This window comes from Styela clava, chromosome 11 (assembly GCF_964204865.1).
Source record: "Styela clava chromosome 11, kaStyClav1.hap1.2, whole genome shotgun sequence".
Classification (NCBI taxonomy): Eukaryota; Metazoa; Chordata; class Ascidiacea; order Stolidobranchia; family Styelidae; genus Styela; species Styela clava.
In genome coordinates this window covers 6,656,552-6,773,438 of record NC_135260.1, presented here as the reverse complement: position 1 = coordinate 6,773,438, position 116,887 = coordinate 6,656,552, and the positions used below count along the sequence as shown (strand labels likewise).

General features: G+C 33.4%; 10 protein-coding genes across 12 annotated transcripts in view; 5 read left to right on the top strand and 5 right to left on the bottom strand.

The window, feature by feature from the left end:
* LOC144429716 (low-density lipoprotein receptor-like) overlaps window positions 1-2,006 on the bottom strand; it is a 9,142-nt gene extending 7,136 nt beyond the window's left edge. Inside the window, exons 1-2 of the mRNA XM_078117900.1 lie at window positions 1,848-2,006; window positions 410-568 (exon numbers count right to left, since the gene is read on the bottom strand). Of these exons, the coding sequence (XP_077974026.1) occupies window positions 410-568; window positions 1,848-1,914 (226 nt within the window). The 5' untranslated portion in view covers window positions 1,915-2,006. The remainder of the gene's footprint in view (window positions 1-409; window positions 569-1,847) is intronic.
* Window positions 2,007-7,019: 5,013 nt separating this feature from the next.
* Window positions 7,020-9,448, top strand: LOC120348124 (vacuolar protein sorting-associated protein 26B-like). Its single transcript, XM_039418248.2, has one exon. The coding sequence runs from the start codon at window positions 7,284-7,286 to the stop codon at window positions 8,217-8,219; it is 936 nt and encodes a 311-aa protein (XP_039274182.1). The 5' UTR covers window positions 7,020-7,283; the 3' UTR covers window positions 8,220-9,448.
* A 21-nt stretch (window positions 9,449-9,469) lies between these two features.
* Window positions 9,470-12,320, top strand: LOC120348123 (kelch-like protein 26). The gene has a single exon (XM_039418247.2). It carries the CDS (start codon window positions 9,481-9,483, stop codon window positions 11,116-11,118), a length of 1,638 nt encoding a protein of 545 aa, XP_039274181.2. The 5' UTR covers window positions 9,470-9,480; the 3' UTR covers window positions 11,119-12,320.
* Window positions 12,321-12,333: 13 nt separating this feature from the next.
* On the top strand, window positions 12,334-13,518 carry LOC120348126 (succinate dehydrogenase cytochrome b560 subunit, mitochondrial-like). Its single transcript, XM_039418250.2, has one exon. It carries the CDS (start codon window positions 12,340-12,342, stop codon window positions 12,874-12,876), a length of 537 nt encoding a protein of 178 aa, XP_039274184.1. The 5' UTR covers window positions 12,334-12,339; the 3' UTR covers window positions 12,877-13,518.
* A 33-nt stretch (window positions 13,519-13,551) lies between these two features.
* Window positions 13,552-17,341, top strand: LOC120348125 (trafficking protein particle complex subunit 5-like). The gene is made up of 5 exons (XM_039418249.2): window positions 13,552-13,704; window positions 13,775-13,891; window positions 14,677-14,808; window positions 15,643-15,717; window positions 16,753-17,341. Exons 1-5 carry the CDS (start codon window positions 13,555-13,557, stop codon window positions 16,831-16,833), a joined length of 555 nt encoding a protein of 184 aa, XP_039274183.2. The 5' UTR covers window positions 13,552-13,554; the 3' UTR covers window positions 16,834-17,341.
* A 7,421-nt stretch (window positions 17,342-24,762) lies between these two features.
* Window positions 24,763-29,448, bottom strand: LOC120347604 (TLC domain-containing protein 4-A-like). The gene is made up of 7 exons (XM_039417647.2): window positions 29,156-29,448; window positions 28,869-28,958; window positions 28,246-28,304; window positions 28,078-28,166; window positions 27,644-27,717; window positions 26,963-27,115; window positions 24,763-26,206 (listed from the first exon to the last, which is right to left on the bottom strand). Exons 1-7 carry the CDS (start codon window positions 29,308-29,310, stop codon window positions 25,993-25,995), a joined length of 834 nt encoding a protein of 277 aa, XP_039273581.2. The 5' UTR covers window positions 29,311-29,448; the 3' UTR covers window positions 24,763-25,992.
* A 556-nt stretch (window positions 29,449-30,004) lies between these two features.
* LOC120347605 (putative Nudix hydrolase NudL) lies at window positions 30,005-30,885 on the bottom strand. The gene has a single exon (XM_039417649.2). It carries the CDS (start codon window positions 30,769-30,771, stop codon window positions 30,010-30,012), a length of 762 nt encoding a protein of 253 aa, XP_039273583.1. The 5' UTR covers window positions 30,772-30,885; the 3' UTR covers window positions 30,005-30,009.
* Window positions 30,886-46,793: 15,908 nt separating this feature from the next.
* LOC120348195 (parathyroid hormone 2 receptor-like) lies at window positions 46,794-82,106 on the top strand. Of its 3 annotated transcripts, none has more exons than XM_039418322.2 (14): window positions 46,794-47,000; window positions 49,262-49,381; window positions 55,379-55,512; window positions 56,886-56,980; window positions 61,385-61,580; window positions 62,221-62,374; window positions 64,760-64,820; window positions 67,475-67,541; window positions 68,342-68,439; window positions 70,998-71,139; window positions 71,745-71,786; window positions 78,092-78,220; window positions 79,070-79,231; window positions 79,978-82,106. In XM_039418322.2, exons 1-14 carry the CDS (start codon window positions 46,889-46,891, stop codon window positions 80,461-80,463), a joined length of 1,998 nt encoding a protein of 665 aa, XP_039274256.2. In that variant the 5' UTR covers window positions 46,794-46,888; the 3' UTR covers window positions 80,464-82,106. The 3 variants fall into 3 exon arrangements, with proteins under 3 accessions (XP_039274256.2, XP_039274255.2, XP_039274257.2); XM_039418321.2 differs by lacking the exon at window positions 55,379-55,512 and adding an exon at window positions 51,265-51,413; XM_039418323.2 differs by lacking the exon at window positions 55,379-55,512 and having other exon boundaries at window positions 46,979-47,000.
* Window positions 82,107-82,390: 284 nt separating this feature from the next.
* Window positions 82,391-112,667, bottom strand: LOC120346911 (uncharacterized). Its single transcript, XM_039416703.2, has 29 exons — window positions 112,451-112,667; window positions 103,299-103,466; window positions 102,997-103,164; window positions 102,191-102,319; window positions 101,705-101,783; window positions 100,854-100,964; window positions 99,822-99,879; window positions 98,892-99,064; window positions 98,226-98,347; window positions 97,404-97,550; window positions 96,668-96,802; window positions 95,248-95,434; window positions 94,853-94,966; window positions 94,304-94,555; window positions 93,853-93,974; window positions 92,476-92,622; window positions 91,675-91,809; window positions 91,430-91,564; window positions 90,658-90,785; window positions 90,502-90,583; window positions 89,560-89,659; window positions 89,023-89,167; window positions 87,728-87,884; window positions 87,123-87,235; window positions 86,683-86,776; window positions 85,913-86,103; window positions 85,089-85,211; window positions 83,131-83,264; window positions 82,391-82,668 (listed from the first exon to the last, which is right to left on the bottom strand). Exons 1-29 carry the CDS (start codon window positions 112,533-112,535, stop codon window positions 82,539-82,541), a joined length of 3,864 nt encoding a protein of 1,287 aa, XP_039272637.2. The 5' UTR covers window positions 112,536-112,667; the 3' UTR covers window positions 82,391-82,538.
* Window positions 104,955-109,697, bottom strand: LOC120346912 (ARF GTPase-activating protein GIT2-like). Its single transcript, XM_039416704.2, has one exon. The coding sequence runs from the start codon at window positions 109,597-109,599 to the stop codon at window positions 107,236-107,238; it is 2,364 nt and encodes a 787-aa protein (XP_039272638.2). The 5' UTR covers window positions 109,600-109,697; the 3' UTR covers window positions 104,955-107,235.
* Window positions 112,668-116,887: the final 4,220 nt, after the last annotated feature.

Below are 116,887 nucleotides of genomic sequence, written 5' to 3'. Positions count from 1 at the left end.
GACATCTCAAGTATGGAAATGGACGTGAGTTGTTTATCGGAAGGTTTCAGATGTTGAGTCTGTGATACTTGTAAAATGCCGGTCAATTCTTTGGTACTCCCGCACCAGGTTAGGGTTAGCCGTAATTTTATTCCGACTTTCCCTATTTTAGTTCTATCTCGAGTTCAGGGACTGTCTGTGTTAGCCAAGTGAATATACCCCATATCCATTGGTTTCAGTTCCTTTATACAACTTGATGTAAAGTAAGCGAATAAAATGAGTTACCTTCATATTGGTACACACATTTCTGGAGTGCCTTTTTTTTAACGTTACGCCCTTGGCTATTTTATTCGCCATAGACGACGTTTTGAAATGATTTCAAAGCAAATACTTGTTTTTAAAGTAGAGTAGGATATTTACTCTTTCTCACCTTCACAAAAGGTGCAAATATCCAGTTCATATTTCCCTTCTGGTTTTGCGCGTGATGGACACCACAGTACTCTGTCGGAGATAGCACAGTGCATGTATTGAATTCCTTGATGCATAAAGGGTAAAACACATCGTTCGCCTTGTAGTGTACATTGTAATTCTAAAAATTAAGACAGGATAAGATTTACATATTTATCCCGGTGGGAAAAGGAAGCCGATAATACGGCTTAACCATATGGCGAACCACGGCCTCTCGTCCGGTTACCAGTCCATGTCGGGTATGGTATAAGTTATTTTATTTTTCGGAAGCATGGGAAGCATTTTGATAATCTGTTAACTCTCTGTAACAGAAGTTGGCGCACGATGAATCACGTTGAGTTTTCGCCGCCGTCAACTCTTAAAATTTATATTCATTCATAAAATACAAAATATTGATGCGTAATTCCGAATCTCTTACAAATCATATATATACTCAAATATTTCACTCTCAAAACAAAACTCCAAGACCTTATCATTAAAATATAAATTTATATTCAATAAGAAAACATCAATAGTTATTTTTAGGTAATAGATGTCGCCGGATGAGAACGGAATAGGCCTAAGTCACAATTTTGAGTTTTGAGAAAAACGCAAAAAACAATTTTTTATTTTTGAATTCCCAGATATTCACAATTAGTAAAGTCCTGAGCTCTGGTTATTTTAATGTGGATGAGAATATTTTCAATAATCAATATTTTTTGGCACTTCAGCTTCAATTCCTTCCTGCTTTTTTACCCCCATAAGGGATTTTGGCCCATTCTGTTCTCAACAACTTCTGAAATTTTTTGTATGGGATGCAAGGTAAAACAAGGTGACTTAGGCCTAAGTTGCACTGAACAAATTTTCAGGGATGTAAGTTTCGGACATTCCATTTCTGATGTTCATGCCCATCATATTGGAACTTAGGACTATCTTTTTTCCCTATTTTGGGGTTTTGAGCCATGCTCTACAAGGTGGTGGTCTTGAAATCCTGAATTTCTCAATAATAAAAATTTAAGCTGGACTTAGGCCCATTCTGTTCTTAAATATTTTAGTCCTAAGTCCAGCTAAAATTTTTATTATTAAGAAATTCAGGATTTCAAGACCACCATCTTGTAGAGCATGGCTTAAACCCCCAAAATATTGAAAAAAGTCAATTTTCCAAAAATGTGACTTAGGCCCCGTCTGTTCTCATCCGGCGATGTGTTCCTAGAATGCTTCAACAAACTTCCAATAATATACCATAAAGCAGTGGTTTTCATTCAATAAATAACGAATAAAATCAAATTTACTGATAATTAATTGTACAGGTTTCCTCGGACTTATGGAATGTTTCATAAGTATTCCACTCCACCAAAAAAAGTGGAAACCACCGCTCTGAAAGAATGTTTGTGTCTCGTTCAGTTCAAACTTTCACTTACTTGACAAATCCTGAATTGCAGTAGCGACGCCACACAGCACCAATATTAGTTTTACTGACATTATCATTTCACGTATATAGCTTTCTCAGAAGATACCAAGAAATAGAACACCGTGGCTCGAAACGTCCTCTAATATAGTTGCCACTATAACCACGTCGAGTTCGATCAGGTATATCGTGATTTCGAATACCTTGTGAAACTACCAGGGGAAGTTTTTGGGTTCAATTCATAATATGCGCAGTAATAAATGAGTCGACCCCCTATACAGAATTTCTATCTTCGAAGATAAAAGTAGACAATCAAACTTGTACGGTTTATGTGACAAGAAATCTCACTGTGCATAGAGGACAATAGGTTGCTAAATTACATTTAAATAAGGTTAGAATGTCTGAAATTATTTATCTCTGTTTGGGATTCAAAAACACCAACATTCTAGTGAAACCAGACATGGTCTGTTATCATTGTTCGTCAACATTCAGGCGTATCGCGTGACATTCTTTACGCCTTTGTCTGAAGATTACGCCATATCTCGTGAACGCCTTCTGTATATTAGCAAAACATGGCGCAATTCATTATATTTGAATTTTAAAAAGGGGAATCGAAGTATATTTCTCATTGAGTAGAGGTTGTTTAGAAAGTCCCACATAAACACACATTGTTAATGACTTCGTTGACAAACGTTTCGAAACAACAGAACGGAACAGATAGCAAAATGCTTCGCCAAACATTATTCGCTGTCTTCTTAAGTTTATTGAGATATTATTTACTTTAATCACAATTCAAATATTAATGAACAACGAACTAAAATGTATCTGACATTTTTCCTGGTTATTCAAATGATCAACGTTTTTTGAAGCCATTGATATTGTTTTGTAAAAAGGTCGTTCAGAACATCTATATTTAGAACATTGCATAAAATATATTCGCGTCAATACTGTGATACATAAGAGTACATAGTACAGTACACGGGTGACGACATGTTGGCAAATAGCAAAGGTATCAGCGGCGAAAGTTGATGTGGAAAAAAGACTATCCCAATCACACAACAACAAAGTCAATTTTCAAATTCGACAATTCTGCGATAACAAAAAAGATTGATTGATTGATTGATTGAATGGGATCAACATTTTATTCACAGTGACCAAGCGTTTCAATACAAGACAATTTTACCAAAGAGTTGTAAAGTAACACTATCACACGGACACGATATGCTTCTAACCCAGGAAAAACTTTCGGTGGCTGCTAGTTTTTTAAAGAAATCTTTCGCCTTGCAAAATTGTCTCATCTAACAACCATATTTAAAATCATTAATCAGTTAAAATTATCTAGGAGAAAGGATGTGATATTTTTGAAGCTAGTAGCAAGATTGATTCTTTTAAAATGTAATTGTGGCAGGATAATGTACCAGAAAAATATGCAGGAAAATGTGTTTTTCCGATTTTGAATGTCTGAAATATTTCATTGAGACTTAATATTGGGAAAATTGAAACGCATGCGTTTGTCATGTCTGCAGACATGAAAACCAAGAGGGGATCAATCATACACACCGTGTTTCCCCGAAAATAAGACCTAGCCTGAATTTTTGAATGATTTCAATATAGGCCCTCTCCTTAAAATAAGACCTAGTCCTAGTCGATAGCACAAACTTTTTTTTAACTATTCGATAGCAAGACATATATATACACGTTTAAAAAGATTATAATCTATATTTAGCAGTTATTTCAAATAAAAAGTGAGTAAGTATATTTAAAAATCTCGTAACTTTATACTTTGTAATTTTGTTTTTGACAAATGAAAATAAAAGGCATCCCCAAAAATAAGTACTAGTGATAATTTTAGAGAATTTTTAAATTGAAATAAGACCCTGTCTTATTTTCGGGGAAACACAGTAAGCATCTTGATGTGCTACTACTAAACAACTTCAGAGCCTATTTTCCGGATGTTGAATATCAGAATCTTAGTTCTCTAATATGGGTCGTTCAGTCATTCACAAGTGGAAAGGTTGCTCTTGAACACACAACTGGTGAATTACAATCAGATCTTGTACGAATAGCAAAGTTCACCCTCCCAGCGACCTGAGCCCATGCCATTTTGCATGGGCAATTTTAAAATTATTTTTTTTGTCAACCATTAAGCCCTGAAGCTTCACTCTTGGCTTTTTAAAAGCGTGTGCTAGAGTTCTATTCGGCAATATATCTTTAAAACACACTCCTCCGAAAAAAAAAATTTATGCAAAAAAATTTCTAAAAAAAAAATTGGACCTTGAGAAAGTCTGTGTACACTAGAGGGTTAATAATTAATTCCAAATTAATTAATTTTTTCTTCAACGTTTTCGTCAAGTTTTTCCCAACATAACAATACCGAAACGACTATTATAGCATAAATGGTTATTACTCTGAAATTCACAATTTTATTTACAGAATTATCATGTTCAACGCTTCAATTACCGATTTTGATGACGTCACAGCTCTCATTATTACTGCACAGACCACCCTCAATGCAAAAAAAATAAATTTTTTCGACGGAAATGCGCGTAGAACGACGTAAACAATCCCATACGCGCAGTTACGCGGGTAAGCTCATATGAGATAAAATTTATATTTACGCTTGCGATGGGTAAACTACTGTTAATATGGATTTCAGCACCTTCGTATAGATTTAACTCGCGGATACACGGGTGCAAATGTATGGGTTCAAATGTACGGTCACCGAAACATATAACTGGCTAACTAATCGCATACCCGACAAGGACTGGTAACCTAACGAGAGGTCGTGGATCGCCATACGCTTAAGCCGATTTAGCGGCTTTCATCTCCCCCGGGATAAATATGTAGGCGAAATCCTATCATAATTCACGTTGGCACTAGACGTATCATCGTCACAGGACTCGGTAAAGCTGAGACATGCCCAGCACCTATACCAGTACAATTGTACTAGTTTCAGATTCGTCGACGATATTATTTTGGGGAAAATTGTGGGTGAAATATTTCGTTTTGGCTTTCGTGTTTATTTATTTGAGCATTGCTCTCTTGTTTTTTCTTCTTCCGGTCATTGCATTCTCATTTTGGTGTAGAATGTAGATGTCGAGGCTCTCCTGCACATGTTGCTGAAGACTAATATTGATTTTTTCTTTGTAGTATCTTGATATTAGACTTTTGCCATAACATTCGCTGGTGTTCTTATGTAAGCCTGTTGATTTATCGTCGCATTCCGTGAGGTGTATGACCAGGAAATATGTCTTTACATTCCACTTCTGTCACTGCCACGTTCGTATTACCAATGTGACTATCCATCCAACTCCAAGGGATGCATCATTGATAGACATCTTTTTGTCGAGATTGTATCGTCGATTTCTTATATATATATATATATATATATAAATCATTCATGTTTTACTTGTTTTTGGTTGTGTCCGAGCAAGTGATTACGATGCAAAATTTGCACCTTTTATCATAAATATCATTGGCATTGGGGCGGGGGTATAGTTGGTGTGTTTTAGATACCGGTGCCACATTAACGTGCGAAGATTTGCTTTACTTTTTCCGTTTCCTTTGCACGTTTTTGGAATGAAGAACTGTGGAATAGCATTTGCTTTCTTTTCTGCCAGTCCACGGGCGGTAGTTTTGTAGGTCACTGGCTAAGTTGTGTCGCATTTTCAGATTTGCTACTCAGGTCACGTGCTTTGTGGCAATCGCTACCGAAGAAAAAGCCGGACTTGTGTTGTGCTGTGTTTAAACCTCAGTGTTATATTATATATATTACAGTATATTTGGGAAAGCTAATTTTTCATGCCGCTGGTTAGCGTGGCCGAAGGTCAGGTGGTACAGTGGTAGATGTAACTGTGTAAGGAAAATGCAAGTACCGGTACCCGGTACCGCTATGGCTCTGAAGAGCTCTATTACGTCACTGTGACGTACCGGTAATTTTTAGATGGCGTACCGTAGTCAGGTGAGGGTTTGGATTGATATTTCAAAAAATTGTTATGCTACTCACACTAGAAGTGGATTAGGTACGAAACTACATGAGACCCGGCCTATGGTATCGGTAACGCAGTCTAGTTATTTGAACAACTAGGGTGGTGTAGCAAGTATGCAGACGATTTCATTCAAACCACTATAAAACAATTATTTTTTCACCGTAGGTGCATTGGCATTTATTCTACACGCTAAACCTCGAATTAACTTTCTACGACCAGGGGTTGAAGCTATACAAACCACCAAAGTATGACACTCGGAAGGCGTATTTGCGACCGAACAACCAGTGTGCGACCACGGATTTCAAGCCTCGAACATCCTTTCTGCTGCGTCAAGACTAGGGCATACGCAGCCATGCGTGAAAAAATTGGGCTTCTAATTGCATTTCTGACTGTCTTATATTTTAAGAACACGGTGATTTCGAACAAAACTTGTCAAATTATATACAAAGCACCGCATCACAGCAATCAAACAGACACAAACACGGTGGTCGCAAATCGGTCTTCAAAGATATTATCGACGTATTGGAAATGCGCACCCCTATTCCCCCTCCTTTAAATGTAGAAACGCGAAAATTTAAAAATGGTTAAAAGAAACACAGTTCTATCCCCTTGCCAAGTTTCATCTTTTTATCTCTTATATTTGTATGGATTTTCAAGTTTTTTTAAGGGGACAATGGGTAGTTGGCGACATGAAAAAATGGTCCGTTTTTTTTCTTTGGTCGGGTTTTCGGTTGTAACTTTTTTGTTTGTGGCCGCATTTTAGTGTAATTTGCAGAGATATGAGGGACAAATGGACGATCACGCGTGAGAAATATCGTCGCGGTTCGTTAATTTTTATGGCACTAATTAGATCGATGGAGTTGATGCCGCAAATAGGTCGTGGCCGCAAAGTGGGTAAGCCACCCTACCGATACCAGACTAATGCACAAGCAAGGTTTTTCTTTCAACTTTCATTATCTTCAAATCTTTTGGTGGCCTACCCAGTCACCAGTTTGCGATCAACTTACAGACTTACGCGCTGCAGGGCTAAGAACTCTGAACTAGCAATGCTAACCCTAGAATTTCTGGATTTTAACTCTCTGTAGAAAGATACAACGAAAATTTTTATCGTAGAATATGGCAAATTTTTGGGGAAAATCAAGCGTTTGCTAAGTTTGACAATTCCCTACCCTGTACTGGTCAAAAGATGTAAATTCATTACTACAAAATTTGCATAACTGTTTGATCGATTTTTTTTTTAATCTGAGTGCTCGACTTTTGGTGTCGTTGCACAAGGCTTGTAATTGTAATTTGTAATATCTGAGTTATTGGATTTATCATTTCAACAAATTTTATTTTTTCTAACTTAATTTCCCGTTAGGATTTATGTCTAAAGGGTTTTTTATTTATCAGTTGTACTTTTTTTGTAATTCAGTGATCAGGCATATTTTTGCTAATTGTTTTACAGATTTTCAATCACTATGAGTTTTTTCGGCTTAGGCCAAAGCGCCGATATTAAAATCAACCTTGATGCGATTGAAAAACGTGAAAAAGTACAACATGGAGATCATAAGGAACCATTATTTGTTTATTATGATGGAGAAACAGTTTCAGGAACAGTTAATTTGGGGATCAAAAGTGGAAAATTAGAACATAAAGGCATCAAAGTGGAACTGGTTGGTCAAATAGAGATTTTATACGACCGTTCGAGTCGACATGATTTCACCAATTTGGTGAAGCAACTCGCACCAGCTGGGATTCTCACTGAAAACAAATCGTATCCTTTTGAATTTCCTCATGTCGAAAAGCCCTACGAGTCCTACACTAGTCCTAATGTAAGGCTTCGTTATTTCCTACGAGTGACCATTAGCAAACGTTTAACTGACCAAACAAAAGAGCTTGAAATTGTAGTTCACATGTTGAGTGCATATCCAGAGCACAATAATAGTCTAAAAATGGAGGTCGGGATTGAAGATTGTTTACATATTGAGTTTGAGTATAATAAGCAGAAGTATCACCTCAAAGATGCAATCATTGGAAAGATTTACTACCTTCTCGTGAGAGTTAAGATAAAGCATATGGAAATCCATGTTATCAAACGTGAAACAATGGGCAGCGGACCAAACGTTTTTCATGACGAGGAAACTATAGCAAAATATGAAATCATGGATGGAGCTCCTGTCAAAGGGGAATCAATACCAATTCGTTTGTTCCTTGCTGGATATAACCTCACTCCAACAATGAGAGATATATACAAAAAGTTTTCTGTTCGCTATCTTCTTAATCTTGTCCTCATTGATGAAGAGGAACGTCGATATTTCAAGCAGCAAGAAATCACTTTATGGAGAAAGGGGGAGGGTCAACAACGAAGACCGCAGAAAGCGATCGAAGATTCAACGCAGCGTTTCACTGGTTGATTAAAAAATCTTTCGAAACTTTCGTCTCCTTCAATCTGCAATATCTTTTCGCTATTTCAAATGACTATTTTTATAATCATTATCTAGGGTTTTGTGACACTTTTGATCATTATATTTAAATACCTGGCAATGTGTCAAGTTCTTCAAAAACTTGGACATTTTAAACTATTTTGAATATTGATAGTTTTCGTGCGGTTAAATCATATTTGCCAAGCGTTTCAAAAATATTAGATGCCATTCTTGTTATTCAAAAATAATATTCCAGATATAAAAAAATCAAATAATAACCTATCACTGAATCACCTATTTAAAAAACAGTTATTCAATTCACATTGATTCCATTTAATTAATGCAGATTTCATATCATATCTTTTCTATATTTATCAGTTTGTGAAATGTGAATATTAATTTGAGTCTGTATGTTCAAATCTGTTATCAAAGTATATCCTTATTCTTTTAAACAAATATTTTGTGCTTTTCGTGCTATCAACTTGATTTTTCTTTTTGATTTCTTTTCAATCATTTGAAATCGTCTCTTCTATGAGTGTGTTTTATGAGGATTATTAGCAGACTTTTATAAAATTTATATGATAGGTTAATTGCTCTGGTCAATGGTATTTGAGATGCAAATAATTTGAAATTTGAATGTTCCAGTCTGCTTGAAGTCTTGAAATTTTATAATATTATGTATGAAAACCTGATTCTTATATTGCTGACTTTATGATACATTGTCATCTAATCATTTTCAGACTATCATAATTCAAGCCATAGTTTGAGGATGTCCCAATGTGGATTTATATAAAGTTTAAGAATTACAATGTATTTTAAATTATAATAATCTGATCAAACTCATTTGAAGCGAAATTATTTTCTAAATCCTATTCGATGTAAATCATAGTTTTATTATTATCGAAGAGTTAATTTATCAAACTTTGATATTCTGAATAATAATAACTTGAATTTCACTCAACAAAATTTTTTGATACTCTTTTCAATAGCTGCCGGTCTATTAAAATATCTGATGTATATGTTTTGCAACTAAAAAGATTTACATGGATAGATACTAGATTGCATATCTTATCAATACATTGATTGTTTCTGATTTCATTATTGAAATGTTGTATTTTTTCGTGTCATTTGTTTGATGTTAGATTAATAAGCCAGGTTCTATGCTTTATAATTTGTTCATTTTTGCTTTAATGTATCATGCATTTTTGTCTATTACCAGATTATATCTGTAATTTGTAGATAGGTAATAAACATGACTGAAATAAGTGGAAATGAAATACGTGTCATCAGACATGCTGCAGAGACCTTGAAATCTTTAAACCGCAGTCGAAAAGAAGGACTTCTTTGTGATGTCACTATTGTTGTTGGCAAAGAAACTTATCTTGCACATCGTTATCTGTTAGCTGTCTCTTCAGAATATTTCCGGAATCTTTTTTCCGAAGATAAAAAAGAGGAAGTAGTAACTATTGAAGACACTGAGCCAGATATTGTAAAACAATGTATCGAGTTTATTTATACGGGAACTGCAAACGTTACAGATAAAAATGTTTGTCCTCTATGGGAAGCTTGTAGTAAATTGCAGCTACCTGATATTGCTGAAAGATGTGCTAATTACCTTGTTGCTGCTATGACTGGGAAACGATGCCTTTTTGCTCGAGAGTTGGCAATTAAACATGGACACGAAAGATTGAAAAAGGCTGCAGAAGAGTTTGGATTGGAACATTTTGCAGATATTAGTGTGGAAAACGAATTTCTCAAATTGAATAAAACTGATGTTTTGTTTTTTCTCAAAGCTCCTAGAAATATAGATTTACCATCGACTGTCGCTTACTTTGCAATCATCAACTGGATACACCATGATTTCATGTCTAGATCGAATGAATTTCCTGTGCTTCTTCAGTACATCGATATAAGTCGACTTTCAAACCCTTTTCTTTTGCAGACAATTCGAAATGAACCATTGTTTAGCATTTTTGACGAGTCAAGATCTTTGTTGGAAAATGAATTAGTTTCAAGAATATCTAAAAGGGATTTGTGTCCTGCAGTTATTTTGTTTGATAGCTCAGTATGCACCACTAAGGCTTATAACATCAACACCCATAGAGTGTGCAAAATGCGTGGCCCCGAAAAAAACATGTACGAAAATTGTACTGCTTTATGCTTGGAAGAATTCATCTACGTTTTAAAGGGGGATGAGGCATATCGTCTTAACTGCACACACAAAATGGGAGTTTGGAGTAGAATCGCAAATCTGTCTTGTACAAGAATTTCTAAAATTGAAGCAGGAGTTTTGAAGCACCATATCTATGTTACAGGTGGCAAGATTGAATGTGATGGTGCAACTGTATCCCCTTCTGCTGAATATTACCATCCTTCTAAGAATGTGTGGCTTAGTATGCGGAACATGCCCACTGCAAGATATGGTCACGTTGTCGTTGGCTGTGGTGATTTTTTATATTGCATTGGAGGGCGTGGTAAAGAAAATATTATACTTGATACTATGGATAAGTTTGATCCATCAATGGGAGTTTGGTTTTCAGAAAACAGCCCACTCAACAGACCAAGAGCAGATGCAACGGCTGTTTCCCATTGTGGCCGAATTTATGTTCTAGGAGGCGAAATTCAACCAGGAAAAATCACTAACTCTGTTGAGTATTATGTACCCACTGTTGGCACTTGGACCATTATAGCAAGAATGGTTTTACCTCGGTCCATTTTTAGTGCGGCTATATTTGAAGATAAGTTATTTGCCATTGGAGGAATGGAAGAACAGCAAGACAAAGGTACTGTTTCCATAGAAACCATGAATTTGGACAATAATACTTGGACCTTGCATGGCATTGTTAGAGGAATTGGAAAACTCGAGGCTGCTGTAGCCAAAATGATCTGATTTCATTTGGGTTTGTGTTTAGTTATAATTTCAGTAAACTTGAAAATAGTTACCATATGTTTGTTGAACATTAATATCAGAATCAGTTAAAACTTATGTAGTATGCGAACCAAGATGGCAGACACCGGAACGTAGTATCTGCACCAGGTTAGGCCATAATTTCAGGTACAAACCTGAGTCACTTGGCTAGTCACCGAACTCATAATAGAACTAAAATAGGGAAATTAGAATAAAAATATGTCCTAACCCTAACCTGGTACACAAACTACAGGATCGCCAAACTTGGTATGGCAATTTTCTTATTTATACCGTGTTAACTCATGTTTCATACTGTTTTTTTATCTTTATCTTTTTAGCTATGGTGGTCGTGTTTATCAAGATATTATCTTCTTTATCTTCAAACTTAGTGTTATTGTGGTAGAATTCAATTCCATACTATTTATGTTAGTAACTTTTAGTGGTAATAAGATCTTGCAATCAAACTGGAAGGAGGATTCATTAGTGTTTATAAACTCTGTTATATCATAACCTAAAAAATTTTTATTTATTTCCCCAAAAAATTTCATCGCACAGGGTGAAAAATTATAATACAGAGTTTAAATCAATACCATGCTAATTTGAAACATAAAATTTATTTATGTTTTTGAGTCTAACCAACACTGGAAGTGCTTCGTGTTCGATAAATAACTGTGGGCTGCTATAGTAATGTTTGTCTTAATGGCAGAAACTGTTTATATTTAAAATCTCTATGTAATAGTATGGTAAAAATATGCTTTGCTGATGATTTAAGTTTATCAAATAGTCATAATATTCATGTATTGAATGTAATATTATTATAAATATATTAATAACTCAAAATATACTTTAGGTTATTTTACGGACCGTAAGGCGCGCTTTGAATCCCCTTTTTCTCAAAAATCGATTGTGCGCCCTATAAGTCAGTGGGCATATTATCAGATAGTGCACTATGCTTTATTTCCTACACTCAAATCCAGTACCAGTGCATGCCGCATAGTTCCGTGTGCCTTATATATGAACTAAACCCAAATCTAAGCAATTTATTGGTGCGCCTTAGGGTCCGTAAAGTACTGTACTCTGTTTTTGAGTGAGGTTTGCAACTTCTCAAATACACACTTTATTTTGTTAGATGTTGTAGAATGAAAACTTGAATTCTTTCAGTTGATTGTTTTTTTGATATATAGTTATATAGCCTAGATTAAGATGGCTTTGCTGTCTCAGATTGGACGAAATCATGGACGGATATTGGCATTGACAAGGCCGCTTGCATTTTCTGGATACGTTGCTCCAAAATCAACAGGGACTGCACAAGAGCAGATCGATGAATTTTGGAACAAGAATAAAACGTTGAATCGTCCTATGTCGCCCCATATAACAGTATATAATCTCCACCATGTTACATCAGCTATGTCTCTCACCCATCGTGCAACTGGTATTTTTCTTGCTGGTGCTGTGTCTGCCTTCGCATTCGCATCTCCTTTGCTTCCGAAAAATCTTGATGAAGTTATATTATCATTTCAAAGTTGGGGAGATACTTGGATTGGTTATTTGGCGATTATGGACTTTAAAATTTGCCTTGTTCTTCCTATAGTTTTTCACACTCTTAATGGACTGAGACATCTTGCATGGGATACTGGAAAAGGATTTGAAATGTCGGATTTGCGGAAATCTGGTTACGCAACTGTTGGACTGAGTTTGCTTATTTCTATTATGATTGTGTTGGGTTGCCGATCAACTTAAATGTTATGATATTATCTGTGCATTCATCAAGTATGATTGATCAATAAATGATTGAATTTGTTGTCGTTTTTTGTTGAACTATACTTGGTCATGGTAGAATATTTTTCTGTGGGTTCCACTTTTTGGTAAAAATGTACAGATTGAAATCTATATTTTATGTTGAAAATATGACAAAACTTTTTGATCTGTTAATGTTGAGGAACTGTAGCTTTACATTAATGTGTTTCAGCAAAGAAAATGATAAACTTCCTGAAGAAAACTGCTTGTCCGTTATTTATGTAATGATGTAAAGACCTTTACTTGATATACTTAGATATTTGATTGGTTTGAATTAAAATTGAGAAAATAAGAGTATTTTATGAACGTTATCAACACAAAGTGGTGATATGAGATAATGATACCGTGGATGCGCAATTCTGAAAATCCAGGGACCACCGGGCTGGGCTCACTGGCTGTAAACAATGAACTGGAATATAAGTTCCCATAAACAACAAAGATCGGCAATCTTTATCTTGATGATATTATTGAGAGTGTGCCTTCATCTCTAGAAATCCCTCATATTTTATCATCGCTTGACTTTTATTCTAATCTATAATTACCTGCTGTCAAATGTTTTCAACTGGTTTTGTGTTAATATTATAGCTTTTTTATGAATAATAGTAGATTAAAATACAGAACATGGATCATAGCAAAAGATCCAAAAATCAAATTATTGAAAGACCTCTGAGTAAAGGAAGACAAGAAGTTTGTTTGAGTGTATTTGCTTTACTATTCAGTGAAATGATTCAATATTCTCAAGATCGAGTGAAATCTGTCGCTGAACTACAGGTGATGGTTTTGGCTGTAATGTGGGATGTTCCCTCGTGAATTTAAAGAGCTGAAACTGCTTTATTTTTAGACGAAATTGGCAGATTTTGGACATGTTGTCGGTTCCCAAATGGTTGATCTTCTGGTTGTTAGAGATAAAGCGAGTAAAAGAGAAACGAAAGTTCTTAATATTTTACTTTTTATAAAGGTTGGTACAATTAATTTCGCTAGGTGATACTGAAAAACTGCTTCTTTTGAGACTTATTGATGATGTAACAATAACAATCAATATTAATCGTAGCGCTTTACTTACTCAAATAATGTTGAAAGTTGGCAAAATGATATAAATGCTAGTAAATAGTATTTAAAATACCTCTCGGTTTGCATGTAAATTTTGTTTCGTGTGAATTTACTGCCTTTGACATGTAGCTACTGGTATTGAACCCGTCCACAATATTTTCATTAGACTTTTCTCTTTGGCATAATATAGCGTAACCAATTTATTAAACACCTGTTGAGGCAGCTAACTGCTAGGCCACCTTTTAGATAATAAGGAAAGAGTGTGGGTGTTATTTACAGTCTCAATGGAGGCTGGCATGATATATGTCGTTGTGTTCCATCATTGCTTTGGTTTAAATTGAATAAGCATTGATATTATTGAGTGTAAATCCATGCAATTGTATGACACATGCCTATCCATACTTACAAGTATGTGGAAAAAATGTCTGTTACTGATTTATTGACACATCATGCTAAGCGCTAGGAATATGTTACATTTTTTACTCCATACCATTGGTTACTCTTTGATGATTTGCAATTTTGAATCTCCTGTGGGATAATTATTGAGTGTTCCTGACCTCTCTGTCGTCACAGTATACTTTATGTAATCATTATTCAGTTACGGCCTCCTCCACCATCCCACCAGTCTTATCAAGTTCTCTTTACACAATATGAACATGAAAAATTGGATTCTATTTATTTTCTAAATTCCAGGGAACACTATGGAAAGCACTTTTTGGTAAAGAAGCAGACAAGCTTGAACAAGCCAGTGATGATGATAAAACTTATTATATAATTGAAAAAGAACCAATCATAGCAAAGTACATATCTGTTCCTCGAGACAAGGTATATTAAATGTTCATTTCACTTGATTTTGTTTCTTTTTTTTGGTACTTCCGTAGTATGTGTAGGGTTGGGGTGTAATTTTATTCTGATTTTAGTTCTATTACGAGCTCGGGAACTGTCTGTGTTAGCCAAGTGAATATATATACCCCCTGCCCATAGGTTTCAGTCCCTTTACACAACTTGATGTAAAGTGGGCAAACAAAATCAGTTACCTCCATATTGGTACACACACTTCTGAAGCGCCCTTTTTTTGATTACATTTTCCACTTGCAATATATTTTGGTAATTTCAGGTTTGGGATATCTAGAAATTCATTTTCTCTATTTCATGCTAACATGATTCGTTCTTGAAGTTTTTTTTTTATCAAGGATGATAGTGCCATTTCAAGTTGCGAATTTTTGCAAATGATTAGAGGGACAAAACACTGAGTTGTCTCAATTAAATACTTTAAATTAAGTTGTTCAACACAGGAGCTAAAGTCAAATGTGTTTTTTACCAGTATATTACACTGTTATACTACTACGTTTTTAATAAATTTCTGGGTACTCCCGTAGTGTGTGTACCAGGTTAGGGTTTGGCCATGATTTTATTCAGATTTTATAGGTTTCAGTCCCTTGACACAACTTGATGTGAAGTAGGCGAACAAAAATAGTTACCTTTGTACTGGTACACACATTTCTGGACCGCCAAGTTTTCTCTACATGAGAGTAGTCACTTTAGCTTGTTTTTCATTTTCAATGGCCATGTTATTTTCAAATCAGAATTTATTCAACTTTTGTGTTAACAGTATATCACGTTTATAAAGTTGTTGAATTATATTTCATTCAATTTTAGAGTTCACTCAATTGTGCTGCTTTTGCTGCTGGAATTGTAGAAGCTGTATTAAATGATTCCAATTTCCCTGCAAAGGTAAAAGAACTAAATTTTGGTGAATTGCGAATTAAGGCTGTATCGCGTCTCTCGTCACAATGTATATTTTCGGCATGTGTAAAAATAAACGGACCTCCTGAAGTATGCGCACCAAGATGGCGCATAACCTGACTCAGGTTGTGTATCAGGTTAGGGTTCAGGTTATGCAACATCTTGGTGCGCATACTTCAGGAGCACCAAATAAACTACTGGCTGACTGATTTTAGATACTGGCTCAGATCTTAATCAAAGTGTATCAAGTAATTCATATTTAATTGCTTAAATGTAACTTAGGGCAGGGGTGCACAACACGGGGCACGCGTGCCAAATTTGGCACGCCAAACGCTCAAACGTGGCACGCGAAAGGTTTTGAAAAAAAAAATTATTTATGATATAAATTAAAATATCACGTTTATATCAAAATCAGCAGTTTTTCAGGACATTAAACTGTTTCAATAAATAGATATTCGTTATTATGTATTATTATTGGAATTTGTTTGTTTTACGGGAGTGCGTGGCACGCGACAAGATTAATTTGAAAAATTTGGCACATGTCCTCATTTGTGTTGTGCACCCCTGACTTAGGGTATGTCCTGCGTTGTGGTGTTAGAAACACACTTGTCATCTTACCCTTTTATCTCTAACAAATATAAAATACATGTTAAATTGAATGAGTGATGCCTTTGTTAAAGAAGCTTGCTGGAATCATCATAGTTGTAGATTTTACAGCTGGTCATTGTGAATTGCCTCTGCATCTTTCTCGTTTCAAAAATTTTCAATGAGATTTAATGGATGTTATTTCTCTTCCTCCTGTCCATACCAAAACAATTTTATTGCTGTTACTTTTTTACAGCATTGATGACTGTATTTTTCGGTCGACAAAATAATAAATCTCTCTCTCATTTAGTAAAAGGCATGAGAGCAAAATTTTAGTAATCTCGTGTCGATGCTTATCAACAATTTTTGCTCCGAACAAGGCCAGCGATATGTTTGAATGAATCCAACACTTCATTCAGATCCTTCCTTTCATTTTAGGTTACAACTCACTGGCACAAGGGAACAACATTAATGATAAAGTTTGATGAAAGTGTAATAGCAAGAGACAAGGCCACATGATAACTTTGAAACAAATTAATTGAAAGCTATATCACTGTTTCTAAATGATACCTCTTTATCCATAAGAGGTGCCATACGATTCGCTATTTCTGATTTACTGAATCTCATACCATTTTCTTTATAAAATTATATATGCGCCAAAAAAGTCTCAGAGGTAATGTACTGATACCTGATAAACTATGGTTCTTGAAAGAAGTCACAAAAGTCCATGCTTCTGCAAACAAATAACTGGCTAACTAATCAACATGGACTGGTAACCGAACGAGAGGGCGTAGTTCGCCATATGGTTAAGCCGTCTTATCGACTTTTCTTTCCCCCGGGATAAGTATGTAAATCCTATCCTAATATACTAAGTTGACTTCACCATTCGGTTACGAGTGTGCGTATGCAGCCTTCTTAAACCTATAATGACTACATACGCCACGCCATAGGTACTTGTGTAGACGCACTTCAAGATTTTTATTATCGATTAAAACTATTTATTGGAATAAACTTCGACCAGAAGAAATTAGACGTTTATTGAGAATGTTAGTATAAAAAAAGTTATTTTCTTCGCATTATGCAAAATCCCAATCCCTCTTAGTCTCCCGTTTATTTCTTCCACTGATGCATAACAATATCAAACGATGCTTTTATTGTCATCCAACCCGGAAAACTAAATATGAAAGTTATAGCGTTATGTTTGTTTTCCATTATTATCAATTAAACCGAATTATTTTATTTTTTCTTCGCTTCTAGCAAATACTTCATATTATTCTATAAATTCACTTTTGGCCGCAATCGGCGTTATGAGACGAGAAATTTTACAGTATCTATTTAGTTGGGGTTGGTAATGCTAAATATTTTTGCCAGATCGAACACCTTGAAAAATTTTAACTGGAGGAGGACAGACGTCGATGGCTACTCATTGTAATGCTCCAGTTTGGCCGCTTCTACCGCGCGACTTTATTTTCTTCCATCAGAACCCTTTTTCTTTCAGTTTGGGTGCTTTTTGCTCCGAACAAGGCTAGATAAAATCGGTCACTGGTATCGAACAATATCTCAAAGGATCTCTCTACAGACTTACTTCGCTGTCGAAGTTATCCAAGGATTATTGATAGCAAGCCAGAAAAAGTCAGTTTTTAGTAAATCGTTCAAGAATAGAGTAGCATTGTGTTGGAAAAGGCGTGAGTAAGAATTTATGTCTTACTGCAAATGCCGCAAAATTGAAAATTTTAAAGGGAGAGTCATCTTCTCGGGTCGTTTATTTTTTTAACAAGTACTTAAAGGTTGCTGATTTTATTGTACATTTGGTATCGAAGGTAGGGCTGGGAATGGTTAACGGTTACGATTTATTTTACCCGTTAACTGACATCTTAGGTCGGTGGTTCCCAAACTGGGGTCCGTGAAGCACTTTCGGGAGGGTTCGTGAACCAAATCTGTAATATGGCTAATAGCTTGATAATACAAAAATTGAGTGCTTAAACTTGCAAAAACATATTTGTCGCTTCGCAATCACCGCTGGAGACACTAATTCTTCACTTTCTGTTTCGATCGCGCTGCCCCATTGTGATGTCACAGAGCTATGGGCCCGTGATATCACAGAGAGAGTTCAATTCATGCCACCACAAGTTTACTAACTGCAGACTATAACTGACGCTGCCCTTTTGCACGTTTACCAAATATCGAAACAGACTGGGTGTCACACATATCATCAGAGTTGCGCTTTATATTCTTTTGTTGATTTTACTATACGGCGCATTGATTTTTTGTTGTGATCTTTTAATGTTTTGTTTTAGTACACACGACCGTTTATGAAATATCTTTAAAAAAGTTTGGGTATCACTGTCTTGGGTACAAATCATCTATATAATGTACAATTTTTTCAAAAATAATTACGTCATCGCAAATTTATCTCCTGTGGCATTTGATTTGAAAAAATATCACTAACGGTATTGGTAAGGACTCAATAAATGTGAACAATAATTGATAACGAGTACCAACTACCGTACTACCAAGATTGCCGATTATGAAAATTTGACAATGATAAATTCAGTTTTCAGTCGAAAAATATTGTTCACGATTTTAGTGCAGAATCGTAGACTATATTCAATTTCATCCAACAGGTGCGCAGTTGATGCTGTTTTTCTTCATGATATCCTAGAGTATAATTTGCACGTCGAACACACGATTAGAGATGTACCGATACCACTTTTGTCACCGATCCGATACCAGCTAAAAACGCTGATACCGATACGCTGATACTACAAAAAGGCCGATATACCGATACTATGTAATTATTACTTAATTAGGTACGCTGTGTAGGGCGGAAGAGTTGAAACAATGGTCTTTGAGCGTTGTTCATAGTACACATTATTTCAGATCGAAAAAGAGATCTATCACATAATAAGTGATTGATGTTTGGTATCCATATGCTTTAACTGATTAAGATACATTGTACAGTGACGCTAGTAATTTCGGTGTTCAATTAGAAAACTCATAAGCCGGGATGTCCAATTTGAATTTAATGTTAATATCGCGACCCTCGAATATCGTTATTCAACATCGTTTAAAAGAATATCGAATATCGCCTACACATTCTAGCGCCGCCGTCCAACGTTCAAATTAAAAGCATTTTACAATTATTTTATTTTGTGGTTAATCGTAATCGTCGCCGCAATAAATCAAAGCCAACATAAAAAAATATCAATCAGCACCGACAAGAAGAAGGTCTACCTAAAATTTGACAGCGAAAATAGCCAAATTAGTTGAGCTAGTTTGGCTGATAAATAGCTAAAAACAGGTGAATCCTATTTCCTCGCGAGGATGGGGACATGTATGGCTCATAGCTCACGATCTCTTCAAACAAAAAATAAATTAAAAAGTAGTATTCCAACTTAACTTTTAAAACATTCTGGACCGAAAAGAAAAATATATCGGGAATATTGGCCTTAATCTAATCCAGCGTTTCCCAAACTGTGTTCCGCGGAACACTAGTGTTCCGCGAGCATCTTCGAAGTGTTCCGTGGAAAAGGAATCAAAAAAACGTCTTAAATAGTCGCCATGGAGATCTATGGCAGGGCTTCCCAAACTAGGGGCCGCTAAACGAATTTTAAGGGCCGCAAAGAGAACACCAATTTTACAAAACATCAAAATCGCATATTTCGAACTGTTTACCATTATTAACGAGGACGAGGGCCGCGAAAATTTTTAATATATATATATATTAAGAGGGATCGCGAGCTCAAAAGTTTGCGAAGCCCTGATCCATGGAACGTGAAGTTGTCGCCCAACTGACCGTTCAATATCGCGTCACCATCGGCTTAAATCGTACTAACTGGAGAGGGATAGTGGCATTTTCGATAACTGTCGACCTAGCTTTTTGACTGTTAAGTTCATTATCAAGTTTACAACAATCATTTTGGTTTTGCTATAGGCAAACGAGTAGACCGAAAGAATAAAGGCAAAGGGTCAACTCTTCTTCCTCCATCTTTGCCTGGTTTTACCTGAAAAATTACTCATTTTCGCTAAACTCTATTAAGTAGATAAATGCAGCGAAATTGCAGCACGTACTTCTATCTCCATTTTAGACGTAACATTAGAGGCAAACACTACGTAATGGAGAGTAAACGACATAGAATGGTAAAATGAATTTATTAATTCATATACACACCATTTAAATTAAGAAACACTAAAACATTAATAATAAATGCAACATGTAAAATATTCAAGCATATTTTAAGTATTTTAACACAATTCTGTTAGTTTTCGCCGCGCATTTGACAACTTTTCTTTATCAATTTTACCCTCTTATTTTTTGGCGTTTCGTGAGGCGAGATAAAAAGTGGAAGTGTTCCGTGGCCGAAAAACTTTGGGAAACGCTGATCTAACCGATACCAAAAAATGGCCGATATTGCCGATACATCGGTACATCCCTAATCACGATACTATCTCGATTCGGGAATAATTTTGAGCGATAGCGGGATAAAATCACCTGAAATTGCTTCGTAACCATTGTGACGTAACAAGTTGACGTAACAATATAAATTATCACGTCAAACGTCACGCTGCGGTTAACGGTTAAAGTGTTTCCCTGAAATTCCCAATAGTAATTGTATATGTCGAAGTGGGTCTAAATGCAATTTATTGCATCTTGTGCGCTAAAGCAAAACAACCAAGTTTCAAATAAAATTGATGAAACAATCCCGGGTACATCCCTGTCTTTTGAACAGCAGTTTGCACAGAATGACTCGTCAAGACTGTCTTTTTCTGTGAAATGTTAGTTTCGGAATTGTTGGTGGACATGGGTTTTTTAAATAAGGAGTTCCCAGTTGTTTTTGACCATGAAAGAAATATGTTACAAGGTTGGCGAACTGACACGACCTAACCACAAGTGAGCGAATCCGCAGTTGAAAATCTGCAATAGTGCAGTCCGGTCATTCGCACCTAGAAGACAAAATATCAAACTTGTCAAACACTGTACGATTGTTGCACTTTCTTTGAGATACGATAATTTATTTTGAGTAACAATCTACTATAATCTATCTATATGTTTTGCCTTCCTCCAATTTTAGAAGACAAATTTATTCTGAGGGATTTCGCATATAATTCTCATTGGTTGTTGGCTGTTTATAATTCCTATTAATTGTGAATAATTCTGATTATAACGAAGAGTTAAAAAAAAAATTACGTAATTTACTGGCACCTCTTTCTTGTCAATACTCCAAGCTGAGGTAATAAACAAGACAATACATTTATGTCATCTGGAAGCAAAATATGCACACTAATTAATAGTTTGACACATTGAGATAACACATCATCAGAAAATACAAGTTAAAGATATGTATGACCATCACATGCTATTTAAAATTAAAAAAAAATAATAGCGGCTGTGAAGTATGAAAAGTTCAAGACAAAGAAAAGAACAAAAGTTCATAGCTCATGAACTCTCAATTTTGCCTGCATTGCTTTGTGAAGGCCAATATAATTCGAGTGGCTGAATTAGTTTACCTTTATGATAGCAACGATTTTGTATTTAATATAGCATGATTTTTTTCAATTTAATTGAAGTGGTATTATTTGCTTGAATCGTCTAGAATAGATCAGTGGTGTCAATTTCGAGAGCCGCATTGCATTTTGGAAATTGTAAAAAGGGCCGCAAACAGTTTTTGATAATACATACTTGAAAGATATTTTTAAGATAATACATACTTGAAAGATATTTTTAGTTTGTGACATATGTTGTGATGCAACTAAACAGTTGGATTAAGTTTCATCATTTTCTTTAATTTCAAATGCAATTACATATTAATATTTGCATTCCACTATTATTGCAAGTTACTGTATTTATTACAGAAAAACATAAAATTCTATGTACATTCATCAAAATCATTTTTGAACAAACTTTGGATAAGGAAAGAATAATACATACACTAAAAATGACTTAATTTAAATATATGGACCTAAAATTAACAAAAATACTACAGTATAAACTCAATGTTTTTTTAATTACATTTGTCCTGACGTTTGGTATCTTTTTTGTGTCACCAGCCTACTAAGGCCAGGCTGAAATGATTTTATAGTACCAACTCTAACTAACGAGGTCACATGATAATGGGCTAATCTGGATCTTTGCGAAAATTAATTCCAGTAATGCAAAAAAGTTATTTTTATAATTTTATGTATAGATCAGTAAAAAAACACATGACAGATATTTCCGAAAAGACATTTCGCACCACATTGCGTGGCATAGGATTGCTTGAATTATTATTGATATTGATTTTTAGTAACTAAGTCGTTGTATAATTATATTAATATACAAACACATGGAAATTTTCTGTTTGAAGTTGGTCTTCGAATTTGTCATATTGAGCTGTGTGTTTTTTCATTGTATTGATGGAAATATGACAAATTAAACAATGTGGTTCAGAATTTTGTGAAATGCAGAAATATTGCAACTCTCATTTTCTTTGAAAATGCCACCCTCTTTATGTACTTTGCATTTAATTTAATCACTCAAGTGTTTTATTCAATTATTCTTTTGCTAGCTTGATGTGTATTCTTAATTGGGTCAAAATGTGAACAAAAAAAAATTAATTTTCCAAAACTACTTTCAGTAAATTGTTTTCTGAGTGAATAATCAATTTCACTTTAAAAAGTTTGAAAAATCTATTACATTTAGATAAAAAAAAACTTCCAAAATACTATTACAATTATTGCTAAGCGTTCGAGGGCCGCACTGGGAGTTTTCTGGGGCCGTGGTCTAGATTGAAGTTGTCCAAAATATATATAACAGTATTTTATCATGAATCATGATTATACCTTTTTCTGAATTTCTTCTATAGTATTACCAAAAGTTGATGAACCAAATATAACACAGGTGTAGGGAGTTAGCCGTAATCCTCATTTTCCAAAGCTGTTTTAAGTATGTCTGGCGTGTTTTGTGCCTTTTTACAAATAGGACCGCTCATGCAATCTCACGCTTTAGAATTTTTTTGTTATTTTCCTTAAGCCCTGCAGGATGTGGGGGCCATACACAACTCTACCGGAGGGTCAAATGTCTTTGCATGCCTCCATAGGTTGTTCTTCTATTGCAAACATTTATGGAGTACTCTAATTATATTTCTTGGGATCACACGGTCACTGATATGTCGCCAGACTTCTGATATCTCCCCTTCTGCTATAGTTGTCCTGTGAATAAATAATAAGAAATTGAGATTAGACGATTAGTTGAAACTTTTGCTTTATGTCGGCTTAATTTCTTGATTGATATACTTACTATTTTTGCTATTGCCTCTTGTGCTGCAGGAGTCTCACAATGCTTAGACAGGGTTGTCAACTTTCACATCTGAAGAAAGAGAGGAGATTTTATAAATTTTCATCAAGAATAAATGAAGCAGTCTATATGATTTAGAATGGAGAAGCTAATAAATCCAATATCTCATGTTTAATGTAAAAAATGTTTTACTGAATTTGGTATATAAACCAACTAATAAAGGAATTTAGTCAGAAAATTACAAGCATTCGTGGCTCCATATACTTGAGGGATCAGACTATACAATATAGACCGGTATGAGTGAAATGTCAGGTGAACTTGTTAACCCTTTGATTCAATCCTCACTGATTAAAAAAAATCTAAATGGAGGTGCATGAACTATTTGAAACCATAGGGGGTAAGTAAATATGCAATTTCGGCAAATGGGCAACTACGTACCGTACTGAATTAATAACTTCGTAGTATTTGACAAAAGCTAGCTTTCCCACATGTACTTAACAGTGCGGTGCCCGGGTGTGATATACAACAATAGTATTTACCTTACCTTTTTCCGATTTCTTATTACCTCAACTTTCCAAAATATCATTAAAATCGACAACAACTGTCAAAGCCGGCACGAACACCATTCGTGCTATGCCTTGAAAGCAGCACACATCCGCTCGTTTTCGTCTCGTCAAGTATGTGCATTGGAGCGTGCTATCGGATACGATCTTCGGCCAAAAATGCCGTAGTTGCGCATCATGTTGTTTAATGTCATTGGTCTAACAGAGATATATAAGTCTCATTGTTGCTCACTGCAAAACCGCGAATTTGAAGTACGCCTCATCCGCAGAGGAGGTACCGTATAATAAGTTATGTATCCAAGCATTGAACCAAACTTTTATGTTGTTGGGCTCGCTGTAACAATGGTTGTATCATTGAGACTTGAGGAGTTTTATCGTCATACGAGTAGACCTTTTTTGGCGCTCCAGAACTGTGTGTACCAATATGGAGGTAACTAATTTTGTTCGCCCACCTTGCATCAAGTTATGTGAAGAGACTTAAACCTATAGGCAGGGGTTATATTCACTTGGCTAACATAGACAGTCTAGTAAGAGAATTTAAATAATGAAAATCAGAATCACATACTACGAGAGTTCTCTTCTTTTCCCTAAAATTTCGTACCCTGGATTCACTGACAGTAAGTAACATCTTTTAATAAAACACACAACTTATTATTAATATCAATAATATCAATACGAATTAGAATCATGCAGGTTAAGGTACTGCATCAAAAAATTAATTGTATAATAAAAATATCAACAGATCAAACAATTTCACATAATAAATAATCAGCAACTGCTGTCCATAAAACCATTAGATATTTTGAGCTGCCGAAAAGATTATTGCACGAAAACGTCGAATTGATACATACTACATGCAATAATTCTGGGAGATTAAATATCTGTAAATTTATGACAGAATAGTAAATTATTAAAACCAGGTCCGCAATACCAATCAAAAGCAAGGCTTCTAATATAACTTTGATAAAGTATTTTTTAAAATCAAGGAAGTGTCATCACAGTTGAAATTAGGCAAGAGGAAAATCAAACTAAAAAAAAATAATTATGTGAATTCATAGGCATTCCCAGGCTGTTCCTGTACCATAATAAGTTAACAAAGATTCACAATAAACTCCAGATCAACAATTACATTGAGATACTGAAAACAACACAAAAATATCATGGGACTTAAAAACAAACACTTTACACTCTAGTGGTCATAATATAAAGATGAGCGAACAAACTAAAAAAATTAAATACAGTGGCGTTTACGCTTACATGTGGTATCATTTAAGACAATGATTACTTTTAAAAGTTTGGGTAACTTAATAAGAATTCAAAACGAACAAAAAATTACGAACTTGACAGATTCTTTCAAAAGGCCAGAAACTTAAGAATATTTTTTGTCATCTGAAGATAGAGTACAATTCAAACCACAAGTACGCCAGAAAAAAAGTGGAACTTCCAAGCTGAAATCAGCCATCTATATAATCACTTAACTTTGATCAGAATGCACCTATTTGTAAATAAATACATGTACCGCAATTGTATAACAAATATTTAAAAACTCTTATTACAGAACATTATGACTTACATAACGAGTATATACTGGTATTGTATTGCACACGATTCAGTGTAAATGTATATGTTAGAAGAGAACCAAAATCATAAATGGCGGCAGTGGCAAATTAAGTATGCTTTGCAAAATATAAGGCGGTGATAGCCCTATGAATAAATTATTTTGAGCGACAAACTAGAAGAAGTCATGGGCAATTAACTTTCTGGATGGTATTTAGAAGTAACATTGCAGTAAGTAGTGTAATCAATTTAGATTAAAAAAAATACCAGAAACTTCATAAATCATTAGTCTTGTTTAAGTGAATCGTTGATGGTTTGTTTTTGTTCGTTGCTCTCCTCTGTGATTGTGGAAAGGCAATGACCATTTAACCCTGATTTTGACTTTCTTTTCTTCATTACTTTCCTAGCTCCTCTCATAATCTTGTAGAACCAGAGAAAATTTAAAACGTCAAGCACAATGCAGGGTATTATCCATGACAACTGTAGAGCCAATCCAAGCCTGTTTACAAAAACAAAATTAAAAAATATTATTTAGTAGTATTTAAGCTTTTCATGCCAGGGTGAAATAATAATATGACCTCGAACCAAATAAGAACCAGGCAAGTTTTAATGATGTCCAACAAAACGTCATCATTTTAGAAGGTTCTATTTTTTTTTATATAAAAAAGTGATTATGCGCAATTCACCTAAACTGCTATTATAGTTTGAAGGGGGACCAGAACCTTTCTGATTCTACATTTCTCACCCATATCCTTACAATCCATGTTAAGATGGTGGATGTGGGATTTTTTACCCGGTCCTGGGCTCTCAACTTCAGAATAACTACATGTCAATTCTACATACCGTAATTGGTAGATGATACAGTGATTGTAAAAAACATGAAATAAACTTATCCTTCTACATTTAATGTACCAAGTAAAATTATGAAATGTAGTGAGATTTCGTAATACCTGGTTTCATAGTACTCAGACCTTAACTTAATTCGTTACAAGGCCCCAGCTTGATCTAGCACATTTTAGCATGATTAAATGCAAGGATCCTTTGATAAAATTTATCAAACAAAGAGAGTTGTTTGGCAAACAATCACAGGTCCAAAGTTCACATTCCATAACAGTGCTGACATTTCAGAGCTGATAATTTATAGGTCTATGCAGATGTTTGCAGAACTATGTTAACTGGGTTCTTAGTGTTGATTTATATGTGCATTTATTACATTGTTCCAGAGTATATTTTTCTACAAATGACTGTCACATACCGATCATATGCCTCTGTTCCAACCGCTGCATATACAAGATAATAATAAACCGGCATCACTGCGATTCGAAACAGAAAGAAGGTTCCCGCAAGAAATAATCCATTGTAAAAATATATCTGTGAATCTTTTCTCCCCGTTACATCATAATACCATCTAAATGAGAATATATATTTGTTTTCAGTTAGGAATTGATTTTTATTATTATAATAAATTGATTTATTGCTTATTAATAATGGTTGAAAAATCAAAATTACTTGCATATTATAATTTATAAACCGGCTAATATCAGCTCTTTTGCAAATAAGGGTAATGCCAACTATTCTGAGTTCCACAGAGAAGTAATTTCAGACTTTTAATGGAGATAAAAATTCTAACCATCTACAGGAAATCTAAAAGCATGGAGTATATTGCGTGTTCCTATAGTCTATTAAAAAGGGTTGCATGGGCCCCAAGTTTTTGTCACCAGAATTAAATTTTATTGAAGTTCTGAGCTGGTAACCCAGAGTTTGTCGTGAATTGTAAAATTTTCAGACTCTGATAACAACTGATAACTAAACTGATAGCAACAAGTCTGAACTTTGTAAGATCAATGGCCGACTATATTCAATAAAATCCTATATACTTTCACACAAAATACTGACATAGGGGCCCAGTAGAACTTGAAACAAAATCCATTCTCACCTGATATTAACAAAAGGAGTTGATATTTCTGCCATTAATCGAAAGTTTGCATAATAAGAGAGAACACCAAGAAGCTGTAGAAAAAATAAAAGTTGAATAAATTTATAAAATTTGAATTTAGCTTTTTCGTAAACAATTTCTTGGTAACAACATATATACATGAGATGTTTATGCTTACAGGTGTGGATGATTCATACAGACAAACAAATCAGTCTCCTAAGGCCATTTCATGGTATCTTACATAAAGTCACATTACATTTGCAGATGCCACAAAAAAATCAATAGATTGCAACCAAGGTCCTATTAACATGACATTCGCTGCCTTTATACATCAAATTATTACGATAAACATCAGGCATAACAGCCATCTACATAAAATTAACCTTAGTCACAGCTAATTAAATGTACAAATATAAAGTGAAAATAATACTTACAATAACGAGAGAATAGGGATATATTGCGCTTATATGATGAAGAAAGGAACCCAAGTCTTTGTTAATATTTCTTATGCAGTAACGAAGATCTGAAATTTTTCAAAAAATTCTGTATGTTATTAGCATCAGCAGGAAACAAAAAAGTAAAAAAAAAATCGAAGGTCTTACCCATTAATAAATAGCCAATTGCAACTGCCAAACATGACCGGGCCAACCATGAATCACCCCTGTAAAAATTATTTGTAATTAAAATTTTGTTGCATGAAATATATATGCATTAGCCTTAGCTATGTAGACTAGAAAAAAATAGGCAAGAGTGTTGGACGTCTGCTCACTTTATAGTCGCCAAATTAATACAAAACTAGATTTTGAACTAGCACTAAGCATATTCAATTGAGAATCAACAGCCACATGATAATTTCCAATTCAACTTTTTAAAATATGGATCAGATTTCAATATCCATACAATGGGAAAGTGGGCTGATGCGATTATTCAAATTGTGATCTAAAGACTCCTGTTAGTTACAGCAAGGTAACATAAATATGTTCAATAGAGTAAGCAGTGGTCAGCTGGATAAATACTTCATTGACCCATAACAATGTGGAGCTCTGCCACTCCATTATAAATAAGTATCACCACTTTTCATCAAGGTAATCACAATAAAAAAAGATGGCAAGTGTAGCATCCTTAATAACACAAAGAGCTAACGACTGTGCATATCAATGTTCAACTCGATAATGCATCTTTACAAAATCCCACAAATATCGTCAATGAAAAAATCTTAACTTACTCAACCATATCTTTTTTTGCCTCTTCATCAGCTACGACAATATAAACACACAAAACACTGACTATTACTGCATGCGCTGTTGAACAAGTCCTGCAAAGCAAAATAACATATATTACGTTATTATGTAGCTTTTATTATCACATTGTAAGTATAGATTATAAATGCTTTTAGGCCACAATTTTTCAAATTAAATTGAATCAAGTAGAGTTGATACAATTCTATAATATGAAACCTGAAATGCACAACTAAAAATTAGACATGACACATGATCATGAAAGCATAAATACCTTGAATGAAATTCCCCTTTCTTTTCTGTAGATAAAGCATTGTATGCTGGCAAAAATTGCGCAACGTAAGGGCTGAGATATCCACTTATCCACTCAAAAAAAATGAAACTCGCAATGACTTGTTTTACATGATGTCCTGCGTCTGTATGGAGCATTTTAATTGACGTTTCGTTGCAAGTGCTAATGCAAAAGACAGAACACCAAAGTGCACGATGCACTGAGAAGTTGACCTATCTTTGTAATAGCCTAAAATTTCTGTAAAAATGAGAAATTAAAATCGGTGAAGAACAAATTTGGCATCAAATACACAAATTGCATATAAAACGACACAGATTATTCTTATCAATTCGAAGCTACACTCTGTGCTTCTGAAAAGATATTAAAAAATACAAGCACACTGCATCTGGGCCTGCATTGATTTTAACACATAAAGATTATTTTATTGATTTTGAATTTCGGCTAGTCAGCTGGTACAGATAAAGAGAAAATATTTATTCTGACTTTGTAACTTAAGAAAAAATCAGGAAAATGACAGTGATGAGCATGATTGTGCATATCATTGAAACAAAATACATAATCAATACGAAAAATTGAAGAATTAAGAACAATCAATAAATTAAGAATAAAAAATAGCTTGTTGCATTTCCCAATCATTAAATAAACCATCTGCTGCAATACAGCATTCCAATTGGCATAATCTACCAGCTTATAAAAAAATCTAATCTTTAAAATCCTGTAAAAACGTATCATTCTTGAAATAATTTATAACTTACTATATATTATAGACTATAAATGAAACAAAAATCTAACATATTCATCTCAAGTTACATATATTAAAATTATGAAACCCTCTACTACAATTTACTTTTGTTTTCCTTCAACATTTCTGAAACCATTCGGCGAAAGAACTTCACCATATTTCCACTGTTAGAAAAATTCTCCTGCTTATTAAATATGAAAGATGAATAAACATTAAGCATTATTCCTGTTATTCCCCATATTTTATAAATTTTTTCACTATTGAATAGCATTTTTAAACTTTCACAGTCTCTGCTTGGAAGTTCTGCTGCATATTTTTGACAATTCCAAAAAAATTTTAAAAAACTATGTTCTTGGCCTTTTACCGTAAAATAATGAGTTTGCCCTCCTGATAAAAAAAACTCGAAAGGCACAGCAAATATACTTTTAACTTCATGTTCATTTATTTCCAACTTTATATCTGTGATGTTATTCACAAAGCCCACCACTGGAGTGATAATTACTTTAGCTACGGAGCTAGGTACAGGCATAATCGCCCCTACAACTTGCACATTTTTTCTTTGCAATCCAATTTCCTCTTCTGCTTCCCGAAGAGCTGCATCAATATAATTTTCATCTTCATCATCTACTTTTCCACCGGGTAATGCAACGTCTCCTGGATGTGTTCGCAAATGATGTGATCTTTCTGTCAATATCACATGCGGTTTGCCATTGTATTGAAATAACGCTATCAATACAGCAGCTTTTTTAATGGGCAAGTCATGAATGCTACTCAATATTTCAGAATTTTGTTCAGTTAATTTTTGTATTTTTCTAGATTCCTTTTCAATATCATAAATCCAGTTTGCAAAATCCATATTCAACAAAAATATCACCTTGGCAACATACAGACATGTGCTCAAGCAGGTACCCTAAACTATTACTGTATTAATACCCTAATTCTGTAATTGGAAAACAATATAATTGCTGAATTGAAAAAAAATAGGTACCGGTATTCAATGACAAAAAGATGTACCTTAACTAACCTGGGAAGTGGGAAAACCTTAACCAAACTGCCAAATGACTGTTTCTGTGGGACTGCCGATAACGTAATACATTAAAATATTGGTTAAATATATCAGATACAGAGATAGCAAGATCGAATCTACTCAGAGAAATTGCTATTCCAGTTTCCATTTCCTACCGTCAGACCGTAGTGAACAGCTAGCACATTACCAACACCTTATTCCTGTATTCTGTGATTGCCAATTTTCGACGCGAAATTCGCGATGTTTCAACTAAAGATTTCAGATTCCAGCGCTTTCTTTAAGCTCCTGATAGTAGAACAGAGCTTCAACATTTCACTTTCTTCTCTCGTGCAAACTTTCGGGGAATTGGTGAACCATCGTCAGATTGGTGGTGCCAAATTGACTATAAATTTAGTTTATAGTCACTTTGGGTGATGCGAAGGAGTGCAAAGCACCAACTTCATTCAACTTCAAAATTACGGTATGTCTTCATCAATGAGCATATATATACAATGAGTGGAAACTTCCAAATATTTGCTCATTAATCCATTATGCCATGCATTTTTTACGTCGTCCAGCTAAATGGTTCGTTGCATATGGAGAAAGCATATCGCTCGCTGCAAAAATCCTTTGCTTCGGCCGCGCCGGGTGCGAAATTGGCCGTATTGAGGCTTTTAATTTTTCGATTCGTGTTCGGTTTTGGGTTTCGAAGCATGGTACGTTGAAAGCATACTAACTATAAGCATATGCTTATTGGGAATGCATATATATTAGGCAGGAAACGTAGCTATAGCACAGAATATGAAGTCAAGTGCGGTAATTTCTAATTATAGCATGGAATTTAGGTACATATTTATCCAGGGGAAAGCAATGGAGATAAGAAGGCCTAAATGTAAGGCGAACCACGGTTTCTCACAATCATAGTTTATAAGGTGCTCCATACGAATCCCCAGGGCTCCCCTATCTTAAATTACTCTGTCAGTCTGGGATATCTTGACATTAAAAACGAAGACAAAAATTCGAAGAATAGCAGGGAATCGGCTTTCCTCTCCACCTGGGTAAGTATGTTAACCTCATTTTCATATCAATGAATACAATGCCTCACGTCCCCCTTTACATGGGTCGCATTCCGTTTGGGAAACTTTTTTATGCGAAACTTCTTCCACAAAAAAGCAGCACCGTCGTTTACAGTCGCGCATTATGGTTTCGTCAGAACTATATTATTCTGTGTATTATCACTGCAGCGCAATTAACACCGCCAGACTTTTTTTTATCTCTACGACATGTTATCTTTTTTAGTTGGCGCTAATAATGATAAATAAGAATGCGTGATTGTTATTCAGTAACACGCATGTAACCGTCGTTTAGTTAGGGCGTTCAAAATGAAAGAAGAGTTATAAGCTAGTTTAAGGACATTCTCTTATATTTTAATACTAATACAGGGCGCATTAAAAGCAAAATAGAATTTCTTAACATAAATTTACAACGAGTTACGTAAAATTTACCGACGGCTATCGCCAACAGGCAGAAACGATGAATGTGAGAATTTTTTGTTTTGTTTCATTTTTGCGCCATCATATTTTTCAATTTCTAAATTTGCGTAAATCGCGTCAACATCGTTTTTGTAAATTTAGAAACGTTGAATCAGATAAGCAAGGCATGTGAATGAGGTATTCTATGCAAATTTCCCGAGATATTGTGGAGAAATAATATTTTGACTACGTAGATTTGCCATTATTGCTGATTTATTCACGTGTTAAGTATCAGTGTTTGAAACCAAAGCTGAGTTACGTGAATACTCAACAATTTGCGGAGTTTTTTAATTATTATTTAATACGAAAGTAACACGGAAACGATATAAAATTAAAACATAAAAATGTCAACTATCAGCTTCACAAATATCGCAACCCGGGGTCAGTAAGGATAATATTGTTCGCTCAAAATTGGGACCGTAACTGTGATACAAATCCTACACAGAAGATAAAAATCAGAATAAAATTAATTTTTGTTGTGAATGCATTCCTTAATAGTTGTCTTTAACATCTTTGCCGATATTCGTTAAAATATTCGAATAATTTTATATAAAAAAATACGATTTTGCCCACCAGTAATCACGACGCATGTAAATAATCATTGAATGACAATAAAAAATCAATTTTATTAGCATCAAATTCCAAGTAAAAGTTCCACATTTCATGCATTCGATCGGCGCTACACGCGAGCGTGTTTTTGTATATATTCACCAAAATCGGCAGAGGCGAGCTACACGTAACTGTGGAATTTCGCTGTGAACGACGCATTGTTTTTAATTTATTACCCGCCTTACGCCGTCATAAATTATATGAAGGACCGTTAAAAGTAAATAATATATAGGCAAAAATCATAATTGATAACAAAATGTACTCTAAATCAGGGCTTCTCAAACTAGGGGCCGCGGCCCTGAAAGGGGCCGCGAAACGAATTTTAGGGGCCGCAAAGAGAACACCAATTTTACACAAAGTACCATATATATTGTACTTTTTTCAGACTCCAGTGAATTCGAAATACAATTATTATACAAATAGTGTGAAACAAAGATTTCAAGATTCCGAGTGAATACATCATCATAATACCGTGTTTTCCCGAAAAAAAGACACTGTCTTCATTTTTCTTTCGAAAATAACACTAGGGCTTATTTTTGGAATAAAGAATAATGAGATTTTTTATTATAGAAAATATGAATAGGCCTACCGATTTCCGTTTACTTATAAATAGCACGTTTTTATTTAAAATAACTGCTACATATAAACTATTAACCATTTAAAAAAAGTAGAAAATATTTCTTGCTATCGACTGGGACGCAGTGGTTCTCGAACTTCATCGTATTGTGATGCCCTTCAAAATATGCTCAAATTGCGACCCGTGAAAATACGTATTGATACCTTTCAAAAGACCTTTTTCGCAATGAGTTTCATATAAACGAACAAACAAAACTTAACGACAGTCAGTGAAATCGCAATTAATGGGCCTTGGTAGAAAAGACTGTTGTGTATAAATGATTAATCTCAAAGAAGATGGGAGTGCGCAACGCTTTTTGAACCAAGGACGAATAATTTTTATCTACAGAAAACCGAATTTCCAGAATTAAACTTTTCTATTATAGCAACATCACGGGTAAGATCGATTTAATCTTTCTTTTTTCCAGTGAAAGTAGAAGATATGGGTTGTTTGAAAGGTTCACGAATCACGAAATTTTGCGACGTCCTAGCAAAATTGAAACGACGCACTTCCACGAGATTGAGTCAAAAAAAAGGTTGCGCTATCGACTAAGTCTTTTTTTAAAAGCGAGCGCTTTTATTGAAATCTTTTTTAAAATTCAGGCTTGGTCTTGTATTCGGGGAAACACGGTAGAATGATCGCGCTTGCATAACAATGCATATTCTGATCGTGAAACCCGATTTGCGGTTTGCATAACAATCACTAGGCTAGCGGTTTCCGAAGACGATTTGCTGAGTGCGCCTCGAAACATATTACACATCATATTTATTCTAAATGTTTATTGTTTCAAATGACGTGTTATGAATCAAAGTCATTTTGCCGTTCTATGTGTTTACTTTTTGTACGTAGGGTCTGTTGTTACATAATATAAGAGATAAACCCTACATGCTGCAATTTCGTATAGGCTGCAGTTTATTTATTTGCTGAACCAAGTTCATCAAACTTGAGTGATTTCTTTAGCATTTTAAGGAAAAACCAGGCAGAGATAAAAAAAAAAGAAACGTTAATTTTTTGCCTTTATTCCTCGGGCCTACATGATTAAAACCCTCAAAAGACATTTAGTACATATTAACGATGACAAAATTGTGTTTTGTTTCGAGGCAGTATATTTTTTGTGTAGGTGCGCCATGAGTTTTTTCCCTGATAATTTGGCGTCGCCTAAAATGCTGCCTTATGCTAAGTTTGATCAATAAGAGTGAACAATTCGAGATAAGGACCATGCCGTCGGTAGCCACACATCGTAATTCATCATTTAGGCCTGTATAAACAAACATACATTGATCCTTGCTATGCAGAAAAAAGGATTCGTACTAGAGATGGGACGAGTCCGGCATTACAGAGATTCGAAGAATCCTACAATGTAAAAGTAGAAAAAACACGTTTTTGACCATACTACAGCATCGCGCGCTCACAAACATACGTCGGATCTCATATTTTTTGCCTAATGGTTCCGCAGCTGTTGAATCAATATAAAAATATATTTTTCTTCCTTTTTGGCTGCCATAATACATTAAACGTGGGTCAATGTGCGCCTTGGCTGTGAACTGGATTTCCAGCCCACCACCTTGCGTCAATTCTGGGCGGCTGTTTAGAAATTCTTACATGTAAAATAGAAAAATAAAAAGCTTTTGACTACAATGCTTTCCCATAATTCCAGATATATATAACCCTAAATTTACTATGTCGCGTGTGCAAATGGTAGAGAGATGCCATGTATACCAAAAAGGATAGATAGTTTGAAGGCGACTGGCGCATCATTGTTATATGCTATCAATAGTTTTTACCTTGCGTTATATTATCTGGATATCTGTCGTCGTTTTGATTAGGAGTGTTTATAATACACACGAGTGATATTGTTAAATATCTAACCTTGAATTTCAACTAGTTAAGGTATGTAGTGAGATTTATAGGGGTAAAAGTACAAACATAAGCGTAAATCAGTAAAAACAGAATTGATTATAGACTCGGTAAAAACGACGTGGACTCGAAATCGAATCCGAGTCCAACAAATGCCTGGATTCGACTCGAATCCGAGTCCGGATCCCGGCCATTACACTGAATAATTGAGAAACGTTAATCTGAATATGCTTGGGCCGCGAAAAATTTTAATATAATAAAAGGGGCCGCGAGCTCAAAAGTTTGGGAAGTGCTACTCTAAATAACATAATAAAAAAAAAATTTTTTGTGTAAATTCACAAGACATGAAAAAGGCAAATTTTAAATTTCAATGACAAGATATCCCAGAGTAATTTATAGTTAAAATCAGTATTTTTAATAAGTAAACGAATACCTCACAAAGTCCTGGTAGCCTGGGAGTTCATGTGGAGCACAGAGCTATTTGGAGAGGCCGTGGTTCGCCATATATATTCAGGATTTCGGCTTTCCTCTCTCCCTGGATAAATATGTAAGTCCCATCCCATGTTATATCAATGAATAAATACAGCAATAACCGCACCCCACTTGGCGACTGATTCATATTCTGTTCTGTAGCTACGTTTTCTGCATAATAGATATGCATTCCCAATATGCATATGCTCCTAGTTAGTATGCTTTCAACTTACCATACTTCAAAACCCAAAACCGAACACGAATCGAAAAATTCCAAGCCTCAATACGGCCAATTTTGCACCAGGCACGGCCGAAGCAAAGCAAAGGATTTTTGCAGCGAGCGATATGTTTTCTCCATATGCACCAGTTACCGGTACTATTGGAGACCTAAGGGGCCACAGCGCAAAGGGGCCCCAAGCGGTTAGAATTTAGAAATTTAAGCTGCAAAACCAAAAGCTGTACAATGTATCTTAATCAGGTAAAGCATATGTATACCAAACATTAATTTCATATTATGTGATATATATATCTTTTTTTCGATCTGAAATAATGTGTAGGCCTACTATGAACAACGCTCAAAAACCATTGTTTTAACCAGCCTGCCTTGCACAGCACAACTAATTAAGTAATAATTACATAGTATCGGTATCGAAATATCGGCCTTATTGTAGTATCGGCGTATCGGTATCGGCGTTTTAGCTAGTATCGGCAACAAAAGTGGTATCGGTACATCTCTAGTTTGATCGTACCGGCACAATTACGAAAGCTGTCAGAATGATGTCGAACGCAAAACCTCTCAGTGGCGCACAGAAACGAAGAAAAAGGGCAGAAGAGGAAGAACGTATGGAAAAAATCAAAGTAAACGAAATATTTAAACCAAAATTGAAACAAGTAGACTTGGGAATACCGAACGTAGCTGAGGAGGAATTAGGCCTAGCACCGGTAGTACCAGTATCGGTAGAAAATCAGATACGTGTTCAACCTCCAAAAGTGATGGCGGCGGCGCTAATGAATTTTCTTCCAAAACTTACACGACAATTATAACAGGTAAGCTACTGATTTTTGAAGCAAATTGAAAAAATTAATATGACGAAGATGTTGGATGAGTTTGCTAACGCGAAAGCGCAAATTTTAGGTTACCATAGCCTTTATATAACGACATGTTATGCTTTTTGACGAAATAAAAAACGTTGTTTTAGCTTATGTCCGAGAGTTTTTAGGGTCATTTCCACGAAATGCCGCCCTTTCAACACCGTCCGTAAAAGCTGAATAAAATCCCACACAACAGAAGAATCAAAGCATTGAATAGTAAATTATATCGAAAGTTTTAAATTCAATGTTTAGTTTTCATTGAAGCAAATTCAGAAATTATATCGTCAACGGATAATGTCTCGACTAGATCACTTTCAATGGGCAGTATTGCTGGCACATACAGCCTGCTTGCTCCCATAATCGATCTCAAGTAAAACTTTATCAACTTCGGTTTTGACTTCGTTATTCGCAGCTTGTGCAAGAAACGGCAACAGTGAGGTGAAAGCTTGAGACTCATGAATAAATAAGGTGTTGATTCACATAAACGATGTTTGTCATTTTTAAATATAAAATCACTTGATTGTACTAGTGCAGTGGTTCCAGAGGCTCCCTACGGGAGGCACGAAGCAGTTCGAGGGGGCACAAGACTAATAATATATTATATAACGACTTCGTTTGCATACTTTCCACGGCAGTTTCATTACTTGAATGGGATTATTTGCGATCACAGGGTGTATTCACTTTCTCGAGCGTGAATTGTTTGATCATAATAGAATTTAAAATCTACCAATGAAAATAGTTCGCCGGTAAGCCGTCTGGTCTAACCTACAGAATGGCAGTTCCACTCGACTGCGAGAGAACCTTCGCTAGCGTGTTATAGACGCAATTACGAAAATGGAACTACAGTTCCGTTTTGGCTGAACACATGAATAGCTGCGGTCCTGGGCCTTCAAGCACAGACAGATGTACTAACAACAACAGGTCCGTTGACTTTATCAAAGTAAATTGAGATGCCAGAGAATGTGATTAATGCTGGCATTGCTCGTATGTAATGAGCAATAAATCATTACGTCCATCTGAACTCCAAAATACCGCAACAAAAATCACCCCCGGTAATTGGAAAGACGTTGGAATCGGTTTCTTTGCTGCCAAGCGAGTTAGATTTGACAGGAACGCACATTGACTAAGTTCGGGTTTCCGTCGGAGCAAAAGCCAATTTTTATTATCACAAAAACAAAATTTATAAACCGTCTTGATGTTGACATTCGTCTAGCTATAAAAAAGACTGCGCCTAATACGAGAAACCTCGTCAGATAGTCCTAAGCGCAAGATTCCTTTTGATTGTATACTGGAGAGCATTTACTTTCTTGTCTGTGGTTTGCTTTTGCATTTCATAATAGGTCGTAAACACATAATACAATCTAACACGTTTTGTTTTTGGAATGGCGAAAACGGAGACCGCGAGTGCAAAAAGGCGATGTAAGTTTCAGACATTTCATTTTTGATGTTCATGCTCATCATACTGACACTTAGGACTCTTTTTTCAAAATTTTAGGGTTTTGAGCATTGGGGTTTTGAGCCATGCTCTACATTCTACAAGGTGGTGGTCTTGAAATCCTGAATTTCTCAATAATAATAATTTAAGCTGGACTTAGGCCCATTCTGTTCTTAAGGCGCGGCGGTGTGGCTCAACGGGCTAAGCGTTAGGAATACGCTCGCCACCGCACCTCTAATTACTCTGCGTGGGTTCGCAGGTTCGAATCCCATGCAGGGATGGTTATGTGCGAGAGGATTGCTGGACTCCTCGCCGTCGTTGGGTGGTTCACGTAACCGCTGGTCGGTTACGGCTTCCTCCACCACCAAGTCCATGCTTCCGAAAAACAATACAGTAAAACTAATCCCATACCCGACTTGGAATGGTAACCGGACGAGAGGCCGTGATTCGCCATATGGATAAGCCGTCTTATCGGCTTTCCTCTCCCCCGGGATAAATATGTAAATCCTATCCTATCCTAACTTCTACAAAATATTATAGTCCTAAGTCCAGCTGAAATTTTTATTATTTAGAAATTCAGGATTTCAAAACCATCCACCTTGTAGAGCATGGCTCAAAACCCCAAAATATTGAAAAAAATATGAATTTTCCAAAAATGTGATTTGGGCCCCTTCTGTTCTCATCCGGCGATATGCAAGTCTGATAATGGTACATGTTTTTAAATCTAGTGCGTTGTATTTGGCTGTAAAATACAGTGCGAAAATGAATAAAATAATTTCACCATTACAAACATATTGTTGAAAATAACTTTCTATTCAGGATGTTGATTTTCTTGAAAATGAAGATGATCACAGCACAGTATTGGAACTCACAAGTAGCTAATAGCAGAAGAACTAAATGGGAGAAATATAGCAGATGAGCAGTGAACAACTGATAGGTTGGTGATTTTTATTGAATATGTTCGAAGTTAACATGCGACCGTTTTTCTACTGCAAAAGACATACTCATCTAATCTTTTTATTTTTGTATTTTTAGATTGTAAGTCCATTGCAATCATGAACTTTGGATCATCACTAGATCACAGTTCGAATGGAAGCTTTAATTACACAAAAGCAATGACAGTGATGGACTCTTGTTACAGGATTTTCAATCTACAAATACCATTAGGTAGCAGAAAAGCTTGACATTCATCACAGCATGCCTACTTATTCTGCCAAATGAAGAATTCCCATTCAAAAAACAAAAAAGGCGTAACTTGAATTTCTCATTACGACTGTATTTATTTGCGACCTAATTTCGCCGAATATTTACTGTTTTAGTAAATTGTTTAAATCTTGAAAACCTGTCGTGGTTTCATGCTTCCTTTGGGTGGCTATAGTACGTTTCCAGGCTTGCAAGAAGGTTGATTCTTTCGTGTCTGCTTTGATCGTCTTTATCGCCAAAATAAGAAGTCAACTATATCTTTGGTACTGGTTCAGGGACTCGTTGTCCTTTTATGTTTGTATTTTGTTTTTATCTAATGTTTGCGTTAAATATAAGAATTCGGAAATGTCGTCACTGCGTATTCGTCAATAATTCTGATGAAATTGACTTAATGACATTGCTGCATATTGGTCACGAAACAGTATTAAGCTATTCGTCCAGAAATCTTTGTAATGTTACTTCGTAATGTTACATTAAATACTTGTATTGGTGTTTCAAATTTTACGAATCGGACCACCTTAACTTGATATTCCTGCGACATTGGCGCACATTATCTCCATACAAACATTGATGTAGTATCATAGCTACTGAAAATGAATGAATAAAAACACTATACCGCAAATATAACACTCATTTTCAAGGTGATGTGTGTGTTCTCGCGTAGTCGTCAAAAAACCGCAAGTGTCATGTCCACGCCCCGTGTTACCAGGTTTTCGAATAGTAAACTGCTATTCTAATATTCGACTTGATATTCGGATAATTTGCCCTACTCAGTAACCAGATAGCAATTATTAAATTGATTGATTTTATGTTAATAAACTTGCCTTTCAGGTATTATGTAAATTAACTACACCGAAATCAGGACTTAGCTGGTATTAATGTTTGGTACAAACGTTTGTGGCCCGCAACAAATTTCGTCACGTGAGAGTGGCCCGCGAGACGAAAAAAGTTGGACGGGCCTGGGGTACATGTTCAAGACCTTACTGGCCTAAGACACAGATATGCGACATGCACCCTTAACAATTATAACAGCAGTTTAGGACTGGTGCGTTATAATGGGACAACAGACATGAAATGGACTATACAAATAAAACTCTAGTAAAATACACAAAACAAGATGTACGACACAACGAAGATATGTACAATAGTCAGTTTGTTTAAGGCATAGGTTCTCAAAATGCTCCGTACGGAGCCCCAGGGCTCCGCGAGAAAAAACCCAGGGCGAGCTATTCGATTACTTTTCGAAATACTGACTAATTTTGTAAGAAGCAATAACAGCCTTGATAAAATCTGACAACAATATAGCCTAGAAATATGGCATAGAGGCGGAAATCAAAAAATGATATTATTTATAAGCAGGAGCACAGCCAGGATTCTTGAGAGGGTGGTGGTTCAAAATTGAAATCGGAAATTTTCGCGCAACATTCGCGATTAAAAAAACGGATAACGAGATTTCTGTTGTGTAAAATATTCAATCCATGACCGACGCGAGCATTTAACGTGTCTCGTCGTTATAATGTAATTGTGCTCATCGTTACTCGCGTTGGATTCGAGATTACTATTAGGATTACTAAAATGTAAGAAAACTATTGTAAAATAATATAAAATACGTGATAAACTGCCAACTATAAATAAATTGGAGTCGTATTTTTGCGATCTTGGGATTTGTCAAACTTGATTTGTTCTTTCGCACTTGAGATTATTTTTAAGCAAGATATCACCCTTTAAAAAATCACAAAGTCTGGACAAAATACGAACAATTGGAATTTATTTTATTGCATTCGGCTTCGTCAGTAGTTTCAGAATGAAAAAAAGGTACATCGCGGATCGCGCGGGCAATTGACAGTGTTTCGATTTCGCAGTTACTACGACGAAAACCTAACATAACACCAAATTTTGATTTACAATGTCTATAAAAGCGTTTTCAATCTGAGGTGAGTCTGCTGAAACCAAACGTGTGATCTTCCATTTTAAGTTTTAATATTTTAGAATGCCGATTTTCAATCAAGAAATTTGAGTTAGGATTTACCTCTTTACTAATTATTATTTTTAGCATTTCGTCGCCGATGACTATAAAATGGTAACATATTTTTCACATTGAACTCATAATTCCCCATGAGAACAAAAAAGCAATTAACGTCGTCATTGTGTAACAATACATGTATATGCCGAGAGAAATTTTTGATTTAGGGAGAATAAACACCGGCGTAAAGATGTTTCAAGGTTCAAAAACACGCCATGCTGAGGAAAAAAATCAGCGATTGTAACAAAATGCAATCGCGCACATTATTAGCGGCCTTTTAAGTCTTCCAAAAATGTCAAAAGGGAAAAGATTCGACCCCTAATTTATTAGTATGTTTGTCAAGTGTCAAATTTACAGCTTTAGTATATATAATTTATGTTTGAAATTTAGATTTATTTATGACTTGTATTAACCCTATTAAAAAAGGTTCAGCATTTAAATTGAGTAAAGTACTTTTAACTTGCTCAGGAATATTAATCTGAAAGTAACAATTTTAACATTTATTTGGGGCTCCGTGAATATTAGTCAACATTTTCAAGGGCTCCGCAACACCAAAAGTTTAGGGCACCCCTGGTTTAGGGCACATACATGTCCCAGTGCGAGAGGATGAAGATAGTGTATGGGTGCGGTGCATGATTTTTTATTGGATATTTTTTGCTAAGAATTGTTGACGTACCAATTAGCCTTTCTCATACCTTATCTGGACTGGTTGTTAGTACAGGTATTAGTTTAATTAGACTCCATAATCGTCATAACCACAAAATTCAGAACTCTCAAATATCTACCGCGAGATGTCTCTATGGTGTTACGATATTACTACATCTACATAAGTATTTGTAAACAAAACACTCGCCGACGTTCATTCCGTTGCGAGAGTCGCTCGGAGCAGGTCGGCGTCTGCAGCTTCTCGTGTTGGTAAAATTTGTGTATTTTGGTATTTAGAGCCAGGATATGGGCTTTACGAAATTTTGTACATAGTATTACAGTTTTAATGATAGGATGGTGTTCATTCATTTTTAAGGTACATTTATATATATGCTAGTTATATATAATAGATTTTGTTAATTGCTCCGCCTATTTACTTACCGTATTACAGGTATTAGGAATTGCAATTGAGAACAAATTAAATTTTCATTTCTAATATATTTATCTGAATGAAATTTTAAAGCAGAATTTAGTACTTGGGATATAAAATTTTCGTAATCCGCATAATTCTCAAGTATTTCCGTTTGTATGGATTTAAATATTATAATTCTATTGAGAGACTTTGTTAACTTGAGCAGTTTATAGCAACGGAGTAATCCAATATATTAAGTGGAATAGATACAAAGTCCGAATGTAGATATTGAGATCTGATCAAGTAGTGTGATAATAAAATAATTGAAAACTCGCATCGACAATGTTCTTGACAACATTTGTAAGCCAGTCAATCCCAAAAGCTAGCATCAATCGTTTAAACTAATTTAATTTCAATTCATATTTTATATGATCTGATATTTCACCCAATCTTGTGCTGTTTTATTTTATTTCATAGAAACACTTTTCATCATTTACTCTGGGGTCCCTATTTGAATATTGCTCTCTTGAATTATATTGGTAGACACATGAAAAAACTATTCAGTCAATCAAAGTTTGTTCATACCGACAAAAAATTAAATTCTAAGGATGTAAAGTATTAAATGTTGTTTTCATTTCTTGGGTGATTGATCACAGATTAATATATCCACCAAGCGTATTGGTCTTTTATTATCTTATTTCAAACCTGTTGATTGAACCAGCATTTATTTTTACTTCAGCAGCATTTTGTTTTTACTTCAGCAGCATTTTGTTTTCTAGAACTTCTTGATTAGGATTATGTTCTAGCTGCTTATTCATTGTCATTTATCCGTGTTTCGATTTTAAAATTATAAATATTTAAAAAAGTTTTTACACTATTGTGTACTTTTATTTATATGGTGAACTAAATCATTTTGGATTTTTACAAAAGGATGTTGTTGATATTCAGTTTTTGTTATTTCACTCTATTATAATTCAGGCATAAAGCAATTTGATTTAAAGTTTAAATTTTTAATAATTTTTCACATTTTTTTTTTAATTATACAACAATAAAAAGCACTTAATCTCCACAAGGAAATTTGCCAATTTTTAGATCACTCTTAAGGAGTTTTAGGAAACGCAAAACAGGCCACTCGAGAAGACGGAAAGGCTGGTAATGGTACAGAATCTTTTGTTCCCACACTTGATATGCTACGTTGATCACTTGATTACCAGAACGATAAAAGAATTGAAATGAATTCTTCCGTGAAAAATAGCTTTTTTGCAGATGTCTAATTCTTCCTTGAGTTGATAGATACACAAATCTATTGTGTCTAAGTATCTCTGTCCAACTTATAACAAAAGCTGTTAGTATAAAATTGAAAATGATCTAAAAGTTTTTTTTTATTAAATTTGAACTTTTTAATCAATCTTTTAAAAAGTGGTCTGAAGTATTCTGACTTTTGCTGAACTATTGTCACGAGTATGAGATAAGTGCTTTAGAGGAGTCTTTTCACCAAAACCCTTTTTCTTGCGTACTTCGAAGGAAGTCATAACAGCTTTTTTTCAGTCAATCCATCTTAAATTTATTCATTTCACAAGAGACTGAAACTCCTTCGCTATGAAAACTTGTCCTTAAGATTAATAGCTATCATATCATAAGTGGACACAGACCGTCTGAAAACACTTGTCGGAGATTTGACTATTGATGTTGTAGATAATCAAACAAATCTGTTATTCAAATGCGGAAATTGGATTTTGTAGTGGACATAACATGTGTGGTGTTTTTGAAACGCCAGATTCAACGGTCTATTGTGATTCAAAAGTGATCATGTCCAGAGAGGATTTGAAAATATTTTTAAAGTAAGTTTTTCAAGTGAGGAAGTTTGTAGAAATAGTGGATGGAAATGGATAAAATTTAACGCTCATTTATTTGAGAGTAAAATTGATTTTTTTCTTGTTTTGTAAAGTATTTATCTTCCCCTGATAGAGCAATTTTGTTACAATTAATATTTGAACACATCTAACTTATCCGAGGTTTCAAGTGGTATCTGATATTCATTAAATATTTATGTTACAGCGATAGATTAGTAATCTATATGTACGAGGATGAAAATATAGGTAACATGATAAAGCTACATTTAATAAGTGAGTACGAGTAGGTGCTTATTAACTAGTTTATGTGTTCAAAATTTTTTTATAGATAGCTGACTTTAGCATAAAATATCGCATATATTTTTGGGACTAATTTTTAATTATTGCAACTAAATTAAAGTTTTTCGGAGGATATAATGAAAATGGAATTATTTGATTGAAAACACAACCGAAATCTGACAAAAAACTCTCCAATGTTTACCATGCTTAAATATCTGTCTGAGTGAAAGAAGTGTCTGATCCACTATATAGATGTTACGTCATCGTTGACTTATATTACTGATTGGTTATTGTTACGGAAATAAACAAGGAAATTGATATCTGAACAAGGCTCTGCATAAGTAGCCCCTGATATGTAATGAGCTACTAGGCTCCAAAAACGAATGGTAATGATCTGAATATGTTTTCTTTAGGACAATAGAAGCTATGACGACAATGATTTTCATTGTCACCTCTTTGTCATTGCAATTTATTGTTATCATGTAACACTTATTTACTCTATCATCACATTAAGATGTAACTTAATTTTATTTTCCATTCCACAAGAAGATAATTTTTATGTTGTGTATTCATAGAATTTGCTCTTAAATGAGAAATAACTATTTGTTTCTTATTCTTGTTATAAATTATTTATTTATTTTGAATCATAGCGGGTGACCCCTACAAAACAGAACCCAGATATTTGAAATATATCCTAGAGACAACATAACTTTTGTGCAAAGCATTGCTAGATTGCTGAATCTTCTGGGTGCAATCATACATTCAAGATTAATAAGTATTAAATAATTTTTTTTCATTTACTTACCGGTCGGTAATAAAGTGGTTTATAGGTTCATTTTTTGGGGTCACCCTTCACCCTGTATAACCCCAAATACATCACAAAAAGCTAAATACAATGCAAGCTGGATTCATTTGTATTTTCCATTAAATGTAAATTCGTGCAATTTGTTATGCCTGGATTGACAGACATATGGATTACTTTAATTAAGATTTAATAGCCTGTCTTGAGATTCCAAATGTATATTAGGATTAACCAATATAGGAATCATATATCAAATTGATGTCAAGGGAATTCACTTTTATTTCATTTAAACTTACGGACAGTAATCCTATTTGCTTTTAAACCCTAATAGTTGAATATAATGGAATTTTGTTGTAATTCCTTTTGTCTTGTATTCATATTCACGACATAGGTATCGATTGGATATTTTTGTAATTGTGTAGTGAGGCGAATTTGAAATGTTTATTTTCAGTAAACAAAGTTGGGAAACTTCTAATCAACTAATTGATTCTTTTGTGTAGTTTGCAAAACTGATGTCGGTTTAAAACTAAAATACTTTTTTGACTGCGAAATTGAAATGTAGAAATAATTAGGTTTTAATCAAGGTAAAAAACTAAACCTATCATCTGTAGAATAATGACATTATTAGTTTGGCAACGAAAGTAATTGAATACCTGAATAGTAGAAAAGTTTTACCAGGGATATTTTACAAGGGTAGGTTAGGAAGTTGAAATTGAGGCGGACTATCAAAATAAATGAATGACGAAATAAAGATAGAATATTAGAAACATTGTTGGGGACGCTAGAGTCATTGAATTTACTCAACCTGAGTCATTTGAATAGAAGGTGTCGGACTCAACAACTAACATCCAGTAAGACTTAACTCATTAATTGACTCAACCTGAGACTCGAATGCCGCCCAATATTGGTTAGAAGGTGTGGAATAGTCACTTTAAGGATGACTAGTAAAAGGAAATCTTGTTGGAAATACAAGTTTTGTGTGAGATACAACTAAAAAATGTTACTTAGATATGCACCATATTACATAATTTTCTCAAGTTTACTTTATGAACTTTTACAGTTTTAGAACATAATGAAACTAAAGTAATATAACGTATTACGAAACAGTGTTGACTTGTTATTCATCTGATCATTGATCATGGTGGACGGCGGAATCACCAGTGCTCGAGATTTGCTTCAGATTCTCATGAATGCAATGGAAGTTTGTGAGAGTAAATTGGAAACCGCAGCGAAACCACTAGATGTCAATGGTAAGGGACAAGTTTGTTCATTATGGATTTATTCATATTATGCGATCCCACATAACATAAAGCATAGTGGTTAAAGCGTTTTATCTTTAATATTGCGTCAAATATTAAAAGTCTCAAGTTTAAACCACACAACAATATGGCACCTCACGCGGGATGTAATAAATTGGGCATGCAATGCCGACAGGGGCGTAGCCAAAGGGGGTTTTGGTGGTCGAACCCATCCATCGACATCCCTCCTCTTTTGAAATGTAAAAAAAAAGCATTTTTCTGTACCATACATAGTAATTTTCTCTACCCATGAGTGCATTTATCACATTAACTTCAATGGCCATGATGAAGCATTTATAATTTCAATGCAACTGCCATAACTGAATTTGCGGTTTTTAAAAATTTCGCAATTCATTTGAATTTTTAATAATCTAAACTGAACTATTTAGCAGTAACCTTACGATTTCAGTGCAGAATACAATTTTGATAAAAAAAAAATAATAATATACTTTAGTCATCTTCATAATAACCGTAGTATCATTATAATTAATAATAGTAAAAAATGATAAATAAAAAAAACACAATCTTAAACTTGCTATTTTGTGAAAAGAAATTTTGTTATTTCTATTTATCATTTTAATATCATTTCCTTCAAACCTTTTTGTGGCAATATTGGCATATGAATCCAGGGTAGGAAGTAAACAAGGGTGAAGAGGCAGTAGATCAATATTCAATACACAATATCTTACCACCTTCAATAAAAATGGCCACAATGTTTTTTAAAATATTTTTACAATTTATAATAGTATACTTTTACATCAACAAAAAATCTATATCTGACATGTTTATTGAATAATTTGTAACAGATTCAAGTTCCCATTTGATTCAGACGGCTTGTGATGCTTTATGTGCTTGAACTTAAATTATTTCAAACCACATTTGTCACCTTTCCCACTGTAACTCATCGCTCAGTGAATTAGGAGTGGCATGTGGTGGCAAATAAATATTATCTTTAAATATGCGGATGAACTAAATATAACTATCAATGGTGGTTCTTATAACTGAAGAGTACAAAGTATATCTCAGTGTTTGAACTGGCATGTTTATGTTTGCGGATTTAAATGGTGCGTAGTAAATATATTGACAGCACGCTAGTCTTAACTTAACATATTATGTGTCAACAATCAAATTTCCTTGTATATTCTATAGCATTTAACATTTTTTGGGATATTTATAATAATGATAAAGTAATTTTTTTGTATTTTATCAAATTTTGAATAAATTTAAAATTTCTCCAAATTGCCAACATTCTATCACACAATTGTTACTTTCATTAGGAAGACTTCAAAATAGAAATGTTTATTAACATCGTATTTTGTATTTTCTGAAATTTCACTGTCAGTATTTTGAATCAACGAGCTTTAGTGGCAAATAATAACCCAATATCCCCATATTTTTTTAACATACTCTTTTCTGACCGTTATTTTCCTCTATTTTTTGAGAAGTCATAATTTATTATTTGTGTGTTGTTATCATTTACTACTGTTAGGATTGGATGATAAAATGACAGACAGTTATATGGACATTCTCAGCTGTATTTATCACCATCTAAAGCCATTTCATTGTGCTAATATATAACCCTAGTCATTTTACTATTATTATTTCATCATCGTAAATTTTACTACTACTGGTTTGGCAAAAGTGTTCCGAGTACCAGTGATGTCATGTCTTGTTTCTATTTTTATCGGCCATGAACGGTGTTAGTGTTTTTGTCAATTATGTAAATAAACTTCATAAATTTTCGTGTGTCTCAACGGATGTTGTTAAAATTTCACGCTAGTTTTGATGATTTATCAATACTGGTTTTAAATTTGGTCAGCCGTATCCTTCTCAGAAAAGTGTAATTTGCAATCAATTATATTTGAAAATTTATTTAGTGTTTTTAAATGTTTTTCTGTTTTTTTTTATGAATTCTGCTTTAAATTTTGGTTTGGGTTCATAGTATTATAGATTATTTTATAAGATTATTCGGATAAAATATTATGAATTATTGAAAAATTAAAATTTGATAATATTGTCATTATTTTTTTTGTGAAAAGCAACTCATTTTTTGTTTTAAATTTGATTTTGGTATAAAGTTCCCATACTAAGCAATAATTATGACAGTGATTCAGCCTATAGAATATTAAATGGATTGTGACAACATTAATAAAGTCTCATTTAAATTGAACAGTCGATATTGGTGCGAAGATTAACACTTATATTGATTTCAGGTAATGCATTAGACACATACTGCGCCGGGGAATGGGACAACTTGATTTGTTGGCCAAACAGTGCTCCCGGTCCTGTCAAAGTGAAATGTCCAGACTACATAGTTGACTTCAACCATGACGGTAAGATACCAAATCTCTTGTGTTCTCGCTACAGTTTTCCTTGACTGGTTTTAATGTTTGTGACAGACTTCCATTTTTACATCAGACTGATTGCTGTGTTTTTATTCTTTTTGCAAAGTATGAAATTATTCTATTGTATATTATATGTATAGTTGAACATTGCGTTAGATTAGTTTTTATTTTGAATAATTCCCCAATCAATTAAGCGATGAGAGAATTTAATACTTTAAATTGCAAAACAACGGTTTCAGGTGACAGTTATGTTGGTATTCCAAGTACCTATATCAAATATTAAATTATTTATCTATGTTTGGTAAATTATAAATGAATTACGAGGCATGCTACCATCCTACTTTTTCAAAATCCGACTTTTGATCACAGGGTACTTTAGGAATGTTCACCGAAACTTATGTTAATGATGTTTTGATCATAAACATTATGACGTCACGTCCAGTCCGTTTAATATTTAACATGGCCAAAGTGTGAAAACAACTAAATCACAAAGATATCACTCCAAAATATTTATCAAATAAGTAACTGTTTTGAACTTAAATTGGAAGAAAACATTATTTTGCTCCTAAATTGCTCGGTTTATACTTTTTTTAATGGAGATTTAACATATCAACAAAGATTGCTCTGATTCTGCAAAACCTATCATTATTTTTAAGCAATAAAGAAAAATCATGATATATATCCTTGTATTTCAAGTTGATTTTAAATATTAAACCCAATACATAACTTATACCCAATAGGCTATATAAATTTTGTTTTATGTAAGTTTTGTGTAAGTTACATACAAGCACTCGTGAGCAAACAAGGATTATGCAAGATTGGCTTGATGTTGAAATTAGATAATTCGCCAAAATAATTTACAGGATACGAATTAACTCTGGTATAGAATAAATGAAGAACTTGCATCATTATTAGGAACCTTTTTTATCCCTTGTGGGTTTCTGTATAAAGTTTACCCCCACCCATGAACATAAACATCCATGTTATAATGTACATTTTTATCCAATTTTGAGACAGCTATATTAAACATTTACATGAGGCTTTTTAGATTCCATGAATTTGAGGTAATTTGGGTATTTTATTTAGAGAAGACGAGAAAATTTACTTTAAATACTGTCATGAAATATACAAAACAAACCCACAGGATGGAAGTCGGAAAAGCTGCCAAAATTTTGAATGCAATTTCAAACATGAGACAAAAAAGTACTACATTGGCAATTTCAACTTGTGATACAGTATATAGGTGGAAAAAACATGATCAGATACCAATGTTGACTGTTGTACAATTACGATAGTTTCATCTTACATAAAATCGTTCGTTTTGCCGTATTATTTATTAAAATGATCAGGTCCATTTGTTTTTATTGTATATCCAGTGAGGCCTAAGGTATTTGTTTTTCCATAAACTGGAATTGCATTTTCAGGAGTCGAATTCACAGATACAGATTAATAAATAGATTTATTAGTGAAGTTATTTTTTCACATCAAAGAAACTCAAAACCTTTGACAAATATTACAAAATCACTCACATATGCATATTATGTTACAATTTTACTGTGTGTCTACATTCTGGCATCCATATTATATTTTATACACTCTTTCTCCCACATTATCTATTATTTAAAGTTTTCAACTTGACTCGCTCATGAACAAAAGTTGCTCAGTTTAGGTCAGTGGTAAAACTATTCAAAGGTTGAATACTAACTGTTTACTATACTGAAAAATTGTTCGCCTAAAAATTTCTAATATTTCTAAATTTGCAAGAGAGTTCCTCTCTATTGATTATGTTTTTTTATACTCTAATACAAGACTGTCCTGACCAAATTCTACGAATATTTTACATTGGTGTTATGTGTAATGATTTCCACTAGAATATGTAAAAAGATACTGCGACACCAATGGTAAATGGAGAAAGATGGCATCAACGAATAATACATGGCATGACTATCAAGGATGTTTCACTGATGCATTGATCAGCAAACAGGCAATAGAAGATGAAATACGAGCTGGTGCCACAGGCGTAAGATTGTGTGTAGTATGCTATGTTGTTGTTGGGAGACTATTATAGCAAAAACAATATTTATGGTTTTCAATGGTTTTGATAAGTCGTTGTGATATCTGGAAAAATTGAGTAAGTTTTAGCAATATGCAACCACAAACCTGTTGAGTTTACATTTTTTGCATTGATTTATCAGATATAAAATTTCAACAGCTGAATAATTTATGAAACAAATCTATTTGCAGAGATGTTGAAAAGTTTTTGAAAACCAATTTTTTCATATCTGCTTCTCATCTTAAAATTTATCTATAGAGAATAATAGGATTATGAAAGATAAGGATCATTTGCCAAAATCATTTTATATTTTAAAATCAATTTATTTATACTTTTCTTGAAATTTTATGAAATATTGTTTTTGCTATAATAGTCAAGTTACTGTGCTCATTTATGGTTGAAAATGTGTGTCATCCTAAGGTGTGGTTATGGTAGCGAATGATCATGCAATACTGAACAGTATTTATTAATAGCAATAGCTTGTAATGTTGTTTTCATTCGTGTGTTTTTATGGAATCATTAGGACTGGGCATTCTAGATGTTGGTATCTCTTGATAGTGATTTGGTGTGTCGGTTTTATTCAAAATATTCTAATTTGCATATCATTTTTAATTTGGTGTTGAGTAAAAGTTTCTAAAAATATTGTTTGATATGTATCAGTATGATTTCCTGAAAGAAACAATTTTTCTCATACTGAAATGTTTATTGGACCAAAACTTTCAGTTTTATCTCTCTGCTCATGGCGACCAGCCATAACATATTTTAAATTTGATTCATGCAAAGAACGAGCATCAGTTTGACAAAATCTAAAGTTATTTATTCTTTAAGAGAATTTGCTTGAAGAAAGGTCCATGATTACTCACTGAGCAGTAAAGAGCAATCACTGAATTAAGGACAATCACTGGAATGCCAAAGTCTATTTGAATTATGTAGATTTACGAAAGTGCATTATCGCTCGAAAATGCTGCTTGGTGCGAGTTATGAAGTTTTATACAAGTAACACCTTTAGTTTTTGGAAAAAATTTAGCATTGAAGGTATTTGTCTGGAAGGTACACTGACAGTGAATGAATGACAGCTCATCAATGTCTAAATGCTCAGTCCTTTTCATGTTGATGCTATAACGGCATATTGTTTATAACCCAAAACATGAATCGGTGTAACAAGAAATATCATAATCGCATCCTTGATTCATTATTAAATGATTAATATTCAGTAGAATGAATGTGCTTCGCTCTCAATAAATTGAAAATGCAAAGTTAATTTTGGAAAATAAAGTCGTTATCAACGTTGTTTTGAAGAGCTTGAAAGTATTGATCTAATAGAAGAAAAAGGATTCAAGAATTTTTCTATAATAATATTAGCTAAATTAACGACTGTAAATAAAACTAAATTTTGAGAAGTTTCTGAAACATGCATATAAATATCTACGAGTATGTGACACAGGGTAGGATCAGGGACATTTAAACAATCTAAAAATGTGTTGATTATGAACAAGTTTTAGAATGGCAATTAAATGACAAGTTTATCATGATATTTATCAGCAGATTTAAACATGTCAGCAGATTTATTGGTATGCATGTTTCAAAACTATTTTAGTGTTTTGGCAAACTGCACATTTTATTAACTGATGATATTATTTGCACAATAGAGTAAGGATTGTGAGCACTTGTAGAATGAATTTTATTGCATAGCCATATTAATGGTAACGTTTATTTTCATATTTGGCAGAATGAATGTCTGACATGACCCTGACACCTATTTTTAAGTTTGCAATGTTATTCATTATTCAGTGTTTTTTTCTGATAAAAGTTATTTTTCTTGTTATAAAACCCAAGTCAAAGAATAGGCCATTGCCAAGATACTAGGGGTTATTGAGCTTTCCCCCCAATATAGTCATTTTGTTATCATGCTTTTCACTGAATAGAATTGAAAAATATCATGATAATGTTGCTATAATGGATCCTATGGCGAAAGGGTGGCTGGCCAACCTGCTTTCGACCGCGATCGACTAAAGTCTTCCAAATAGCTCGGTAATGAGGAGTGAGTACTGAATACGCAGAAAACTGCATACACACATACAAAAAATTCTACTGCTGCCAATAAGCTCGGCTCTGTGGGCGCTTTTATTAATGAAATTGCCACACAACAGGCGCAGCATGAAATTGGTTCAAGGCGCTTTTTGGGGGTTTGTTATATTTTCACTTAACATCAGACGCGATCAACTACCTGATTGATCGCGATCGAGGTGTTGGCCACCCCTGCTAGAGCAGCATAATTAAGCCAACTATTATGAGGCATTTTTACCCAATTATCCAATATATGGTATATCTGATTCAAATATACACATGTTGACATGTAATTTTTATCTCGAATTGTATTTGCTAAATCAGAGACATCTATTTTTATTTTAACTTTTTTCGTTCATATGAGAACTATTATTTTAGCCAGTCACCTACAAAGTATTATCACCAAATTCATTGCATTTTTTTATTTGTGGTATTTTGAATGGATAAAATTACACCTCAATTTGACCACACCATCAAGTCAACTATACCACAATGTTTCAACCTATGGTGTAGATAAGCTTCATGACATCACCTTAGATCTTATCGCCTGTGTCAAATTACAAATTTCTTCAAATTTGTATTCAAATATTTTTCGTTTGTGATTTTACTTTTCAAGTCAAGATTCTTTATATGACTTGATAAGTTATTTATCAATGCTTCAGGTACTGTGTCCATTTTTCATTGCCAACTTTTTGAATGAAAATTTTTTCCTTACAGCCACATGCCTTCAGATTTATTTTTGTCTTCTCAATCTTCTCTCATACTTCTAGATTTTTATAAAATTTAGAGATACTTTGGTTAAATAATTCTTGATAAATAATACGGTGTAAATTTCATGTTCTTTAAATCTTTTTCATTTCAGGTGAATAATCATTGTATAGCAATTTATACACTGATTTTATTTGAAAATTGGTGATAAATTTTCAACTTCCAATAAGCGGAGTTAAAAAATCTTATTTAGATTTTTTAAAGCAATTTAATAAATATATCATTTCCTTCTTGCATCGTATTCATACATGAGTAGTAATTGCTAGTAATTAATATAAAGCAATCTACCCAAATCCTATCCCTAATTTGAAAAAATGGTGTTGGCACTTTCTCAATATACCGCAGCATTTGTGGAATTTCGTACCGGTACATCTTTATGCACTAATGTCGAAGAGTGAATTTCTGATTTTTATTCGATATTTGATATATCCAATTTAAAAGAACCTAAATATTATGGTTCACCTAGCAACTTCGGAATATCAAAAAAGAATTATGAAGATGAATTTTAGAATATCTGCTGAATATAACTGCTAGTTTGATGACATTTTTCCCAATCCCACTTTTTCCCAATGATCCCACACCTCTGATTATAAATTTCCATCATAATTCATTTGCTCTATCTTTTTGCATTCTCATTGACTTGGCTGCTGCCTCGGTACCAATATGATGAATCCCAATCTACTCATTGGATGCCGATGAAAACGCAACATTGAAACGGTTTGGTCTCTCTCTCTCTCTCTCTCTCATTCATCACAATTCTTTCCTAAACTAACTTTCAAAATATTCATCCAATAATGACAAATGCACATTTTCTTTTAACAATCAAATTTTGCTAATGTGGTGATATCTGGTCATATCTTATCATATTCTTGGTGACACAAACTATTATTTGGCTCTCCATCACTTTTTATTACCTTTCCAAAAAAATTTTTTACTTCACATAAAATTATTATTTTTGATTTATTTCACAAATCTATTTTAACTAATATCGATCACATTTTCACAATTCAAAATGCGACACTTTTCTGTTTCCAACTACGCACTGCAAATTGTGCGCCTTTGGCAAAACTGCTGTTTATTTGCTACACCTTATTTAGGCTATGCTATAAGACATTGTGTTGAAGGTGGCCAGTGGGCCTTCAGCAAAGAAGCAAATAAAACTTGGGTAGATTATAGTGATTGCTATAAATATCTTCCTCCTGAGGTCGACTTGCAAGAAAAATTAGACGAGGTAATAGAGGGCTGTTAACAAGTTACCACTTAATCATTATTCTATTTATATTAAAGCCTAGTTATATTGGTTTCAAATTGAGTTTGTATCATCTTTTTCGTGGACAAGTTATGAAAATACTATATTGATATTTACTTTTGATTTCTTGTCATTTAGATTATCTTAGTGTTTTTAAAATGGATATGTTCATCCTTAAATATACCGTAGTTCTATTTTGTTGCATTAGTAGTGTAGCAGTTACGAATTGCCATTGGTAGAGTCACATAACACTTTTTCGGTTTTTGTGAATGGCTGGCATGTATCTGCATGTAGTTTAGCATACTAACAATAAGTTTTTCTCATGGCTTGTATTTGATTAGTTATTTAAATCTCTAAATTATTTGTAAAGTAAATTCCATCATATTTTCTATTTTTTTTATTAAGTTTTGGCAATACATTCTCAAATGACATGTAACATATTCTGGCTCATATTGAATTTCTAGTAACAGCGTTTTGCTGAAATAATTGTGTATTCCTTCTCAATTAAAATGGATGATCTACCAGTATATCGGTATTGTGTTGTGGATTTATCAGTTTTTTTTCAATATGTATCAATAAAAACATGGCAGCCCCATTGCTCACAAATTGTAGGATTCAAATATCATTTGCATCGTTGTGGTGGGAAAATTTATTTTGATCTAGATTCTTTCTTGCATTATTGGCTCGATATAAGATAGAGAATGTTTTTGTATTTAACACCATGCATGCCATCAATACTAATATAACTAATAATTTTGTTAAATAATTAATAAGCTGGGTGTATCAGTCGTTTTTGTACTTTGATTGTATTTATAAACACTATTTCGCATCACATACTGAATTCCCATATAATTTGGAAATGTAACTGGTATTATGTATGAATATGAAATCAAATAATATAGATTTTCAATATGTTTATCCAAGTGTTATATAATTACATACAGTCAATATTAATATCATGAATTTGTATCTCATCTGGGATTCCGAGGTTGAGATTAAAATGTTCTTATCCCTATTTCTTAAATTCCTTCTTTGCCAAAGTTGAATGCAGACGAATGATTTTTTCGATTAACAATAAGCTTTTTTGATTGCCGAAAAAATTCAAAATCTGAGTACTGAGAAGATTTTGAAATTTTTTGTAGATTTATCTTTTTTCTAAATTTTTATTTATTAAAAAAAAAACAGTAAATTTTGATTAATTCTAAATGAATGAACGTAAAAGTGTAAAGAATAATAAAATTGAGATACATACTCATGTGGCAAAGGAAGAGTTTAAGGAAACTAACTAACATTCATCCCTGTATTACATCTTTAAAGTTAATTTCCTTGTTTAATTTGTTTTTTATATTTTTCAGCCTCATATGAAGAGTATGATACAACTTTATACTGTTGGCTACTCATTCTCATTAGTAGCTCTCACATTCGCTATGATCATTCTTGCCTACTTCCAGTAAGTATTTGGTTGCATATTTTTATTTTATTTTAACAGGCTTCTGCAGACCCTTTGCTATGAATAAGACTATCTGCTGTCACTGACATCTGGAAATATGTAAGGAATTGTAATGTAATTATTTGAAAGCACTGAAATCTTCCTAGTTTTGAATCACTACTCGATTTGTTACGCACTGGATGAGGTGGGCGTGGGATTTGTACTCAAGATGTAATCTGCAATGAAAACACAGTTATTCAGTCTAACGCTCTAACTGCTTGATCATTGTTGACACCCAACAGAAAGCATTATTGTTTCATTAGTTTTGAGTTCTGGCGTGTTTGTCTAAACAAAAATAGTTTGTGTGTGTGAGATGGGTAAATGCCCTTTTGTCAAGTTTATTGATATTTTGGCACGGAACTAAATATATCGTGATATGATTTGAATCAATAACTTTGTCCATATTAATTAGTTACGAGTTAAAGTTTGGAACTTGGAAATTGTATAAATTTAAATTCTTTGAATAGATTCAGGCTTTTGTATAAATGAAAAAATTAAAAATTAGGAGTTGATATTTGCTTTTCATTACAACCAAGATAAAATCTTATGATCTGTTCATTTAATTTAAGTTTAATGAATCTGAACCCAACCCCAATGTTCATTATTAATTAATGTTGTGGCGTTTTTTGTTCTGGCCCATTTCTCTTTTTTGTAATGCATATCAATAAAGATGATCGCAATGAATTTTAATAACTATTGGTCACAATATTCCTTATATTAGATACCAAATCCTATTTGAGAGACCTGCGTATTAATCCTATTATTTTATTAATGCCAAACCCTCTGACTTATTGAACTGTTTACGTTTACATATTATAGTATAACCAACGTCATATTGTGTTATAGATTTGTTTCTCCCATATTGAGATTGCATTGAGATAAATCTAATTCGGCATGTTCTTAGAAATTTTATGGAGACACTTTGCTATTTTTAGATAATGGAACTTAGTGAATATTTGAAGTGTCAGTGTTGGAATAGTTTGACGTACAATGATCCAGCATTTGACTAAGTAATGCTAAATTACAGTAACCCATAGGATTTTCGTGTTTCAATTTTATAATTTCTCCTTATAAAGTCTCTATTAATGAGTACAGGTATTTGTATAAAAATGCATCCAATTCACACCACCAAGTCTTTTACTATAGTCAAGTCAAGTAACTTTTACAATATGTTCGTTTTGATCAAGCATGATCTGCATATGTTACATGTTTGCTCGTATTAGTCCAATGAAATCGTCATTACATAGAAATATTAGTCATTCTAAATTATTTATCGATACTGCAAAAGATTTGATACTACTTCGTTTGGCCATTGTATCCATATATTTGTGCCTTACTCTTTTGTATATTACATTATTACTTGCTTAAAATTTAGTCCTTTTTGCACCTATCTTTCATATCTAGTTTCATGAAAATTTTATGAGAGTAGCTTACGTAGTTAATAAAACTGCGAAAGATCATATCTTATTTCATATAGGAAACATTATCAAAGTTTGTTTAAAAGTATGTTAGGAGAAAAGTAAACTTTTTTATTCCTACTTTGATATTATAAAATTCATCTAACAATTATCAGAACCAAGGAAATATTAAAATATTTGCTCAATCAGTCAATTTGTTCTAACTTTTCAATGGATGCGTTGCGTATATCCTGTTAATAATCACACTTTCAACCTAAATAGGAATCTAGGTTGTTATAAAAATGCTTGTCTAAGACTTGTTCAGAGTGAATATCAGAATCTCATCAAAAACTGTTACACTTATCATTGCCTAATTTTGTGACACGCCTTGTTTAACCTCTAATTGGTCCTGGTTTACATTTTCTGGGAAACAATTTGTTTATATCAATTCTGTCTATTTTTCCAAGAAATCTATGATCAAGGCAATAATATGTTTGAGTCTATTTGACTATAAGTCCGACTTCTTTTGTCTTCGATCTATTCCTACCAACTCTTTCTTTCTTTACAAATCATACCCAGTGGGTGATCGATTAAATGAATCAAACACAAAAGCAAGGCCACCAGCTAAGGGTTTTTTCCCATTTCTCTGTCTTTAATGATGGATTTGAGACAAATGCTTTGTGAAAAATGGACTTAAATGACTTATCTTGTTATACATTTCTACTGACTTTGAAAAATATTTAGTCAAATTTTCCTCTAAAGTTGTGAGTCATTTTTTAGTTCTGAAAAGTATTTTTTTGTATATTAAATTATTTTTGCTTAGAAATTTTCTTGGATGTCTTGTTTTGATAAAAACTAATGCAGCCCAGTCAATATCATTTACCCTCACATATGCATGATGAACCAAAAAAAGAACCTGTGTATTTGTTACTTACTTTTACGAAAATAAAGAAAATTTATTTACTTTTGTTTACACCTGAACTTCTGTATATAATTATATCCAAAAGTTCCAGTAATCTTGGACGCTTTGTTTATCATTTGAAAATGGAAGGCACTTTGACTTTGGTGCGTTGTCTTACAGGCTGAATCAACCAACTTTTTTTTTAAATATCAAAATAGAAAATCAATTAGTTCCCGATGCCTAATCGTAATTAAATTAAGTCAAAATAAATTTGATTTCTTAAAAAATTTCAAAGTTCATTTGAACGTTAAATTGCGATTTTACATTACGTAATTCTGTTTTGGTCAAATGAATTGAATTTTAATTCAATTTAAAGATTCTGAAATCATTTCATCATACTGAGACCATGTAATTTATCTGTCATATGCTATAAATACGCAGCACTTGACAATTTACAGCTTTTGTAAAACTCAAATTTGGACAAGTTTTTCAACAACTTCCTGAAATTGTGTTACGTTTCTTATTAACCTTTTATTTCTCAATTTCAATCACGTGGAAATTCATTGACCGGGTGTTGAATGGTTAATATAAGAATTTGGTATATTTTATGTGATATAATTGAGGTCATTTTCACACGTCACAAAAGCATAGACATTTCAGAAAATTGAGTTTTATTTGAAGGCAGCAATTTTATTTGCTTGTAGGTGCGCCATGAGTTTTTTTCCTGATAATTTGGCAATAGAGGGTTTGGGAATCGCTGACCTAACCAATAATCCCATATCTATGTCTCGGACCCATTATATATAATTAGTTACTCAATGTCATAATATATTGCACCCATGCCAGTATGTCAATTTGTACAAAAATTGGCAAATCCTCGTCATAGTAATCCATTTGTTTTGGCTGTGTTATGGTGCACTTTCTAGTTTCAAAACATCCCACTGGGGAAAGATATGATTGCTATTTTTATCTCATGACAAAAATGACATGACAAACTGAACCCTGTAGGGAATTTAAAAATAATTATTCAAATGCTCTCATCTTGTATTTGCATCATTCTCTTGTCGTCTCCAACATGAGTTTGATGTGTGTTCTGGGTATTGTAATCATTCAAGCAAAATAATAATAATGGAATATTCACGCTGGTCTAATAAGGTCATTAAGTTCAAATTAATTTTATAATGAGTTTTTCTTGGGTGGTTGTTTACTATATAAAGAAAACAAATTATAATATAATAGAGGCTTTTTTAATAGACAATAGGCCTTCAATTATGCCACTCTTTGATTTTAATGTAGGGTTGCTTCCAAATCATATATCTTTCTTGCTATTGTTGTGCTGTATCTCAATTATTGTTGATATCATTATGAAAAATAGATGACATTTACCAGATTTTTTAAATGGACCAGCGATGATGAATAAAATGTACTTGACAAATGTTTTACGTAACTTTTCAAATCGAAACACCAAGAAAGTTTATACATCACACCTCATGTACAAAAAAAATAAAAATATATCAAATAATTCAGAACTTAGATATGTGATTAGAAAGTATTATTCACTGTACTGCCCACCAGGTTGACGGCTGGCATGCTAAGCGTTGGGAAGGTACTTGCCTTATCTTACTTACCTAGCTTGCTTAGGAATGTGCTTGCCTTATCTTACTCTGCACATGTTTGCAGTTATCAATCCTATGGGGGAAGCATTTAAACAAGTATCTGGTTAACTATCATGCCCACATGGACTGATAAGCGGATGATTCACCACACGATTATTAAGCTGTCATATTGGCTTTCCTTTTCTAGAATAAATGAAAAAAATCATTATTTTATTTGATTGTTAGTGCGAGAGGATTGCTGGACTCCTCGCCGCCGTAGGGTGGTTCACATGACCGCTGGTCGGTTACAGCTTCTTCCATCAAGTCCATATTTCGAAAACAAATAACTGACTAACTAATACCATACGCGACATGGACTGGTAACCGGATGAGAAGCCGTTTGAGCTGTTTTCTCGACTTTTCCGGGACAAATATAAATATCCTAATTATATTTGATTCCATTTTTGAACAGACGTCTTCACTGCACTCGAAACTATATTCACATGCACCTGTTTGCTTCATTCATGCTTCGTGCCATTGTAATATTCGTTAAAGATCAAGTCCTGTTCATTGGTGCTGGTATATTTGATATTCAAACCCAGACTAGTGAAACATCACTTGAAGAACTATGGGACAGGGTGGATTCACCAGGAGGACACACTTATAAAGTAGGAGTTAGATCTTTTATGAAGATTCATAATTTTTTTTTATTTATATTTTTTTGTTATAAGTTTACACTATTTTCTTCAATTTTTTTTGCGTTATAAAAGTGTGTAGTCAGCCCATATTAAATTTAATGTCATGTCATAATATTGTGCATTTCAAAACTTGCCGACATGGGAGACGACAGGTCACGCAATATGATATGGAAGAGGCATGCTTTTTTACTTGCGTTTTTTTGTATTTTTTTTAACTTTGTTTTATCGTATTTGATATGCCAGTACAACATCTTAACATATGGTAAATTTTCTAGCATGGAATTCTACAGTTTTAGTTCTAATTTTGGCGCTCCAGAGGAGTGTGTACCAATATGAAGGTAACTAATTTTGTTCGCCTACTTTACATCAAGTTGTGTAAAGTGACTGAAACCTATAGGCAGAGGGTATATTCACTTGGCTAACACAGACAGTCCCCAAACTCGTAATAGAAATATAATTAGGGAAATCGGAATAAAATTATGTCCTAATCCTAATCTGGCTATGAATGTGGTTGACGTTATGGTATAAAACGTGTGCATTCAAATTTGCCAAATCAAAATTTTGTCATCTTCACGACTTTACACAATAACTTTTTATCTTCTTAATTTAGGTCGGCTGCAAAATTGTGATGACTTTATTTCATTATTTCGTTGCAACAAATTATTACTGGATCTTGGTCGAAGCTTTATATCTTCATAGTCTGATCTTCGTTGCCTTCTTCTCCGATAAAAAATATCTGTGGAGATTTACATTGACAGGATGGGGTAGGATTTTTATCTACAATTCATGTACTCTATTTAAATTACTTCTAAATAAAACAGTAAGTCCCAACATTTGAAACTTCAGAAATGGTTTCAATTTTAATAAATCATCTAGGACAGTGGTTCCCAACCTCTTATGGGCTACCTGGCTCCACTTCCGGAAGATGTTATCATGGGCATGACCCCTCCATTTATCATTCCAGTGGTAGATCTGTACTGTTATTTTGATCAATATATTCCAAATCCCATTATGTTCAAACAATTGATGCTCAACAAAGTGAAAACACCAACTGAAATAACCTTATCAAGCAATGAAACTAGGAAGAACGGGGAGTTTCCTTGTGTTCCTTGTAGTATTGTGGCCTCCTCCAACTGCCCCCCCCCCCCTCTCCCAGTTGGGAACCGCTGATCTTGGGATTTATTATGGATATTCAGTGAAAATTAAAATAAATTATCATCAGTAGTAGACAATAGAGTTTGAAAAAAATAAAAAAGGTATTATCAAGCTTTTACTGAATTAAAGCATGAATTACCTGTACTTTTTGGCCACAATTAAAACAAACAAAATGGCCCGATCACTCGGTATATAGTTTTTTAAAATATGCGCACTAGACTTCTCAGCACAAACCTTTTTACTTCATAATAGTTTCTGGGCGTGATTTGGAATAAATTCAGTAGCCAATATATTCAAAAATATATGATATCCTGTTTACAAATAGGATAGTACAAACTTATTATTAAATTAATTATTAAATAAATTTCTGAAAGTAGTCTATAATATTAATTTATTTATTTATAACATAAAAAAACGCTCCCACTCAGAATATAAACATAACTGCAACTTCCACGACAAACGTGTGGGTTTTTGAAAAACACATCAATCATTATTATAACTACATAAGCATAACCTTCTTGAACTAATTGTATTTACATCAAATATAATCAGTCAATAAGTTAATGCATGTAATGTGTGAGGTACTTTAGATAACATCTCATCCATAATTTTGTGGGTAAATTTTACCTTTAAAAGGAGGTCAATTAGGTAAGTGGAACCTGACTTTGGATTTTATCGCATTTTTTCTTTGCCAGTCAAAATGAGCTCATTTTCGCTACATGTTTGATGAGCCATTTTTTTTCTGGTTAAGGAGTCAATGCTTTTTCAATCAATTTATTTACTTTATTCTTGTCTGTTTGCAGATTTATGACAATTGTCCATTTGGATAAATATTAAATAAAATTTACTTTTTCTTTCCACCTATTTTATGTTATGCAATAAAAATTCTTTTGTGAAACTGATCATGAATTCTCATTTCCTCGCCAATAAAGACAAATAGGGACAACCAAGATCGAACATGAATATATTTTAAATATGAAATATTTAATATATTTCAAATGAAAACGAATACAGTATATATTCTCACCGCAGAATGTATTCGTTTCTCTGCTTATATATTTATGCACATAATACAGGGTGTCCATAAAGTCCCTTTACAATTTTAGTTTTGTTAGGAAGTCGGTTCTCAATATATCGTAACCAGGTTTGTTGTTTTTTAATCAGAAATTGTTCAAGTATTTTTTTACTTCATTTAATACATCTGTGAGGGCCAAAACAATATATGGTATCGATTAATTACATCTTCAATTTTAAAAAAAAAATAAAGACTTATGGACACCCTATATTATTTTTTTTTTCTGTGTCAGGAATTAATGAAGTTTATATTTAGTCTGACCATTAACTGCTTATTATGACAACTTTCTAGATGAGAGCTGTCTATATAATCCCTCAAATCAAGAATTTACTATATCAAATATAACCAATGTGGGTCGATTCAAATATTTTAGTCACTATGGAAATTCCTAATAGAAAATCAATTCTTCACATCATATTCCCTAGAAATATCAAATTTTAAAATTGTTTAAAAATAAGAAATAGTATGAAAATTGGCGCTCCAGAAGTGTGTGTACCAATATGGAGGTAACTAATTTTGTTCGCCTACTTTACATCAAGTTGTGTAAAGGAATGGAAACCTATGGGCAGAGGGGATATTCACTTGGCTAACACAGACAGTCTCCGTACTCGTAATAACACTAAAATAAGGAAAATGGAATAAAATCATGGCCTAACCCTAACCTGGCACACATACTTCATGAGTACCCAAAAATTGGTACAGTTTATCATTTTCCTTATTTATTTCATTGTTCATTTTTTTTTCTTTTCCAATATTCCTCCCAAATCACGTATCGACAGATAAACTCCTGTTATCCGATCAGGAACTAGATTAAACCACATGACTATGAAGGTTTAGATTTTCCTCTAAACATACGTCAAACCCCCGTTATTCAGTGTCAAATTTCAAGTGCCCTACTTGACCTGATACTATTTTCCAGGTGTGCCGGTACTATTTGTTGTTCCGTGGGCGATCGTCAGAGGAACACTTGAAGACATACAGTAAGTTTTTTGAAATTTTGCTCAAAGTTTTTTTTCTTCAAATCTAATAAAACAAGAGTATAGTGATTCACGATTAAAAATTGTAGTTTTCAGCCAAATATTGCTTTTGTACCAAAATTTACAAAATCAATGTGATTTAAGGATTGGATTCAATGTAATATGTTTATCGTTTTTGATAAAAATTAGTTATTTTGTCTCACCGTTATTGAAAACTCATTGTTTATTAATGATACTCTTTTTTAAAATTATGTTTATTAAGCATTGGTTTCGTAGCATACAATTCACATCACTATACTGAACTATATTGAAAAATTTAAATTTGGAGTAATTGTCTTAAATTGTTATGCAACCTTGTTTTCATTTACTAACTTTTTGCGAAATTTAAAATTAAATACATTAACTCTTTTCCTACTTTATATTGGCTTTTTAAAACTAGTTTTATGGGTTTTTTTTAAATACCACAATAGGAAATTGTATTTTGGTTTCTTTACAAAACTTAGTGAGTAAAATTATAAAGTAAGTAAAAAATATAAAGAAATGTATTTTGCAAAAAGCTATAATGACTTCTACAGGTTAGATTTTTACATTCATACTCAATTAAAGAGATAAAATACTTTATCATCGTAATTATATAGTGTATTTTAACAGCATCTTATGCTCAACATTTGGGTATACAGATTCCTCTGGTAAATCTCAAATATTGCCAGAAAAAGTAAAACAAAAACAACAAAAAAACATGATATAAACAAGAAATATTTCATTCTACTTTAGTCATGCACATCCAATTGTGAACAGACTTATGAATTTGAACAATGAAATATTGTTTTTATGAAAATAGTTCTGAGATGTTCTCTGCGATGCCTGAAAGATCATTTAAGCCCTTGCTGACAAACAACATTATTGGTCGTGATTGACATTGGTTTATTGACCGTGATTCAGTTTGTTTTTTTAACTCGATTATTGCTTTGTTTGAAATTTAGGGCTTAAAATTTTTGGAGCTTTGTTTAAAACTTGTTTTGCGCTATAGTTCTTTTTAAATTTTAACTTTTCTTATCTTTCTCTTTCATGTTTTTGACCTTATATAGGAACAAGCATCTTTTTCAGCCAATATCATTTATTCAACCAAATAATTAGAAATTCCAGAAAATTTTGACATGAGAAAATTTTTTTGGTGGTTATTTGCCAAAAACTTTCAAACTGTACTTTCATCTTAAAGTTTTTGAACATTAACCAAGAAATTAAATTTCAACTTGCTGCAATAACCGAATTCCAAGAAAAACTCATTGAAAATATATTTTTATTTGTTTAAAAAAAATTTTGTGGTTTATTTGAAATATAAATGCAATGATATGATTTTCTGTTTGGAACTCGTCACTGCAATGTTACTAAATGTTGAGGTATTTCACATTAAAATTGTGGAAAATTGAATTAACTATCGGTATTTTGAATACAGTATAATTATGGGCATTGAGATCAAATGATAAAAATTAGAGTTAAGTATCAAAAGAATTGTACAGAAACAGAATGTTATATACAGATTGCAAATAAACAATTTTTGCACATAAAATTTCCAAGGCCTATGAAAGAAAGGTTTTCAAAATTAATTTGTTTGCTTCTCTATTAGTTATCATATTTATTTATTTTTTAAAATTGGGTTTGTTCATCAGTCATCATACATGCACATTCCATTTCTCTACCATTTACTTCTGATTGAGGTTAAAACTCAAACCATTTGTTAAAAGACAAATATTTACAAAAATTCTTCTTATTGATAGATCGTAGGAGAACAAAAATTCACTGAAGAAAAAAATTTTTTTTTTTCATCTGAATACTATTTTTACCTTGGAAATAAAAGTGGAAATTCCTAAAATAAAAAAGAAACAATCAGACAAAATTTGGATTTTGGGGAAACCATATTCTCATGCTGTTATCTGTCAGCATATACTTTGTATACAGCTTCACAAATCCTGATCATGCTTAACCAATAAGCTACCATAACTCACACATAGGAGAATTATTTTAAATATTCCATCTAGTCAAAAAGCAGTGTTTTAGTACGGGCTTTCGTTGGCCCAAAACCAAAAATAGGGACGGTGGTGTAAAAAATTGCTGCTTTAAGTACATTATATCTGACAATGAATAAGTCAAAGTACCTCAAAATTAATGAAAAATCTTAAGAAAATGGCAAGTTTATTTTGCATGACCGCAAGTCTTGAAAATAGGGACACATTCTAAAAAAAATTCTCCTATTTTATTTTATTTCAAGAAACATGATACATTTGATAGTATCCCTCTCCCTCCCCCTTGCATGGGGCAAACATTTAAAAAAATAAATGCCTACATTTTGACATCAATACATACATGTTAAGTTTCCTTAGAGTTCTATCACAAAGGTTGAATTGTGTATGAGAAGCGGCTTTTTCAAAGTAAATTTCACATTTTATTAAGAAATAAATTGTAAATACAATGTGAAGCGAAATTTTTCAAAATGCTGTTTATCAAAAAACTTTTATACTTTTATTTTTTTCTCTTTTGTTTTCGCTTTGAAAAAGAGATTTTGCATTTTTGACATAAGTAAATTTGCAGACTTTTAGGTTTTTATACTCGTAAATCATTGATTGATAATTCTGATATTAAATTTTTTTCTTTTGAAGTTGTTGGGACATTTCAATCACAGAATATAAATGGATCTACAATGGACCTATTGTTGTTGCCAATGTGGTGAGTACTTTGTTCTACTTTACTGATGATATCTTAGAAATTCTATATTCTGTAAACAAGTAATTGAAAAATGAATATATAATATATAAGAGTCGTTTATGTTGATTCAAGTCAGGGATGTGCAACCTTTAATACAGTAGGGCCAAATAGAAATAACTGGGTAAAACCGCGGGCCGAACCTTTATTTAACATGATCTATCCAGGCAAAATAATTTTAGTTACTGATCTTGTGACATGTGTTCTTTGCACAAGCTAGCTGTTAAAGCATTATAAAGTCATAGATAATAAATTGGACTCAGGTATAGGCTTCGCAACGCAAAGGGTTTGGAATTACTAGCATGTACTGAATTAAATTGAAAACACCCTTCGCGGGCCGCACATCATTCAAAATTGGCACTTCTCCGCAGGCCGTACATTTTTTTTTGCTGGCGCATTTGGCCTCGAGCCGCAGGTTGCACATCCCTGATTTAGGTTAAGTTTCCAATAATGTGGGCATTTCAGTGAAAGCCCGTAACTTTACTCAGAGATGACACTTGTTCACTTCTGAGTTAGATTTTGCACATCCTTGCTTTGAGAAAAATCTCTCATAAAAAATATTATGGCAATCATGAAGTTCTTGTGAAAAGTTTTGATCAATTTTTAATACAATGCATCCAGTATATTATGAATTAAATATAAGCTTCATTTGGAAGAATGTCCCTCACTTAAATAAAAGTATTTTTTGGCAAACGTGTATAGTTACACATTATCATGCAAATTTCTAACAAATTATATTCAATCCTTATTATTCATGTTCACAGATAAATTTTCTTCTTTTCCTGAACATAATCCGAGTACTTTGGTATAAAATGAGGGAACGAGGTGCTATAAACAGATCGGACAATAGGCGACAATACAGGTAAACACATCTCTTTGGAACACGTTCAGCTGACAAATCAATGAAATGTTTATTTAATTCTGTAACTCTTAGTCACATTACAATAATCAATAATATTGAAGCTACTCAATTGAAATGAATTCCATGTTAATATTGAGTGATTTGTGAATTTGTATGACATGTAATTAAAATTTAAACGAGTTTTATTGATTATTGAACTTGGGTCGTGTATGCTTCAGTTGTTTATACCCTTATTACAAATTGATTTCATATATACTATTATTATTCTTTTATTGGCCTTATGTATTGTATATCATACCGTAATCGGAATCCATATATTAATAAATATTACACCAAATTTTTCTGTTGGATTGAGTTGTAGTTCAATAATATTATTATCAGCTATAAAGTATCATCAATAAGTCCATACATCTGAAAACAAATACCTGATTAACTAATCACATACCTGACATAAACTAGTAACTGTACGATAGGCTGCTGTTTGCCATGTGATTAAGACGCTTATAGCCTTTCCTCTCCCTCAGCATAAATATGTAAATCCTATCCTAATGTTTTTCGACATTTTTCAAATTCAGGTATTTTCAGTGTTTCGTAAATGATATATTTAAAAATTTGCACAAATATAACAAATTCTCTAAAACACTTTCAAATTAATATTTCTCATGAGTTAGTTATCCATTTAATTAATCTGATTCAAACTTCCATCATTTCTGGCCTGTCAGTCATGCTTATGGCAGAGTCTGCTTGTGTAATCCTGCGTATCAAAATTTATATTAGACTTTTAAAGTAAAAAAGTTTTGTTTTGGTAATTTCTAGTTTTAAGGCATTTTTGCCTTCTTAAACAGCTGATATTGATTTTTTATTCAAATCTGTCGACCTGCGGTTGATAAAAATTAGAAATATCAGAAATAATATGATATCATGTTGTCTGATTAACTTTATATTTGACAAAAAGGTCCTCCTGTAGTATGTGTACCAGGTTAGGGTTGGGCAATAATTTTATTTCGATTTTCCTTATTGTAATTCTATTACGAGTCGGGAACTGTCTGTGTTAGACAAGTGAATATACCTCCTGCCCATAGGTTTCAGTCCGTTTACACAACTTGATGTGAAGTGGGCGAACAAAATTAGTTACCTTTATCTCTATATTGGTACACACACTTCTGGAGCGCCGATAAAAATCATACTGGCCATGTATTTAGTGAGTGATCATTCGAAACTGACCCACTATTCGAAATTTGACGGTTCCATCAACATCTTGTTTAAAAAAGAAAAAATAGCTAATTTTAAGTGACACTAAATGCATGATTTTACATACCAACTGGTAATCAAATTAGAAGTCTAATTATTAATGTAATTATACTTTTATATAGGGTACCTGATATTATGGCTGAATATAGGAAAAATTCGATTAGCGCAATTTGAAATTTTATTTATTTAGAAATAGTCGAAATTTTGTAATTATTCGTTTTGGTCACACTGGTTTGGTTTACTTTAAGAAAAATTTTGGATTATAAAACAGTTCGAATGAAGTTCATTTGAGTAAAACAACAACTTTCGATAGATGTGATCAACATGAAGAAAATATACAAAACAGAAGCGTGGAAATTGCTCTCCCGCTACTGTTTAAAAATGATGATAAAATCAAAAATTACAGTTGTACTAAAAAAACGAAAATATGTTATCGACTTTCTTGACGTCAACAACCTAACCGTGACTAATTTTTATTGAACTTACTAGATTGTAGGTGGTAATCAAAGAAATGATGACAGACGATTTTGCATAAATTTTACCCGTAATGTGAAACAATTTTATACAATTTTTGATTTAGTTTGATACATGCAAATTTTTTTCTCTGATGATCGCCTTTGATTTTTGTTTGTTTTTTCTATTTATTCCATTTCGAATACTCTATGTACCCTATATTTTATATAAAACATGACTCGCACAACAAATAAAAATAGGATATTCACCAGAGAAAAACGAATTATCTTAAATTTAAATTTCGTTCATGCAAATTTCTGCATTGGATAGCAAGTTCAAATAGGAATGGCCGAAATAATCTATTATTTTAAATACATTTTTAAATAATATTTTTGAATATGGAAACTAATTTAAAAATGGGTGATGCTCAGCAATGAACACATAAAAATAAAAGTGTGAGTTTGAATTTGAAAATACCTGAATGTCGAGATAAAATAGTGATTTGAGATTTGATCCGTTCTCAATTTTTCTGCTTTCAGAAACTAATTTGGATATTTGTTTTCAAATGAAACTGTTCTAAAGTATTGTGAAATCAGGAATTTAAAACATTGAATTTAATTTATTGTAAAACAATTTGAATGTTTGATTTGTTTTGGACTTCCCATGCATAAATTAGATTTTGTTTTAGCTGTTACAATAATACATGTAAATTTCTTGCAGAAAATGGTTTTTGTTGTATAAATTCTCAATTACGCTGCGTTGTTTGATGTTGAGTTTTTTTATCCCCCATTTTGAGTTCTCTTTCATTATGTACATTCATGCAGAACCTAATGCTATTGTGTTACTTTCTTTAGGAAACTAGCGAAATCTACACTTGTTCTCATCCCGATGTTTGGAGTTCATGCTATTGTGTTCATAGGAATGCCTGATAACATAGAAAAAGGTTTATGGTGGGACATCAGAATGTATTTTGATTTATTCTTCAATTCATTCCAGGTAAAGTATTGCGCAATACTATGAGAGCATAAATTATAAATTTTTCGAAATGAATTATCCTATTCGCATATTTATAAAATCGGTATATAAGTTATATATTTAATGAAAAAAGTTACTGAAATGAATGGCAAATGGCTTGATTTAATATACCATAATCTTCAATTAAAAATGGTTTTTCACATATTCCACTTAATCTTGCAATGTCTGAATAGACCACAGAAATATTATTTTTACGTTAATTTGTCTAAATCATAACTAAATTCTGATTTATGGTAATATTATGGAATATACTTTACTTATTTTTCTGTAATCAGGCAATTTGAATATTATCAGTTTTATCTTATCTAATCAGTTATCAATTTTCATCATCATGTGAATCATGGTATCTACTACCTAATTGAGAATCTCATCAAAATTAAATGAAGCATAAATTATAATTTCTTGATATTTTTTGAAATTTTCAAAAAGCAAAATCCAAATGTCATTCAAAGGCTGAGGTCAGTTTATAGTATTTTCTCCCAAAACTTAAATTGATCATGACCTTCTTTAGTAAATGTTTCAACTTCATGCTATTTTAATCTGATTATCTTTGTTTCTTCGTTCAGGGATTCTTCGTAGCGATTATTTACTGCTTCTGTAATGGTGAGGTGAGTGAGTCATACATGATATGAAAATTAGATTAGTTAAAGAAAATGTGCTTTCTGTCTGGTGGGTTTTGCTATTAATGAAATTGTTCGGTAAAGTCTGGTATATCGAAAATAAAAAAAGAATGAATGAATTTATAACGGAAAATATATATTTCATAAATGATTGTTATATTATTTGTTTTTATCAGTAATATTATAGGTATAAAGATACTTTTTTTAAATTCAAAAATTAGAAAAAAAAAACCTAAGTTTGTGTAGAGATTTTGACTGAATGAAAGTAATTTTAAGGTATTTTAAAAAATACCAGACAAGTCTTTCTAAAATTATTTTCCAACTTATTATCAGATATAGACATCTGAATTTGTAGTTTGGTTTAGTAGCGCGGGAATGCTGAACGAGAAATATTTCAATTCTCCCAAACTTCTTGTCTAGCGGACCAATCTACTTGTTCAAAACCCTGATCAGAGTGAAAGGGGCTCACAAACAAAATTATAGACTTCTTGGTATACTTATATTTGTGTTCGAAAGCCCCTATTTTCCTTGCTTTGTTAGTATTTAAATATTCTACATTTGCATATACAATCTTTTTATCGACCGAATATTCAAATATTAGCGATCTTCTCTAGTGAGCCTCAACAAGTAAAGGAATTCCATTTGGCTTTGACCTCAATTTGTACTTTGACAACGTAATGTAATTAAGGCTTCTTGCGCTTGAAATCGTGCAACAATTAAAAATAAACTTGAACCTAATGGTTATTTAACTTTGTTACTGTCTGAAGTGATTGGATTTTATCTTTGTGATCTTTCTTAATAAAGTTGAATAATAATTAGATTTTACTTTACGATTTTGTTAATGAGTCTTTTACTTTCCTGGAGCAAATTTCTAATTGGCGTGACAGCCTCCCTAGAGGTTAAAGTTTTGTACCTGGTGATCTACGTCGGTGTCAAAGGTTAAAAATCTAAATTCCAAATCCCACTCTCACTACTTCACCCAGAGTGTGATAAATTGGATAAGCGGTGCCAGAACCAGGAAATCTTCTTAAAATAAAATGTCTCTTCCATAGCTGCTTGTACCCTAAAACAGTAAATTTATAAAAATTTGCATATAAGCCGACCCTACAAACCGTACGATCTTATCGTGAGAACTTAGCATGGTTCTAGTTGTAGCTGTTGGAATTAAGTTAGCATAATGTCATTTTGTTTGAATGGGATCAAAGTTATGTGTGTATAAGTCGACACATATTAAAAAATTTTCTATTGCAAAAGTGGACAAATTTTTGGTTTGATAGTAAACAAGTTTATTTGTATTTCAAACTTTTGACATCACACAAATAGCTTATTTGGATAATTTTCAAGGCTTATCAGGTTCAAGTTTCACGATTAGAAACTGTGACTCTTGTTGCCACAAAATTCATGTTTTATAATTGCACACGACTTATACTCCCTCATTTATTATTAATGGATTGATTTCCACATCAACCCCCTCAATGATGCCATGAATCAGCATCTAGAAATCGCTCAGAGACAAAAATATCACCAGCTGTTTTATTTTCATTTTTTTAATTTGTTTCGGAATACCCCAAAAAATAGAGAGAATTATACTGAAAAGTGTTAATCTTTCAGCATCATTTCATTTGACAAATTGTTTGACATTTGAAAAGTTTCTCAGAAAATTGAAACTTAAATCATCTCCTCTATATTTGCATATTGTAAAGAAATATTTAATTCGTACACACATAATTCTTATCAAAATGGTGGATCTCCGTTTATATCGCTTCGTTTTACATAAGTGCTTATTTATAGTCCTAAAAATTGGTGAAAATCTTTTTTATATCATACTCTCATAGGAAATTAACCATCTCTAGTTATCGTGAAAGGTTTTCTCAGCGGTGGCAATTTTACCAATAATATATATTCAATTGTGTGAAATAATCCTATTTTTGATATTGAACCTCAGACAATTTCAATCCAGGATTTCACTTTTAATATTTGCACTTCACATTGTAAATGAATATTGAATATGCTCTTTTCTTCAAAAACTAAAATCTGGTGAATTTTTTCCTTCCATCATTTCTTGAGTATTACCGAATTTTGTCTTATCATAAATGTTTACAAATATTAAATGTATATTCATTTGGCTAACACAGACAGTCCCCAACTCGTAATAGAACTAAAATAAGGAAAATCAGAATGAAATTATGGCCTAACTCTAACCTGGTGCACACACTACGGGAGTACCATTAAATGGGATTCATGTTAGTCTTTTTTTCAAAAATTTTCTTCAGCAAAGAATTTAGCAATATCCATTTATTATTGGTTGAATATTACAGAATCCTGTTTTATAATGAATTTTTATTTCGAGTAATTAATTGATACAATTTCAGTAAAATCATGTTTTATTCCATATAAATTATTAATTCACTTGAAAATTGCTAATTTTTACAAAAAACACTATTTTATTCAATCTAAATTTCATGAAATAGATATCTTTGAATAGTGTAAATTTTAAATATTTTTAAATTGTGTTTTCCCCCACCAAAAATGTTGTGAAAGGGTAATATTTGACTTCCCAAATTATTAATAAAAAAAATTCTAAAAGGTTTTGTTTTCAAACCGGATTTTTTCTCCATCTTTCATTAGTTCGTTAATGCATTCGACGACAGACACAGCACGAACTCTCTCGTGTTAAAATCCAGCTCAGAACCCACCGATCTCAGTGGAATGTTTGTTTAGTACAACTCATGTATAATCCATAACCCGCTCAAAATGGTTCCTTCAGATTACAGGAATGAATCTTTGTTATTTTAACATATATTTCATGTTGAGCCCCAAAATAATCTTTATTTACCCAAAGCATTAAAGTAGATTTAAATATTCGAACCTGTGCCGCAGTTTCAATTATCAAGAAGGCACGTCTAGTCCAAATTCTGCTCCTGCGTCAAAGAAATTGCGTGCAACAGCATTTCAGAATTAGACATTTTCTTTTATATCACAAACTTGGAACTATAACATACATGCTTGATTTGGTGGTATTTTTTTGTCCCATACCCGATCAAACTAAATTTGTAGATAATTTTGTAAAGAGTACCCATTGTGTTCATGGTATGCTTAACTTTGTACAAATAATTAGAAGAGCTAAACAAGTGTTTTTGTTGTTTCTTCCGGCCAGCTGTATTGTAGGATAGACAAAAATATATGAAAAACATAAATGAAAGCATGATTTGTTCTGCTGCCATTTTTTTTATTTCCACATTTCTGCTTGAGAGTTAAAGCTTTGAAATTTAATTTTAAATAATATAATAATTAATTTTGGTTTTTCGGAAATGTTGAAAATTTGATGAATTTTGAAAGAGGAAAAATTCCTGTGTCACAGTTACGCTATAAAAATTTTAGGATTTATCAGACGATGTACATTGGTTCACGTCTTCAGTTGAAGGCGATTGCGATAGGGAATTAATTATATTATTTTATATCAAAATCTACTTATATTAAAGCTCAATCGAAATTTTATTGCTAAAATATATTATTTTTTCTTCGATGATATAATGTTTGGATTTGAAAAAATCTTGAGAAATAGATGTTTTTGACTTTGAAATATCTTTTTTGAATTTTCGAATTCATTTTATTTGAGATCGATGTCCAAAAATTAGCTAAGTAATGATAATTTTATTTACAAGTTTGAAGTTTTTAGTTGAAATAAGAGATTACCGGTGTCTGATAACTGAGCAATTATTTGGCATATTGTGATAAATTATTTGTAAACAGAAAAGTCTTCTTTATCACTAATGTTCATAATGGATTATTGACTTGCATCCTTAACCTTGGAATTTTTGACATAAAGCATTCTATTTAAAGTTGTGAACAACTTTGGCAGAAGTACAACAAGTTTAAGAACATCGTAAGAAGTTGAGAATAATACTCTATTTTCCCTGGAGAGAAATTCCAGAAGCTATGTACGTGTTTGCACGCACGTCACATGAATATTTAAGTCTGATTTTTATTTGTGGTCTCTTTAATATTTAATATCTTCTGACGTCTGACACAGTTTTAGACATTTGTAACACGTTCCATTGTATTTAATGTTTTATTCATTAATGACAGAGCAATATTAATAGGATAATAAGCCATGGATAATTGGAATGTTGGCATGCAAGGGAGAATTTAGTATATTGTGTTAGAATTTCAATGCTTTTACTTGGTGCTATCTGCATCATAGGAATGTATAGAGTGTCCATAAAGTCTTGAAAGTTTTTAAAATTGCAAAGTGAATTTACCGATATCATATATTGTTTTTGCCCTCACAGATGTATTAAATGAAGTACAAATACATAAACAATTAATAATTAAAACAACAACAAACTGGGTTAAGATATATTGAGAACTGACTTCATAACAAAATTAAAATTGTAAAGGGACTTTGGACACTCTGTATATCTATGGGTAGTGTTTCTTGAAACCTAAAATATATACTGTTCAGGTGTAATAAAACACTCATTCAACATTAAATATAAAGCTTTGGACTTGATTAGCAATTTAAATCTTGTCCATATTTTATCCAACCAAATTCCTAACAAATCTTCTTATAAAATTAGTGGCAATATGCCCTGGGGAGAGTGCGTTTGTATTTTATCGAGTTTTATATAGAACACATGACTAGCCTCATTCACTGTGTCTGTGAACACATACCGGTACTTGGGCGCTCCACAAGTGTGTGTACCAATATGGAAGTAATTAATTTTGTTTTATATTTTCTGCCCATAAGCTTCAGTCCCTTTACACAACTTGATGTAAAGTAGGCGAACAAAATTAGTTACCTTCATATTAGTACACGCACATTTTTTTTGTATTTTTATTTATTCAACGGCGTTCTAATCTATTTCTGCCTCTGTTTTCTATTTCAATTCCATATTCCACATGTAATTGTTTTCCACTGCCGTCATTGAACAAGACTTTGCAGCATAAAACATTTTTCATGCATTAGAGAATTGAAATGTATTTTTGTGGTTAATTTAATCGCAGAAAACATATTCATTGACATGCTTTTTGACTTTTAAACTCATATTTTTTCTTGTAGCTTGGTTAATGATTACATTTTTTTTACTCAACATGAGCAAGATACGTTTTATATTTATGCGGATACAAAAACAGACAAATGAGCCAAAATATATGGTCACATAGGTCATAGTTCGTATGATAGGTTTCCATAATTGCAAATTTTCGGTGTTTTGTACATACAATAAATAACATGTTTTTTAAAATCAAATAATATCTATTTTACATCCAAGTCTTTAACTGTATAGACTACATGCAAATGATTCAAATATATCCCTGAGTATTATAAAATCAGCAGGACATGCATGCCAACTGCGACTATGCCATTTTCCCAACTTCTCTTTGGCTTTCCTAGTCGATTAATAAAGTATTGATTAACAATGTGAACATAGCAAGTTAGTGGTGGACTCAAGCACACCACTTAAATGTAACACAATATGATTATGCTCCACTCAACTAAAAATATATATTTTTTTTTTCCGGGCAGCTCTTAATTTTTTGACTGTCTGCTCATCCAGAGCCTTGCTTGAAGATGATTTATGATATAATTATTAAAAATCATTTCAAGGATGGATAGCCAAATTTGATGTTTTTTTAGCTTATATTTTTATATGCTTCTCATTCTAAACTAGGATCTGTGCAGGATTGAAATAAAAAGATGTTACATATTGGAATGACTGTAACCTTTCTGGTTTAGCATTGGCTTTACACCAGTGGTTCCCAAACCATGGCCCAATTACGGCCCGCGTAACAATTTAATATGGCCCGCCGAACTTGAGTGAAATAGTTTAACACTTTGTTTCTAATTTTTTGCGTTCTAGATCCCGCCAATTGTTACGTCATTATCACAGTTTAAGCATGTTAATATTCGTAACAATTCAATCATACCAGTATTTTAATTATACGTATCGATGTCGACATCAATCCCTTGTGGGCGCCATTCTCTCCCGGTTCGCAAATATTCTTCCGCTTCTAGTTTTGGACTGAGGACACTGCTTTACAGTATGGGAGAGGTGGTGGGCATGGGATTTGAACCCAAGATTTTTGATCAGCAATGCCAAGGTGGTGTAGTCAACACCTAACACTTTGACCACTGGCCAGGGTTTCTTAAACTGTGCCCTTAGCCCCCAAGCTGGGCTCCTACGGCTTGGTATTGAGTGGGCCACAAGCATAGACCTTTACTTGGTACCATTTGATCATGAAAGTTTGATAACTACTCTGCTAATTGAGCTAATTAACAATTTTTTTTTTAGGTTCAAGCAGAGTTCAAAAAAGCTTGGGAAAGGTTCAACTTGAGTGTTGAAATGCAACGAGGTAATAGAGAAAGAAGTCGATCATCAGTAACAATGTTGACCAGCTTTAATAGTTCGGTGTCTCAACAGGTACCAATGCATTATGTACCTACACTTATAACCTCTCATTGCATGAAATCGTGCATAATATTTTGTGTTAAATTTTGCTTGTTTGAAAAATGCTTTGTTCATGGTATTGCATTCATTGAGAAAAGAATGATTGTGAAATTGTGAATCTGAAAAAAATGTGGGTTGATAAAATGTACTTGGGGGTTTGGAACAATCGAATCTTAATCAAATTAGGTATTAGTATTATGAAGATTTCTGTCAAACGCTGGTCTAACCGCTAAAAAGTTAAAATTCTTAGAAACAGGGAAAATTTAGGCCACTCTAAGATTGAAAACCTTGAATGATTCTGAATTAAAATGAATTCTACAATGTTATACGTATTTGGAAAATTTGATACAGGAAACTATTAGAAAGTTAGTTATGGGTTTTTATTGAGTTAGGAAGTACCGGTATATACTTATACTATGAAGGTAGAATTCAATCTACCGGTGAGTATGAAATTACGTCATTACATTCTTTGTATATATTGCAAGTGTTTGTCTGCAATTCGCTTGCATATTTGTGTGAGCATCTTGGAAGTTTTATTGGTAAAATTATTATGAATTATTGGTAAATGTGTTAAAAGTTACAGTTATCAAGAGACATTTTCCTGAAAAAAGGAATGAAAGGTTTTTTGGTTACTTATCTATTCTAATCCAGAATAAATCAACTGGAACTCCTATTTATATAAACATGCGATGTAATATTAATTAGTAACGTGAAAATTTTCCTATTTAAAGTACTCAATCTCTCTTTTTTTGTAAAATGTCATCTAAGTTTATAGAACCTAATCATTTTCGTGTTATCACTTTATGAAATATTTCCTTTCAGGCGAGGTTGTCTATCGCAGGACAGGGCAACCGGCGAAATTCAAATGTCGTCAAAAACTGTTACCAGGGAACCAACAACAACAATGTGTCTACTTCCATGACAACGGCCTTGAACAGATCCAATTCAATAGAATATAAAACTCCACTACTGGAGGAAGTTAAAGTAATGTTGATTTATAAAGAAAAATTAGTTTCAGGAGATTATACTAAGGAACCCTTATTAGTCCATGAAATCATTTTATTCATTCTTTTATGTCAAAAATCAAAAAAATCCAATTTTACAATTCTGCACTAAGTTTGTTGAAAAGATTGAAGGACAAACATGATGTAATAAAATGTTCCCATTATGTCATGTGATAAGTGTTCCCATGAATTGGAATAAAATAAACAAAATTTTGGTGAAATATGAGGACCATAAAAAATTTAAAAGGAATAGCCATCTGGCAACTTTCTCCATCTTCAAGTGCTGGAAATTTGAAATCATTTGTTTCATTAGTTGCCGGTAGAAGGAATTTTTTTCAACAAGTATAATTTAGCTAAACATCCATAGTATCTAAAAAATAGCATTTCCAATTGGTCTAGAACAGGCATGTGCAGCCTTTAATACAGAAGGGCCAGATACGAATAACTGGGTAAGATCGCGGGCTGCACCTACATAGGCTTTCTAGTAGTCGCAGTCACAAAAATTTTGGTTATTGATCTTATGTCATGTGTTGTTCGCTTTGCACAAAATCAGCTATAGGCTTTGCAACGTAAAGGGATTGGAATTACTCACATGTACTAGATTAAATCAAATTTAAAACTCGTGTCGTGGGCCGGAGGTTGCACGCTCCCGGTCTAGAATAAGGAAAATGTTTTTGTCGATAAGCCGTGTTTATTAGACATTGAGTAATATTTTTTTTCAAACAGGACGAACACAAGACTACTAATTTAAGCAATGGATCAGCCACAGTGGTCCGAATGCAAAAGGAAGATTTTCTATTAAATTTGGGAGACGATGAACATCTCGCTCCTTATGCATCGTCGACTTGCGTTACAAACGAAATCCGATCAATCCCAAAAATTATGGAGGCTGACGAAGAAGATTACGAAGAAAAACGTTTCGAAATGGCGTTAGAAGAATGTCCGTCAAAAGAAAACTCGAGTTCAAAACCCTTGGACGAAAACGTTGTAAGTAAATACGACTCCAGTAGCAGCAGTGAGATATCAAGCGACTCAAATCGGGCTTCATCATGTGGTACGGACTCTGTAACGGACAATTCATGTAGGAGAACCCCGTCGTTTGATTCTGGAATTTCATCCATGTTAGGTGGAAATCCAAGACTCTCGACTGTATTTCCTTCAGATAGTTCAGATAAAAATAATATCTCTGTGACTTCAGAAAATGAGACCTGAAAATCGTGCCATGTTTTCATTCTTAGCACTTCCTAAGTTCCTATATTTGACGAGTTTTTTTACTCAATAATCACTGATTTTGGATATTTTTATATCTGAACAAATACCATATGCTGTATCACCTTATCAATATGTTGATTGTGAAAGCATGATAATAGTAATGTCATCTTATATGCCATACAAAATTAAATTCTTGTCAAAAGTTAACATTGTCACCAAACTGCTCTGGAGGTCTCTGATTTCAAAATATTTATTTGGAATTAATTTGGTCAGGTTTGGGTATTCAAACCCATTTTGACCCGAGTGATGTCGCTATGTTTTTTACAGAATGCTGAAAGGAATAGTATCTTTATACTTTCAGCCTATTTAAATAAATGTTAGTACCTGCTGAAGAGAGTTGAAAACATTATGATAGAACACTTACCCCAAAAGCCCTGAATGTAGTTTTACTAAAAAAGCCACGTTTGTAAATTTAAATTCGAAAATAAACTATTTAGGCTCTGAATCGCTCATATTGAGTTGCATAGTTTTAATTCTGACTTCATATTCATAAACGTATTGCTGACCACAAGTTAAGTGGTTCAAGTAACTAAATTTATTTTATTGTGCACGAGGCATGTTAGTTATTATTTCCTGTATCACTATACTTACGGTAAATGCATTGTTGTGCATTCAAATTTGGTGCTGATTCATTGTATAAATTTAGTAGTATATCATCACAGCCATTTCATTTTTAGTACATTTTGTTTATCTTAAACGTTCTTCATTTTTTACCTATTTTTTCATTTTAATTTCTGACGATAACATCCTGTTCTATATACTTATCTATGTTCCTACGTAGTCATGTAAATCAAATTTATATTGAACAAAATCTTTAAGTAAATCTGCAGTGTTTGAGTTTTCGAACAAATAGGTAATTAGTAAGCTATTTCTTAAGTTTGCAGTGTATACTTCCTTATAGTGTTGACAATAGTGTTCAAAAAATTACTTTTCTATATCATACCACATTCCTAGTTATTTGTAGTACTAACGATACTTGAAATATTAGATATAATGGGTTTAGTACTTGGGAGCTTTGTGATAGACAAGCCATTCATGGTTTGGCAAGAAAGAAGTGATTTGTTTTTCGGTGCTACTTCGCATGTGTCTTTCAAATCATTGTTGACATTATTATTAATATATTGCAAGTTTTACAGTTTGGGGCAAGCAATAATAAACAGTGTACCTTGTTAATTTCATTGTGGAAGTCACCTTGTGAAATAAAATTTTCAAATTGTTATGTTTGTATTTAAACATTATTTGATAAGCATTGTGTGCCATTCTCTCTGTGTATCAATCAGCAAAATTGTTCTCAAACCATCTCTTAGATCATCTTTTTCTACCATTTCCAACTTATCCTTGGATATATATATATATATATTACAATTATGATTTTACCTGACATAAAAGCACTGCTAAAAGACGATTATTCTATTTCTGATGAAAAGATACTTTGGATACAAATTATCTGACAATTTTGAATAGGTGTTGTCTATATTTTTAGTGTCATTAGTTTTATATTTGCAGTTTTTCTTCTATTTTTGCTCGTAGTTGCAAATCATCAAGTTCATTTAAAATATTGTGAATAAAAACGCTAACTACAATCTGGTAATATGCAGTTTTGTACGAGCCCTCTCTTCAGTGATGATGACTAAATTGAAAGACTGAAGTGCAGTAGCTGTATGGTCGTTTTGAGTACAACTTGTCAACATCATGTCATATAGTGTTTTTGCTACAATGTTTAGTCTCTCTCCAGTACGATATTTCAAATCCAATAATTTATAAGTCAGATTACATACTATCAACCTCTGTTGGCTATAGGTCCCCCCCTTAAGAGCCTCCAAACACAAAAAAAGTAACATCGATTCCACCGAAGTATTATATTTTTGCAAGTAATACGAACTGTAATTAATAAATGAAATATGAGTCAGATTGCAATGATTTGGAAAGTTAGCTTGACAGAAATTCCGTTAGTATTGAAAAAAGTAATTTATTAAATTCTGGCTCCCGAAACTTCTGAGAAGTTGTTTATTGAATTAAAGGTCAGACTTTTCATAAATCCATCTTCTTAACTTGGTTCCAATTCTGGTGTAAACACCGGGCTTTCCCTTTATTCCACAAGTGTGTCCCCATGAAACAATGCCACCAAGATACCAAGAGTCGCCACTGCAAAGTAAAATATGTGTTATGAATTCTGATTTAGCTCGTTTTAGAGAATCTATGAAAAGTACAGATAATCTACAGTTATTATAGGATTACTCACTTAACCTGTGGAAGAAAAAAGCACATGAACACTTAATAATGTAGCCCCCTTATGGGATTACTCTTTCAATTTAATGTAGATTGTTTATGATATGTGCCTATGTGAACCTCCCTGTTTTAGCAAGATGCCCAGCAGTTTTCCTTTACTTGCTCATTTATTACGGCATTTAAAAGCACATTTTAAATTGGAGTGAGTAGGCAAAATTGTACTTTGTGCTTGTGTGTCTCAAAAGCATAAGATAATGAATGAAGAGTGGAACTTAACAGATAGCAAAATATGTCATCGAAAAAAGCATTCAGATAGACTTCCAATACATTCTCTGAACTCGGTAATTTAGAAAGCTGTGTAAAAATATCTATTTGCACCTCCAAAGTGTAAACGGTCCTCCTGAATCACCCTCACATGCGTCCTTATCTGCGTCACCTCCAGCACAAAACATAGTAGAACTTATTTTGTATGTTTCCCTGCACTTGGATTGTTTTACTACTGGCAATTTGACCTGAAATAATATATTTAAATAAAATAGTATAAATAAATAAAGTATCAATAAAAAGTGGCCAGAGCTTTTCAATGAAATAAAAATTTATTATTACAAAAGCTAAAAATATCGTTTAAATCGAGGGAATATTATTTTGTATAGAGTAGCAGATGAATTTAACCAAAACCTTTTTCATCATTGTATCAAAAATATTATGTACCGTAAGTTGAAATAAATACATCTAGTAGAAGGATACGTTAAAGACGCAAGTGACTGGACAGAGCATTCGAAATCTTGCACATTTCATCAGATATAACAGGGTGGTCCAAATCCAGACCCGCATCGCTTCAGCTGTTATTTCGTCATAAAATTAACCAAAAAAATCTTTTGACTTTGTTACACCACTGATGTCCCTCAATTGATCAGTGTTAAGGTTGGTGCTCTGGTTATCTGAACCAACTAGCAAAGTTAAATAATGTGCTTGGCAGTTCAAATTGTTATCTGGCTTTCTATCTTCTTGGTCGGGAATATGTGTAACAATTTTAGCATCAATAGAAAACTACAAATCTAGCTAAATATTAATGTTATAGCCTAACAATACAATTCATGCCGGGTGTTTTTTGCAATCAGCCAGAACAGCATTAAAAAAAATGCTGCCTATATATCGGAAAATTTGATAATTAACCTCCTGTACATCAAATTTGGTAATCAATCAATCTGCAGTTATTTTGTAAACGCGAGTTTGAAATCTGACGAATTCAAACAAATTTTTAACTGGATGTGGGAGGGAAATATCACAATGCTTGCTTGATATGTCAGCATAATTCAAAACGACGTTTTAGAATCTTGTGAGCAATGAGCATTTTCCAACTTTAGGATTTTGTTTTGTGAATTTCATCGGCGTTCGAAAGTCCTTACATTTGCGGAAGCACATTTATTGAGAGTTTGAAATCTTACACTAAATGTAGATATAGACCCACTTTTGCGAGTGTCAATAAGTTATTTGTTGGTTTTCGCATGTTTTATGATGTGGCCCACGAACAATGCAAACCTAATTTTGTGGCCCCCGGAGCAGACCACCTTGGACCACCCTGAGATATAACATTCAATGTTTGTTCAATTAAATTACAAATTCTCACAAATTTCAAGCCTATTATGGTTTCAAAAATACTGAATTCAAATATGCTGCTACTGCAAAAATATTTGATAGCCAACCCATGCTTAAAATATATAAAGATTGTTACCATAAATGATTGCTGAAGTTGATGATCAAAAATATTACACTTTTTAAAACCAACTTTTGATTTCATATTTAAAAATATTTCATGATTCGAGTCCAATACTGTATTACGAATTGTAAGAATGAATGTGGAATACGATATAAATGTTTAACATTATTACGATTTATGCCAAATATTTCATAGTGGATTGTCGCATTACAATATTATGTCAATTGTCCCATGTTCATATTATACTCTTTAATATTGATACATTTTTCTACTTTTTTATGCTATTATCAATTACTGTTAGGTTTTTTTCACGGGTGTTGCTGCTCGATGACCAGTCTTGGTTTCTCGCGACTCCTTTCGCCTCTTTTTACATACTGTATTAATTAGTTTATAGTACTTCATGTATGGTGGATAAAATAAACTACTGATTACTGATTACAAGAAATTTAACAAGCGTGATACTAAATAAGAGACATATCTTTAAAAGTTTTCATTTTATGACTCTCAGAATTAAATCTCAATGGATTATGTTCAAAGGTAAACATAACGGCCAGACAAACTCCATTGAATAATATAATATCATCATAGCTTCATTTTATAAAGGAAAAAGACTCACTTCACGCAAAAACTTTGAATTTGTACCATCACTCTTTATTCCCCAACCAAACACAAGACCGTAGTTGGGTGGCCTGGCTGCTTTTGACTTGTCAGTATCGGTAGGTTTCGCAATGCATATGGGCTGAAATTCAATATTATTTGGAGTAGACTAAATAGAGTTTAAGTTACCGCCTATTAAAAATGAATCTACTACTACTATTGTTATGTGATAGACAGACAACCACGAGCAGCAAAACTCGATTGTTATTGTTTGTTGGTAAGGATGGCAAAGATCATATGATTTGACATTTAGAACGAATTTTATTCTGAAATTTTAAACATATTCAAGCTTGGCCTGGCAGTCGACAAATCTTGCTGAACGTTGATTGCTATCGCACCTCTAATAGCCGTTCCCTAACTCACAGGTTCAATTATGTGCAAAGAGAATGCTGGATTCCTTGCACTTGTAGCTCATGTTACTACTGGTCATTTACAACTTCCATCCTCGTGTTTGGAAACTGTTTGAATAATCCTGGCATGGACTAATAGCTGAAATAATGTGGTTTCTCAATTTGATTAAGCTGTTTCATTAATTTTCTCCCCAGGGGTAAATAAAAGTCTTATGGATAAGATATTCAAATAGACTAGACTTTCCCTTAAATTAGCTACATTCAACTAATTAAGATAATTGGTTATATAATTAACACTAAATAAATAAATAACACTAATCAATTAAACAAAATTCCATTATCTAAAAAGGGTAGTTGATTTTATGTAAGGCATTATTTTTTATATAAATAAGTCCAAACCTAATAAAAAAAGACATTTTTGCACTATACGAACCTTGACAGCCTGAGAGAAATAAATAGGATCTTTCAATACAATAATAGCAATATCGACATCTAATGTGACTGGATCAAATTCATCATGTTTAATGAGTTTCTTTATGTCAGAGGATTGTTCATAAGGTTCTTTGTATTGAAGGTCTGTGTCTCGTCTGCCAACATATACTGTTACTTCATCCTCAGCGATCACTGATAATTAAAAACAATATGAGGATTGAGACCCGTCAAATTCACTGATACAGTCAATTCATTTCTTCATAGTGCTTAAAATTGCGTTAGATATATGTATTATTGGGTTATATTCATTCATATAACCAAATGGATTTAACCTGAAACATTTAATGAAATTGCATATTTTCATGAGTGACTATCTTCAGGAATCCACAGAAAGTTTATAACCACTAACTTTAATGCATATGGTAAAATCGAAACCAGTATTTCCCTGTTGGAAAAAAAAATGTTCTATGCTAAATAAAATTTTATTGCTTTCGAATGAGGGACATTAATTTTCATGAGGTGTTACATAAATTCAAGATTTTTCACTTTGTCCCAGGATACCCTGCGATACACAAGATGACTCCATTAACTGAAGGAGGTTGAGAGAGCTTGAATGGGCTGCTGAACCCATCGTAGTCTGAATCTAGTGATATCATAATAAGTTAGCTGCAAGTATTCCATAATTGCACACTTTTTGTGTGAGTGAATATTCTACAGCAAAAGATTATCTGACTAAAAGACGATAATTAGAAAACATAAGAATCAACATACATTTAAAACAATGAGCTGCTGTAACAATATGCTTTGTATCGATTATGCTTCCTCCACAAAACACTCCTTGTTTTGTTTTTATTCCAATTGATTTCTGAAAACAAACCATAGCATATTATTACAGCAAAAATGGAATAAGATCATCTTATGATGATGGATTAGACGCTGGAAGGCATTTTTCATAAACACAATTCCGAAATAACAAATCTGGGCGCTCCCAGTTTGTGCACCAAGATGGCGCATACCATAATAAGGTTATACCATAATAAGACCATCCTTATTTTAGTTTTATTACGATTTCGGGACTATCTGTGTTAGCCAAGTGAATAACTCTCTGCTCATAGGTTTCAGTCACTTTACAAAACTTGATGTAAAGTAGGCGAACAAAATTATTTACCTCTATAATTGTACACACACTTCTGGAGAGCACAAAATTTTACCTTATACAGCATTGCCATGAATGGAGCCATCAAAGCTTTAGTGAGTTTCCCTCCTAATACTTTTTCAACTATTGTTCGACTTGGTATATCAATTCCTGGAGCTTTTCCACATACTGCAATGCAATATTACAATTTCGTTAATAGATATTAATAGATATTACAATCTTATTCAGAAGTTTATAAGTGATGTCAACCCAAATTTCTGAAGGAGAGATATGAAATCAAGTGCCAAAGAAGGTAGAACAAAATGACATATTATTGTGCAACCAATAAATAAATATCATATTATCAAGATCGTTTAAATGATAAATCTGAATTACTAATCTTCGATTACAAAAAAACTGTACGAGGTATTTGGTATTAACGAGGTTGGTATTTTTGAATATTCTTTCTAATTCGTTATTGCCATTTTTTTTAAAACTTGGGCAAGGCGGTGGGTATGAGACTTAAACCTAAGAAGTGTAACCTGCAAAACACGCCATGCATGATATGATAAAATCTGAGAACAAATTGACATCTATCCATCCATATTAAATCTATGTGAAATATCTAGCTCAGCCTGTTCAAAAAAGAAAAAATAGATGTCTTTTCAGGATAGTACTTACTTGCACTTGGAATAGCTGGTATTTTAACAACAAATTCAGCAGTTTTTTCTGTATCACCATAACCAACTTGACATGTATAAACACCAGAATATGAAAAGTGTGGACTGTATATCACCAACAGTCTTCCCTCTTCTTTTATTGACACCCATCCTGAGGCCTGTTGAGCAATGAATATCAATCGATATAACTAATAAATCAGAATTCTGAGATCAAAAAGAGACTATATTTGCAAATTGTTTGACTGATATAAAATTTGGAATTAAACCACATGTAAGAATGTAACATGGCTAGGAGCTGCGGCATACCGTGCTAAGCAGTAGGAATACGCTCGCCACCGCACCTCTAATTACCTTACGAATCCTGTGTTAGATAATTATGTGTGAGAGGATTGCTGGACTTTTCGCTGCTGTAGGGTGGTTCACATAACTGCTTGTCAGTTACATTTCTTCATCATCAAGTCCATGCATCTGAAACAAATACCTGGCTAACTAATCTCATACCCAAAATGGACTGGTAAACTGGTGCAAGACGTCGTTTGCCATATTATGAAGTCGTCTCATTGACTTCCTTCTCCTCCAAGATAAATATTTGAATACCAATCTTAACATTCTACCAGTATGTTACATCACAATGTGGTTAGGCACCAAATTCACAAATGCAAAAATGTAAATAGGATTTTTATATTTATCCTGGGGAAAGGAAAGACAGCTCAATCATATGACCCCTAATATAGTTACCAGTCTATGTTGGGTTCATAGAAACATTCTACCAGTAATTTGGATTTGATTGTGAAGGGAGCCGTAAAAAGCCAGTGATTAATTCTGCCACCCTACGAAAACAAGAAATCCAGCAATTCTCTTGCACAGAATAATTCTCCACAGAATTCAAACTTGCAAATCTGGACAATGTAATCAGAGATACAATGTGGTGTTCCTAGTGTTGGCAATATGTGCCAACCCTTCATAATCAAATAATGTGGTTACACTTTGTATAAGTACGGTAAATATTGGATTTTTGATCTCTCGTATACCACAACCTCTAGTTACCATTGCAGATTCAGTATTCAAATAGATAACCAGTTCATTGTTTAGAGAACGTAGATAAAGGCATAGAACAATGTGTCTTCTACTACTAATTCGTATCTATAAAAAAATGCGACTACGAGTGTCATACATGTGCTTTAAGATATGCAAAATGTGCTTTGAGATATGCATATACAGTTATAGAAAATTGCAGTTTTGAAATTCAGATCATTTAAGATTCTAAGTATTTAGAAGTATTATTTACAAACTCACAAAATCTATTTCAACTCTGTTAAGCCGCCAGATAATTTTTCTGTTCAAGTTCATCGGTGAAACACAATGCAATCGGATTGCTTTCTTCGGATCGTATGGTTCCACTGGTTTTATTCTGACATCTATCTCTTCACACGTTTTCCCTCTACAAATATAAAATTTTAAAACCTGCATGAATAGCCAAATTTATTTAGATGATCCAAAAAAACTATTCTTCCTCCTTTTATTTAAAATGTTTTTCTATATGAATGTAAAATTCAGAACAAATAATTATTTATACTTTAGTGGAGAGAGAAACGAAGAGTTTAGAAATCGGCGAAAGAAGTAATTAACAAAAAAGATTGAGAACCATTAAATTAAGGTAAAAATTGATAATGAAATTTCGACTATCTGTTCTGAAAAATTATTTTTCTACACATCATATTTACGATCTAATTTAGTGTCTTTTAGCACTGAATGCTTCTCATTCACTTTTGTGCACATGATTTAATAAGAACAGGCAGCATCTACACAAAATGGCATAATACTGACACTTACTTGAATCCAACAGGACATGCACATATAAAATCTGAACCAGGCGTTTTGCAGTCGCCACCATTTTTGCATGGATTTGGTTTACAGGGATCCACAACTAAAACTAAAATTGTTTAATTTAAAATTTATAACTACATTTTCAAAATCTTCTATTTATCCAGTTTCACCTTAAATAATACTCCGTACTACGGCTCGACAGTGTGGCCCATCGTGCTAAGCGTTGGGAATATGCTCGCCACCGCACCTCTGATTACCCTGCATGGGTTTGCAGGTTCGAATTCCATAGTTATGTGCGGGAGGATTGCTCTACTCTTTGCCGTTGCAGGGTGGTTCACGTAATCGCTGGTTGGTTACGGCTTCCTACACCATCAAGTCCATGCTTCCGAAAACAAATAACTAACTAATCCCATACACGACATGGATGGTAACCGAACAAGAGACCGTGGTTCGCTTAATGATTAAGCTGTCCCATTGGCTTTCCTCTCTCCCGGGATAAATATATAAATCCTATCCTATCCTACAAGAGATTCTAAAATGTATGGAAAAAGTGGAATTAAAAGAGCCAGAATAATACAACTTCAGCTGAGACAATTTTCCTTGCTTTCTTGAATGAGTCTGACAAATCAGAAATTACCCAAAAAATTAAGAAATAAAGTTCATATCTGATGATGTCCGAGAAATCGTTTAACAAGTTATGTACATTAGTTGGCTCCAGAAGTATGTGTACCAATATGAAGGTAACTAATTTTGTTCGCCTATTTTACATCAGGTTGCGTAAAAGGACTAAATCCTTGAAAGGATATTGACTTGTCTAACACAGGCAGTCCTCGAACTTATATTAGAACCAAAATAAGGAAAATCGGAATAAAATTATGACCTAACCCTAACCACGTACACATACTATGGGACCCATCAGTTAACTAATTTTAAGAAGCACACCAATACCTTTGCAAGATTTCCCATCTTTCTGCAATTCAGAACCTTTGGCACATTTACATTCAAATGATCCTGGTTTATTTTCACATTCCTAAAAACACAAAATACAGCACTTTTAAAAAACTGATTTTATAATGTACCCAAAGTATAATCACCAAAACTTACATCTTGACAACCGCCTTTATTTACTTTACATTCATCTTTATCAACACATTGAGTTGGATCTTGCTTTGAATTCTCAAATCCTCTCCCACACACAACAGGCCTGACAATTCCCGGTGCATTTGAACCACCTGGTAATTTTGGTGAAGATTCTCATATATTATTAAAAAAAGTATGGCTTTTATTTAAGAAACAAAAAATATTAGTTTTCCTAATACAAATTTCTAGTGCTGCTTTTATCCATTACAGTTTTATATAGTATAGAGACTACAAACACTTTTAAAACCACAAAAATCAACATCAAGTAAGATGGACTTATGATTTGTAACCTTGGATGAAATTTCTGAAAATTTGAGGTGTCTTATATTTAGTTGTGTTTATGAAAACAGAAACAGTTTTCGAATCATTTGTAGCGTTATGAATTTAAGTGTATTGTTTTTAGTATGATGTGCAGTATTTCGAGGCCTATAGTTAGAATCTTTATGGTGTGGCGTTGATAGGGCAGGGCATAATTATGATTTCACAACAGCTCAAAAATTTCCAGCTTGAGCGCAGAAATAATGGTTGTCATAATTCGTGTAAAACTATGCCAAATTGGAAAGTTTTCATTTCCCAAAACTAACTATGTCTCATGCTATTACCTGCTGCTTGTCAAGAGCCTTGTTAAGAGCAAAAGTGCTAGCTACCCCATATCAACTGCAATTTTGCTGTTTGAATATAGCGTTCAACATGTGCATCAAAATCAACTAGCCTAAAAAAGAAATTACAAACTCACTGCACTCTGGAGCATTTGAAACACCTTTCATCTTCTCAGGACAAACACATGAATACTGTATTCCACTTCTCTTGTATGGTGAGGGTAAACAGAGATGTCGGCAATTATTCGTTGCACAAAGATTTCTATATTTCTCTGTAGGTAAATAAAGATAAAGATATTAAGAGATGCATAATTTCATCAAAAATCAATTAGAAAAATATAAAATTAAAAAAATATCTAAAGTAAGTATCAGCACAACCAACCAGGCATTGGATTCTTTGGGTCATAAAGAACCATTCCCATCGGTCTTCTTAATGTTCTCGATAAAATATGCATGTCTTTTCCTGTTGTTTTGTCTGCGCTCATTAATCTTCTTGTGCCCCAGTCATTCCAATACACTGTCAGAAACAAAGTGGAGTTAAAATAACATTATGATACTAGTATCTAAAACTCGAACTCACATTTATATGACTGTACATAAAAACATAACAACAATGCAACATAAAAAATATGTTTATATCTTATTAACTGTTCATATTATTTTCAAATTAGTATATTAGCTACATTAAGATAGGATAGGATTTACATATTTATCCTGAGGAAGATAAAAGAAGATAAAATGGTTTAATCATATGGAGAACCACGGCCTCTCTTCCGGTTACCAGTTCATGTCGGATAGATGATTAGTTATTCGTTTTCAGACACATGGACAGGTTGGAGGAAGCCATAACCAACCAGTGGTTGGAGAACTACCGTATGACAGCAAGGCGTCCAGCAATCCTGTTCTACATAATTATCCCCCACGAGATTCGAACCTGTGAACCATCGCGAGGTAATCAGCGTATTTCTAACACAGCCGAGCCAACTGTGACAGTATAACAAATTACACTCAAATCCCATGCCCATGACCTCAACCAGGGTGTGATAAATTAGGATTTGCAATGCCGAAGCAGACAGATTCTGTTCCTTCAATAAATCACAGCCCCTAACAATTCAGTAGCTACTTGGAGTGCACTTAGTTCAGAGTGAAAGATGTAAAATGTCTTAAAAAAAATGATTACAACCTCTATCTTTGTAAATTCCAACTGCATAAGGTTGAGGTATGGTTGCTCTTCCAGATATAATAACTTTTCTGCCATTTCCATCCAAATCAGATGATTCGATTTTATCAAGTATTGAATCACTGAAATATAATCTCTTCTCTTCATAATCTGTAGTAGAAATAGGCAGTGATCAGTAGTTTAATGTTCCACCGTAGGTGATACTCACTACATGAGTACGTAATATAAAAAAAAGAAAAAAATGGTATTTCAGAGATAAGGGTGGCACGAAAAACCAATACACACGATTAAGTCTAACAGTAATTGATAATAGAATTAAAAAGTCAAACAATGACTATTAAAAGAAGTATAAGTCAAAGTAAGTCGAGGCGACCTGGTTATCCAGAAGATGCCCAATACAAAGAGAAACAAAAACGAGTCCAAACACCGATGTGCGAGTGACCATGGAATTGGCAGGGGGACTACAGTGCAGCAATGGAATACAAAAATTATGAAATCAGCAGCTAATTGGATAGGATTTTTATATATTTTGAATGAAAAGTGCGCTAAGATGGCTTAATCATATTTGAGAACATTGTGTTCAAAATAAAAGTACATGGGGACAAGTGAGAAGCACAGACAAGGCTTTGATCTTACTGCACTTGGCCCCAAACATCATTTTACTGAGATTATAAAGAAATATTGGAAATGTTGCAATTTTTGTGAAATGACGAAGTAGAGCCATCAATACTAATCAACATTTTTCCAATTGTTTGCATTATGCAGTAAAACTATCTCAGCTAAATACTTGAATTAGAGTCAAATTTTATAAAGTGGTCATGGTGCCATTTATTCAAATAAAAATGAAATTTGGATTGATATTTTTTGTAATTATTGGACATGTAAACAAACTATCCATTCTGTAAACCCATTATTATAATTACAATGTGATAAATGTAACAACTACAAATACAGTGAAAACAAATTGAAATTAAATAAATAATGATGTACAAAACTAGAGAACTGGAATTAGTGATTTTATATAAAATGGTATCCAATCATGATAAAAATTCATGTATTGTCAATATCATACATTATAAAAAGAAAATTTTGTGCATGTCACAAAAATCTTAGAATAATAGTGAAAAATCCTTTTTACTCGGAGAGATAATAGCTGATAGTGTCTGTAATCTGTTACAATATGACGAAACATTACTTTACAGTGGCACATGTGTTTAATGTCCTTTGGCTGTTCTTGTGAAACTCCTTAGTCATCTTGTAACCGTTCTAATGTGCTCTGTTTTTTTATGGTATCTGGTAAGTTGGTGATATCAAGTCAGGTGTTGAGAACTAGTAATGCTAGATAGAAAACGAAACATAATCCCTACATAATCAACTTACCAATGGTTATCCAGTTTACTTGTAAAACTGCATCCTTTATAATGTTCTGACAGTTTGATTGTTTGCCCATTTCACATTTTTGTATCTTTGCAGGTGGAGACGAATTCACAATATACATGTAACTAAAATGATAAATAAAAATTGATAGCTGATGCGAGTATGTTACAACATAAGCAATTCAGACAAGACTGGAAAGATATCTAGATTATTATCAATAGCCAGATGCTTTTACTATTTTATTGAGATTTGTTGTAATGTTTCAGAGACATGACAAAATAGATATTTGCCAGATAGATGTTGAATGTGATTAAACAAAATCAAATAAGCAGAGTTGAAAATACATTGCTATAGCTTATAAGATTGTACTGAAAAAAAAGATAGTTTCAAATACCAAAATCATTCATTTTCAATTAAAAGTCAGAAATTTTTATATTCAATAATAATGACTAACCCTCTTTCTGGATCCAAGGCAATAGCTTTAGGTTTATAATTTGCATCGCCTTTCACCACCTGAGAAACATGCCGAGGTCCATTCACTGGATCCAGATTAGAAACATAAACTGAGTTTGATGATGAATCAGTCCAATAGATGAGTCGTGTTATTGGATCAATTGCTATTCCTTCTACTTTCCCTAAATATCTTTCACTGTTGTCTAGGAATGTTCGTCGTTGTGAGGTGGCCAAGTTATCTGATAATTTTGCACTGGACAAAAATAATGAATGAAACATTTGTTAGTTGAAATTCTTGAAACGTATCGAGATGAATAAAGTTATCTTTATATTCAATGCTTGTACTGAAGACAGATTCTGCTATAATTCCAAAACAAAGTGTTTCATGGTTAAATTCTAAAATCCAATTAGTCTTCTGAAATAAAACTAAATGTACAATAAGATTTATAAAAATATTGTCACACCCAATATGCACATAGCCATAGCTATGCTGATAAAAACAAATCAAAGCAATAAGCACATGAAGTTCAGAAGCGAAAAATATACTCACGCCTCAATTTTTTTTGAGGTAGTATCCGACCAATATATTGTTTCTTTTGCTGCGTCAATCGCAACTGTTGCTGCCCATCCTAGTCTACTCAGCACTGTCTTTGTATCAGTTTCTCTGAACATATTAGAAGATATAAAAGATGTTAAGCGATGTTTGACAGCTGCGCTCGGAAGGGTTATTTTGAAGGCTTTTTATTTTGTGCCACCATTTTGAACACAACTGTTCGGCAATTTAGCAGTCCAAGTTTATTTGATAAATTCATACAATTTCAGATATTTTTTAAATCAATTTTGATCTTAAAAACTTTAAAATGCTATGTTTTGTTGTATTTTCGGCATCGAAAATTAAAAGTAAAAATGTTGGTGAAACAATGATTTAACAATTTTATAATTCACCTTGATTCCAATTTTAATTTCAATCGTATGATTGTACTCATATCAGCAACATATATATCGACAGCAGCCTGAGGTTTAGGTTTTACCGCAACTTGGCCACATTTTCCATCTTTGCATTGACATTTTGCTCCATCTTGACTTGGAACACATAAATATTCACATCGAGAACCATCACATTGATTTGGATCTGGAAAAAATATATACAAACAAAAGTAGGCACAGATTTTTATTAGGGCACGAAGGAAGAAGCTCAAATACTTGTAAATGATAAAAATACAAAACTAAGTCATTGTTACATAATGATGTAAGTACTAACTTCAATGTATATTTTTATTTGAAATATATAATTTGTTTTAAAATTGGCATAAAATCAATATTATAAGGCATAAGCTTCCTCTTGAAATCACTATCAGCTGTGAAAGCCATTTAAAATAAAGGTTATAATGAGTGGAGAAAGTTACAAATAAAGTCATCAATGTGTTTGAGATGGCAATATTTGCCTTTTGTAATTTGTCGTTCTTCTTTTAGTTGAAGTGGACAAGTGACTGCTGACCGCCATATTCAATAAACATATTTACCTATACAATTTTACACGTTGTTGTTAAAAAAAATTTAAACAGATAAACTTTAAAATGAAACAAAATCTGGGGCTGGTTATCTATTTTCAACTACCAGTCGAATGGGAGGTCATGGTATTACCATATGTAAAATATGATAGGCTGTCCTGTGTCCAGTTACTAGTCCATGTCGGGTGTGGACAATAATTAACAAGTTTTTTGTTTTGATGTTATGGACTTGTTGATGGAAGAAGCTGTGACCAAATGTCAGCGAAGTGTCTACCAATCAGAGGCACATTTCTTACCAATTCATGGCAGCTCCTGCCACGAACGTACCACGGCGTCTCTTACCATGGTTTTATGGCGCTATTACCGGTATATTTACAAAGTCATGTACAATATTTTAGTTTATCATGCGGAATTATATTTACTTAAACCTAGACCTTACCCCAAATACATCAAAAGTGTATTCATAAGAATAGCGTTCAACTTACCCAATATTTATCACCATCAGGGGCAGCCCTGCTATTACAGCCCACACGCCGAGGTTATGGCAGCAAAATTGGTGGTATTCGATTTGCCGCCGTAACCACGACAACTCGCTATTGGTTTGTGGCAGCTAAAAAGTCAGTCGCCGTGGGTTTGGTCATAGCGGCCATGGTTTGGAAATCCCGCCATGGTTTTGTGGCAGCTCTAGACGCCACAAAATACTTGAAACTGCACTTGACCAATCATATCACACAAAATTATTCCCAATGGAATTTGAACCTCTGAATCTGAGGTGAGATGGTAATATAGACTTAATGATTAGAATGATGTGGGAACTGTCAAACAAAATTTTCTCATTACAAGTCATCACTTACACAATAACTGAGCATCTCTGTCATATATCGAAATGCCACTCGGATTCTCTAGTTCACCAACATGAAAATGCAAATCATTCCAATTCAGAAAATTGATGCTAAGAATGCATGTGTTGATCCAATCTGTCCAGTACACTGTGTAAAAGAAAATATTTATGAAATTCATTTTATGCATGAAAGCAACTTCCGATATTTAGGTGTTAAAATTTTTGAAATCACTAATATATTTCTGGTTTGTCATTGCCTACCCAATTTGTTACACCCTGGGTGAGGTGAAGTGGTGGTAATGGGTTTGAACCCGAGATCTGTAACTTAAGATGCCAATATGTCCAAGTCTCTAGTTCAGTGTTACTCAACTTTTTGCCCCGAACACCCATGCTTCGTGGAACACCAGAAATTAGAAGGTTAATTAAGGTATATAAAGATTTTTGTCGCCAGTTTGGAGACAAATTTACAATCCAGAGGCGCCGAAGTGCGGCCAAGATCATCATGGCAACCAATTTAATCGCACTTTTGATCTCTGTCACACTGAACACTACGAAGAAGTTCTGAAAAATCAGTGTTCCGCAGAACACAGTTTGAGAAACTCTGCTTTAACCAGAGGTGTGAAAGCGTAAAATTTCTCAGAAGTGAAACTGTGCATGTGCATTTTATGAGTTTTGAAATTATATAGTGTAATATGGATGCACTTGATCAGTATTAATTTGGTTCTTGATTTAACAAATGAATTTATTACCTCTATTTTTGTACAGAGTGATTGCAAATGGATCTTTCAATCTCCCCTCAGACAATTTCATATTTCTTCTTCTTTTACCATCTGTGTTTGAACAGGATAACATAGGAATTTTCCTATCTGTCCAACACATTTGATTTCTCTGAATATCTGTTTAATTAAAAAAACGAATTCATGATATATAACATCATGAAAACTAGAATTCGGTTGGAAACCGAAGACTTATCGATCGGAGGTTAGGGGATTCCCCAAAACAGTGGTCTTACTCCATAGTGACACCGTGTGTCCCATCACTAATTAATTAATAACTCGCTAATTATACGACATAATCCATCCAAAATCAATAGGCTTCTGTTCCGAACTATGATGATTGCACATGCAAAATTTGGAGCAGATTCAACCTCGCTTTCGTGAGATATCGCGTGTATCTAACAGACAAACAGACAAATACCTATCAACATACCTACCGATCTTAAGATCGATAAGTAATGACCCCATGATAGTCTTTGATCTGTTGATTTGACATTTTGAGTAGAATAGCTTACACACATATAAATATAGAATACAGACATCCAGTCGGGTGTAATAAAAGTCTTATCAATAAAAACATGCTATTTAGTAAATTGCACAATAATTTTTGTCCAAACAAACCTACGGCAAGGTAGAAAACATGAAGTAGCAAATTGTCCACAACATTCAAATTTAGTTCATTTCAGGTGATATTTAAAAAATGGGATAAATATTCAAAAATATTAACGTTTGGATGTTATTTTATAAGACATTAATTAGCTTTGCACAAGATGGAATATAAATAACAACAATTACCCAAAGCAATTCCACTTGGCCACGCAACGTCATCATCAATGAGTGTTTCGCATTCATCTTTAACTGACATCGAACATCTTTCTATCTTTGGATTTTTACCAAAGTCAGTTATGTAGACAAGCCTGGAATTTAAGAAAAAAAATAAACTTTTTATGTGAAAATATGTTCACAGTTCCATCTAGTTTTACAAAAATAAAGTTTCCTACACTGTTAACTAATTGTTGGAAAATGTGTGTAAAACAGCATAATGGAGCTCTCATAATTTGATTTGTTAAATAGTACAAATGAAGTTTGCTACTTATTTGCCCAAGGCTAGACATTTAATGACACAATAAATTTTATTGAATAAACAATTTCTAGTTTTTCGTTTGACACCAGGTTTCTTGATAAGGTCGATTACATTCTTCAAAATTATTAGCAGCTATGATTGTCTATGCCTATATTAAAATTAAAGTAACCACAGTAACTAAATCTCTCAAAAGCAAAAGAATAAAATATTAGTGTTCTCCTCATTCTCAATCATTGAAATCAATGCTGATTCAGCAATTTAGAAAATTCATTCATACAAGTTATTATTCAAAGCACATTTGGAATTTTTAGTTACAATCTGAGTTTCAATATAAGTTCAATATAAGACTAAAGGATTTTAGTTTACTATCAACATACCCATTTTTTGGATCAACTGCCAATCCTCTGGGATTGTAATGTTTATCTCCTTTCTTTATCAGTGCTACATTTGCACCAGTGACTTTAGCAACTCCAACTGAATTACTACCAGAATCAGTCCAAAATATGTTTCCATGAATCCAATCTACAGCAACATTTTCGGGTCTCACAACCTGTTTCAAATATGAATATTAAGTCCTGCTTCTGAGTACAGCACATCCACGACATACTGGGTGTCCATAAAGTCACTTTACAATTTCAATTTTGCAATGAAGTCAGTTCATTATATCCTAACCAGGTTTTTTGTTTCAAATCAGTAATTGTTAAAGTAATTTTACCTCATTTAATACATCTGTGAGTGACAAAACAATATATGGTATCGATAAACTCCCTTCGTAATTTTAAAACTTTATGGACACCCTATATTTAAATTGCTTTGAAAAAAATTATTTCAATTTTAGATATTCTAAACAGATCTACAAAGAGATCGCAGTGGCATCTAATATGATTACTTTACAAACGAAGAATACTATTTTCCCAAAAAGCAATTTGTAAAAGCAAAAGTTATGGATTGGGGTTTTTAAGATTCTTCTGAATCTTCAATTAATCCTTCACATGACAATTATGAAAGAACAAATATCGACATAAACCATATCTAAACCATTATTTTGTAAATTTATTTGAATCAGGATGTGAAAACTATACTCCCATGTCAGGACTCAAATATATATTTTTTAAAAAAGATCAGTATTTTAACATCATCAACAGCCAAGATTCTTTGAGTCCAAAATAAAACGCCAATTTAGCCATTATAATATTCATGGTATTTTTCTGACAGGCACTAACTTCGTCAAATAACGAATATTAAATGAAACAGTGATTGGATTGACTTATTGAATCTAAAATGAACATTTTCATCACTTTCATTACCTTTGTGTGATCAATAATCTTCCTTTTATTTGTTACTTTTTTGCCATCAAAATCTCCTCTGGAATCGAAAAATATATATAAAAATATGAAATTTATCTAATAACCCAAAATAGTCGTCTGGATAATTTTTGGACATTCGTATTTGATAAAAATTATTTCGAGGAAATTAAACTCACAGATTATATCAAAGGTAAAACTAAACGTTCAATACTTTTCCAAATCTCACAAGTTGTGAATCTCAAATTGTTAAAGTTTAACTTTGGGAGGAAGAGACCAAATAGGAAGATGACTGCTCGATCATCAAGGTGTATGTATAACCTAATATAATAGGTATTTTAACATTAATTTTTGAACTAAAATGCAACCTCGCAATGACTATAAATTGAATTCATGAATCAAAGTTCAAAATATTGTTTGAAATGGATGATACTATAACAAATAAATATGGATTTATATTTTGACATAAGTACTAAAAACATCTTTGTAAAATATGTCATGTTATTTTCGTAATTTCAAAATTAAGCAAATTCAACTTATTTATGAAACTATTTTGAGGTAAATACGATACTTTCAGAACATTGACTAATACTATAAATCATATTAAGGTATATAAAGCACCAATCTCAGAACAATAGTCTCAAAAATTGAAGCTTGAGGCTATTTAAGGCAAAGTTATCAATGTTGCATCCTTGCAGCACTCCTTTAGTAAAAAGCCATACAAAGCCATAATATGCCTGTAGGCACAAATTTTTCAATAAAGGTTTTTAGTTGAAAGTTTTTTAAGAAAAATAGCGCCTCAACAAAATTTTTGAATTTAACCTCTTTGCAATTAAGTAAAGAAAAGTGTACAAAATAATAATTAAATTAACTTATTTTTTCCATTTCATGATTTTGTCTTATCTTACTGAAACCTAAAATTAGTTTAACTGTGTCTGTAGACACTTCTGTAGACACTTCAAGGCAAAATGAAGATTAAATTTTGGTTTCATATGATGATTATAGGATGAATCATTGCAGATTAAAAAAGTTTACCTCCATATTGATCTTTGTGTCATATCAATCCAATATATTTTTTTGTTCCTGACATCGACAGCCACACCAGTTGCGTATGTTTGACCATCAATAAGTGACTGATATTTAGTGCTGGAAAAATATATAGGGAAGTTCAAATATGAAAGTTAAAAGAAGGTTTTTAGTTTTGCATACCAGTGCTGGGAATGCTTGAGTCACTAACTCAACTTGAGTTGGAGTCGAATGAACCTTTTATCAAAGACTGGAGATGACTCGAACTCATGTTCAACAGAACACCAGTGGGACTTGTCTAATGATTGATTTGACTTGACTGACTTGAATTGAGACTCGGATGGCCCATGACCTGACATGGCATGCGGCTCGGAGTTCAAAGACTTTTTTCTAACACTGCTGCATGGGCCTACTATATATAGATAAAACCAATCAAACTGTTTGAATAGAATATGAATGAAGTATTATTTTATCTTTGTCTTATACATCTTCTGTCAAAATCAATTCACCATTTTAATATAATATCGTTTAAAAATATAAGTATTGTCCTGTGCCTTCCATTTCCACAAATGTAACATTGGACCCCAAACTGAGGATTTTGAGGAAAATTTTTATGCTACTATTGTTTTGGAAAGTTTTCTCAAAGCATGGTAAAAACATCTGTTTATAATCATAATAGAAGTTCAAACATGAAAAACCAGAGAGGACAACATCTATGTAACAAATTGCCAATATTCGTCCAGTTAAAACTAGACCCAAACAAGACCTAATAAATCACATTTTATCATTCATCAAATCATGAGCCAAGAACACCAATTCGAATGTGGAGATAGATATTAGTCCTGTTATTAAAGTCTTACCTATCAGAAGTAAACATGGAAATGCTGCTCTTGTCATGAGAGAAAATCAACTTCGGGGAAGGTCCCACAACTAATGGTTCTGCAAGTATAACCACAATATATTTGTCAGTAATTTTTATTTCACTATGAGAGTCTTATAAAACTATTATAAAAATAAGTCATCATGATTTTGAGCCTCGTGCATCAATTAATTCAAAAACCATAAAACTGGTTGGCCTGCACTTGGTTAGCACGATTGTAAGAACACTAGCTGATTTAAAAGGAATCCAAATGCACCATTCAGATTCATATCACTAAAAGTTCTAGATGGGTGTCGTAATAATAATTTCCCCACAAAATTGCATTTAATTTTTTACTTTATTCTTAAACATTGTTTTTGTAAAATTAAACTCTACTGTCTGTATTTTTTCCATAAAACTGGACTATTATATATACAAATTACAAGGTTTTTTTTTCCAATCAAACAAAAATTTTCACTCTTCTCACTTATAAATGACATCATCGAAAAATCCTCTTTCTTTGAGGGTTTGGAACTGACTTCATTCTTGACAACTCTTGTAAGAAATGGAGCTTTCCAATCTTCTTTGACAAATTTTACTTCACCACCAGTTTCATCTGAAATTGTGTGGATACAAATCATTAAAAAGCATTTATTTCACTAGTTGTTCAATTTGTGTTGATTTGCCTTTCCCCGATAAAATTGCAAATTTTAGAATTACCGGTATATATTTTGTACTTATACGATTGATGATGTTTTTGAAAAAGTCAACAATTATGCCTTCAGATTTTGGGTGCAGAGTTGCTAATTTTATATATCACTAGGAACACAACCATCATACTTATTCTAGACTCGACAATGAGGCGCATCGTGCTAAGCATAAGGAATACCACCGCAGGTTCGAATCATGTAGGGGAAAATTATGTGCGAGAGAATTGCTGGACTCTGGGGTATTGTAGGGAGGTTCACTTAACCCGATCGGCTTTTCGCTCCCCCAGGATAATTATGCAAATCCTATCCTATATTGAAAGAAAAAAATAAGTTGGCCAATTGCTGCCCCATGCATTGTCATTTGACAAGTCAAGCCTTTTCAACTTATATTCCCTGCGAGTATGAGGATTTAAATCTCATTTTACTAACAGGGCTATCAATTAGAAAATGGGAAGCATGGGAAATATGAATGATGACAACTATCAAGTCATTTCGTTCACTATCAAATCAGCAGATATTAATCTACACAAACAATATATAATGTGCAATATGCCAAAACAAATTGTCTTTTTCCGCTACTTACTTGTTAGCAATCCTTCGTGAATAGCAGCAGCACAAATAAAGGAATCGGAAGAATATTCATTGTCCGTTCCATACATTTGTCTTTGTACATAAACACATCCTGGTGGACAATTCAGTGTCCAAGTAGTGTCTGGGAATGAGTCAGCTCTTAAATAACAACGTTGATCACCTGTTAAGACACATTTAATCAGTTTTTATTTCGGCAAATTGTAATTAGCTCGATTATTTAGTTTAGAAACAATTCCAACCATGATTTCAGCAAAGTTTCATAAACGAATGGAAAGAATGATTTATGTTATTTACCCCAGCATGGTGAGCAGTAATTCAGATGGGCACTGCCATTTGGATAAATATAAGTAGGGCACCAAGTTCTTTCGCTTTCTACCCCATCACTTGTACATTCATCATAACTTTTGCCTCTGAATGTAAAGGGGAAGGTGCATCTCTCTCCATGAATGGTGCATTTTTCCACTAAAATAGAAAAGAAATAGATTAACAAACAAATTTATAACATTGCCATTTTATGATTGACATAATTCATTAATATAAAAGCTCTCAATCCCCAGTCAAGGGTCATCTGGGTTTTGAGTCAAGTTCGAGTCTAGGCAAGGTCTATTCTTTATGTCTAAAGCCAATTCAAGTCACTGAATATCCAGAAACCTAACTCAATCAAGCCACTGATTTACACCGAGTTGACTACATAAACCACAGTGAGATGAATGACTATGAGTCACATTGATACCAAAAATCCATTTTAAAATAACCAATTTTTCATTGAATAGAACCAGAATTTGAACATGTAGCGACAATATATTTCTCAACATGCCTAATTTTGAGTTGTTGTTATAAAAAGTTTGTAAATTATCAATTTTCTTAATACAAATTGATAGACATGGTAAATCGTATATTTTTTCTCATTTCAAAGACTCGCTCAAAAATATCTTCGAGTGCCAAATCTTTCTGGCGGTTACTCAAGTCCAAGTCATCTCGTTTTGATGGCTCCAGTCACTTCAAGTCTTTGAAAAAGGTAACTGAAGTGGAGTCAATGAATTGGGTCTTCACAACACTCATTCCCAGCAACTATAGATACTGTAGTCCGTATTGAATAAAATACTATTTTTATTTTAAATTTGAGATTTTCCATTGATTATGAATACATTTTAAAAGCATCTGGAAGTTTGAAACTAAAGGGTAATCATTTCCCAGGAGTTTAGTATGTGTATGCGATGACATATTTATAACATATTAATACCATCCAAAGATCCAATTTTTTCTTGAAAGCAATTTCCTTATCTCGTGAAACCATCATGGCTTTCAGAATTTTTTAAAATATCATAAATCAGTGGTTGTCAAATAAATAAATAAAATATCCCCATGAACAGTGAAAATTTGGTCATCTTAACCTAACATGATTCTCTTTCGCAATCAGGGTCTACTTTATTGCAAAATTAGTTTTTTGTCAAAAGGAATTTCTCATAACTAATTGTTTGCCTTGACTTTGTGACCATATGGCCCTTCTGACATATCAATTCTGCTATTAGTTATTTGTTAAAGTTACAAGGATTTTTTGTGTTTACCTGTTCATGAATCACTATTATACCCAACTTGTTTATTTCTTAGATTTTGTTTCTAGTTACTGATGTAGAAGTGCCTGATTGTTGAAATTTATCACAGAAAACCATAGCGATTTTTAAATATCCCAATGTCCTATACTCATCAACATATATAACCAGGCGCTCTAGAATTGTGTGTATCAATATGGAGGTAACTAATGAAGGGAGTGAAATCTATAGACAGGGGTATATTCACTTGGATAACATAGACAGTCCCTGAACTCGTAATAGAACTAAAATAAAGAAAATAGGAATAAAATTATGACCTAATTCTAACCTGGTACACATACTTCGGGAGAACCTATAATCCCTTGAAAACCCTGCTCTTCAAATGAAATACAAGGAATAATGCACATATGCAAGAAGATGTATTTCGATATATATTAATAACATAACAAGTGAAAATTAATAGGCACAACACATAGATCACACTGCTTAATATTATAATGTAACTAAATATACAATTATTAAGCACCACATTAAGCATGAATTGGCAATATCCCATTTTCTAACAAAACAAAAACCTGTCAACAAGCAGACGGCTTCAACCTGCAGGCTGTAAAGTAGTTCAACATAACTCCAATAAATATGGTAGATTTAGGCAGTCTTGTTACTAAGTTAAAAAGGAAGTCGATTGAACTATGAACTCTTCTTATGATAATTCCATAATCTATGTTGGACAGGTATAAACATTCTGAGTCTTGATGTGAAAAACTGTTAAAATGTTAATTTAACTTGACATGGTTCAATACTCACACCAATCACAATTTACTGGCATGTAATACACAACCATAACGCTATGTAGTTCTAGTAGCTCGTAAGAATTTCAGTGGGTGCACATAGGTAACTATGCTCAAAGAGTCTCCCATAATTTCTTAGTGATTGTGTTTAACCTGGATTTGAGCAATTTATGTTTATAAAATGACAGTTTCTCCATGAAATCAATTGTAATGGAATGTGATATTCTAATAGCGAATGACATACAAGATATACCGGTATTTTTGATAAAATTTACACACAAAAAATTTTTCAGAATCAAACTGAAGTTCCCTACAAAGAAACTAACAGTAAAACACAAATATTAAGTCAATAAAGGAGATAGTGTTGTTACTTAACTTAAAAAAAAGTAGGAGTCTCGATTACTAATGTTTAAATATAAAGTTTAGTATTCTGGAATTCTTCATTAAGATTTATTGCATGCTGATATCGCTAAATTTAGTCCATTTTCAGCAAAATGACCATCCAAAATTACCAAATAATATAACTTCAGAAACACAAAATGAATTAAGTTTGATACTCATAGAATTCACCATAAAAAATCATTTGAATACTGAGATTTATTGCTTTAAATTCAGTCCAGTGATCATCACTATCAGATCGAACTTTTAAGGATAAAAATTTAAAAAAAGTTCCTATAATTATTCAATGCATAAAACAAAGCACTAATTTCAATTCCTCTTTACTTTAATTTTTTTTTTTTGAAACTCAACAAAGAGACTCAACAAGTAATGTTCAAATAAGTTTGATATTATGGGATTTTCCATTGGAACTTTTTCAGATAATGATAACTCTTAATTACATCTAAGTGATCATTACTAACAGATCAAAATTTAAGAACACAATATGAGTTCAACGAAAAAAGAGAAGCAGGTTTAAATTTAAAATGTTTCAAATCATTGTTTTGAAATCCATATCTAATCGCTATGAATTTTGTGTTAGACATATGACATTTTTGTTGAATGAATAACAGTACCAGATAATATTTTATTTCTATATTCAATGATAAGTTTTGCCAATATCAGCCAATAAAGAATCATACAAGACTTTTTACTAGATTCAAACAATTAGGAGAGTGTTTGATTTCAATGCAATAACTAGCAAGAAGCAGTCAACAAAATGGTAAAGTTAACCTAAGAAATCATAATACATTATAAATTGTGAACGAATAAATAAGAACAGATTAAATGACATTGACAAGGATTGGTGATGATTTAAATGTGATGATAAGTGTAAAGATAATAGTCGTCGACTTGAAAAAAGACAAAAAATAAATAATATACCAACACCGACGTGATTAAACCTTGAATTAATCTTTTTCTCAACTAATTCAGCTATCGAGTAGAATAATTCTGTTTCTATATTTATTTAACAAAAATTGAAAACTAATTAGAATCACTGTTTTCTATTAGAAATTAATTCAATTTCTCAACCAATTGTTCCCAAACTTCTCAGACCTATGGCCACTTTTGATATTCGGCCTAGAAGTTACAAACTGTCCCCCCAGTTAAATAATATTTATCAACATATTTTAACAGTTTGAAGATACGTTTAATATAGTAGTCTTGAGTATATTTTGGAATATATAAAATTGTTATCTTATCGCCTTGTGAGTTGACATGGCCGTATTGCAGACCATTGAATAGAGAAACTGTCCATTCTTTATGAAGCATTGAAACAGAAATGGCATTATAACAAAACAAAACTGTTCATGCATGTTGATGATAGAAATTTAAAGATTTTTATCTACTGCAAGCATTTCATCTTTTCTATCATGATTAATAATTGTAGGATTAATGGCAAAAACACGAATTCCCATGATTACTGTTCCACAGTCATAAACCTTACGATCAAGCCTCAGCTCTTGAGGTTGAAGGCTCGGTTTCCTCCTTAGGTGCCATCATAACAAGTTGCTTTTCGGCTTTAGCAACTTCATAAGCATAAGCAATAATTTCCTCCGTCAAATGCTTGTGGCTATCGGCTTTACTTTTATGCTCCGGTGGTGTGTCTTTGCAACGATTTCTGAGCTTGTGAGCACTTTCACATATCAATGATAAGACTGATTTTATTGCTGGCAGGTGAGGTTTGTCGAATAGAGCAATAACTTCTGAAACTGCAGATAGAATATTCTCTGCACATTCTAAATAGGAATCGACTTTCTTCAATTGAGCTGTTTGGAGCAAGGTTTGTATCATTCGAGTAAGTAATTCTGTTTTTTTCATCAACGCTTGACGCTCCGGCCAAATAATTGGCTCCTCTGCATCCACTTGTGAATGAGGACTACTTGAATTACTCTGAGTAGTTTTTTCTTGCGCTTCTTCCTGAGGCTCTGAGGCTTTAGCTGTGTCCTCAGAGACTAAATCAGGCCTAGGCTGTGCTAGAGGAGCTGTTGGTTGCGGAAGATTATTATTTGCATTTAAATTGGTTTGCTGAGGTTCTGCATCTTTGCCAGTAGTTTTCGATTCAGACGTTGCTGTAGTTTCAGACTTGGCTTCGTCTTTTGCAACGGAGTTATTATCGTATTCACTCCCATTACTGCAATGTGATGGGCTATCAGCCGCAGCAACAGCATCATGCTTGGTAACTAATGGACTTGCTGATTGTTGAAGGTCCTCACCAGTGGCACCTTGATGATCAACATGAATTGTACGACGACGTAACTCTGAACTCTCAGTCGAGTGCAATGACGATGTACTCCCTGATGAGTCATTCGGATTATATACAGAACTTGGTCTAGCAGTAGGACTCTGAAGTCCGATTCGAGGCAGTGCTGTAAAATCACTTTGGTGCGCTGCTTGGGGCGTGCTCTTGGCAGATTGGGTTAGCTGTGGAACATTAGAAAGCAACGTTTGAATTTTTCTAGTTAAATCAATCTTCTGTTTTGCCAGTGCTGTGACTTTTGTAGACAACTCACGATTTTGTTCAGTGAGTCTCAAACATTCAGCATTTTTCTCCTCTAATTTTGCTTTTATTGAGAGAAACTCTTCCTTTGGTACAGTTTCTTTAGGTGGCTCAATAGATTTCTCGATTGCAAAGTAATTCAATTCTTCATCAGGTGGAATGTCATAAATCGGGTCTTCTTCTGGAGGAATAGGATCAAAAATTTTCTGTCTTCGAGTGACTTCATGTAGAATATCACAGATTAAATTATTCATTTCAGCTTCTTTGAAAATTGCTAGCTTTTGACGACCCTGGTTACGAGTCGTTGAATAATCTGGATGAACTGGAAGAAACGGAACAACCTCGGTTTGTAATGCTGGGTTTGTGCCTTTCCCAGGAAATAAAATTCCCTTCTGTATTTCTTGCCAAACTCGTTCCAATTCACGACGGTCGACTTCATCATAAACATCCATAGCTAATTCCCCGAATGTTTGGTTGTTTAGAGCTCGAAGACGCCGCTTACCCTCTGGGCTTATCACACAAGCATCCTTTATCTTAGGTAAAAGATAATGCTTTCCAGCCTTATGATCTGGAGTTTGACTGCAAACGAACTCAGTGAATCTATCAGATAGTTCATGCTGAAGTTCAACTAATCGATCGGCTAAATCATTATGATTCTCAGCTCTGGCTATGTCTTCAGGTGTTTTACCATTTGAATCTCGTATAGCAGGATCCGCTCCATAAGCAACAAGCAATTCAACCTGCAGGCTTTGCCCAACTTTCGATGCCACATGAAGCGGTGCATTTCCTCTTTCTGGACTAAAAAAATTTGCTTGAGCGCCACGAGATAAAAGTCGTAAACATGTTTCCAAGTTACCAGTTCTCACGCTTGAATGAAGCTGTTTGCTAATGTCATGATGTTCATCTTCTCTGAGTGGTAAGCGATGAACGTAAGACAAATTCAAATACTTGGATTTGATAAAATCGGATTTTGTTGGGTGAATATTGTCATTAGGATTAGGTTTTCTTTTTCCACTACGCATTTGAGCAGGATCTAACAGCGAGTGTTCCCAAATAGAATTTGCACCCGCAGACACTAGATGTTGCACCATGCTGAGCATATTTGGGTGCCAGGTGCATTTATGCAGATGCTTCACTTGGGAAATATGTCGTCCAAGAGTCATGTGCACACTTGCGCAATCATTGCACATCAAAACACCACGATTCACTGATGCCCAGTTAGCATCTGGAGCTCCACAATCCGAACATATTTCAGAAAGAGGTCGTATCCCAGATTTGACTGGATTTCTCGGCATCGTTCTGCTTTTCATCATTGTCACAGTGAATTGAATTTCACCAACATTAAGTCATCAACACCATCCAATTTATTTTTTTAATATTTGTAATTTGCTAAAGAATTAGGAATGTTAATACAATTCATAGCAATGTTATAATGCATTGTTAGGCAATAATGGAAAAGGGGTGTCTTTCACTTCAAAACATTTACTGCATTTCCAATCATGCTATTACTGAATTATAAAATTCTATACACACATACACAGCAGTATAACCTGTTCCTAAATTATTTCCACTATCCACTACCATCAGACCTTGCAATCATGCTTTTGTTTGTTGGTGATAACTACTGAACTTATAAATTACTAGTATGCAACAATCTTGGGGTCCAGTGTAGTTTCGTACCTAAACTACTTCTAGCGGGTGTTACATAACAATTTTTGCATATGTTAATCCTAACCCCCACCTGACTGGGTCATCTAAAAATTATGGCACTATGACATCACAGTGACGCAATAGAGGTCAAACTATATGAACTATCATCCAAGATGTGCAGACGATCATCTGGAATCGAGCAACTCTTGTCGCAACGATCCCAATATGAGAGAGATCGCTGCCATTAGTGAGTCGCTATCATCGACGCACATGCCATTTTTGGGCGATCGTATGAGCTCTATGTCGTGAATGTGACGTCGTAGTGACATAACTTTGGGATGGCATAGTCAGGTCTGCAGGATTGACACGTGAAAAAATTGTTATGCTATGCCCACTAGAAGTAAGTTAGGTACAAAACTACATGCTGACATGAGACCCCAGTCATGATGGGTTAGATATAACAGAATACTGGAATAAGGAATTTTAAATCGTTCTGCCTTGTGTCATACAGAGTAGGTACACATCTACAGCATTTTGGGTCTAGTATAGTTTAGTACCACAAGTACTTCCGGTGGGCGTAGCATAACGAATTTTGCTTATGCTATTCCTAACCCCCACCTGACTGTGCCATCCAAAAATTACGTCACTACGACGTCACCATCACGTCATAGGGATTGCCAAAGTATAATTACGATCGCCCGAAATGACATCTGCGCCGCTGATAACGAACTTGCTAAAGCCGGCGATCTCTCTCCTATCGTGATCGTTGTGACGAGAAAACGGGAGAAATTGATTGCTCGATTTCGGGTGATCGTCTGCGCGTTTTGGACAACCATCCGCATACTTCGGTGGGCATTATTACGCCACTGTGACGTCAAAATGACGTAATTTTTCGGTGACGTAGTCAGGTGGGGGTTAGGATTGACATATGCAAAAATTGTTGAGCCAGGTCAACTAGAAGTACATGTGGTACTAAACTATACCAGACCCGGCATTTTAAGGTACATGAAATGGATTCATCCTGAGAGAGAAAAAAGGTGATACAGTGATAAGATGGTGTAATCATATGGCGAATGACAGTCTCTCGTGCAGTTATTAGTCCATTTCGATATGGGATTAGTTATTTTTTGTCATTGTTTTCCAGTTATTTTTGTTTTTGACAGTCAGATGCATGAACTTGCATTCATACCTGCATACAGAATTCTGCTATTTCAGTATTTCTATATTTGTTGAAATAACAAACATAGTACAGTAATAAGTAATCAGCACTACAACAGTTAAGTACTAGAAAGATTCCAAAAATTCTAAGATTTAGTTAGAGTCTCACAGACAGTTTCAGTCTTCATTATTAAACTAATTAAACCCATTAATAAACTTATACTTATTACGGTACCGGTATCTGATCACTGGATTGTGATATGCGTTGTCCAAATAGTCTACAGAACTAAAAAAACAAATACAGAACTACAGAACTGTCTAACGAACACTGGAATATACTACAAACTCAAAAAGAATCATTCAATTACGACAATTGAACAATTGATTCGAAAACACGACTGCGCGACAACAGAAAGATACCCCCACTGACTGCTTCCACGCCTAGGATTGGTGATTTCCCCTCCTTATTCTATTATAAGTCTTTGTGTACAGGAGGTGCTTGGAGTGCACTTTCATGAGCGAGGTATCACGGCAATTAAATACATTTAAGGAAACATGCACACTATACTGAAGACTAAATATTTTTTATAATATACGGTATTCATATATGATAGAATATCCTAATCATAACAGTTTTTAACCAATAAAAAGCGACCAAAAAAATAGGATCAACATTGGTCTCCCACCACCATATTTAACGAACTCTTCAGCGACAACTGACGGCCGAACGTCGCTACTGAATCAGTTCCCGTATTAAGTACGTTTTTATCGCGTCAGTCGTGTAATATAATACATTGATTCTGAATCTGTCAATTTTGTTATTGAACCCTAATTAGAAGCTGAAACCAGTAATGGTATGTAAATAAATCTGTCAAAACTATACTACCTGTTTCTCACCCAATCTACGTACAGGTATGTCAACAACAGTGTCTCTATTTTTCTCGACCTTTTCAACAACGCGTCAGAAAGTAATTGCCCTCCAGCGAATGCTGTGAAGCTCAGTTTCAATACCGGCAAAAATTACATTAAAATACGAAACATACAAACGGAAATAATTTCGTTCATAAATACTGTAGAATAATCACACTTATAATTTCGACCCATCTTGATGGGATCAAAAATGTAATATAAACAAGCACTGAGATTCATCCTCACGATCGATTGAGTTTTTGTTAATTTAATTTTTAAAACAATTTTAAGATGATCTGTTATGTTATAATTTATCAACGAAACAGCCCAATTATGTGCTATCAGCTAAACTACGTTTATTTTCTAAGATTGTAGATAAAATAATGGAGAACCAAACGTAACAAAATCACACACACGAAGAGAATATAATACAACATAAAAGCTCACCTGATTTAGCATTATCTTCGGCCACAGAAATACCGATAATAACGGCGACGACGAGGAAGAAATTCATTGCAGTACTCTTGTACATCAAATATCCCTTTGGTTTTGGTTCGACGATCGTCACAGATAAAATTTCTGACGAATTTCTATTTCATCGAAGAATGGTGATTATTTAGCCTGCAGCTAACGCGCATGTTTTTCTGTAGATTTGTTGATATCGGGTGGTTTTGCAGTGTGAGGAAAACTTAGTGAAAGGCACTGACGCTGGGAAAGTCCGATAGCGCGCCACATAAAGCCTTGCAGGGATTGCAAGGAATACAACTGTTCATGTCTAAAATAAATAAACATAATTCCTAAAATAATGCTAAATTTTGAATTGTTGTTGGTGTCGTTTGGGGTGATTGTTATAGAAATTCGCTTTCAAATTTTCAATACATAAAATGCGAGAACTCGCTAGAAGCCTATTACTTTTATTTGTAATTTTTTCTGAGGATACCATGATACCAAATATTTCATCCAAAATTGTGATGTTTTACCCGAATTGGCGGGAATACTGTTTTGATCGTTGAATTTCGCGATCATATGAGTATTGCTTCTATTTCGTTGTTTTTATTAAATGTAGCAGCTCTACCTTGGATTCTATCGTACTCGTTGTTTGTGTCATAAATCTAAAAACAAGCAATTGTAATCGCGTTGTTTAAAGCTTTTTTAAATTATCATGAAATTATAATTACCGTACAAAGCTCATTAGACACAAAAAAATCAATATTTTGTTTATAAAACAATAGTACTTGTTTTTAGAGTAATCAAAAAAGACCAAAGTACTACCCGATCCATACATTAGGGCGGCATAGAATACACGCTTATAAAGCGCACGATGGATTTTTGACAAAAAAAAAGCTACAGGGGTGGTAGCACAAAAGTCACATTGGCGGTGTCCAAATAGGGCTGATGAAATGCGGTCGTTGCGTGTCAAATTGGGGGTGACGAAATAAGATCGTCGAGTCAAGTTAGGGGTGACGAAATACGGTCGGGGCGTGTCAGATTAAGGGTGACAAAATACGGACGGTGCGTGTCAGATTGGGGGTGACGAAATACGTTCGCTGCGAAGAAACCGAAGATTTAATTTCTGCATGTCAGAATAGTAGAAGCACGTTTTGAACTGGACCTAATCAAACCTACCAAACATAGCGTATATTCCGGTAATTTTAGGAAAATATATATATATGTATCATAGTCAAACGTGGTTTTGTATTTAAACTTAATTTACCACAATTATCTTTTTACTTTTTAATACAGCGATATTGGACGTCTAATACATTTAAAGCAAGTATAGGGGTGACGAAATGCGGTCGTTGTGTGTCAAAATGGGAGTGACGAAATAGGGCCGTCGAGTCAAGTTAGGGGTGGCGAAATACGGTCGGTGCATGTCAGATTGGGGGTGACGAAATACGGTCGTTGGGTGGTGTCAGGTTAGGGGTGACAAAATACGGTCGCTGCGAAGAAACCTTAAATATTTGATATCGAAGTATCGGAGAGTATAAAATAGGGGGAAAAAACATTTAACGTTCTCTCGTGGGTACTTTTGGAAATGTCGAAAAATTAAAGTTTTGGATGGGCGGTTTCTCGAAAATTTTCAATAAAGTCAGCATTACGATATATTGACAAAAAAAGGAAATAAAAAACATATAAATTCGATTTCATCATTTCAGAATTGTAGCAGCACGTTTTGAACTGGCCATATATAATACCAAACATGGCGTATATTCCGATAATTTTATGAAAAATATATATCTATCATAGTTAAGTATGGTTTTGTATTTCAACTAAATTTACTAAATAATTGAACAATTATCTTTTTTACTTTCGCATACACTGATACTGAACGTTTATACACATGGAATAAGTTGCAGGTATTACAAAATAACAATAAACATTATATGTCCTTTCGTGGATTTTTTTTAATTCTGAAAATTAAAATTTTGATTGGATGATTTCCGGAAAACCTCCTATAAAGGCAGTAATACGACACACTGGGAATAGAGGGGAGACGTAATAGATTCGATTTTATCGTGGCAAAACAGTAGCACGGTTTTACATGGCCGTATGTATTTCCAAACATAGCGTATAAATGTAACATATTTTAAAGAGGATGCTTTCGAGAATCGCTTTTTGGAAAAGTTTATTTTCCTCGAGATGACATTCACATTTATCGATTTGGATGAAACACAAAACCAATTCAAAATATTTTACGTCTGAATTGTTGAAATATCGAAGGATATGAGCTGTGTTTGGTAATACATGCTGCTACTGTTTTACTATGATGAAAAGGAATCTATGAGGGTTTTTCTTTTCTTCCAATGTGTCATAATACTAATAGGGGTATTCTTCCTGCTATTTTACATGATGCTTGTAGACCTTATTCATACGAAAACATTTAAGCTCAATTTTGATATGATTGCTTTTTTATACCTACTTTGTTGCTCCGAACTTTAACACTCGAACGAACAACTTGACTATTGCAGTGACGTTTTAATGCCCCCATATAGACGTTACTTTGAGTCATTCACCATTTACATGTTTTAAGTAACCAATGTCATACACTCACATGAAAACTTTCTCTTATTATTTTAGTCATCAATCAAAAATGTCAAATTCGGTAATATCATAATTGATCAAGCAAGTAATTTGTCTGAATTTATATCTAGGTATATTTAATTAATGCTTATATCATCCCAACCGTTTGCCAACTAAATTCTTCTTCCATTGAAAGTTATTGATGGTTTCGGACAAACCTACAATATCACATCCTAGATGTCTTACCACATCTAAAGCCCTTGTCTGTCACGTTATAAATATATATTGAGTGGTACCGGTAACTGATATCGATGTCCACTTGATTGTATTGATACCAGTTGCTATACAGTCTATACCGAGAATTTGTTGCTTACAATTATAATTTGTCGTGTTATTGTTTTCTGTTTGACAAAACAAATAAACTCTCTACTTAAAACATAATAAATCTGTTACTATTTCGAGATGTTCAAGACTTGAAGAGCAAAACGTAATAATATATCAAACATACCATCACATCAAAAATTTTATTCAAATTAATAATCGAAAAAAATTTGAAAGAAAATTATTTACAATGTTTAGTTAAACTTAATTAGCTGATTTGGATTTAATTTAAATTTGTCATACGACTCGTTCCTCTGCATAGAGAGATTTCGTTAATTTTAGTCTTTCTATGCAGAGTGATCCCCGTCGTACGTCAAATTTAAATTAAATCACAATCACTTTGCACGATGACATAGAACATATCTTGTTTTAAAGCTCGCGACGAACACAAACGTATTTCAGGCAACATTGTACCACAAGATAATAAATATGCAGATGTATTTCATAACGTTGGCCTCCGAACTGTGCCTCCGTTTTCGACTTTTTGAATTTCATCGAATGTTACATCTAGGGCGCGAAGTTCCGAAAGAAGATTGTTCCTTTGAGTGTTGACTGTTTTTACAATACGGCGTGCTCATTTCCGAAATTTTGGTCCGTGATCGGTTCCTCATTTATGCAATAAAATACCAGATGCATGCATCATTTCATGAATCACAACTTCCAATACCTTTTCAAGGTTTGTCATCGCCGATTTCATAAAGAATTTCTATTTAATTCTATATTTCCTGGAGTAAATACCGATATACCCTCACATCTTCCTTTAGGTTGATAGTAATTAACAGAGGCTCAATTGCTACAATAAACATATAAATACTCGGCGAATTTCATTTTCAAATTTTAGTGATCCTTGAGTCACTGATTGCGTACCCGCACCCTACTGCCAGATTTACGGTAATTTGACAGTACACGCTCAGTCATATTTTGCCATCTACATTCTGACACGTCTCGACCGTATTTCGTCACCCCCAATCTGACACGAAACGACCGTATTTCGTCACCCCCAAGCTTACACGCACCGATCTCATTTCTTTCCACCTATACTTGCTTAAATGTATTAGACGTCCAATATTGCTGTATTATCTATCTAAAAAGATAACTGTGGTAAATCGGGTTCAAATACAAAACCACTTTTAACTATACATATATATTTTTCATAAAATTACCGGAATATACGCAAAGTTTGGTATTATATAGGTCCAGTTCAAAACGTGATGCTTCTATTCTGACATGCGGAAATCAAATCATTAAAGTTTCTTCGCAGCGACCGTATTTCGTCACCGCTAACCTGACACCACGCAACGACCGTATTTCGTCACCCCCAATCTGACACGCACCGACCGTATTTCGCCACCCTTAATCTGATACGCAGCGACCGTATTTCGTCAACCCTAACTTGACTCGACAACCCTATTTCGTCACCCCAATTTGACACGCAGCGACCGCATTTCGTCAGCCCTATTTTGACACCCCCAATATGACTTC

Coding starts and splice junctions, on each gene's coding strand:
- LOC120348124 (XM_039418248.2), top strand. CDS start 7,284: ATGAGTTTTTTCGGCTTAGGCCAAAGCGCCGATATTAAAATCAACCTT.
- LOC120348123 (XM_039418247.2), top strand. CDS start 9,481: ATGACTGAAATAAGTGGAAATGAAATACGTGTCATCAGACATGCTGCA.
- LOC120348126 (XM_039418250.2), top strand. CDS start 12,340: ATGGCTTTGCTGTCTCAGATTGGACGAAATCATGGACGGATATTGGCA.
- LOC120348125 (XM_039418249.2), top strand. CDS start 13,555: ATGGATCATAGCAAAAGATCCAAAAATCAAATTATTGAAAGACCTCTG. Junction 13,892..14,676: donor ATATTTTACTTTTTATAAAG/GTTGGTACAATT, acceptor TCTAAATTCCAG/GGAACACTATGGAAAGCACT. Junction 15,718..16,752: donor ATTCCAATTTCCCTGCAAAG/GTAAAAGAACTA, acceptor CTTTCATTTTAG/GTTACAACTCACTGGCACAA.
- LOC120347604 (XM_039417647.2), bottom strand. CDS start 29,310: ATGCTCCATACAGACGCAGGACATCATGTAAAACAAGTCATTGCGAGT. Junction 28,167..28,245: donor AATTGGCTATTTATTAATGG/GTAAGACCTTCG, acceptor GAAAAATTTCAG/ATCTTCGTTACTGCATAAGA. Junction 26,207..26,962: donor GGAACAGAGGCATATGATCG/GTATGTGACAGT, acceptor TTTTGTAAACAG/GCTTGGATTGGCTCTACAGT.
- LOC120347605 (XM_039417649.2), bottom strand. CDS start 30,771: ATGGATTTTGCAAACTGGATTTATGATATTGAAAAGGAATCTAGAAAA.
- LOC120348195 (XM_039418321.2), top strand. CDS start 46,889: ATGGTGGACGGCGGAATCACCAGTGCTCGAGATTTGCTTCAGATTCTC. Junction 61,581..62,220: donor CAGGAGGACACACTTATAAA/GTAGGAGTTAGA, acceptor TTCTTAATTTAG/GTCGGCTGCAAAATTGTGAT. Junction 71,140..71,744: donor TATTCTTCAATTCATTCCAG/GTAAAGTATTGC, acceptor TTCTTCGTTCAG/GGATTCTTCGTAGCGATTAT.
- LOC120346912 (XM_039416704.2), bottom strand. CDS start 109,599: ATGATGAAAAGCAGAACGATGCCGAGAAATCCAGTCAAATCTGGGATA.
- LOC120346911 (XM_039416703.2), bottom strand. CDS start 112,535: ATGTACAAGAGTACTGCAATGAATTTCTTCCTCGTCGTCGCCGTTATT. Junction 96,803..97,403: donor CACTCTGTACAAAAATAGAG/GTAATAAATTCA, acceptor TCTTTTACACAG/TGTACTGGACAGATTGGATC. Junction 87,236..87,727: donor ACCAGCTATTCCAAGTGCAA/GTAAGTACTATC, acceptor ATTGCATTGCAG/TATGTGGAAAAGCTCCAGGA.